Source organism: Nomascus leucogenys, chromosome 11, assembly GCF_006542625.1.
Source record: "Nomascus leucogenys isolate Asia chromosome 11, Asia_NLE_v1, whole genome shotgun sequence".
NCBI lineage: Eukaryota > Metazoa > Chordata > Mammalia > Primates > Hylobatidae > Nomascus > Nomascus leucogenys.
In genome coordinates this window covers 28540541-28684719 of record NC_044391.1, presented here as the reverse complement: position 1 = coordinate 28684719, position 144179 = coordinate 28540541, and the positions used below count along the sequence as shown (strand labels likewise).

Sequence of the window (144179 nt, the reverse complement as noted above, 5' to 3'; positions counted from 1 at the left end):
GGCTTTGAAAGTCTCTCTTAAAGGTTAACACGCTTTGTTGATAATGACCACAAGTACAAGTCTTACCCATATTATGCAGAAAAAAATGTGAATGAAAACTCATTTTCTGGTCATGTTAAATTTATCACTTGGAATTTTATACCATAAATGTAGAACATGTCTTCCAATCATGTCTTCTCTAGAACTCTTTGAGCTGTAATTGCTATGTTTCTAGAATATCATCTCATTCAATGTTGACTGCACCTTTTCTTTCCACATGCCACCACTAATAAGGAGGATAGGAGAAGAACCCATGGGCAAAGCTAGAGGATCAGTTTCATCCATGCAAGGAATGTCCTTTGCTCATTTAATCAATCCAAGAGAGTATGATGACCACATCAATCAAAGACAAGAGAGGACCTCCATCAGAAGGGCTTACTGGTATTGTGGGTCACTGGTCTCAAACGCCCTTTGAGAAAATAGTCACACCTATAGCTAGGGTACTGACTGACATGGGTGCAGAGCCTGTGGAGGGTGTGGGGTGTGTGTACCAATGGCAGGTGCTATCACCTGCCACCGTCAGGTTCTGTAGACTGGTGGAAGCAGAATTATAGTCAGTGCACTGATGGGCCAGAGCCTAGACATGGCCTCATACATGCAGCTCAGGCCTAACAGTCAACCATGGATTTTCATAACCCCAAGTGCCACAGTTGTCCTCCACTCACAGTCAAATCTCTGTGGGTATAACCAAGTTTACACAGGAGGTGAGGGCAGAAAGAAAAATACTGCAATCATTCTTATTATCTTCCCCAGGGCCATAATCTTGCATCTCTCTTATCGGGCACCATATAGCCAGTTTTCCCATATTTTAAAAGTTAAAACATTGAAAGGAAGCAAGGACTCTTTCTAAATAGTGGGACTTAACAGGAAATTTGCAGATCTACCATCTCCCATCTTTTGTAGATATGCAGCTATCTTTAGGAGGTAGTAGAGAGATCTTGTGGTACCTGCTTAAGAATCACAGACAATAATTAGAGGTGGGTTAATGCCATCTGCTTCCCAGATAAACAAATTGTCACTGAAAGTGAGTGTCAAGGAGTCTTTGTCTCCAGGTAAGAATCTTTCCGAAGGTTTTGTCATGAGTGTATGAGCAGGCAATGGAAGATATTCCTGTAATTTGACAGATCTCACAGAGTGTTGTTTAAATAGAGGAACCAGGATGAGTAAAAACAATGCTTTCCTGAAGAAGTGACAATTCTAAGGTCTTAGCAAAGCTAGAGTTTCTGGGAAAGAAAAAAAAATGCACTAACAGGGATAGAACTTCAGCAGAGATTTGATTGAAAAAAACCCAGTTCTAAATCACTATTGGCATCAGACCCTAAAAAATCTTTAAAATAAGATTTCATCCTAAATCTCTACACTGAATAGGTTACTTTTACACTGGTGAAAACAAAATATTTAAACTCACAAGAAACCATATATCCAGATAAGTGGCAAAACTAAACCCTAGGAAACGTTGCCAATTACTTATAGTCTATGATTCTGTTCCTAAATTAAGAATTAGTTTTTTGACTATATATTCATAACTACGTGTTTATTGCAGCACTATTCACAATAGCTAAGATATCAAATCAACCTGTGTCCATTAATAGATGAACAGATAAAGGAAATATGTTATAGATACACAATGGAATACTATTGAGCCCCAAATAAGAATAAAGTCCTGTCATTTGCAGCAACAAGAATGGAACTGGAGGTCATTATGTAAAATAAGCCAGGTGCAGAAAGATAAATATTGCATGTTCTCACTCATATGTGGAATCTAAGAAAGCTGATCTCATAGAAGTAGGGAGTACAGTAGTGGCTGCCAGAGGCTGGGGAAGATGGGGGCAGGGGGGGTGAGGAGAGGTTGGTCAACAGGTACAAAGCTATAGTTAGGAGGAATAAGTTCAGGTGTTCTGTTGCACAGTAGGATGACTATAGTTAACAATAATTTATTATTAATTACTATTATGGATTTGAAATATTCCCAACACAAAGAAATCACAAGCGTTTGAGGAAATAGACATCCTAATTACCCTGATTTGATCATTGTATACGGTTTCCATGTATCAAAATATCACATGTACCCCATAAATAGGTACAATTATTATGTATCAATTTTAAAAAGATACAAATATTCAGGACTACCATCATAAATATAGAGTTTCAATATACCAAAATGATTAATTCATTAAGAAGAAGTTAAATCCCCACAAAAAGAAGCATCTATAGGAATAGAGTCTTAGGCTGTCTACTCTGTGCTGAGATACACAAGATCCACCCTGGAATCACACAGCATTTAGGCAGAAAGAGAAAATAATGCATATGCTTATAATTTATAGTCTTGGTTTTAAACTGTTTTCCTCCTCATTCTTGGCACCTGCTCTCAAACCCTTAGGCTGTGGACCTTCTTCATTTCTTTACCTCACTTGGCATGAATGTTGGCTCTATTTAATTTTCTGTGTAAAATCATTATTTCTCCTTAAGAGGTAGTCGTCTCTGGCTGTGCCAGGTGAACATGCCTCCAAGGCTGGCCCAGAACTATTCTTCCTCATGAGGCTGCCTGTTGTGGGTGGCACTGCCACTGGGCTCACCTGTGAACTAGAATAGGTCTGGACAGTAGCCAACTAGCCTTTTGTTCCAAGAAACTCTCTGAAGAATCGCAGGTGAGAAAATAATTAATATTTAAAACAATGCTTTGGCAAACAAAAACAGTAACAAAAATATTCCTTGGGATGGGAAACAGCCAGAGATGGCATATGGTCCTGAGCAGAAATGAAAGTTAACTCAAAGTCACCTTGTTGCTAATGGAGAGATGACACCAGCAAACATCTACCCACACTCATGCCTCCTTCTAAGGAAACTGCTCTATTACAGCCTTGCTGCCTAAGTGGCCCTGATTGGAAAACACTGCCCTAACGCTCTTGGCCATATCTGAGTGGGTAAAGAGCGAGTGTCCAACCCTATGTGACCAAGTTCCCAGGCTGGCCTGACACCAAAAGATAAGCTGCATGTATTAATTTCCTAGGACTGATATAACAAATGGCCACAAACTGGGGGGCTTAGAATGACAGAAATATATTCTCTTACAGTTCTGGAAGCCAGAAGTCTGAAATCAAGGTATTAGCAGGACCATCCTCTCTCAAAACACTCTAGGGATGATTCTTTCCTTGCCTCTTTCATTGTCTGGTATTTGCCAACAGTCATTCTTGTTCCTTGTCTTTTAAATGCGTCACTCCAATCTCTGTTTCTGCTGTCATATGGCATTTTCCTTATGCATCTTTTTTTCTGTGTCAATATTTGACCTCTTCTTATAAGGACATCAGTTTTATTAGATTTAGGGCCCACTCTAATCTATCTAGTATGACCTGATCTTAATTATATCTGCAAATATTCTGTTTCCAAATAAGGTCACACATACACATACTGTGGGTTAGGACTTAAAAGCATCTTTTTGAAGGATGCAATTCAACCCCCAGCATTAGGTCAAAGGTTTTTCTTGGAAATAGGAACTAAGAAACACACAGAGAACTAATCAGTTGGGAAGTGGAGTTCAAAGTAAAACAAAGCAATGTACTGGAATCAGGTCCATGGCAACTGAAAGCCAGGTTCAGGCAGGAGTTATCTGAGCACAGAAAAGATGCAGGGGGCAGCCCTGGAAGCTGCAGGAGAGAGAGAGAGAGGAGACCAAAGCAGTGACAGAGAGGGAGATAGAGCCATAGACGTTGAGGTTGGTTCTCTGACTTTCTACCTCCAGTTTCTGTCTAGCTGTATATTAATCCTCCCCTTAAGATAACTGCTTTAGAAATTTGTTCCTCGTGACTACATGAGCTAAGATAAAAGAGTCCAAGGAGAATCTTCTTTTTAGAAGTAAGGAAATGAAGGCCCTGGGAATGCAGTGACTCCAATTCAGTGTTCCACCTCCCGGTGTGGCCATCCTCCATGAGTGTCAGTTCCTCCTGAGCACTGGATTCCAAGGAAAGCCTGACTGCCAGGCAATGAGAAGGGTTTATATTAGCACCTCCCTGAAAGAGTAATAATTACCCATAGACCACTAGGCACATGCCCAGGCCTGCCTAGAAGGCACAGAGTGGGACAATAGCTACCTTTCTTCTGTGATTCCAGGATTCCAGGCCGAATCCTAGGTAGACATGCAGGTTAGGGTATGATGATTGCTGTTTACCTACTTCATCAATCTCACATACGTGTAGAAGGGAAGCTGGCATGGGACCTGGGATAGGCCAAATGACTTAGTCAAGAACTGCCCTTTTCACTTTTTAGACTAGGATTCCCCAGAGTCTGTCTCTCCCCAGGCTGGCATAGAACAGATCATTTAATAATTTTCCACTACGAAATCCCATGATCAGAGTCCCAGAAAAAAGGGGGCATGGGGATTTATTCTGGGATTATTCTCTACCATCACCTCTTCCTCCCATTCTGCCATCTCTAAAAAAAAAGTTTTGTGTAAGCATAAAATAATTTGTCCTTCTAGGGATAATACAGTAGCTGCTTACTAAGAACTTTCTTATAAAGTGCTCAACTGTGAATGAATGACTGAAAAATTAATTTTATTTTAAGCTTGAATACCAAGAAAGAGGAGAAATCCAGTTTGGAAGTCAGAGAAGTGGTTTCCAGTTCTTTTGCTCAGCTAAACTATGGATCCCCAAGAAAAGTTTTGATCTGACATGTGAGAATGTGGAAGTAGGAATTGCAGCTACCACTCGGATGGACAGAGCAGCATGTGGAGGCTCGCATTGTGAACCTCTGCTCCAGAATGACTGCAGGAATAAATCGGGAAAGCCGAGAGAACCCACAGACCCTCTGAAGGAAGCGAATTGCTCCTGCAGGACCCGGGAGACACCCCAAATACTGTGAGTGCCCAAACTGTGAAAGTAGGAAAGGGGGATCATCTGCCCGGAACACACACCCTCACTGGGAAACCTGAAAGTCTAGGTCGCGGGAGAAGATTCTGACCTTACCTGGAGCTGAGTCAATTTAGAGAGCTGAGCAAAATACAGGGGTAGAGGAAGCAGCGGGAAAAGCCCTGTGGGCTCGCTGGGTGCCCTAGCAAGTCATTTCCACCTGGCCTCACAGGGGTCCTTGAGGCAGGCTGCCAGAGGCACTGGGAAAAAGGAACAGGAAGAAGGAAACCTCTAGCTGAACTTTGTAACAATTTGAAGCCATTGAGAAGTCTTCTGGCCAGAACTTGGGGGAGGGTATGAATCCGGTGTGCAGAATCCACAGGTAGGGGAAGCACAAAAGCCCTACTTGCTTTTGTAGCTGGGAGGCAGGTATCCTGGGGCAAGTTCTCAGCCCTGCTTGCCCATAGCCTGGAAACAGACTTGTTGCTATTGGGGGTGGGGGCAGGCACATGGTGGGAGTAAGACTAGCCCTTTGGGTTGAGTGGGAGCTAGGTGAGGCCTGTGACTGCCAGCTTTCCCCCACTTTCCTGACAACCTGCATGACACAGTAGAGGCAGCCACGCCTAGCCCTGCACCCACCTAATGGTCCTTCCCTACACACCCTGGTAGCTGAAGATAAATGGCATATACTCTAGGGAGTTCTAGGGCCCAACCCACCACCTGTTCCTCCCCATACTATCATGGCTGATGCTGTCTTGAAAGCACTACCTCCCAGCAGGAGGCCAACCAGAACAAAAATGGTGCATTAAGCAACCAAAGTTAAGGACCCTCACAGAGTCCATTTCACTCCCTTGCCACTTCCACCAGAGAAGGTGCTGGTATCCACGGCTGAGAGACTCACAGATGATTCACATCACAGGACTCTGTGCAGACAAACTTCAGTACCAGCCCGGAGCCTGGTGGACTTGCTGGGTGGCTAGGTCCAGAAGAGACATAACAATCAGTACAGCTCACCTCTCAGGAAGCCACATCCTTAAGAAAAGAAGGAGAGTACTACATCATGGGAACACCCCGTGGGACAAAAAATCTGAACAACAGCCTTGAGCCCCAGATCTTCCCTCTGACAGAGGCTACCCAAATGAGAAAGAACCAGAAAACCAACTCTGGTAATGTGGCAAAACAAGCATCTTTAATACCCCCAAAAAATCACACTAGCTCACTGGCAATGGATTCAAACCAAGAAGAAATTCCTGATTTACCTGAAAAAGGAGGTTAGTTATTGAACTAATCAGGGAAGCACCAGGGAAAGGCGAAGCCCAATTTAAGGAAGTCAAAAAAATGATACAAGAAATGAGGGGAGAAATTTTCAATTAAATAGATAGCATAAATAAAAAACAATCAAAACCTCAGGAAACAATGGATGGACTTATAGAAATGCAAAATGTTCTGGAAAGTCTTAGCACTAGAATCAAACAAGCAGAATAAAGAACTTCAGAGCTTGAAGACAAGGTCTTTAAATTAACCCAATCCAACAAAGAAAAAAAAATTAGAAAATATGAACAAAGCCTCCAAGAAGTCTGGGATTATGTTAAATGACCAAACCTAAGAATAATCAGCATTCCTGAGGAAGAAGAGAAATCTAAAATTTGGAAAACACATTTGGGGGAATAATCAAGAAAAACTTCCCAGGCCTTGCTACAGACATAGATATTCAAATATAAGAAGCTCAAAGAACACCTGGGAAATTCATCACAAAAAAGTAATCACCGAGGCACAATGTCATCAGGTTACCTAACATTGAGACGAAGGAAAGAATCTTAACAGCTATGAGGCAAAATCACCAGGTAACTTATAAAGGAAAATCTATCAGATTAACAGCAGATTTCTCAGCGGAAACCCTACAAAAAGGGATTGGGGCCCTATCTTCAGCCTCTTTAAACAAAACAATTATCAGCAAAGAATTTTGTATTCAGTGAAACTAAGCTTTGTAAATGAAGGAAAGATACAGTCAAACAAATGCTGAGAGAATTGGCCAGTACCAACCCAGCACTATAAGAATTGCCAAAAGGAGCTCTAAATCTTGAAATAAATCCTGGAAACACATCAAAACAGAACCTCTTTAAAGCACAAATTTCACAGGACCTATAAAACAAGAATACAATTTTAAAAAACCAAGTTATACAGGCAACAAATACCATGATGAATAGAATGGTACCTCACATCTGCATACTAACATTGAATGTAAATGCCCTAATGCTCCACTTAAAAGATACTGAATGGCAGAATGGATAAGAATTCACCAACCATCTGCTGCCTCCAAGAGACTCACCTAACACATAAGGACTCTCATAAACTTAAGGTAAAGGGACTGGACTTGGGCAAGATGGCCGAATAGGAACAGTTCTGGTCTGCAGCTCCCAGTGAGATCAATGCAGAAGGTGGGTGATTTGTGCATTTACAACTGAGGTACCTGGTTCATCTCATTGGGACTGGTTAGACAGTGGATGCAGCCCACAGAGGGTGAGCAGCAGGGTGGGGTGTTGCCTCACCCAGGAAGTACAAGGAGTTGAGGAACTCCTTCCCCTAGCCAAGGGAAGCTGTGAGGGACTGTGCCATGAGGAATAGTGCACTCTGGCCCAGATACTACACTTTTCCCACGGTCTTCACAACCCGCAGACCAGGAGATTCCCTTGGGTGCCTATGCCACCAGGGCCCTGGATTTCAAGCACAAAGCTGTGCGGCCATTTGGGCAGACACCAAGCTAGCCGAAGGAGGTTTTTTTCATACCCCAGTGGCATCTGGAATGCCAGTGAGACAGAAGCGTACGCTCCCGTCAAAAGGGGGCTGTAGCCAGGGAGCCAAGTGGTCTTGCTCAGTGGATCCCAACCCCACAATGCCCAGCAAGCTAAGATCCACTGGCCTGAAATTATCGCTGCCAGCACAGCAGTCTGAAGTCAACCTGGGATGCTTGAGCTTGGTGTGGGGAGGGGCATCCACCATTACTGAGGCTGGAGTAGGCGGTTTCCCCTCAGTAAACAAAGCTGCCAGGAAGTTCAAAGTGGGCAGAGCCCACTGCAGCTTGGCAAGGCTGCTGTAGCCAGACTGAGTCTCTAGATTCCTCCTCTCTTGGCAGGGCATCTCTGAAAGAAAGGCAGCAGCCCCAGTCAGGGGCTTATAGATAAAACTCCAATCTCACTGGGACAGAGCACCTGGGGGAAGGGGTGGCTGTGGACGCAGCTTCAGCAGACTCAAGTGTTCCTGGCTGTCAGCTCTGAAGAGAGCCGTGGATCTCCCAACACAGCGCTTGATCACTGCTAAGGAACAGACAGCCTCCTCCAGTGGGTCCCTAACCCCCGTGCCTTCTGACTGGGAGACACCTCCCTGCAGGGGTCGACAGACACATCATACAGGAGAGCTCTGGCTGGCATCTGGTGGGTGCCTCTCTGGGACGAAGCTTCCAGAGGAAGGAATAGGCAGCAATCTTTGCTATTCTACAGCCTCTGTTGGTGATACCCAGGCAAACAGCGTCAGGAGTGGACCTCCAGCAAACTCCAGCAGAACTGCAGCAGAGGGGCCTGTTAGAAGGAAAACTAACTAACAGGAAGGAATAGCATCAACATCAACAAAAAGGACATCCACACAGAAACCCCATCTGAAGGTCACCAGCATCAAAAACCAAAGGTAGATAAATCCATGAAGATGAGGAAAAACCAGCATAAAAATTCTGACAATTCCAAAAACCAGAAAGTCTCTTCTCCTCCAAAGGATCACAGCTCCTCACCAGCAAGGGAACAAAACTGGATGGAGAATGAGTTTGATGAATTGACAGAAGTAGGCTTCAGAAGGTGGGAAATAACAAACTCCTCTGAGCTAAAGGAGCATGTTCTAACCCAATGCAAGGAAGCTAAGAGCACTGAAAAAAGGTTACAGGAATTGCCAACTAGAATAACCAGTTTAGAGAGGAACATAAATGACCTGATGGAGCTGAAAAACAGCACGAGAACTTTGTGAAGCATAAACAAGTATCAATAGCTGAGGCGATCAAGTGGAAGAAAGGATATCAGAGATTGAAGATCAACTTAATGAAATAAAGTATGAAGACAAAATTAGAGAAAAAGAATGAAAAGGAACGAGCAAAGCCTCCAAGAAACATGGCACTGATCCTACAGAAATACAAACTACCGTCAGAGAATACTATAAACACCTCTATGCAAATAAACTAGAAACTCTAGAAGAAATGGATAAACTCCTGGACACATAAACCCTCTCAAGACTAAACCAAAAAGAAGTCGAATCTGTGAATAGATAAATAACAAGTTCTGAAATTGAGGCAGTAATTAATAGCCTACCAACCAAAAAAAGGCCCAGGACCAGACAGATTCACGGCTGAATTCTATCAGAGGTAGACAGAAGAGCTGGCACCATTCCTTCTGAAACTATTCCAAACAATAGAAAAAGAGGCACTCCTCCCTAACTCATTTTATGAGGCCAGCATCATCCTGATACCAAAACATGGTAGAGATGCAACAAAAAAATTTCAAGCCAATATCCCTGATGAACATCTATGGGAAAATCCTCAATAAAATACTGGCAAACTGAATCCAGCAGCACATCAAAAAGCTTATCCACCACGACCAGTTGGCTTCATCCCTGGGATGCAAAGTTGGTTCAACATACACAAATCAATAAAGGTAATTTATCATGTAAACAGAACCAATGACAAAAACCACATGATTATCTCAATAGATGCAGAAAAGGCCTTTGATAAAATTCAACACCCTTTCATGCTAAAAACTCTCAATAAACTAGGTATTGATGGAACATATCTCAAAATAATCAGAGCTATTTATAACAAACTTACAGCCAATATCATACTGAATGGGCAAAAGCTGGAAGCGTTCCCTTTGAAAACCAGCATAAGACAAAGATGCCTTCTTTCACCACCCCTATTCAACATGGTATTGGAAGTTCTGGCTAGGGCAATCAGGCAAGAGAAAGAAATAAAGAGTATTCAAATAGGAAGAGAGGAAGTCAAATTGTCTCTGCTTGCAGATGACATGGTTGTATATTTAGAAAACACCATTGTCTCAGCCCAAAATCTTCTTAAGTTGATAAACAACTTCAACAAAGTCTCAGGATACAAAATCAATGTCCAAAAATCACAAGCATTCCTATACGCCAATAATAGCCAAACAGAGAGCCAAATCATGAATGAACTCCCATTCACAATTGCTACAAAGTGAATAAAATACCTAGGAATACAATTTACAAGGCATGTGAAGGACCTCTTCAAGAAGATCTAAAAACCACTGCTCAAGGAAGGAAGAGAGGATACAAACAAGTGGAAAAACGTTCTATGCTTATGGATAGGAAGAATCAATATCATGAAAATAGCCACACTGCCCAAAGTAATTTATAGATTTAGTGCTATCCCCATCAAGCTACCATTGACTGTCTTCATAGAATTAGAAAAAAAACTACTTTAAATTTCATATGTAGAACCAAAACAGAGCCCATATAGCAAAAAGAACAAAGCTGGAGGCATCACACTACCTGAATTCAAACTCTATTACAAGGCTACAATAACCCAAACAGCATGGTACTGGTACCAAAACAGATATAATTAGAAAAAACTACTTTAAATTTCATATGGATCCAAAAAAGAGCCCCTATAGCAAAAAGAACATAGCTGGAGGCATCACACTACCTGACTTCAAACTGTACTATAAGACTACAGTAACCCAAACAGCATGGTACTGGTTCCAAAACAGATATATAGACCAATGGAACAGAACAGAGGCCTCAGAAATAATGCCACACATCTAAAACCATCTGATTTTTGACAAACCTGACAAAAACAAGCAATGAGGAAAGGATTCCCAAATTAATAAATGGTGTTGGGAAAACTGGCTAGCGGTATGGAGAAAACAAACTGGACCCCTTCCTTACACATTATACAAAAATTAACTCAAGATGGATTAAAGACTTAAATGTAAGACCTAAAACCATAAAAACCCTAGACGAAAACCTAGGCAATATTATTCAGGACATAGGCATGGGCAAAGTCTTCATGACTAAAACACCAAAAGCAATGGCAACAAAAGCCAAAATTGACAAATGGGATCTAATTAACTAAAGAGCTTCTGCACAGCAAAAGAAACTATCATCAGAGTGAACAGGCAACCTACAGAATGGGAGAAAATTTTTGCAATCTATCCATCTGACAAAGAGCTAATATTCAGAATCTACAATGAACTTAAACAAATTTACAAGAGAAAAACAACACCATCAAAAAGTGGGCAAAGGATATAAACAGACACTTCTCAAAAGAAGACATTTATGTGGCCAACAAACATATGAAAAAAAGCTCATCATCACTGGTCATTAGAGAAATGCAAATCAAAACCACAATGAGATACCAACTCATGCCAGTTAGAATGGCAATCATTAAAAAGTCAGAAAACTACAGATGCTGGAGAGGATGTGGAGAAATAGGAATGCTTTTACACTGTTGGTGGGAGTGTAAATTAGTTCAACCATGTGGAAGACAGTGTGACGATTCCTCAAGGATCTAGAACCAGACATATCATTTGACCCAGCAATCCCATTACTAGGTATATACCCAAAGGATTATAAATCATTCTACTATAAAGACACATGCACATGTGTCTATTGTCTCTATGTTTATTGCAGCACTGTTCACAGTAGCAAAGACTTGGAACCAACCCAAATGCCCATCAGTGATAGACTGGATAAAGAAAATGTGGCACATATACACCGTGGAATACTATGCAGCCATCAAAAAAGGATGAGTTCATGTCCTTTGCAGGGACATGGATGAAGCTGGAAACCATCATTCTTAGCAAACACAGGAACAGAAAACCAAACACCGCATGTTCTCACTCATAAGTGGGAGTTGAACAATGAGAACACATGGACACAGGGAGGGGAACACACATACTGGGGCCTGTCGGGGGGTGGGGGCCTAGGGGAGGGATAGCATTAGGAGAAAATACCTCACATAGATGATGGGTTAATGGGTACAGCAAACCACCATGGCACATGTATACCTATATAACAAACCCGCATGTTCTGCACAAGATTCCCAAAACTAAAAGTATATATGTATATATATAAAAGGGCATTCTGGGCTTGAAATACAAAAAAGTTAAATATCACCCAGTAGATGTGCACAAAGACTTTGTATTAATGTAGGAAAATATTTACGTTAAAACGTTACATCAAAAAAGCCAGATGCAAAATTACAAATATATTACCCTCTCTGTTTCATAGTCCTCTTTAAAGCAGCAAACCTAAGCAAACAAAAATAAAGCTGCTTCTTCAAATCTGGACAGAAATAGACCAAAACATGAAACAATGGTGGCGATATGAGTTTTTTCTACTTTTCTATATTTTCCTAATTTTCTATAATAAACAATTAACGACTCTATAAGGAAAAGAAATATGCATTGTGTTGATTTTAGGAGAAGCAATTACCTCAGAGTTGGGGCCTCAGAGAATGGTATCTTGAATTTTCGGGGAAATTGTAACTATAGCCTGTATGTTTAGAGCTTGGGAGAGTGAGATTAAGGTGAGATCTGATTTTTAGAAGACTACTGGGTGACAGTGTGCAGAATGACTTGGAGGCCAAGAAATAAGGGAAGAGATGGCTTTGTGGCATTTTTGATGGTGACCTATGTGTAGATTTCACCTTGGCCAAGAGGGCCAAGTTTCTCTTCATGTCACCATCACACCACAGGTGTCTCAGAGTACCAAGGAGGCTCTTGCTTTCATCATACCCCAGGAATATCAACAAAGATTATAGCTACGCCTTTCAAGAAAGTTAAATATTTTATGCCCATTCTCTCTAACTGCCAGTCTTCTGTTGCTGTACCCTTGCAGGGGCCCAAAGCAGTATCCAAATAGAAGGGAGGAGGTAGAACAATACTAAAAAAAGGATTCTAAAACTAAAGAATATTTTGCCACACATTTCTCAGCCTGAAGTAGTCCTGATCCAGGGAAGAGGAAAAGTTATAAATTGAATGAGACTTTTGAGTTTCACTAAAAACTTTAGTTTTTAAAACTGGACTGCACTTTAGTTTTTAAAATTTTTAAATCTTTAAAGCAAGTGCCTTTTAAAACTAGTTTTCAGTTGTGTCTTATTCACTTTAGTTCATTAAAAAGGTACTTGCTTTAATGATTCTATAAATAAAATGACTGCCCACTGATATGTGATATAGTTCATTAAAAAGTACTTGCTTTGGCCAGGCACGGTGGCTCACGCCTGTAATCCCAGCACTTTGGAAGGCTGAGGTGGGCAGATCACGAGGTCAGGAGATCGAGACCACCCTGGCTAACGTGGTGAAACCCCACCTCTATTGAAAAAAAATACAAAAAATTAGCCGGGCGTGGTGGCAGGCGCCTGTAGTCCCAACTACTTGGGAGGCTGAGGCAGAAGAATGGCTCCAACCAAGGAGGCGGAGCTTGCAGTGAGCCAAGATCACGCCACTGCACTCCAGCCTGGGCAACAGAGCGAGACTCCGTCTCAAAAAAAAAAAAAAGTACTTCCTTTAATGATTCTATAAATAAAGTGACCACCCACTAATGTGTGATTTTTGTAAAGCATGGCATTTTTGGTAAAGCATGGTGTTTTTTGTGAAGCAGTATTTCGTACAGGAATCTTATGGATCACACAGGAGTGGTAAGAATGCCAAATATAATAATGTATACAATCTAAACTAGACAGACTGAAAGAATTTACATAATATAAAAACATACATATTAAAAATTAGCCCTGTGGACAGATGCATGCAGTGGGAAGAGTAGGTCACAGAAGCTAGAGATCCTTTTATAATCAGTTGAGGGTCCATATGCAGTGAAACTGACTTTTTCTTTCCATTAGAGTAAATAACTTTTACTAACAGATACAGGTATTTCACACACATTCAAACACAGAAGGATGAACTTTGACCTGCTACCACTACAGTCTACAATGACATAACTGTGGTCTATCTGATACTCCCAGGAAATCATAAAGCGTAAACCCCACGCAACTTCCATGTAAGTAGGGAGAAGCATCAAGTCATTTATTCTAGATTGAACTTTGAAGATGTTTAACTTTCAACCTTATATTTGTAAAGAACATATGTCTCCTTAGGCTACATTTTCTTCACAATCGACATGCACTTAGAGTAGGGAAATTGTGATGACTTGTTTCACCTAACAGTGATAACTGAAATACTCCTAAAAATGTGAGAAATTTTTAATAACATCTTTTATTAAACTTAACATATAACATGAATCATGTACAGCTTTAAGCCAAAAGGTAGAAGGGAATACATTTAAATTGTCATGCTTTTAGTTTTTATATTCTATAGTTTCTACCACCGTCCCAAAGAATGTAGCTGATCACAACTGCTTCTTTACTTACCGAATCAGGAACTAGTTTGAATTCCTAGATTGGAGGAAATCCAAAATAAAAGAAATGCCACTTTTTTTTAAATCTCTCTGGGACCGTTTTAGAAGCTAGACAAAAACTATCAATTATTCAAGGTTCCTATTAAGCAGTGGTTTGATTTTGTTATTTCCCTTGTGTTATTTACCTGGTTTGCTTCTAAAAGGAAGCAAACCAGGTAAAAACTTGTTAACACTGCAAGAAAGTTGACCTTTGGTATACTTCCCATAAAAAATCAGAAATCTTGAACAGCAATTGAGAGTCAGGTTTTTTTTGTTTTTGTTTTGTTTTGTTTTGTTTTTTATTAAATATACCCCCAAGTATCCTGCTTTGCCCTAACTGTTACGGCAAATGAGTTTTGGGGGGGGCTATTCTTGAAAACTTATACCTAAAGATCCTCTTACAGAGATTTCTCTGGTTTTAAAACAAGTTGGCAGATTCTGTGAAACTAAACAGAAAAGGTCTCTCTGAATGATTTTAAGTTACTGCTTGAATTGCAAATTCATATTGGGGGAAAAAAACATTAAAGTAACTTGAAAGTCTCTTTTATTGGCAACTTCAAATGCAAAGTATTTTGTTTTTGAATTTCTAAAGTGTAGGTTAAGTAATACAGTTTTCCAAAGCTGAAAGTACTCATCTGGAGCTCAGTGTTTCTGCTTTTCTAAAACTCCTAGGTGGAAACGCTACTGTTTTGATGACCTGTGATTGAAAGAACGGATCCATCTCAGCTGGTAGCATCCCTTTTCTTCCATGTTAACATGGAATTTTAAAAATTCTAGAATAGATGTGTCTTGCCAGTCTTAAATAGAAATTTCATTCCAAATGTCTCCGGAGAGTCGTATCCCATTTACAGGAATCCATCTTTATTCTTCTCATTTTTATACACCTTGGAAACCAGTGTGGAAATGCTCACCATATTGTTTCTGCTCACCAACAGGAAGAGCATTCAGCTGTAAGCACCTTCTAATTATTTTGATTAGTTACTCATGTTGACATGGTCTGGTACGAGAAGCTTGGTTTTATCCAATAAAGGAGGCTGCTTCTCACCCCTTGTATCTTTCTGTTATCCTTGGGATTTTGGTGGGATGTTGCCCTCTGGTAAGTTGGACATCTACTCTTTGTTCCGAGATGTAGTGCTGCTGGAAGATCCCCTATGCATGCCGCAGGAGGGTGGTTGGCAGCAGTGGCTCTGACTCTGGTGACATTGACTGCTCTTGTGATTCCTCATCCCCGCAGCCAGGTCAGGTAGACTGGACTGTTTATTATGTGACAGTGACCAGAAAGGTTACATTCCTTGCCTGAGAGTTCTTCCAGGGCTGGTTTAGAATGGATCTGCAGGGCAGGTGTAAGAGGTGAGAAACAAAAATGCTGTACTTTGCCTTACCTACAAAGTCCATCATTGAGTAAACCAGCCGCTCTGGGATTAGGAGTATTTGGAGACTGACTGGTCATATGCTATGAAAGATGGGTCTCTTTTTATCTCATTTCAGGGGCAGGACAAGTTCCACAATGCCACACAGCATGTGTTTAGGAAGAGGCCTTATTGGAAAAAGGGACAAATTATTGGGCTAAATTATTTGGAAGGTAATTGGAAGAATTATCAAGGGAAGAGACAGCAGGTCTCCATTTTCCTATCATCCCACAGAGAAGTATGCTGGGGCAGGTTGCCCTGCTGGATGTGCAGTGTGGGTCTATATTCCAATGGTGGAAACTAACCCCTAACCCCCTGATATATTTTTTATAGGGCTCATGTGAGAAAGCAGCCTGTTGCAGGGAGAGACACGCTGCTGGAGGCTGCAGTTTACAGACTTTGTCTAGGAATGCTAGTCATACAGCATGTGGCAACCTTGAGCTTATGGGAGATTGCATGGGGTAGGAGGGATGGGTTGAGAAGGGGGCTGGTCACTTGAGCAGCTGGTGTGAGTGCAGCCTCTCATACTGTGAGAAGGAGCCTCCCATCCCAGCTGGCGCATTGTCCTGGCAACCAAGAATGAGAATTTTGAGGTCACTTCTGGCTCTTCTGATGATTGCCCCCACAATATGGGGGAGAGCAAAAAAGAGGAAACAGGTGAATTCCAGCTTTCAGGCCTAAATAATTGCATATTTAAAGGGTGAGCAGGTAGGAATTCCAAGAAGAGAAGATGGGAGAAGTTTGAGGAAAATACAAAGGTACTTATATTAAAAAGCAGCCACCATTTCCTTGGTTGCACAGACAAACGAGAATGTGTTGAATACTGAACTGATAAGCCTGCCAAATTCCAATAATTTCATCAGCTATTTTCTGATAAAGTGGGTTAGAAGATAAATGCCTATTAACTTAAGAAATATTAAAATAATTGTGCTCTTTTGCCCTCACCCCGCTCTCAGAATAGTAGAAAAGGAAGCCAGTAGTTTCAGTACTGTCATAAATTTATTTAACGGAGTTGCTGCCTGGGCATCCATTTTAGACCTAACACAAGTTACTGGAACCCAGTAGTATCCCGTCGCATTTGACCAGGTGAAAACTTCCTCTCCCTGTGTGGTTGTTTACAATATAGCCCACTTGTTCCTCATCCCACAGCTGCCGGCCATGATAAACCTAATGGCCCACACCAGAGTCGTGTTAATAAGTTACCCCCTTCATCTGTGTTTTCTTTAAACCAGACAATTCACAACCCCCTCAGGAAGGCTAATGGGCCTTAATGAAAGCCTCGTCCCACATGTGCTCTCTCCGCTCTCGCTCCCCACTTGGTGGTTGAGCTCCCTGTTGCCTCCAGACTTCTGTGAGCCTCCCATCAGGACCCCTAACCTCTCTGGGATATGTAAGTCATACATTTCTTCTGTTTTATGCAATTTGGTTTCACCTTCTCATTGTGTCTCACATGACCAACACACTTGAACCAGGGCTCTCCTAGCAAGTGGCTATCTTGGCTTATGGCCATTTTCCACAGAGACCTCAAGACCAAATTAGAAACTATAACAATAAAAATCACAACACAGTACTTATAATTTTAACGTTAAGCTAGTAAATAATTTAGTCCATAATGCCTTAGGACTGAACCTTCAGCAAGTCAGTGTAGTCTATGGGGCTGAGAACTTGCATTTAGAAATGATATATGGGCAAAGTTATTCATCACAGCATTTTGTTTTGAAATAACAGGATTGCAAATAACTAAAATCATTATTAAAAGGGTAGTCATTACATAAATTATGTTATACAATTCAATAGAATATAATGCAGCTGTAAAAAAGAAAAAAAGAAGTGAGTGCCAGGCGTGGTGGCTCACACCTGTAATCCCAGCACTTTGGGAGGTCAAGGCAGGCAGATCATGAGGTCAGGAGATCGAGACCATCCTGGCTAACACGATGAAACCCCATCTCTACTAAAAATACAAAAAATTAGCCAGGCGTGGTGGCGGGCGCCTGTAGTCCCAGCTACTCAGGAGGCTGAGGCAGGAGCATGGTGTGAACCCGGGAGGCTGAGCTTGCAGTGAGCTGAGATCGCACCACTGCACTGCAGCCTGGGTGACAGAGTGAGATACCGTCTCAAAGAGAAAAAAAAAAAAAAAAGTGAGGATGCTTTGTTATTCACTGATTCTTAATGACATCCAAAATTCATTCTTAGGTTAAAAAAAAAAGGTGCCAAACAATGTACAGTCTATGCTATCACTGGACTAAGAAAGAATGGTGGTGGTGGGGAGTATATGCAGGCATGGTCTTCTATACATATAGAATATATTTGGAAAGATATGCAAGAAACAATGTTCATTGCCTTCAGGAAGGATCACCAGGTGGTTGGGGGCAAAGGTGAGTGCTGTCTTGTCAAAATATCTTTTGTGTCTTTTGAACCATATGAATGTATTATTTGCTTTGAAAAAAATATGGTTTAACAACAGCATATAAAACCTTACATATTCTCTTTTTCAGACAAAGTTTCTCTGCATTTGTTCATTGTCTTTCACTAAAATTTCTGCTCTTTTTTTTTTTTTTTTTTTGGATTCTTTGTTGAAAGACAGTAGTGTGTATTTTTAAGTTTGGTGAAGAGTGTGAACCTTGGAGTCAGATAGAGCTGGGTGGAGAGCTGGTTCCACCAATGAATGGCTGTGGGAACTTTTGGAGCCTGTGTTACCTGAATCTCAGATTTCTTGCTTACAAAATGAAGTTGGGAATACCTTTCATAGGGCTTATTGTGAGAAGTATATCAGGTAAACCTATACAAAATCCTAGCGAAAACTCTAAATGTCCAAAAAGTGATGGCTATTACTACTATTAAGTGTAATTGAATGGTTAATTTTTGCTTTGCCATGCTGAAATATGAACATACTGAGAGGGTTTGGGGCTCAGTCAGACCTAGGGCAATTTGGTCATTTTCATTTGTCATAGTAAATATCAATGAAGTCTAAAGATGAGAACTTGTGAAAGCTATAGGTAGTTGTATTCTATTTTGCTGCATAATAAATTCTTCAGAACTTAGCAGTGCTGAGCAAATATTTACATTCTTTCAGTTTCTGAAAATTAGGAATCTGAGAATGGCTTAGTTAGGTGGTTCTAGCTCAAGGTCTGTCATGAAGCTGTAGTTAAGCTGTCAGTTGGGGCTGTTGTCTCTGAAGGTTTGACTGGGGCGGGAGGATCCACATCCAAAATGGCCTGCTTGACTTGGCTGTTGGCAGGAGACCTAAGGTCCTTCCCATTTGGGCCTATTAGGCGTACTTTGGTGTTCTCACAACATGGCAGCTGGTCTACCCCCAGGGAGTGGTCCCCCCTAAAAAAAAAGCAAGGGGCTCTTAGGCCGGGCATGGTGGCTCACACCTGTAATCCCAGCGCTTTGGGAGGCTGAGGTGGGTGGATCACGAGGTCAGGAGATCGAGACCATCCTGGCTAACACGGTGAAACCCCATCTCTACTAAAAATACTAAAAAAGCAAGGGGATCTTTTAGGACATGGGCCACAGTTATATAGCATCACTTCTGCCTTATTTAATTCCTTAGAAGCCGGTCACTAAGTCCAGCCTGTACTCAAGAGGTGAGGAATTAGGCTCCTTCTCTTGAGGGAGAAATAGCAAAGAATTTGTGGACATATGTTTTAAAATACCACGAAAGGGTATCCTTATAATTTATTCAAACTTGGACACTTTTAGAAGTGAAAAGTGGTGTTATTAAAAACCAAGACTGGACAGTAAGTGCAAACTGGGACCCTCCTGGGCAAAACAGGGTGTATAGTCACTGAGGTGTGCATCTTTCTACAACCTCTCATGAAAGTCTCAGATCAAGAGGTGTACAAATACCCATTACAAGCAGACTCCCAAACAGTCATACTTCTTGCTCTGTAAGCTCAGGGTAGTCCTGATACTCTGATCATCTAGGAACTCTAATAAACACTTTGCCTGAAAGGCTAATTCCTAGGAAAAATGAGAAAGTGTTCTGACTGAAAGATCAGCTAACTTTCTGATTGTGTCAGACGAGAAAACCCTTCATTAAGGGGAGGAATGCAAGATAGGGTTCTAAATTTTAGGAGTCTTTTCCCAAGGTGTTAAGCTGCCAGGCTCTTCATTTCTCATACTTCTTCTGTTCATCCAAGAGTGGAAGCATATCATTCATTTCACTATTGAAAATGGTCTTATATTATGTCTTCTGAAACTCTTTAAGTGCAGATGCAGATAGCAAGTTTTGAAGCTCTGGAAGAATTATCCAGAGTACAGCATATTTCATATGCAACCCACCTTTCACGTGTGAGTTTATGATTAGAGTATACTGAGTGTTAAGCATCTTCTTGGGTATAGATTAATGCTAATTTAAACAGACACCTACATATCACATTATCTATGCTGAAGTACTTTAAATTTCAGACAGCATAAGAAAACTCAATAACTGGGTTTCCAAGTAACCAACCTTCAGTTTTTAACAATTCCATTACAAAGAACTATCATTTCAAAAGGAAAATGAAAGTTACAGGCTAGAGAAATTCAGATCTGTAATAACAAATTTTTTTCCTACAGAAATTTCTATGTAAAGTATTTTCTTTAAAGTGGATAGCTATAAAATTCTGTCCCCTATCCTTATTGAGGTATAACTGACAAAAATTATATATATTTAAGATATACAATGTGATGTTTTAATAAACATATACATTATGAAATAATTCCCCCATCTAATTAACAACCTATTCCTTACTTCACATAGTTACCTTGTTTTTTTTGGGGGGGGGGGGATGGGGGTGTGTGCAAGATCTACTTAAGATCTACTCTCTTAGCAAATTTCAAGTACACAATACATTATTATTAACTGTAGCCACCATGTTGGACATTAGATCTCTAGAGCTTTTTGAGAGCTTATACCCTTTGACCATCATTTTGCCGTTGCTCACCTGCCTCCCTGGGGGCAACCACTGTTCTACTCTGTTTCTGTAAGTTCAACATTTTTAGATTCCACATTCTGTGAGTTTGACTTTTTCAGATTTTAGAATTTTAGATTCCCACACACTGACAACCTCAATTCTACTGTTTCTATGGGTTCAACTTTTTTAGATTCCATCTTAGATTTTTTATTTAAGTGAGATCATGCAGTATTTGGCTTTCTGTGTCTGGCTTATTTCACTTAGCTTAATGTCCTCTAGGTTTATCAATGTTCTTACAAATGACAGGATTTCCTTCTTTTTAAAGGCAGAATAATAATTCATTGTATATATACCACATTTTCCTTACCCATTTATCCATTGACAAATACTTAGGTTATTTCCATACCCTATTCCATTGGCTATTGTGAATAATGGTGCAATGAACATGGGAGTGTAGATATCTCTTTGAGATGCTGATTTTATTTCCTTTGGATATATTCTCAGAAGTGAAATTGTTGGATTATACAATTTTTATTTTAGGTTTTATTTTTAGGTTTCTTGAGGAACTGCATACTGTTTTCCATAATGGCTGTAATAATTTACACTCCCACCAATAGTGTACAGAATTCCCTTTTCTCTGCATCCTTGCCAACATTTGAAATTTTTTGACTTTTTGATAATAGCCACCCTAACATGTGTGAAGTGATGTCTCCTTGTGGTTGTGATGATTAGTGGATGCTGACCACTTTTTCATATAGCTGTTGACCATTTGTATGTTTTATTTGAAAAAATGTCTATTCAGATCCTCTGCCCATTTTTGATTTTTTTTTTTTGCTCTTGAGTTGTATGAGTTCCTTGTATATTTTGGATATTAGCCCCTTACCAGATATATAGTTTGCAAATATTTTCTCCCATTCCATGTGTTGCCTTTGCATTTTGTTGATTGATTCTTTCACTGTGCAGAAACTTTTTACTTTGATGTAGGCCCACTTGTTTATTTTTGCTTTCATTGTCTGTGTCTTCGGTGTCATATTCAAAAAATCACTGCCACGTACAACGTCAACGAGGATTTCTCCTAGGTTTTCTTCTAGTAGCTTTACAGTTTAGGTCTTATGTTTGAGACTTTAATGCATTTTGAATTGATTTTTCACATATGTAAGATAAGGGAACAATTTCATTCTTTTGCATGTAGATCTTCAGTTTTCTTGACACCAAATTTTCTGAAGAGATTATTCTTACCCCATTGTGTATTGTTGATGCTTTTGTCAAAGATTAGTGACTATATATATGTGAGATTATTTATGGGCTCCCTGTTCTGTTCTATTTTTCTATGTGTCTGGTTTTATGCCAGTACCATATTGTTTTGATTGCTATAGTTTTGTGATATAATTTGAAATTAGGTAATGTGATGCTTCTAGCTTTTTTTCCCCCCTTTGGTGTCTTTTGTAGTTACATACACATTTTAGGATTTTTTTGTTTCTATAGAAACATGTGATTGGAATTCTTATATGGATTGCATTGATCACTTTGGGTAATATGGACATTTTAACATTAATTCTTCCAGTCCATGAACATAGGATATCTTTCTATTTATTTGTGTCATCTTCAATTTCTTTTGTCAATGTTGTATAGTTTTCAGTGTTCACATCTTTCACCTCCTTGGTTAAATGTATTCCTAAGTGTTTAATGCTTTTTGATACTATTCTAAATGGGATTATTTTCTTGACTTTTTCCCCCTAGATCATTCATTTGTTAGTGTATAGAAACCACTTACTGGGTGCAGTGGCTCACAGCTATAGTCCCAGTGCTTTGGGAGGCCAAGATGGGAGGACCACTTGAGGCCAAGGATTCAAGCCTAGCTTGGGCAATAAAGTGAGAGAGAATGAGAATGTTACCTAATTTTGTATGTTGATTTTTATCCTGATACTTTACTGAACTTGTTTATTAGTTCAAACAGTTTTTTTGGTTGAGCCTTTAGGGCTTCTACATACGGGATTATATTATCTGTAAACAGACAATTTTACGTCTTCCTTTCTGATTTGGATGCCTTTATTTCTTTTCCTTGCCTAATTACTCTGAATAGGACTTTCATTACTATATTAAATAGAAATTTGGGACAATTGGGTATTGTTGTCTTATTCCTGATCTTAGAGGAAAAGCTTTCAGCATTTCCCCATTGAATACGATGTTCACTCTAAGCTTGTGATATATAGCATTTATTATTTTGAGGCACGTTCCTTCTATACCTAATTCATTGAGAGTTTTAATCATAAAATAATAATAAATTTTTTAAAATGCTTTTCCTGCATTTCTTGAGATGATCATTTGGTTTTCTTCATTCTGTTAATGTGATGTATCACATTTATAGATTTGCATGTATTACAACATCTTTGTATCCTCAGGATAAATCCAACTTGAACATGCTGTATGGTTCTTTTAATGTTCTGTTGAATTTGGCTTGCTAGTATTTCATTGAGGATTTTTGCATCTATATTCATTAGGGTTATTAGCCTGTAGTTTTCTTTTCTTGTAGTGTCATTGTCTGTCTTTGATATAAAGGTAATGCTGGCCTCATAAAATAAGTTTGAAAGTGTTCCCTCATCTTTAATATTTTTGAAGAATTTAAGGCAGATTGGTATTTTTTTTTTAATATTTAGTAGAATTGACCAGTGAAGCCATCCTGTCCTGAGCTTTTTTATTGGGAGATCTTTGATTGCTGATACAATCTTCTTACTGATTATTAGTCTGTTCAGATTTTCTATGTCTTCATGATTCAGGTAGGTTGTATGTTTCTAAGAACCTGTTCATTTTTTTTTTTAGGTTATCCAATTTGTTGGCACTTAATTGTTCATAGCAGTCTCTTATCCTTTTATTTCTGTGACATCAGTTGTAATGTGTCCTGTTTCATTTTTGATTTTGAGTCTTTTTTTTCTTAACTATTGCCAATTTTGTTTATCTTCTCAAAAAACAAATTTTTAGTTTTGATCTTTTCTATGGTTTATCTAGTCCCTATTTCATTTATTTTTGTTTTAATCTTTTCTTTCCTTCTGAAAACTTTGCATATAGTTTGTTCTTTTTTCTAGTTCTTTGGGGTGTACAGTTAGTTTATTTAAGATCTTTTTTCTTTTCATGCAGGCATTTATTGCTATTAATTTCCCTTTTATAACTGCTTTTGCTGCATTTCATAAATTTTGGTACATTGAGTTTCCATTTTCATTTGCCTCAGATATTTTAAATTTCCATTTTGACTTCTTTTTTGATCTAGTGATTATTCAGGAATGTGTTTAATTACCACATATTTTGGATCCTTCCAGTTTTTCTCCTGTTATAAATTTCCAATTTCATTCAACTGTGATTAAAAAGCCACTTTATATGATTTCAATCTTCTTAAATTTGGGATTTGTTTTGTGGCCTAACATTTGATCTGTCCTGGAGAATGTTCTGTGTATGCCTGAGAAGAACGTGTACCCTGCTGCTTTGGGATAGAATGTTCTGTACATGTCTGTTAAGTCTGGCTGGTGTAAAATGAACTTTAAGTCCAGTGCTCTAATGCTTTTATATTATTTTTTCTGCTAGGATGATCTGTCCATTGTTGAAGGTAGGGTATTGAAGTCCCCTACTATCATTGAATTGTTATGTATATTTCTCTTGGGATCTGTTAATATTTGTTTTATATATTTAGGTGCTCTGATATTATGTGCATACATATTTACAGTTGTTATGTCCTTTTGATGAACTGGCACGTTTATCATTATGCAATGACTATTTTTGTCTCGACTTGGTCTATTTTGTCTTTAGATGTAAGTGTAACCACTTTGCTCTCTTTTGGTTAATATCAGCATGGAATATCTTTTTCTATACCTCCACTTTCAGCCTATATATGGCCTTAAAGCTAAAGTGAGTCTGTTGAGAGCAGCATATAATTGTTTTTTTTCTTTAATTTATTTAGCCACTCTATGTCTTTTGATTGGAGAATTTATTTACAGTTAAAGTAATTATTTATAGGTAGAGACTTATTATTGCCATTAAGTTAAATGTTTCTGACTGTGCTGTAATTCCTTTGTTTCTCTCTGACTCTCTTTCTTTGTGATTTCATGATTTTTTATATTGGTATGCTTTGGTTACTTTCTCTTTATCTCTTGTGTATCTACTACAGGATTCTGCCTTGTGGTCACCATGGGTTTTACATGAAACGTCTTATAGTGTAACCGTCTATTTAAAGATAATAAAACTTAAATAGCACACAAGAGGTCTCAACTTTTACTTTACACTTCATATTTTATGTTTTTGATATCTCAACTTACATTGTTTTATATTATGTATTTGTTAACAAAATTTTGTAGCTACAATTATTTTTAAATCTTTTGTCTTTTAACTTATATGCTAGAGTTTAAAAGTGATTTGCACAAGATTGTTACAGTATTAAAGAATTCTGAATTTGACTATATGTTTACCTTATCAGTAAATTTTATATTTTTATGTTTTTATGTTACAAACTGGCATTCTTTCATGTCATTTGTTGAAAAACTCTCCTTAGCATTTCTTATAAGGCAGGTCTAGGAATGATGAACTTGCTGAGCTTTTTTTTTTTTTTTTTAAATCTGAGAAATTATCTCTCTTTTATTTCTGAACAGCTTTGCTAGTTATTCTCCATTAGCAAATTTTTTTCTTTAATAATTTTGAATGTATCTTCCCATTCTCTCCTGATCTGCAAGATAAATCTGCTGATAACCTTTGAGGTTCCACCATATGTGGAAAGTCACTTCTTTCTTGCTGTTTTCAAAATTCTGAGTTTTGACAATTTGATTATAATGTGTCATGGTGAAGTCTTCTTTGGGTAAAGAGTATTTGGGAACTTCTGAGCTTCACGGACTTTGGATGTTTATTTCTCTTCCAAGATTTGGGAAGTTTGCAATCATTAATTCTTTGAATAAGTATCTTTCTCTTTCTCTCTTTTCTCCTTCTAAAACTCCTATAAGGTGTATATTTGTTCACTTAATGGTGGCCCATGAGTCCTGCAGGGTTTGTTTACTCTTTTTCATTCTTTTTTTCTTGTTCTCCTCAGAGTGAATAATTTCAAAAGCCTTGTCTTTGAGTTCACCAATTCTGTCTCCTGATTGATCTCATCTGCTGTTGAAGTTCTCTATTGTATTTTTTTCATTTTATTAATTGTATTCTTCAGCTCCAGGATTTCTATTTGGCTTTTCTATGATTTCTATCTCTTTGTTGAACTTCCTATTTTATGTCTTATTTTTCTGATTTTGTTGAGGTATCTGTTATCTTGTATCTCACTGAGCTACCTTAAAATAATTATTTTTAATCAATTTTCAGACAATTCTAGATCTCCATTTTGAGGTGATTAGTAACTGGACAATTATTTTGTTCCTTTGGTGGTGTCGTGTTTCTTTGCTTTTTCATGTTTCTTGTGGCCTTGCATAGATGTCTGCCATTGGAGGGAGCAGTAAACGTTTCTAGATTTTATGGACTGGCTTCAGTGGAGAAAGCCTTTCACTTGCAGGTATGTGTTAGGGTGCTGGCTGGTGGGGTGCAGTGGCTGCAGTTATGGGTAGGGTGCAGTGGTGCAGTCTCCATGTAGCTCTGTCAACTGAGGTCACCATCAGTGAAGACTGTGGGAAACCTTGGTGGCCTAGGCTATGGGAGTCTGCAGTGGCAGCAAGGGTTATTGGGGAGCTTTGTCTGATACTCAAATTTTGGCATAATTTGGCCCAATGTTATCCTACAGAAAAATAATATGAGCAACATATGTAACTTAAAATTTTCTAGCATGCACATTAAGAAAAAGAAGGGCACAGATGAAGTTAATTCTAGTAATCTATTTTATTGAAAATATCTTGTAATGTATAATCAATATAAAAGCATCTGATATTTTACTTTTTAAAATTAAGTGTCCAAAATCTGGTATGTATTTTACATTTACAGAAAATTTCTCTTTAGCCATATTTCAAGTGCTGAATAGCCACGTGTAGCTAATGGCTACTGTATTAGCATAAACTAGGCCTACTCTATTGTGATCCCTTAAATTTCTGTCAACCACATCTCTCATTCTTCCCTGAAAACACTCTGCTATAGTCTGAATGTTTCTGTCCTCCCCAAATTTATATGGTAAAATCCTAATGTCCAAGGTGATGGTATTAGGAGGTAAGGCCTTTAGAAGGTGTTAGATAATGAAGGCTCCACCCTAGTGACAGGTATTAGTATGCTTATAAGAGATATACCAGAGAGCTAGCTAGCCCCTTTTACCATCTAAGGACACAGCAAGAAAGGTGTCAGTTAGGAGCCAGGAAATGGGCTCTTACCAGACACTGTATCTGCTGGTGCCTTGATCTTGGACCAGCATCTAGAACAGTGAGAAATAAATTGCTATTGTTTATAAGCCATGTGGTTTATATTTTGTTATAGAAACTTGAAAAAACTAAGACACTTCAAGATTATCTGACTCATATTTTCATAGGCAGTGTTCCCTTTTCTTGGAAACTCCTTCATCTCAGTCCTTTAAATCTTGCCTACCTTCTAGTATCATAACAAATGTAAGACAAAACTTTTCCACCCAGATGAAATGTGTTTATTCACTTACTTCTTCTGCCACAGATTATCATAATTTACCCATACATTTTATTCCTTTTTATTACCTTCTCAAGAGAAAGTAATGAGGCTTATTTTTGTTTTTCTTCTCAGGCCTAACATATTGCCTTGTATGTACTGATTACTCAATAAACGTTTGTTGTTTTAAGTGGATTGTGTTGAATTCACTGCAAAGGAAGGGAAACTATCTATTGAAAAGCAGTTGATAGTAAGTAAAACATCTGCCAAACCAATATGTTTTCTACCTACAGGAAAACCAGAGAGCTGTCTTAGTTACTCTATAGCCTAAACAACAGTTAATTTAATTATATGGAAATGTTCACATTGTGTGGTAATTAGAGTTCTCATCTTTAAGTTGAAGATTATATTTTATTTAGCTATTATTACTTTAAGACTATGCAAAACTCTCCCTCTCCATTTTGTTTATTGTCTACTAAGCTAGAATATTGTCATTTATTAGAAAACTGTCATTTAATCTATATAAGGCACTGAAGATTGTTGAAAGGGATGGAATGAAATGGGACCTGCTTTGAAAAAAAATTTATGAAGTGATCAAATCTCCCTGAGTCCCATTCTATGTAAAAAGAGAATTCCAGCTGTTCTAGAAGAAAAAATAGTGAAGTAGCACTAAAGCACTAGTGTAAGAGCTAAAGAGGAAAGAAACATGAAAAGCAGCTAAACCGTCAAAGACAGGTTTATTTTGGAGAATAAACCTGAGAGGGGCTTCTGGCTGATTTTTGGTTAGGAGCCTTCTGTCTTACAGAATAAGTATTTAAGGGTTCAGGGTGAGAGAACTTAACACAGGCTTGGATGTTTGTGTGGGGAGGACGTTTATTGTGGGGTTGGAATGTCTCTGGCTGGAGGGGAGGTTATCTTGGGGCTGACATCTCTCTGGCAGGAGGGGAGGTTATGTTGGGGCTGGCATGTCTCTGGTTGGGGAGGGGTTTATCTCATGGTTGGAATGTTTCTGGTAAGAGGTGTCATTTTTGACTTATGGTCATGCTGACCTTAGCCATTAGGCTGATGCCCTTTGGATTTAGGCAGTTTTTGATCAAGGTGAACTTTAAAATGGTGAAGCTTGTCCAAGATGGCAATGCTCCTGCTCTGTCAATCCAGACCCTATAGTTATAAAAAGGATGAGGGGTGGCGTGTTCTTTCTGGCTACTTCCTGTTGACAAGGGGATGGAGAGTTTTTTGGTCTCAGATTGACTGCAGGAGTAACACCATCTGTAGATGTTTTGGGGTAATTGTGAAATGGCCATGATCCTGTAGGTTAAAAATCTTTGAAAAAGGTTAATTAGGCAGGGTAAGTACATTAGGCCTAGGCATATCATTAGGAGAGGGCCCAGGGATGGGATGACCCATGCTATGATTTTGTTCTCAAACCAATAATCTATTTGGTTGTTTTGTTATTCCCTTAGCTTTTTAGCCCTTTCTTTTAAGTTTTTCAGCAGCGTCTCTTACTAGGCCTGCTTGATTGATACAGAAACAACATTCCTCACCCAGTGAGAGGCAGAGGCCTCTTTTTCAACAGTTATAAGATCTAGTCCCCACCTGTTTTGGAGGACTATGCCAGAGCCAAGTAGTCTAGTTAGTCTTGGACTCTTAGAAGGCTTCGGGCTATATCTTCTAAAGAGGCCTGCAGTTCTGTTGAAAGAGCCTTAAAGTATGTTAAGGAGATGGCTGATCTGCCTGTTCCCAATCCAAGTCCAGAGGTTATACCCAAGGCACCCATTAAGGGAATGATGTGGTTGGCCCTTCTTTTCCTAACATATTGAATGGATGAGATGGGCAAAGGTTGATTAGGGGGAACCAGTCCAGTAGGGGGAGATACATAAACCAAGGTACAGGTTCCAGTCCAGTTTGTGGGGAGACAAAGATATGTAAAGAGAATAAGTAAATTAAAGATGGAGTGTTTTTCTTTCCTGTGGTTCATTACTCCAGATGGACAAGGAGGAGGCCAGGGAGACACTTACTGTAGTAGAAATATAGCAAGAGTTATTTTTTACACATTTAATGCAATCGATGTTGCACCATTGATATTGAGCCATGGGAAAAGGTGGGCACCAGGGACAGCACAAGTTAGGGTGGAAGCATTGGTTAAGGAAGAGGCCGTAAAACAAGCCAGATGCAGAAACACTCCATTTGCTTCAGGTGATACTTGGTAGTCAACTCAGTTAGTTTGATGGTCAGAGGGGTGTTTAATAATGATAGTGCAGTTGCATTGGTTAGGTGTTAATGATCCTACAGGGAGATTTCCCTCAGAGGCTGAAAAGCAAAGTGAAGCTTGTTGTAAAAAGGGGTGTATTTAGTTATAGGGACTTCAATGAAAAGGCCTTGGGGCTTGAAGCATTGTAGGAGTTGTAATAGGTTTGAAATAATTTGTTAGCCTGATTGGCCCTGGAATTGGGATAATCACTGACCAGGGTGTTGGCCCTTTCAAAAAAGGAAGCTCTTTTTTGGAATTTATAAATTAGGGTTATGCTTCCTGTTAAAAGGTCATAAAGGGGTGCAGGAAGGACCGTGTAAGCTGAGGAAGATAGTGATAAGCACATCCAGGATTCCAGAGCAAAGGAGGAGTTAGCTTGCAACAAGAGAGATTGTGTAAGGTTTATAGAGCATTCTAGCTTGAGAGCAGTGAGGATTGGTTGCATTGGTAAGGTTGATGTACTTAGGGAATTTATATTGGAGAAAAAAAAAAAAGCAAAAAGGGAAAAAGGTTATTTGGATAGGAGTAAAGTCCTAGAAAGTTCCTTGAAGCCATAGGTCCCACAGAACAGCAAGGAGCTGCTCAGGATGTATAATCAGAGTTTCATTAAGGGTACTACTGAAGGTCTGTAACAAGATTGGTTAAGAAGTGATGAAAGTTTGGGAGAGAAAGAGACATAAGTGGCTTATGTGGATTTCTCTTCCTTTTCCTCCAGGATTCAAGTGAGGCAAAGGGAAGTGGGTCCTATGGAGACACAAGAGAAGGCAGAAGGGGTTTTAGATTTGGTTGTTTGGGTATGTGGGGAAGGGAAATCTGTTTTCTTGAGAAGTATAATGAATCCAGTTGGGGAGTCCCTGGAGTTTTGCTGCCATGGGTGTCATAAGGATGATTTGGTAAGGTCCCTTCCATTTAGGTGTGAGGGGGGAATTGGGGGTAGGACTGGGATCTTTTATCAGAACCCAATCTCCTGACTGTAGGAAGGGATTAGAGGAGTTGGCAATGGGTTGTGGCAGGTATTTGTCAGCATATTCCCAAATGAAATGGTGGATGGTATGTAGAAGACGGGAAACGAGAGGAGTTGGTAGAATTGGCGTTTGACCCTGAGGTAGAACAAAGGGGGCGAGTGGTCTTCCATACATGAGTTCAAAGAGGCTGAGCATTAAGGCTGAGCATTCGGGAGTGCCCGAATTTTTAAGAGGGCCAATGGTAAAAATGTAACCCAGTCTTTGTGTTTGGAATGAGTACTTGGTGAGGGTGTTTTTTAGAATGCCATTCATTTTTTCAAGCTTTCCTGAAGATTTGAGGTCGACAGGGGATGGGTAGCTTCCAGGTGATTTGTAGAGCTTGTACAAGTGTTTGAGTAATTAGAGAGATGAATTCAGGACCATTGTTGGATTGAAAAGAAAGAGGCACCCTGAACCTGGGCATGATTTCTGTTATTAATTTTGAGGTGACAGTAGAAGCCTGTTTTTGGTCATGGGAAAAACCTTGACCCATCCTGAAAAGGTATTGAGCAGAATTAGAAGAAATTGAACCTTTTTAACCAGGGGCATATTGGTAAAATCAATTTGCCAATCCTGTCCTGGAAGGTGTCCCCTGGCTTGATGGGTTAGGAAAGAAGGGGGTCTAGTGTTGGAGTGGGGTGAAGCTTTTTGGCAAATAAAACATTGATGGGAAATGGCTTTTAGCTATTCCTTTATATCTGGGGTTATGTGTATATGGGAACCTAAGAAATGTAGAGGGGAATGGCTATTCTGGAAGAGGTTGTGAATGTCCCGTAAAAGAGTTGTTTATTTTCAGGGTCAGGTAGGACTAATTTGTTTTGTATGAACCAGTATGGGGGTTTGAATTGTGCCCCCATTGTGACTAGCTATTGTATTTGGTGTTCTGGATAAAAGGAGGGGATGTGTTGTATGAGGAGAAACAGGTACTGGGGCATTGGATAATTGGTTGAGGTGTATTTTGCCCGATAGTCAGCCTCATGGTTTCCTACCAAAATGTGACTTTTATCTGACTGATGTCCTTTGCAATGGGTAACTGCAACCTTTTCTGAAAGTAAAGCTGCCTTTAGTAAATAATGGATTAGTTTTTCATTAATGATAGGAGTTCCCTCAGCCGTGAGATAGACTTGCTTGCTCCAAATTTGGGCACTGGAATGGGTGATGTTATAGGCACATTTAGAATTGGTGTATATATTAACTTGTGTGTTTTTTGCTAGGGTTAATGCTCTTATTAGGGCAACTAAATATGCTTGTTGAGAGGATGTGCCCAAAGGCAAGGGGACAGGCTTTATGACTTTTCTAGGTGGGAGAGAGTGAGTGTCATCATGGTATGCCTCAATGATGGCATACCCTGCTTGGATGGGAGGGTTTTTTTGATGCGCTGCCATCTGTAAACCAATCTGGGGCTCCCTTTATGTGAGTATAAGTAAGGTGGTGAAACATGGTGAGAGAATTTTCAATTAAATCAGAGCTTGAGTGTTGGTCGGGGCCCAAAATTGGTGTTGAAGGCAAAAGAGTGGTGGGATTGGTGGGGAGCATCTAATGAAGAGAGATAGAGGGTTGAAGGAGAGTTGAATGTAAGGCTTGCATGTGAGAGGATGAGATGGAGGTGAGCACCTTATGGCTGAGCATATTTTGCAGACTATGAGAAGAAAATACCTGAAGGCGTTCATAGAATGTGAGTTTTTGTGCCTCAGGGATAATCAGAGAGGTTGTGGCCAAAATCTGTAAGCAAAGGGGCCAACTTTTGTAAATGGGGTCTAGTTGTTTTGAAAAATACGCCACTATTTGGAGGGAATCTCCCATGGGTTGGGCTAATAGTCCAAGGGCCTGATTATGAAAACTGTGTAAATATAGAAGAAAGGGTCTCAGGGAGTTGGAAGACCTAAAGCAGGGGCCTGTAATAAGGCACATTTTAGGTGAGAGGAAGCATGATAAAGGTCTGGAGTGGGAGCAAGTGTTTGGTTAAGATTTCCTTTTGTGTGTTCATAATGAGGTTTAGTGATAATGGCAAAATTTGCTATCCATAATCGGAAATATCTCACTAATCTGAGGAAAGAAAGTAAGTCCCTTTTTGTTTTAGGAAAAGAAATTTGTTGAGCACCTTGCTTTCATGCTGGTGGAATTTCTCATGTATTTGGAGTTATGATTAATCTTAGGTATGAGACTTTTGAAGAGGTTAATTGGACCTTCCTTTTGGATACCTGGTACCCGCATTCAGCCAAAAAGTGTAAAAGCCTGGTGGTATGTTGAATACAATGTGGCAGTGTTTTGTATGGGGTTTCTTGTATGGCCTTCATGACAACAACAGAAATGGATGAACGTTCTGATGGGCCTTGATATTTGGTTAGTATTGATAGGCTCACCCCAGTATCAAGAAGAAAGGAAATAATCTTATCAGATACCGTCCCAGTTACCCTGGGTTCCATGGACTAACTTGACGTGGGGGCAAAGGATCCTGGGCACCCTTAGTCTTCCATTGTTAGTGCCAGCAGTGAAGAGATTTCCTCCTATGGTGGTCAGGGGGCCTCATTATGGACTACACCAAATGGGGAGGATGTCCCCATTGAGGGCAGTCCATTTTCCAGCATCCCCAAAGACCACAAGTTGAACATGGCTTGGTGAGGGGCCAGGGGTTAGGACAAGCCTTTGCCCAGTGTCCAAGGTTGCACATTGGAAACAGACTTCTGGAGAGGTGAGGAAGTTTCCCTTTGGGTTATTGGGAGGCTTTTGTATAACTGACTTTTGGACAGCAGAGGTGAACATCTGGTATTTTGGACAGAGATATTTGTCTTTTTGAATTCTTTGTTCCTCATCTCTGTTGTTAAAGACATGGAAGGCTGCATTTAGGAGGTCCTGCTGAGATGTCTGGGGACCCTCCTCTAATTTTTGTAATTTTTTCCAGATATCTGGGGCAGATTGGGAAATAAATTGGAGGTGGAGAAAAGTTTGCCCTTCTCTAGATTCTGGGTCTAGATTGGTATATTTTAGCATAGCTTCAGTGAGTCATGGTAAGAAAAGGGCAGGATTCTCCTTGGGCTCCTGTGTAATTGCTCCAAGTTTGTCATAATTTACTGCCTTTGGGCATTTTTGTCCATGCCCACGAGGAGATAGGCAATCATGTGGTCTCTTTGCATGATGCCATTGTCTCCCTGTTGGTAAGTCCAATCTGGGTCTCTATGGGAGACTGCATCATTGGCCACTGGATTTTGTATAAGGGCTTGGTTATGGAGTTCATTTCTGTGGACTTCAGCTGAATGCCAGATGTGCTGTTTTTCATCAGGAGCGATGGTAGAGGTTAAAATTATATAAATGTCATGCCAAGTTAAATTAAAGGATTGGGTTATGTGTAGGAATTCCCTGTGATAATGAGAGGGATTTTCAGAGAAAGATCCCAGATGCTGTTTGATCTGCAACAAATCAGACATGGAGAAAGGGACATGAATGCGAGCAATGCCTTCAACCCCAGCCACTTCCTGGAGAGGGAGAATGGCAGAGGTGGTTTGACTGGTTGGAGTAGTTTGTGAATGGTTAACAGGTGGAGAAGGAGGAGGAGCAGGATTTGGAGCTGAAGGCTTGGGGCCAGGAGGGGCCACTGGGGTGGAGGGTTCAGATGGGTGAGGAGTGGATGCAGGGGCATGAGAAATATGGAGGGGGTTCATCTGCAGGGTCAAAAGGGGTTTTGGAGGAAGGGGTTTCAGAGGAAGGAATTTCAGAGGAAGGAAAGACCCGGGGAGGGTTTTCATTAAAAAGGATTTCATGAGGAGTTGCAAGCTTGACATAGAGAGGGTCAGGATCTAAGGCAGAAAAAGGTCAGAACATAGAGAACCTCTTGCCTTTCACTGTTCCTGGTTATAAAGTTGTCAAGGTCCTTGAGAATTTGAAAGTCAAAGGTTCCATTTTTGGGCTGTCGGCTGTCGTTGTCTAATTTGTATTGGGACCAGGCAGTGTTGTGATAAAAGGCTAAATGCTTTGGCTTTATGCTTCCCCGTAAGGCAAGTTTGGGGAGTTTGTGAAGGAGACAGCCCAGTGTAGAGGATGTAGGAATGTGGGATTGCTTGGCATCCATGTGAACTGGTGAGAAGAGGCAGAGGATGTCTGTTTTGGTTCTAGGCATCCCCAGACAAAAGACAGAGACCCAGAATCATCTTTCTAAAGAGAATGGTCAAGCTGAGAAGAAACTAGGCATCCCCAAGATTTCTTCTAGCTTAGTCACACTGGTCCTCTGAGGACCGGGACAGCAGACCTGACTTTCCCAGGTACCACAAGAAAGCCAGGGGAGGGCAGCCCTTGCCAGTCAGCTGGATTAGTGTGTGGTGTTGGATGTTTCAGTTGGAATCAGCAAAAGGCCTCTTGGAGTAGAGCCGTGCATGTGTGTGAGAGAGGGAGGGAGGGAGGGAGAGAGAGAGGGAGAGAGAAGAGAGAGTGAAATACTTTTGTTGCAGGTGGTTGGAGGTGGATTCCTGAGACCTGAGGGTTTTGAGGGCTCACTGGAGAGTAGCCCCAGCCCAAGCCTCGCAGTCCCCTTCAGGTTGGTTGTCCTCCTCATGCAAATGGCTCGAAAAGTGAAGTGAGAGACAAGATGGGGTGGGCGACCAGAGACTGTCAGGATCCAACAGGATGAGCAGCTGCTGTCCATTGTTTCCTGGGTTACAAGGGATCCTCTACCTCCAACACCCATCCCAGGTTTTGGCACCAAATGTAAGAGTTAAAAAGGAAAGAAATACAGCCTAAGAGTATTTCAGGGTTCAGGGTGAGAGAACTTACCACAGGCTTGGAATGTTTCTGGTGGGGCAGAAATTTATTGCAGGGTTGGAATGTCTCTGGCTGGAGGAGAGGTTATCTTGGGGCTGACATCTCTCTGGCTGGAGGGGAGGTTATCTTGGGGCTGGCATGTCTCTGGTTGGGGAGGGGTTTATCTTATGGTTGGAATGTTTCTGGTAAGAGATGTCATTTGTGGCTTATGGTCATGCTGACCTTAGCCATTAGGCTGATGCCCTTGGATTTAGGAGGTTTTTGATGAAGGTGAACTTTAAAATGGCAGTGCTTGTCCAAGATGGCGATGTTCCTGCTCTGTGAACTAGAATTTCTCCTTCTGAGTTCTGTCTTTTGCCCTCTGCTTGTTTCTGTCTTCTGTGAGGCTGCAAAAAGCACACAATCTGCCTGCCGTGTAGGCATCCCAGAGCTGAGGATGACCTAAGTTCCTTCCCTAGTCAAATAATATAACAAATTACCTTATACCAAAGAACTATTTACTAATAGTCTCTAAATTATTACTTTTCATGGGTATTTTCACTGTACTTATTTTGACAACAGAAAAGAAACCCTTGTGGATCTCTGACCCACCCTGAGTCACATCCTTTAAACTCTCCTATTGTATTGCAGGGGAGAACAAGGTTTCTTTTCTTTTACCCTTCTAGGTTCTGTCGCTGGGGCCCTGTAAACTAAATTGACAAAAGATCATGCCTCAGCCTCCTGAGTAGCTGGGATTATAGGCGTGTGCCACCATGCCTGGCAAATTTTTGTATTTTTAGTAGAGACGAGGTTTTACCATGTTGCCCAGGCTGGTCTCGAACTCCTGGACTCAAGTGTTCTGTCCCCCTTGGCCTCCCAAAGTGCTTGGATTAAAGGTGTGAGCCACTGTGGCTGGCCCAATTTGCTTGTCTTATAAGCAAAATGGTTACATCAAGCCTGCATGATATTCCCAAAGGCAAAAGTATGGACACCAAGGGTTAAAACATGAAAGAATTTTATAAAGCCAAGGTATTACTATTGCAGTAAAGATCATCATAAAATATAGAACTATAATAAAACACTAGGAAAATTTTAGCTGGTTTTCCTTTTAGCACTAAGCATATTTTTAACCTTTTCCAAACGTATCAGTCATGTTCCTATTTTTGAAGAACTTAGAGGGGCAGATGTGTAATTACAGTGATATTCTGAGTAGTCCTTCATGCATAAATAACAGCTTCAACAACCAGAATCTTATAATTAAGGACAAGTCCTTAGCCACAACTCATGGAAAAGTGGGATTGGGACCAAGTAAAACACCAAAGGATCAGATCTTCACTGAAAAAGTGAAAAAGCACTTTGGGAGGCCAAGGCAGGCGGATCACGAGGTCAGGAGATCAAGACCACAGTGAAACCCCGTCTCTACTAAAAATACAAAAAATTAGCCGAGCATGGTGGCGGGCGCCTGTAGTCCCAACTACTCGGGAGGCTGAGGCAGGAGAATGGCGTGAACCCGGGAGGTGGACCTTGCAGTGAGCCGAGATCGTGCCACTGTACTCCAGCCTGGGCGACAGAGCAAGACTCGGTCTCAAAAAAAAAAAAAAAAAAAAAAAATGAAAAAGCAACACCCATATGTATCTTTATTTCTATTGGTACATTCATTTATGAATTTTCCATTCACGTATTGTCCTGAACACTCCCAACACAAAGTTGACATAGGCAGAGGAGAGAAGGTCACATGGGAGAGAGCCCTCTTACAAATTAAGACATATCTAGTCATTGGGAAGGGAGTCCCTCCTCCACTCCCTTCCCACCAACATCCCAAGCCTCACCATGGAGTGACCTATTATCTCTACTTTCTCTTTAAAAAACAACAACAAAAAGGGTCTCACTATGTTGCCCAGGCTGGTCTTGAACTCCTGGCCTCAAATAATTCTGCTTCAGCCTCCCAAAGTGCTGGGATTACAGGCTTGAGCTACCATGCCTGGCATCTGCCACTTTCTTTACTGTTAATAGGATCCATGAATACTATAGTGAGAAGCACAAGAAAGACACCAAACTGGTTAAAGATAAGAGGCACAATATTACCTAACTGAATAAAATTCAATGCTCTATCAATTCTGTGTGTCTTAAAAATGAAATAAAAAAAAATGAAATCATAGATTTCTAAATATTCAAAGGAACTTACAAATTCTATCAAACTTACAGATATGTTTATTGGACTATTTCCCCTTGTTAGACTGAGAGAAATAGGAATCATTTATCTGAATTCTTCACATCACATTGATTAATGAATGCTTTCATTTATCTAACCAGTAACTATCCAGTGAGGCTGTGAGCAAGTCACCATGTTAGGCTCAGGATGGGGCTTGGGGAGAGAATTGCTCAGAAACTTTACAATCCGATGGATGCTAGTGATTTCTTAGGATCTTGATTATGATATTATCAAAATCTATCTACATTTTTAAAGAATTCCATATCACCTAAGGGACCTCAGGAAACCAAAGGCATGCATACTATGGGTCCTCCATATTTTCTAGTTCTTTTATTCCTTTGAAAAAAGCTGTCTATAGAGAAAGATCTTATTTATTACTGGTTAATTTCAAAAAGGTTTTGAGGTAGCAGAAAAGGGTCTCCAGCTATAAGTTGAAAAAAGGAGAACAGCACAAGTGCAGTAAAAAAAAAAAAAAGAAATCCTACATAACCAGACAACGTACCAAGGCTACATCTGTCCCTGGAAAAAACTCAGTATTCCTATAGGAAATCACTCTGCCATTCAAAAGCTTTGCTAAATATAGTCAGGCAGCAGAGCCTAGGCATTAAATCAGTAGGGCTGGTTTGTTGATTATTAATGGATTAAATTCAGGAAGACATAGCGTCCTCTAGGAAGGCCCCATCTACCCCTTGCCTATGTATCACCCTACTTTTTATCTAGGCTTTATCTGTATTGGGGAAAATTGTTCCCAGTTACCACTTCCCTGGTACCTTAGTAGTGCTGAGAAAAGCTCCCTGCATGGAGGAGCAAGGCAACACCCTAATGTGATGCAGCATCAGTGGGGTGGGGTAGGTGGGGAGAACCACTTTGCGGGCTGTTTTTGGGACTCATCATGGACAAAACAGATCCTTTGCAGGTCAAAGAAAATAAATAAATGGTGTTGGGGATGGGAAAAGATAGACACATGAAGAAATATTAGAAGGATTCTCTGCTTTTATTTGAATGCATGTTTTCTTATTGCTTCTATATCCAGAATGAGTTTTTGTAGGCTAGCTTGCTCTTCAGTTCTCCAGTAATGAAAGTGAGATGGAATACTAGCCAGTTTAATCATTGATTTTAATGAATGTTCATTGTGCACCTGCTATGTGCCAGGCTCTTCCAGGAGCTGGGAAACAGCGGTGAACAAGACAAGAAGTTCCTCTTCTGGGGTGGGGTCGGAGGATAAACATTCCAATAGCCAGCATCCTGATCATCTCGATATGCCCTTGACCGATAAATTCAATATTTTATTCGTTGGTGTATTCTTGCCCTCCCATCCATATACTCCACTTATATAGGACATGACAATAGGCCACTTATTCTCAACTCCCTGGACACTTAGTCTCAGCCATGTTGTACTTGCTCTTCTTAGTCATCCTCATGGTCTTGCTTTCTGTCTCATTCACTCCTATGCATTGTCTGCAACAGAAGCACAATGAGCAGTTTTTAGGATTTAACCAAGATCTGAGGCCTGAGGTTCTACCCCTGGCCTTTTCATTTTCATAGACTTCCTGGTTCTACCATACCCCTTGCTTTGCCCAAGCCTTGCTATAAGCCCTCAGCTCTTACACGCGCCTCTCCCAGTGTTGACGTGTATATACACTGTCCTGCACCTGCTTTCACAACTGACCAATAGGTGACTTGCAGCACATGTACCCATGCTGAGAAATGTCAATATCTGTCTTCCTCTTTGCCTGCAAGCCTCAGTAGGAGTGATGCCCATCTACCATGCTCCAAAACATCTCAGCCCTATTGAAATTAGTATCATGTGAACAACTACCCTCTTTAAAAACCAGAATAAGTTATTAGAGACTTGGATCTAAATACCTTAGGAATGGTGAAGGTAGAAGACAAAGCCCCTAACCCCTATACTTGGGCATGTACTTGCTGGAACAAGCTTGAGATTGTACCTTGAGCTGGAACATTTGTGAAGCACTGCCCTGTCACACCTCTAATTTATTACCACCTGCAGATATTGTTTAGGCATCATCTATTACTCTAAGAATTACTACTACTTGCATATAAGGTCATTTTTACCCTAAGGTAAAAATGGGAAGATCGGACAGATTCATGAAGTAGACAAAAGTCGTGTAAAGCCACGTAACAAACAAATGCGAATTGAAACTAAATGCCCAGTATGACTAAATTCTAGAGAGACTTGAAATAGAGATGTAATACATAGATGACAGTAAAAGAAGGCTTGTTGGAAACAGAATCCTCTCAAGATTGTGGGTATGGTGCCTCCTGGCAGTCTGCACCAGCACAGCTGCCAGAAAACAGGAAATCTGGCCAGAGATGCTAGGAAAAAAAATCCAATGTCTGTGACAAGCTGTCAGACAGTCATTAGCATTACCCTGACCACAGAGGAGTTCAAATTTGAAGGTCTCGCCTGATCAAACACACTTTCTGAGTAATGAAATATTGAGCCAATCATTGGAATAAAAAGCCTCTAAGTCTCCTTGGAAATACTGCCATTTGGAACACGTTCATCTCCTGCTTGTGGGCATATCCCCTATGGGTCCGTTTGCTTTCTAAATTTCAACTATTAAAATGGAAAGAAATGATTTGCTATATCTAAGGTAGAACTAACATCTGATCCATGTTCGGTCTTCCAAACAGGGTAATAAAGGTGTTGGTAGTTCTGATGTAATAAATAGTACTTAAGTTGACCTAATACATTTCTGAATAAGAAACTATTGTAATTGTAAAACAGCTAGTTTAAATAGGATTGATCATTTTTTCCTTTTGATAAATTTACCTACTTGTGTATTATGCATGTTTTAAATGCATTTGCTTTTTATTCAAAGAACAGAAATACCACTTTTTTCTACTTGTCCAAATTTTAGAAAGCTTATTCTTATTGCATATTAATGTTAACAAATACATACTCAGATTTCCTAAAGAAAGTCACTGGAAACATGTCTGAGGTCTATACTTGTTGTACTATCAAAAATAAACACTAAGTTTACCTAAGGTAAGTTGCATCTATGAAACAGCATGATTCAAGGATGAGAACACCTGGGCTGCTGCCCCATTCTTAGATTCTCAGGAGTCAGTAATTAATTCTCCATAACTCATCTTGGGTGTATATCCTTAGGATTTGCTCGGATAACAAAGAGTTTTTTAAGAAACCTGAGTGAACAGCATTGTTGGAGGTGTTAGTTCCTTATTCAGCTAATAACTTGGCTTCTAAGGGGTTATACCCAAACCCCAAAAGCTGTCAGAAGAATTGAATTAGTGGCTATAAGACTATGATTGCTGGGGTGTGTATATCCTTGGACTCAAAGTCCTAGAGGATTATAACATAGCAATTCCTCCCCAAACAGATGTAGGTTCCTGAAAACACCCAGTGAAGTACTATTTGAGGATGAAGAACTTAAAACCATACACAAAGAAATAGAAAGCACTTGGCAGACTCAGGTTATAAGTAAACTTTAAATCTGTTATATTTTAAGGCTTACTAAAATACAATAACAAAGTCAGAACCCCAAATAGAAATTATGTTCATATTATTTTACATACATAAGTGATTTATAGTTAATTTCCATTTTTCATTCTTTTGCTGGAAATGTAACTGGAAATCCCTCCATCATTTCAGTAAGAGGTATCTTGTTTCATTTAAAAAATGCCATGGCTCAAGGCTTTCATCAGAAATCATGTGTCGCCCCCTTTCAGTTCCTCCTGTCCTTAGTCATGCTGTTTTCTTCCTCGTGGCTGCAAGATATCTACTGCATCTGTCAGCATCAGGACCACTCACAAGGCAGGAATTAGAAGAAAGCAGAGGGGAATAGCAACATCCTTTTCTTTCTGAGGCATTTTACCCTGCTGTGGAAGGAAAGCCTCTAGAACCCCATTCACCTGCATCTCATTGGTGTCACATCTGCCCCTCAGCCAAATGGGGGTCTAGGAAGTTAAATATTTTGAACTGATGAAATTTCTGCCCTAAACAAATAAGTATTTTATTTCAGAAGAAGAGGAAAATTGAATCCCATAGATAACTAGCCATATTTACTGCAAATCTTTTTCTGAATTTGTAACTCTGAGGTTGTTGACACCCATCAGCTACTTCACAGCATCCCAGCTCTTCAGTACTTCTCTTTACTCATATATCCTCACATGCTTTGGCTCTTGGGCCTTAGGTTACTTTCCATTATCTTCTTTTATCTTTTCAGTATTCCATTACACATATCTCTATTCCTTTCCTGCCAACTTTCTCTGCCTCCTTTTGTCTATGACTAATTTGTTGTTTTTTTCTTTTTTTCTAAGTACCCCTGATAGGAGCTGCTGTTAATCCAAAATTCTTTTGTTAGCCAAAAACATACCCAGAAATAAATTCATGTATATCCATTGGTCAGATATTTTTATATCTATTAAGTTTTATATCCATAAAATTTGTGTGAGTTTGCTAGGAGTTCCTCCCAAGGGGGTGGCACTCAGATAGGTCTTTGGTTATGGATGGAGGGCCATGAGCTCAGGTGACCCAGGTGACTGGGCCAAACAGGCAGAGTCCTTGTGGAAAACACAAAGGTCTAAGAGTAGGGTCTCTGAGACTGGCAGGAGCCGAGATGGTATGGAGATTGGAAAAGGGTTGTATGAGGGACTTGTCTTTGCAGCATTAGTAAACACGCTGCAGTAATTTGTTGATTTCCTGATAAAATTGTGAAAAAAATTATATGTATCCAATACTGAATCTACTTTAAGCACTTGTTGGAAGTAACAAGGGGTGGGTGGCTGAGATACCAAAGTGAACAGCCAGACTGACCTAGACACAACGAGAAATGGAAGCATCAAGTCAGCAGAGGAGAGCCTCCCAGACATCCTGCACAGCATGGGCAGTGTGGGAGAACTCCAGATGTCTTTTTTCCCAAGAAGCAAGCTCACACACCCCCGTGGACCCCTTGGGACCTGGGGATGAAACTGTGGGACAGACTTTCTTCTTGGGAGAAGCAGACATCTGGTAGTAAAAACTACCTTTGAATCTAGACAATCTAATTGCTCAACTCTAACCAATGCACAGTTTAACAAAATGCTATACATGTAAGGATTTTCCACACTACCTACTTCCTTTTATGAAAATGAATCTGGTGCCCATTGGAATGTGAGAAGATGTAATAACTGGACAACAACAAGGACAGTGAGGAGGGAGGAAGGCTGAGATGTCAGGTGCAGGCCCCAACATTTTCGAGCGAGACTAACTGCCAATGAAGAAGGAAAAGGAGTTGCCATTGACAAATGGATGTACAGGACTGCCAGCTGGAAGAACACTGGAGGGAAGGGATGACACTGAGCTAATGTATTGAATGTTGACATGCTGAGCCTTCAAGATCAAATAGCTCATGAGAAAATGCCTGCTTGAAATGATTCTATGTTCAACATGTGCTCTTACAGTTTAGACATAGTTACATTTGTTTTATATCAACAGCAGTGATTATACAGTGTCCTAGATTTTCCAGTTGCTTCTTAACATATATAGTCTATCAAAATCTACAAGACATGGTTTAAAATGAGAGGTAAATGAATGCTTGCATTAGGTTTTGGTTACATTTTGATCAGGGCAGTGGGCTTTGTGTTGAGTTGCTGCTATAGGAACGGAACTTAAGTACCAGATCTTTGGAAAGCTGTGCTGAGTTTGAATTTTGAACTGTGATCCTAATCGTATGGCAACTTGCATCGTTTTTTTCTCAAACTATGTCCATGTAAGCATCATGGACATAATGATGAGAGAGATACTTTTTAACTATAATTATAGAGTAAAAACACAACTAGAGTTTATTACAACCCTGAATTAATAATACATTAAAGTTACTGCCATATAAAAATAATATATACTCCTTTAGCTTTTGTTCCAAGATATTCAAGAAACAAGGATATTTCCCTTGGAAATAATTATATTCATGTCAACATCAATTTCTAGTCCTTATTTTGATGTGTAAAAGTAAGAAAAATCTAAAATCACATAATCTTCACTGCTCTCTTTGCCATTTGTAGAAAATGCTAGTCAAGTTCTCAGAAACTCCCAAGTCTTTCTTGTTAAAATACATTCACTGAGTTATAATTAACTAAATATAATAATTTATATAGAAGACAATCATGGATAGAATTGAAATTTTTAAAAAAGCTCCAGTATCCTTGGTTCTTGTTTTTGTTTTCTTCTACATGAAATGTCTAGTGGAAAATCCATAAAAATGAGTCACTCAATGGTTGCAAAGTATGTTGTCATATCAGTTGCAATGGTCATTTTTTTCATTTTGTTAAAACAGTTTCTCTAAGAAAAGGAAAGTTACTTCAATGTGCTTTATCACCCACCAAAATTTTCTTATAAAAGCGAAAAATTTCTCTCTGGTCACACCATGTTCTTATTAGATCAATATTTAGATGAATTAATTGTGTTCATTTTCATGTTTGAATACAGCTACTGCATATGCTAGGTAAAACATAAACTTTCTATTCTTTAAAATTGTCAACTATGGCATTATTTGGTTGTAAATAAGCAGACTTTTATGGCTTTCAAAAACAAATAGTTACAAATTTCACTTATAATACAATTGAGATATGCTCCTTTATTTTTATCTATAAATGTTGTGAACTTCTCTCTGATCTCTAGTAGTGGGGGGAAAAATCTCTAACTTTTAGCCCTATCTGGGTGAAATCTTAGTTCCAATCAGTAAGCAATCCCTTCAGATAATAATCAGCTCTTGGAAAAAAAGACAGAAAAAGAGCCTTTCACATTTTTGATCTTCTGTATCCCCACTGATTCTTCCCTAAGATGGCTTCTGTGGATCTGGGGGGACAGGTGTGGCTTTTTATGCATCTTCCGGGTGGTGGACCTAATCCACCTGGTTGGTACTCGCCCAGCTGGCACCTGTGGCTGAATTCTGTGGCTGCTGCAGAATGTAGAGTGTCCATGAAGTCCCCGCCTGCAGGCTGTGGATTGTCTTCATGCTCCCCTCTATTCTCCACACAAGCCTTAGCATTCTTCACATTCTTCCAGACCTCTTCTTCAATACTGAGGGTTGGGAATCATTAACGTAGTCCCTGAGAAGAAATTGTTGTTTCTTTGCTCTTCATGTGTTTAGAGCATGGGCTCATCTGGGATAGGGTGGGGGTGGGAGGACTTTGTGGCCCCTCCGTCATTGTCATCTCGTCTTTTCTTGACTCATTCAGCCCTGTCCTGGTTCCTCGGGGGCTATAGACGCTTCTAATCCTGGGCCTGGTGACCCACTCTGTAATGCTCTTTACAGGGCACCCCACTGCCACTATAACAACCCCCACTGGGCTGCTCCCCACCAGAGACTCAGCAGCTGCAGGATCCTATATAAATACTACAGAGCCACGTGGGCCCACCACAATCTTCTCCTGACCTACTGTACTGCCAGGTTCTCTCTGGGTGCTGCAGAACAGCCTATGAGGCTGTCCCCCACCAGTCTCAAGGGAACTAGGACAAGAGCAGCCCTACCCATGCCTAATTCTGCATTTTCTTCAGTCCTCTAAGCTGGGCGGGGCAGGGGTGGGGTAAGGGGGGTGGTGCTTGGAACACACATCATCTCTGTGCTTGGCTTTCCTAGTTCTTCTTTTCCATTCTGCTTCCTTCCTCCCACCATCGTTTGGGGAAAAAACGGGTAGGTTGTCTATTTTGTGATGTCATATCTTCTGCCATGTAGCAGCAGGTCTTGAAGCTTTGCTGTCATAGGGAGCAAAGGTTTCTTCTCTAGCCCACAGGAGAATTCCATAAGCTGGATCCTCCAGGCTGGGACTGTGGTACGCTAAAGAGGAGACAGAGTATTTGGGAAATCTTCTCTCAAGGAAATAACCTGACTTGAAAGTCTTTTTTTTTTTTTCCTGCATAGTCTTTTTTTTTTTAGTGCCAGAATCGGAAAAATATAATATTTTTGCATTCTTTCTTTCTTCAATTAGATGGGCACCCAAGACAACTAAGAGAAGGCTACCCTCTCTGAAGGATGAAAGAGAGAAGTGTTTCAGTAATTTTCATAACTTTATCTAGTTGCAAAATAAACATGTTGCTGTGGGAAGCCACCTCATTTCTATATGGAAATGGATGTGTCAGCTTACCAATTCCTTTAAAAAAAATCATGGAAGAGGCAAAGTTTTGGATCTTTTTCTTGGTGAAGTTTTTGTTACCATATAAAGAAGACAGAACATTATTTGTTTTTGCAGGCAAACTTCTTGCAGCAAGTGCATAATAGTGCATTATACAAATAGCTACTCATTTTTATTTATTTTTATTTTATTTTGTATTCTAGGCAGCAAAGCTTGATGTTTTACCAAGCATAGCAGGAGGTACCATCAGTAAGAGTTGATCCACACACATGAAGTGTTAGCTAATGGTTCAGAAAGAAATCTTGGATGAGATTGAACACATTGATTCCTTTCATAGTTAACTGAAGCAGTTCACAAGAGAAGAATTCATCTACACTCTCTTCCTTAGATACTGCAAAAATAACAACAGCCATTATTGCAAAATGACTGCATACTGCAACAGCATACTGCAAAATGACTGCAGTCATTAATATCACTTGGCTCATCAAGCTGAATACCTAAAGGGGAATAGGTTTTGCATTCTCTGTAACTTGCTTCTAGATATTCTGGTTTTTCACTTAAGTTTTAAAACAGATCTCATAATTAACATGCTGAAGCTTGTTTGATACATCTCCTTTCAATGCAATTAAAGAAAAAATTTCAGTGCCACCAAATTCACTCATCACAGTGGCAACTTTTCCTAGGCATATGAATTTTCCATTTGATCAGATGTTGGTATCCAGAGTTTCTCCAGAGTTTGTCCAGAGGACAAAGTCACATGTCCTCAATGCTTGGCTACAATCAAATCCCTCCCTTTTATGTTCATGATTACAAGTATATCTTCTCAAATTAAAAAATATTTAACCGGCCGGGTGCAGTGGCTCATGCCTGTAATCCCAGCACTTTGGGAGGCCAAGGCAGGTGGATCACGAGGCCAGGAGTTCGAGACCAGCCTGACCAACATGGTGAAACCCCATCTCTACTAAAAATAGAAAAATTAGCCAGGTGTGGTGGTGCGTGCCTGTAATCCCAGCTACTCAGGAGGCTGAGGCAGTAGAATCGCTTGCACCCGGGAGGCGGAGGTTGCAGTGAGCAAAGATTGTGCCACTGTACTCCAGCCTGGGTGACAGAGCAAGACTCCATCTCAAAAATAAATAAATAAAATAAAATAAAAATAAAAAATTTAATATCAGAGTTTCAATGTTTGAAGTAACAAGGTGCACAGTTCATTCACACTGCAGTCAGCGCGTTCCATCCCTACTTGCCAATGTAAGAGTGAAGCTGGAAATGCCACAGGAGTTATTGGAGAATAAGAGGCTGTCAGTCCCCACAGTGTAAGGAGCCTTCTGGGATCTTACAGTTGCCATTGGTTGAACACCCCCTCATATGTTCAAAGCCTTGTGCTGCAGGCTATGGACAGCCCTGCGTGAAGCATACAGCTGGGTTTCCCCATCAAGGAGCAAAGAAGCCCCCAGTTCTCTGAGACTCACCATCTATATAGTGTGAGGAATAAACAAAACTTGTGGTCGGGAAATAGAATAATGTTATATTTTCCCATAAATTCTTTCAAAAGTGAATTGTCAACTGCAACTCAGCAGGAAAAATGTCAGTATTAGTGTTGGGCAAGGGACTAATCCAGATTCAATAAAAAGTCTTCAGTTCATTATAAGACATTTCCTCTCAGTGAATAACTAGTCCTTTTCATGTTGGAACAGTTACAGAAATTGAATTTTTTTGGTTTATGAAAATTTTGCCTTAAGGTAAGCAACACCTATTTAGTGAATCTGGGGAAAATAGTCTTTTATTTATTTATATATTTAATGAAATGCCAATTCTTTTTGCAAAACAAACTGGGGTATGAAGATAAAAGGGTAAAAAAAAAACATGTTCTTTTTTGCATGTTCTTTGATGCATTGTCATAGCGAGTGCATATTAAATCTCTCTATATTAGTGACTGTGCAGCATATAATATACAATATCAGTTACACATCTCCATCTGAAGGAAATTAAATCCTAATTATACAAGAGGAACCCACAAAGTTCACTTTTTCCTTTTAAATGGCAGAATGTTGTTCATTGAGAGGAAATAGTTACTTCTGTGTTCCATTTAATTTTCATAGAACAGATGTGTCTGAGGCTGGTTTTAAAGAGTGTGTCAGGCATTGTTGGGAATAAACCTAGGGAAAAGTGCACAGGAATAAATTTGGAGAGAGCTGCTTAGCCCTGTGACCTTTACAAAAGTATGTCACTGTTCTGTGTTTTGTCTGAGAAAATGAGCTAGCAATAATATCCCAGGTGCCTCACAAGACACACATTCCTAAAGTGTAAGGGGCCTTCTGGGTCTCCTGGGATCTTGTAGTTGACATTGGTTGAATACTCCCTATGTTTGAAGCATTGTGCTGCAGGCTATGAGTAGGCCAATGAACAAAAGGGATGCAGCTACTCTCCTTAGGGAGCCCACACACAACTTTCTATGCATGGAATCACTTCCAAAATGAGAACTATCAGAGATGACTCAGGGTTATGGTAAAGGTAAAAGACACACTAAATGGAAAATCTAGAAGCTTCTTTAGACAAACAGATTGTGTCTCTATATATATCTAGATTATTAAAGTATGTTCTGATACAGAGTTAACATATTTCTGAAAAGTGTGAACTGATTGTGGTGAGCATTTTCAGAACCCCCCGAGCTCCCATCCCATCCTTTGTCCTTTGAAATTAATGTGAAAAATGATCACTATCTTGGTTTTCCTTTCTCTTTTCCCATTTGTCCCCATATACCTATTATTTCTGATTTATTTGTATAATAAATATGGGCTTTAAAGGTTGGGTTTTTTTTTTCTTAACCAAAAGCTTGTAGACATGTTTTCTTCAGGTTATTTTCTTAGTTATTATTTTCTGCTATGTGTAATACCAACATTGCCACAGGGAGTGTGTGAAAAGGGAAGAATGCAGATGTTTTTCTATTTGTTTTTAGTATCATAGAATGGAAAAAACATGGACCAGTTAGAAGCAGCTTCAACACTATCTGTGTAGGTGACCCTAGAATGTGGGTGACTTAGACTTCAGTGCACAAAGAATTGGATGGTTGTTAATGCAAATAACCCAGTCCTCAACACCAGAAATTCTTTCTTGCATTTAAAAGTAGTCCTGTACACAGTTAGAAATGCATTCAGCTGCAAGTAGTAAAACAGTAAATAATAATATCTCACATAATCTCTTAATAATGGTTCTAGGGTTGATGCACCTCAACAATGTCATCAGGGTCCCTGGTTCTTTCTTTTTGTCCTACCTTCTCAACATTTTAGCATTTCATCCAGTCATCTCAACTTATGGCCACAGATAACTGCTGCTCCCAGTGACACAGTGTCTCACATGCTCAAAGAATGGCACCAGACAGCTCTCCTGTGTGCTTTTATTTTTTTTCAGAAGCAAAAGCTTTCCCAAGAACTCCCCACTCCTGGTGGAGTCTCCTTATATGTTTTTGGCTGATTCTAGCTGCAGAGAGATGGGAAATGTATTAGGGTTCTCCAGAGAAACCAGTAGGATGGAGATATATATAAATAAAATAAGATTTAATATGATAAATTGGTCATGCAGTTATGAAGGCTAAGAAGTAAGTCCCACAATCTGCCATCTGCAAGCTGGAGACCCAAGAAAGCTGGTGGTGGTGTTACCAAAAAGGGGTCCCGATCCAGACCCCAAGAGAGTGAGTGTTCTTGGATCTCCCACAAGAATTGGGGCAAGTCCATAGAGTAAAGTGAAAGCAAGTAAGTTATTAAGAAAGTAAAGAAATAAAGAATGGCTACTCCATAAGCAGAGCAGCAGCATGGGCTGCTCAGCTGCTTATACTTATTGTGGCTTCTTGATTATATGCTAAACATGGGGTGGATTATTCATGAGTTTTCCGGGAAAGGGTGGGCAATTCCCATAACTGAGGGTTCCTCCCCTTTTTAGACCATATAGGGTGAATTCCTGACATTGCCATGGCATCTATAAACTGTCATGTCCCTGGTAGGAGTGTCTTTAGCATGCTAATGCATTATAATTAGTGTATAATGAGCAGTGAGGACAACCAGAGGTCACTCTTGTCGTCATCTTGGTTCTGGTGGGTTTTGCCCAGTTTCTTTACTGCGACCTGTTTTATCAGCAAGATCTTTATGACCTGTATCTTGTGCTGACCTCTTATCCTGTGACTTAGAACACCTAACCTCCTGGGAATGCAGCCCAGCAGGTCTCAGCCTTATTTTACCTAGTCCCTATGCAAGATGGAGTCACTCTGGTTCAAATGCCTCTGACAGTGTAATTCAGTCCAAGTCCAAAGGCCTGAGAACCAGAGGAGTTGATGGTGTAAATCTCAGTCTAAGGACTAGAGATGATGAGATGACCCAGGTCAAGAGGTGAGGCGGGAAAAAGAGGGCAAATTCCTCCTTCCTCCACATTTTGTTCTATTGAGACCCTCAGTAGATTAGATGATGCCTACCCATGTTGGGGAGGACAACCTACTGAGTCTGTTGATTCAAATGCTAATGTTATTTGGGAACACTCTCACAGACACGCTTGGAAATAATGTTTAATCTGGGAACCCCATGGCCAGTCAAGTTGCTCCATGAAATTAACCTTCACAGGATGGTATTGGGAAAGAGAAATGTGATAACATGACTAGAGCTGAAAATTGAGAACCATGGTTTATCCCCTCTGGCCAGGCATGTGGCCATCTGAGCACACCTGAGGTCCTGTTGTAAGTGAAGTAGTAGAGGATGGCTGTTAGGGACACAACATCAGTGGTTACCACCACCCTGAGGGCATCTGATGCTGGTGTCCATTAACCACACTTTAAACCACCGTTTGCCAAACATCTGGGTTAAATCAGAATCATCCAAGAGCTTTAATAAGTGCAAGAGGTCTGAGCCTCCCTGATTCAGTGGGTCAAGGTTGAAGCCTCAGCATCATGACTTTCTAAAAGCTCATTAGCTTAAAAACAAAAAGCAAAACAAACAAAACTCAGGTGATGCAGTGATTCTGGTGCACAGCTAGGATTGAGAACTTACTGGACCAATCATTTAATTTCTCCGAACAGCAGTTAGAAGCCCATGGAGATAACATTGGGATAATAATAGTCTTAGTCACAGAGGGTGGGTGTGAGGTATAAATGGTTTGGTATACATAAAGTTGAAGCTCAAGCCAGCACATAATAGTTTTGGATCTCAGTCCGCCTTCCCCTTATGCCAGATGCCAGATGGTTTTAGAGGCAGATTCCAGTTTCTTCCAAAGAAAGTGTTTTTCAAAAATAGTGACAAGTAGACTTGTTTGTCTTGGCTACTGTACTAGTTCCCTATTGCTGCAGCAACAAATTACCACAAACTTAGCAGCTTAAAATGACACCAGTTTATCATCTCACACTTTTGTAGGTTACAACTCCAGGCAGGATAGATTGGGTTCTATACTCAAGAGTCTCACAGGCCAAAATCAAAGTGTTGTCAGGGCTTTTCCCTGGAGGCTTGGGTAAGAATCCACTTCCAAGCTCATTGAGAATATTGGCAGAATTCCATCCTTGTGGTTTTAAGACTAAAGTCCCTGTTTTCTTGCTGGATGTCAGCTGGAGTCCTCTCTTTGCTCCTAGAGGCCATCCACATTCCTTGTCATATGGTCCCCTCGATCTTCAAAGCAGCAACTCTTTAACTTCCTTTTCTGCCCCTTTGGAAAAGCTAATTTTACAGGCTTATGCGATTACACTAGGCCCATGCAGGCAATCTCCTTAATTTAAGGTTAATTGTACCTTATAACATAATCATGGAAGTGATATCTCAATCTTCACAGGTTCTGAGGATTAGGATGGGACATCCCTCAGGGCATTTTCAGAAATTCTGCCTACTGTAGCTGTCTGTCCACTTTCCTGTTCAGCACCCCTTTCCCCCAGTGGCTCTCATCCAGCCTTCAATCTTATCAGCTGGTATTTAGCAATCTCCAGGTGAAGTGTTAGCATCTATCTTGTCTTTCACTGCAGCTCTATGTAGGTATAATTATTTCCTATATTGGGCAAAAACCAAGGCAGGAATGATGGCAATTTCACTTGCTGCATTTGTGGGTCCCATGGACATAGAGGAATAGCAGGCTGGCCTGATCTCGAGAGGTTCGGGGCCTCAGGTATTCAAGCCTAGGATTTCAGTTAGACACAAAATGACAAACAGCAAGAGGAGACAGGTGAGGGACACTGACAGGTAAGCACTTCTGGAGTTCAGAAGCTGTCATGAATAAAGATGATTTCAGAGCAGATGGGCCTGAGAAATCTTTCCACGGCCACTCTAATCATACTGCACTGGCAGCCACCCACTTCCCTCCTTCCTAAGCTCAATTCTACTTTTCACAGAAGCCCAAATTGGTGCCGGCAGATCTGAAATTACTGTTTTGGAGCAAGACATACCTTGTAGTTGTCCAGATAATTTTTTGGGAGTTCTCAGGCCAATATTATTTTAGTCTGCTTTTCAATCTTCACATTGGAGTATTTTTTAAATATTGAAAATCAGGCCAGGCACACTGGCTTATGCCTGTAAGCCCAGCATTTTGGAAGGCTGAGGCAGGAGGATTGTTTGAGCTCAGGAGTGTGAGACTAGTCTGGGCAACATAGGAGACCTCGTCTCTACAAAACAATTTTTAAAATGCCGGGCATGGTGGCACATGCTTTTGGTCCCAGCTGCTCAGGAGGCAGAGGTGGGAGAATCTCTTGAGCCCAGGAGTTTGAGACTGCAGTGAGCCATGACTGTGCCACTGCACAGCAGCCTGGGTGACACAGTAAGACCCTGTCTCAAAATAGAAACAAACAAACAAAAGAATGACCAAACAAAAAGCACAAAGAAATCTACTGGAAATGGGAGAGTCTGGGATAATCTTGAAAAACCAAAATGAAAAAAAATTACAGGTTTGAAGACAGAAACTGTAGATGAGCTTCATGGCCACTTTTTTTTTTTTACTTCATTCTATAGGGAACATTGTGGTATGTGGGCCAGTCCCCACTTCAAGTTTGAGGCACCCATTCTTCAGCTGCTGGGAGTGCTGGCAGCTGATGACCCTCAGCTGAGTTCTTCTCAGGGAATTAAGAGGAGCTGAAAAGAGCCGTCTTGTCCAAGGTCATGGCTCCTCCCTGGGCAGTCCTCATCCAATGACCGGTAAATATTAGGGTAGCAAGGACAGACTCAAGTAGAACAAGACTGAAGGGCTGTCCTGGCTGCACAGTTTCCCTGAGGAATTGGCTTAGGCCTTTGCTAGAACTGCTTCATGGTCCAACTTCTCCCTCCACCCAATTCTGCTCCCTCCATTTCCCCATAGGCGTCAATCTGAAAGGCACTATGGGGTATCCAATCTTTTGGCTTCCCTGGGCCACACTGGAAGAAGAACTGTCTTGGGCCACACACAAAATACACTAACGATAGCTGATGAGATTTAAAAAAAATTTTTTTTAAAGAAAGTTTACCAATTTGTGTTGGGCCACATTCAAAGCCGTCCTGGGCCACATGCAGCCCACAGGCTGTGGGATGGACATACTTGGGTCCTACAACCTTCCTGTATGCTCATCTGTGGCTAGCAATAGAGTTGAGCAAGTCTCATCAACCTTGAGGATAGACCGTGTGCTAGAGGCCTTCAACACGTGTGCCTGTGTGTATGTGTCCATGTGCACGTGTCTATTTTCATGTTAAATTGACAATAAATGGGCAAATGATCTAACAGTTTAAAATATGATTGGAAAGTAAATTTTTTAGATTTTAGAATCCCATCAGAAGCTTCAATTTTTCTTTTTAAAGTGTCAATTTCATCCCCGCAAAAAACAGTTCCAAAAGTGAACAATTGAAAGGTGAAAATTTCAGAGAGGACTTAAGTGTGTGAAATTCCTTCGTTCAATGATCACTAGAGGTATCTGCATTTGAGCACAGTCATGATGAGAGGTAGACTGTCAGCCATAGTTAGCTATCCAGGATATGGCATTTACAAAATAATGGCATTATGTCAAAGTTCAAATGAATACCATTTAAGAATGCCCCACCATCTTTGGAAAAATGGCTCAAGGAAATTATTTCCCACAAATCCATCTTAGTTCTCCTGAGGAGTGGTTGGTTGGGGTAGTGGGGAATGTGGCCTGAAGAAGTAGCTCTGATGAAGTGCTACTCCTCAGGTTGTAACTGGGCCCTTCTGTAGAGCAGCATGTGCCCTGACTCGCTGACCTCCAGTGGGGATATTTTAAAGTGTTAATTTGACTGAAACTGACATGCTGATGCTAAGCTAGTATTAGAAAACTTCCCAAGAGAAAAACAGATAGTATGTAAGAATAGGACAAGGTGGAATTAGTCTGGATATTAAGACATGTGAGATTCACATATGTAAGTATCCACTTGTTTCATGTCCCAAGATATCCAATTCTATATATATTTTCTAGGTCTTCTGATATCTTTGGTTTCACGGAAATTGGGATAGTTTGACAAGAGCACTCCTTAATTCAACCTTAAACCGTTTAGGGCAACAGGTGCTCTTGAATGTGGTGGGAAACTAATAAAGCCAGTTGTGTATGAGAGGTTGAACGGAAGGCTCTGGTTTCCTGTGATATTACATCTTGGGTAAAATGTACCTTGGGGACCAGGCCACCTTTGTAAAATCAACAGATTGGCCACAAGATTAAAAATTATCACTCAGGAGTCATGCACCCAGAGGTTACAAGATTACTAACCTCCCCAATTGCTCCTATAGATAACATTACTATTATAAAACCTAAGATTGGTGCTTGAGATATTTTTTAGACCCTGCATTCTGCCCAGACTGGTAAACCAACTCATCTGGTCTTGTGGCCCCTACCCAGGAACTAATTCATGCCTGCCAAACTGTCTTTAAAAAATCCTAGCCTCCAAATTTTTGGGGAGGCTGATTTAAATAATAGTAAAATTCTGGTCTCCTATTTAGCTGGCTCTATGCATATTAAAATCTTTCTCTATTGCACTTCCCTGTCTTTACAAATTGGTTGTATCTGGGCAGCAGGCAAGATGAACTGGTTACAATCTCATTTGATTCTTTAAGGATAATACTTTGCTAAACTCTGTTTGAGACTTCTTTACCTCACTATGATGTCGGTCAGCAGGTCAGTGGGGTTCTTAGATTTTCAGTTGTATATACACCACTGCCACTATGTGGGGCAGCATAGATTTTATGGCTTCCATAAGGTGTAACAGATTCATTCATCCTATTCAAAAGGCTACTGACATATTCCTGCCAAAGACAGAATTCAACCAAAAATAACTAGAAAATGTAACTGAATACCAAAAAAATAACAGACAATAGACATAGACCAATAGGGGATCTTGATAATGTGACTATCCAACATGGATTCTATAATGATTATGCTTAAAATGTTTAAGGAAATAAAAATTAAGATTGAGAACATTGGCAGAGACCTGGAAATATTAAAAATAACCAAATGGAAATTCTCGAATTGAAAAATTTGATAAATGAAATCAAGAACTCAATAGATGGGCTTAACAGAGAACAAATACTACCAATAAAACTTCTTTTTTTTTTGAGACAAGAGTCTCACTCTGTTGCCCAGGCTGGGGTGCAGTGGCACGATCTTGGCTGACTGTGATCTCCACCTCCCAGGCTCAACTGATTCTGATGCCTCAGCCACTCAAGTAGCTGGGATTATAGCTGTGTGCCAATATACCTGGCTAATTTTTGCATTTTTAGTAGAGACAAGGTTTTATCATATTGCCCAGGCTGGTCTCAAACCCCTGAGCTCAAGGGATCCACCCGCCTCGGCTTCCCAAAGTGCTGGGATTACAGGCGTGAGCCACTGCGCTTGGCTGCCACAAAACTTTTCATTACATAAGTTACTGAGTGACCTCCCCCAAACTACAAATTCCCACGTGAAGCTTAATCTCCAAAAGGCGAGCTCGTTTGCCCTGGACAGTTCATGGCTTTATCTTTGGTGAATGGGCATTTGTTGCCTTTGAGTTATGTTCTTTACTTCCAAGTCCTTATCCTTAATTGGTCATTTTGGATCGACCTGTCTGAAAAGTATTATCAGCTCTCCGTAATAGTTAAGTTGTAGCAGCCATCTCTATACACTGAGTTCCTGGGGGCAGGATTATATCTTTTCCTCTCTGCAATCCCAGGACCAGCAAAATACCTGGGGGCAAAAATAGTCATTCCTATGAATGTAAGAATAGGACTTGAAGAGTAGAAGGAAAGTGAGGGAAGGGTTAATGACAGACTTCAAAAAAACCAAACCCTAGGTCAGGGCCTGGACTAAGCAACACTTCAAAGTTGCTTCTCCTCTCAAAGCAGTTTCTTCTGTCTGTGCTTCCCCTAGTTCCTCACCACACCCTCAGTCTAGCTAGTCCTCCCTTCATAATGACAGGTCAGAGGATCCTTACTGAAAGATACGGTGTTTATTCTCTGTGAGAGTAATATGTAATAGTAAGGGGAGATTTCACTTAAGACCTGATTGGTGGTGATAGAGAAGGGGGCTGGTCTTTTTCCACTTCTCTAATGGTAATGTTTTCTCCCAACTCACTTCCATGTTTACAGCAAGCTTAAGTGTACAGCTAAATTTTACCCAATGGAAATTATGGGGATTGCAATATGCAATTTAAGTAAGTAACTCTTTAGTTACTTTGACCCAACTAAAATACTAAAGCAGAAAAAAAAAGGGGTGAACCAAGTTGCAGACCTCTTCCTGTAAGCAATGTAGTGAGGTAGAAAATGGGATCAATGTACTTGTTCCCTCAAGATGTATCTCCCTTCTCCATCCAAACTGTTGAACTAAATGAAGAGTGAGGTCCGTGAGGAATGAGTTTTTCCCTGTTTTGCTAATGGGGGAGGCTAATATTCCTAAAAGATAACTCTTGACTGTTCTGACAACATTTTAGAGCTAACAGCAACTGTCCATGGCTCTAGAAGCCTGATTGTTACTTGTCAAATTGCTTCCGGTGTTCTTTCCCATATGAAAGAGGGGGGTGACTGACTGGCTATTAGGGCAATAGGGGATTTGATGTCTGTTTTACCACACCCCAGCCTCCTGGGTGTGATTTTGATTTATATTAAAACTGACAAAATGAATCAAATGTTTGCTGACTTTGTGTATACAGAATAGCTTGGGTTGGATCTTGAGAGAAATTACCTGTTGGAGAGGTGAAAGAGAAAGTTACCATGAACACTCCTGATTTTATTTTATTATTTATTTATTTATTTATTTGAGACGGAGTCTCGCTCTGTCGCCCATGCTGGAGTGCAGTGGCGCGATCTCGGCTCACTGCAAGCTCCGCCACCCAGGTTTGTGCCATTCTTCTGCCTCAGCCTCCTGAGTAACTGGGACTACAGGCTCCTGCCACCGCGCCCGGCTAATTTTTTTTTTTTTTTTCTGGATTTTTAGTAGAGACGGGGTTTCACCGTGTTAGCCAGGATGGTCTTGTTCTCCTGACCTCGTGATCTGCCCACCTCGGCCTCCCAAAGTGCTGGGATTACAAGCATGAGCCACCACGCCCGGCCAAACACTCCTGATTTTAATACATCATGCCATAGGATGAGGTTAATTTTTAGCTCCGTTGAGAGGAACCAACTACCACCCTGCCGCATAGTAGACAGTCTGGAGAAAAACAGTGTCAGTTGAAACCTCTACTTTCTCTAATTTCATTAAAAAATAATCTCATTGATGCCAACAACTGTGCTTCTGGGTAAAGTCGCTGGTTCACATTTTCAGTTTCAATTTCCCTTGCTTCTCTTGCTTCAGTTTCAGAAGCAACAGGAAGTTTGGGTAAATCTGTATCATTTAGATGTGAAGAGGAAGAAAGAAAACCCTTCATAAACACATCCTGATGAGTATCAGAAAATTCTATGCAGAGACGTGGAGTAATCAAAGAGCAAATTCAGAAAATATTCTCTAAGTTTAGTATTTGTAGACTACTGAATTATAAATTTATACTGATTAATACAGAGCAAAGGTCACATTAATATATTACATCAAGAATTTATATTATCTTGAGGTGATTGACCCTATGAGGTCACTTATAAATTGATTTTATGAGCACATAACAGTTTATCTCTTTCCACCCTCTAAGTCTGTATATTATTAACATACAGGAAGACTAGACTTGATGTGTTTCGAAACTTCAGACGCAGGTTAAGTTCCACCACTCAGTTCCGCTTCACTTGTTCTCACTCTGAGTCACTCAACCTCTGAACACGTTTTTCATTTGGTCAATTTATTTGAGCATTTGTCCAAGTAGGCTGAGTGGGTCTAAGTATAAGACATGAAATAAAGAGCCTGACATGGAAGACTGTCAGACTTTCAGAGAGATAAAGCACTGTTGACTTAAGAATCTCAGAAATAGCTGGTCATGTCTAAGTTAGGGTCCCGAAGAAAATACAGGTGATTTCACTTAGTATTTCCCCCATTCCTTTCCCCTTTCCATTTCCAAAATTTGGTATTTTGAAAAGGATGAAGATCGATTTGGAAGTAGCTTACATTAAAAAGGAACATAATAAGAGGAAATTGTAAAGTAACATTCTGTTAGGTTTCAAGGCTGATTCGTGTAACAAGCTGACCACAGCCCTAAGATATGCTTGAAACCCTTAGTGCAGGGAGACAAAATAGGAACAGGGCTGAGCCTGATGCAGCCTCATTTGGGTTTGGTTGTTGCTGCCCCACTTGTAAAAACAATACAGACTGCGAAATAGACAGTTGTCCCTCAGTATCCTTGGGGTACTGGTTCCAGGACCCCCTCTGATACCAAAATCCATGGATGTTTAAATCTCTTATATAAAATGGTATAGTATTTGCATATAACCTATGCTTATCCTCTTGCATACTTTAAATCATCTCTGTAATACCTAATATGAATGCTATGGAAATAACAGTTATACTGTATTGTTTATATTTTTGTCGTATTATTTTTTATTGAATATTTTTGATCCACGATAGGCTGAATTCATGGATGTAGAACCCACAGATATGAAGGGCCTGATTGTACTAACTGATACCAGATCATTAGGCAATTTTCTTATTGGGGCTACAAATCCAAAATCCAGACCACATTTCTCTGAGTAAAGGTGTAATTTTCCACTGAAAAGACTAAATGTTTTCACTGTCAGTTTCCCAGGGAAGAGGTTGGTTCAGGAGGAATTTTGGGAGGAGGGTGTCCAGAGTGTTAGGTGAGGGGAAACCTTCCTCATTTCTTTTAGTGCAGATGTCAATTTGGCTCCAATTCTAAAGAAGTGCTGATAACTGAAGGTTTCTAGTGGGGTAGCTGAACTACCTTTGGTGACCTGGAAACAGATAGCAAAGAGGGCAGAGCACTAGCCTGGTAAGGGTGGAGAGGATTCCACTGGAGCTTGGCTGCTCTCATAAAGTACTATCTGGGCCCTTTCTTTCATTATTCTGGAACAGTCAGGAAAGTCTGGTCTCTAGTGTGGGCAACAGGAAAATAAGTCTTTTCCCCAGGGTCAAACAAGATGATAGAAGTCACACCAGCAGAAGATGGTAGTGCCCACTGAAGCAGCAAGTTAACTGGAGTCACTGTCCCTAGGAGGCAGCCCAGGAATGGGCAAGAGGGCAACCCATTTCTGGGTACACATGACACTGTACCCTGGGAACCGCTGAGGATCATGAGGGGAATATTTTAAGGGTAGCTATTTCTGCCAGTAATGCTGGAAAGGATTCATGGCATAATGCCAATGATATGTAGCAGAATCCACCACAGTGTCTGTACAAAATATTTAAGTAGGTAATTCATTCTGTCAGTTATTAAGTGTTATGAATCTGAAATCATTAAAACAATGTACTGCAGAGGAAATAGGCAGATAAGCAGACCAGAATACAGTTTATACACAAACCAATAATGAAATATCATGTGGTAATGGTGAGTTAAAATAAATGTTGAAAGAAAGGATCGTCAAATAAAGTGTATTAACAAATGGGTAGCCATTTTCCTACCTCACTCCATATAAGAAAATAAATTCTGGAGGGATCAAAAATATAACTACAAAAAAATGAGACTATGAAAGAAAGAGGAAAACATAAGCATATTATAAATAAACCTTGGTGTGAGCAAGACACACAATTCAATAGCCCTAAGGAAAGATTGATTAATTGGTTTGTGTGGGAAAAAAACAACTTAAGTACGAAATAATCATAACAGTTCTAATACATACAAACTAAGCCAATATTCAGAGTTTATAAAAATTTTTAAAAACCCTAGTAATTCAATATTAAAAACTGGCTAAGATGAAATGCAAATTACCAATGTATAAAAAAAACACTCAAACCTTAAGTACAAATCAACAATTATCAGATATTAATGCAGTGATAAAACTAGTAAGTTTAATAATGAAAAACTTTGGTAAAAGGGGCAGGAAAATATACTCACAAATGTTGAGTGGCAGTATAAGGTAGTACAGTTTAAGAACGCAATTTGGCAGTATCTATGAATATTTAAATGCATACATTCTTTATCTCAGCAATTCCTTGCTAGGAACTTATCCTATGGCTGTCATTTCACACAATCATTTCAAAGATGTTCAGTGCAGCAATAATTATAATAAAAGTATCCAACTCAATTATCAATAGAGGAATGGCTAAAAAATTATGGCACATCCATGCAGAGATCTAGGTAACTATTAAAAAGAATTATCTCTAAGTTATTAAACAGTAAGCAGAAAAGGGAAGGAGCAGAATGATGTGTTTAGTTTGGAAATGAGTACAGTTCTGTTATTTTCTGTTTATGGCTGGACAAAGGGACTGCTGGGTGGGGCTGTAGTAGATTATTGTTTTTCATTTTATATTCATTCTCTTTTACCAAATGCATATATTACCTTTGCATAAAAACTTAAAAAGATTTTTAACAGGAAAGACATTATCCTCAAACCATGCAGTAATGCCCAACTTGAATATATTTGTTCAAGATCTAAGGAAGGAAACTTCAGGGGTACTGGAGTTATTGAAAAATAAATCTAAAAACATGCCAATGAAAGAAAATGGCTCTGGGTCTCAGAAAAAATGGTACACTGACTGCACTTGGGAAAAAACTGGAACTCCAGAAGAATGAAGTTAACTGGGCTTTAGCAAATTTGTGAATATATCAACTCTTTCACATGAAGTTGTACCTGAGCCTTATTCTTTAAATCTAGTTCAAATGCCACAATTTCTTTGAAACTTCTCAGATCCCTAAACACTTAATATATAGTCCTCCTATAGTTCTTTGTAAATACCTCTATCATAGTCCTGAGGAGGCTATTTGTTCACTGGCATGTCAGCCCCCAACTCAAATGTGAGATCCTTCAGGCAAGCCTTAACCACAGGTTTCGTCCTCCTTTCTCTTCTATAGTTGACAAACCATGAGCCTGGTAAAAGTTTGTTGAATGGGTGATTTAATGACTGGAGGAAAAAAAAGAGCTGTTGCTTTTTTTGGATTTTAGGATAGAAAACTTGTAACTTGAAATGTAAATTAATTATTAACTCGACACAGTTTTCTCCTTACCAGTGTTAGGAACGATCCTACCTTTTTTTTGTCATCACAGACCACTTGTTGCTTCAGTAACCAAGAGCACTGAGATACACCAAGTGACAGTGCTTTGGAATGTCTAATGGTCACTGTAGAGAAAAGGAACCTGAGCTCTCCTCCCTAACGACAAATAAACACAATCTTCTCCCCACACTTGAGGTTTTGTTCTTTTTCCGGACTATATTCTCCAATATAAATGTGAGGCTTTTTACCCGATGGTGTATGATAGGTGGAGTTCAAATCAAGATTTTCTTAAGTAGAAAACCTGTTTAGGGGTCCCTCCATATCCATGAGAAAAGCATTTTGTTTAGAGGTCTCCTTAAAAATGAAACAGAAGAAAGTAGGGGGCATATGGAGAACTTTTCTTCATAGTGAAAGGATGCTCACCATTTATTTCCTTTTAATTGATATATAATGTACATATTTATGGGGGAGAGAGTAATATTTTGATACATACAATGTATAGTAATCGTATAGTAATCTTTTTAAACTTTTTTGTTGTAGAGATGGAGTCTTGTTGCCCAGGGTGGACCTGAACTCCTGAGCTTCAGCCTCCTGGGTAGCTAGCACAACAGGCATGCAGCACTACACGTGGCTTTGTTATTTAAAAAAAAAAAAAAAAAATCCTATTATGTCCCAGACACAATTGGAAACAAGACAGATATGATCTCTGATAACAGTGCCTGGCAACTATTAGGATCATGCCTAGGATCTATTTGCAAATGGTGGGAAAAGGCAGGGACCAAATATGTGAGTTCTATCTAGCAGTATAATGGGTCAAAGAAAAACAGAAAGAATGAATAAGATCTAGTATTTGATAGCACAATAGGGTGACTATAGTCAGTAATTTAATTGTATATTTAAAAATAACTAAAAGAGTATAAATTGGATTGTTTATAACACAAAGGATAAATATTTGAGGGGATGGATACTCCATTTTCCATGATGTGATTATTACTTATTGCATGGCTGTATCAAAGTGTCTCATGTACCCTATAAATATGTACACCTACTATGTACCCACAAAAAATTTTGTTAAAAAAAGTACATAGCTCAGGTTGTTCAGTGAAGATAAGAAATTGCATTTAGTACAAAGACCACTAACCTGGGAGTCAGGAAAATTGAGTTGCCACTTCTGGCATTATTTGTGTCATTTTTCTAAACTTTAACATCTCTAGATCTGTTTCTGAATCTTTCAAACGAGGTGTTAGAACATCTTTAAGCTCTAGAAATCAGTAGTCCTATATTTTTATGTGGGAAAGGGCTCAATGTCTTCTATTTCCATGAATAAGAGAGTAAGACTTAAGCCAGAACAGATCTAAGAAAGATATGAAAATAATCTGACACAAGGCTTTGAGAATAAATAGTAACTTCTGAGTACTCTTCACCCTTGGAGTAGGAGAGAAGGATGCTAAGATGGGTCCACATGAGGCTGCTGGTCCTTTGTATGGGTCAACTATTTACCACTCTTTAAGATGGATACTTCCTTCATCTACCCTCATTATGAACTAGTTCAGCAGTCTTTATACCCTTGATTGAAGAAAGTAATTTCTTATGGCAAGATAAAAGAATCCAAATCAGCTTTGAGATCTTTCCAGCTCATGTGTGTACCTGCTTACCTCTACTGCTGCTTAAGAATGTCTGTGGACATTCTTCACCACTAGTTGTAAAAACCCTAGGGAGCCAGGGCCAACAGCTTTTTTTCCCCACTTTAGTTCTCTAAACTATGACAACATAAACATGATTTTTTAAAAGTTCAAAAAGGAAAACAGTGAATTATTGAATTTCTTTCCAATCCTAGTACCCTTCCCCAAAGGTACTGCCAACAGTTTTTATATATTCATACATTTATAAGTTAAATCATATTTATCCTTATTTGACATCATATCTATGTTTGGTCTTAATTCTGTCATCTTTCTATTTTAAATTCCCGCTTTAGCTTTCTTATATGGCCTGTGTTATCTTTAATTTTGTGTTTTCATTTTAAAAGTTATCAGGCTTAGAGTTTTGGTGATTACCTTCATTAACTATTCAGAATATATTACATCCCTATTTCTTGATATATTATCAATTTTACAAAATTTCTATTCTGAAAAGTAAAACCAATTAGGGCATGTATATATTACCTCTTACCTTGTCTTTGATATTCTATTTTCTAACTTGTTAATCATCTTTTCTATATCAAGATTTATAACATTTCAATATGCTTCTATAGTCTTATTTAAATAATTCTATAACTACATAGTTAAATAATTAACCACCATCAGTCCTGTCTCAATGTTTGTCCATTCATCTCTTTAGATGGGCTTCATCATCTAGATTTTTCAAGAAGTGTCCACCCTGACTCTTTCAATTTACCCTTACATTTGAAATCACTTGGCTTCTTCCTCCCCCAAGAATCTGGTAGACTTTGTTTCACTCTGCTTTAGCACTCAATGTTGCTACAGAGAAGCCTAAGTCCAGTCTGTTCTTCCTCTCTCCATCTCCCCCTCCCAAAGAAATCACTTAATTTTGTTGCTGCTAAGATGACAACCCCCTCTCCCTGCTCCCAGGACAATTTGCAGATTTTGGCCAGATCAAGAGCAACTGTATTTTTTTAAAATTATGATGTTAAAATTAGCATTTGTTACACGATCTCACTTTCATAAAACCATTTCTATCTATTTAGCTTACTATCCAATTTATATTTATGCATTAATTGGACCTACTTTGGGGGATGGTGGGGTTTGGGGTCCTTTTAAAATTTTTGTCTTTGAAATGGCCATCTTTAATGAATGTTTAAGTTTTTTTTAAAATAATGGAGCTTATCACTTTTTTTATGGAAAGATGACTTATTTAGTAAAAGTTGGTAGTAAATACACAAGATATAATGATGAATACTTTTTTGTAAGTTTTGAAGAAAAACTAACACAAAAGAAAAATGTTAAATGTTTAAAAAGAGGAAACAATTTCTCAAACAAACACTCTTGATTCTGACAATTTGGATGGGTTAATGGGCTTATGTCATAGAAATGGCATTCCCCCACCCCGCCCAGGTATCAGGATACTTCATAAACTTTAACAAGAAGAATAAGCCAGAAGTTTTCTTAGCAATATGAATTAAGAGTATAAAAGCCATTGAATGATGTGGATGGAAGTTTTTACACGGTTATGGCTGCATATGGAAATGAAACGATTTAAATGGCCCCTTTCGAGAAGAGTCTCTTGCTTCACACTCCATTCTTTCTTCTATGTAACATCTGGTACTTTCAGTTCCTCTTTTTTGTAAAGTGCTGGAGGTTAACAAAATACAGTAGTTCCCCCTTAACCATGGGGGGATACATACCGAGATCCCCAGTAGATGCCTGAAACGGTGGATAGTAGAGTCCATCCACCAGGACTGTAATAAGAATTAAATGGGATAATGCAATGTAAAACAATTAGCACATTGCCTGAGAGTATAACTCTACTGCACACAACTACTTTTTTGGGTACTTTGCTTCTAATAGAAGGTGAGTTCCTTGACAGCCACAAATATAATTTGCCATTTTATCCCTATTATCTAGCTCAATACTTTTAGTAGGCACTCAAATGTTGGTTAAATGATTTGGAGCTAAATTTGTCTGGAGTTTAGGTAAGGAATAGCAATTATTTAAAAAGGGGATACATGCTAGAGTCAGGCTGTGGAAGGTCACATAATCTGAGGTTATATTCATTTTATTCAATAGGTCATAGTGACCATTTTTAAGATGTGAGAGAGGACTGCCTTAATACTGAACACTGAAATCTTTTATCTATAAAGGTTAAGTTTTTCTCCCCACTGGTTTCCAGGTATTTAAGCACCCATATTTTCACTGGGTAGGTTCTAGAAGGAAACATTTCCTTACGAAAGAGGAAACTGCAGGATAATGCGGGCATCAATTCTCTGAGTGCTATCTCTTCTTTCAGCAACTTCTAGGCTGGTGAGAGGGAACTGAGGTTCACAAAAGATACACAATTTTTAAAAAAAGCCTTAAACACATCCATTTTGATAGAAAATAGAGGTAGCCAGGCATGGTGGCTCATGCACATAATCCCAACACTCTGGGAGGCCAAACTGTTTAAAGACCAGCCTGGGCAACACAGTAAGACCCTGTCCCTACTTAAAAAAAAAAAGAAAAAAGAATGGGGGCAATAAAAAGTCTTAAGAAACTAAAGACTTGCTGCTGCCAATTAGAAGAAAAAGAAAGGGTAAAAGAAAAAAACATGGAAGGAGAGATGAGTAGGAGAAGGTTCCAAGAGCTATAAATTCAAAGGCCAAAAAAAGAGAGAAATTCAGTCAGGTTTGTAAAAATTACTTTAAAAATCAGGAATTCTCTCTGTGGCCAATTATTCTAAACACATATTTACCTTCATTTCATCAAATAAACTGCTTATTACATAAACCTAATCAACATGAAAATGCAGTAGTTTTAATACTTCAATTACATTAAAAATCCAGTTATTAAAATATAATAACCATCCTTTTTCTTTCTGTCTCTGACATATACACACCCACACTCACCTACCCACACCCCACCAAAAAGTATAAAAACAAGGAAGACAGTCATGTGTAGAACTAAAGGAAAAGTTGAATATTACTTCTCTTCTAAACCTATGTTCTGGATTTTATCACCACCTTTCCACAATCTAACAATTAGACAAGAAAATTAATGAGAATGAACTGTTAGAGTTATAGAAGGGGAGACAATGCAGTTTAGGTAGTTCTATGAAAAAAAAAATTGAAGCTTACGAAAGTCAAAACCTGATTAGTTGTAAAAATGAAGACACTGTTCCCAAATTAGTTCTATGACAGCACATCATTCAGCAGTTCTAGAAATGAAGAAGTACTGTTAATCTTTCACTGGGCATTCATTAGAAAAGCCAAAGAGCCTAAGTTCTAGGATTGAATCTCATTTTTTAAAAAATGAGTATTTTGTTATTTCAAAGTAAGCTGTTGTATTCAACTGCACTATATAGGGGCAATATATAAGAAAGTATATAATGCCTTGGACAAATTTTCAGTCCTGGAGAAAAGCAATATTGATAACAATACAAGAAACACCAGCACATTTGGTAGAAGAAATGCAACACGAAGAAATGCAACATGGAGACAGTTTTAAGTTCTAGGCAGCAATACAAAATGCGTTCATTAGTAATAAACTCATGGCAAAACAAAGTTCACTTCTGTTTTACTAATACAGATGTATCTGGAGAGTGCCAATGTTGCCGAACTTATTCAACTTTAGTTAAATGTTCATTCATTCTTAACCACTAAAAAAATTTCCCTTGAACAATAAATATTGTCAGCATTATTAGACTTTAAGACAAAAATTATGTTGAGCTCTGCAGAGTACTTCCCTTTAACAAGGAGATAAATTCAGCAAGAATCTTCTTGTATCCTTTCCAGTACTATGAAGTCATACCTTTGGAAAACTTAAAATAGGTTTAATGGTATATATTTAGGTAAATATATCTACTTTCCACTGACTTAACAATTATCAGTACAGCTAGTTGGAAAATAGTTAGCTGTCTGAATATGTTAAATTATACAACTCTACTACTAAAGTAGTATGAAGTGGTATTTATCTCCTCAGCTTTTCTAAAGCTGTCTAATCCAAATAACAGTGTGCACGCATGCTTGCGTGTGCACACACACATGCTAATAAAGAACATACTAGGTAGCAGATTACTGAAAAATCAAGACATACAGGCTAGACTCAAGGGCCTTATGGAATTTGTAACTGTTTGCCTAGGAAGAGATAAAACACTAGGTCTGTTTTTATTCATATCCTGAAACTCCCAGACAAATCTATCAATAGACCTGAGCTCTGGATGAAGTATGCCTAAAAACACAAAAGTTTTTTAGCCTATAGTTTACATTTCGGTAAGCCTTCACATATACCCACAGCATGATTAAGCAAGGGTGGAAACTTTTTTTTTAAAACACATAGTTGGAGCAAATAATTTCATAGATAAAAGTAACTTCTGAAGTATATAAAATGTCTGTTATTCAACATTCAAGTCTCTGCTCAAATGTTACTTCCTAGTCTTCCTTAATACCCCCATCCAGAAAATTGTTCTGATATTTTTATTTTCCTAATGCCAATCTCTGAAATACTTTGTTTATTCATCTACTAGCTTATTTTCTAACTCTAGAATTAAGACATCCTGTATGTCTTGCTCACCACTGTATTTCTAGCAGATGCCTGGCATAAGTATTTGTTGAATAAACTAATTTCTCAGTGTATGAGATAGATCAAACTATACCAAGGAGCACAGCAAACTATACCAAGGAGCACAGAAGCAATCTCTCTCTAAATATATGAGATTCTCTCCCCTCCTCCGCCCCCACCCATCTAGACACACTTACCTGGACTACAGTGTTTCTAATTTTTTTTACAGTACATTATTCTCAGTCAGAGGTGGAATTTTTTTTGCTTTAAAGTAAATAATATATATTGCAGTAAAACTTAACGTAAGCCTATTCAAACTAAATAGCTTTGATGGGAAAACAATTTTAAACTTTTGGAAAAATAACCCCAAACTACCCATAAAAGACAACATTTATCTCACAACTTTTATATTGGTTAAAAATAATCAGATGAAACAACTTTGAACATGGCAATTTATTTTATGCATTATTTAAATCCGCTGTTTAAAAATGTTCAAAAGGCACTTCAAGAAACATTTAAAAATACATTTTTCTGACTTAATGGTGATCACTTAAAATAAGCAAGTCACCAGACATTTTTAAACCATTCATAACACCATTACCTTAAATAATTTTTAAATTCCAAAACACCAACATTCACTATGTAGTACAACACACTGCTTAGCAGTAAGATTAGTTTCCCTCTAATAATGTACTTCATGTAGATTATTAATTTGCAGGGCCCTGCAAAGTTATTAATATAAACTGAAAACTAGCGAGGTAAGGGAGTTGAGATAGAGCAAAATTCAACTCTAAAACTTTAAAGTTGGTTTCTCTAAAGAGAATTTGTAAAATTCCTTATTCTAGCCTGCATTAAAGTTTTCATTTCAAATCTTATATATAAACACATTTTTTAAACTATCACAGGTTGTCTCCCAGATTGCTTCAGTATGTTTCTGTCAGGCCTACTATAAAGTAGAAAAATAAAGAAAATGAGTTTTGTTTTTTGTTGTTGTTTTTGGGAAAAGGGTGAGTGGAAGAATCCAAATAACATTACTTCCTTTAATAATTGTAGATGTAGAATTAATTTAAAATTATAGATTTTTAAGTAGGCAGAGCCAGCAGGCATTATTCTTAGACTTTTACTTTCAATTTCATAGGGAACCCTAGTTAGTAGGTTTAAAATGATCAATTAAGTAATAAAAATTCTAATCACTATTAACAGCCAAATTAACCCTGTGAAGGCAGCATTTAAGAGTAACTAGAAAATGGAAGTTAGTAATAAAGCAAATAAAGAAGGGCAATAAACACCAGGCAGAAACTGTCAAAGAATTATAGTCTAATGACCTGAAAATTTAAATGGCAAATAAAATGCTAGATATAATTTAATCAAGGGATTCTTTCAGGTACAACAGTGCGTCAACCTGGTAATAACTATAGTTTGACAGTCTCAAAGAAGTGAAAAATTAATACTCAAGAAAATTGTGAAAATAACCAGTTAGCAAATTTACTGCTCAAATCCAACTCCATATTCAAAAAATATTAAGAGCCGATCAGTGATTTATTTTCATACCTCATTACAGTAAGAAAAACTCATCTGAAATTTATATTTGAAAGCAAACTGGGACAAAAGTCTGTTTTATCTATGAACTTTCCACTAGAAAATACAAGCATACCATTATTAGAGAACATAAGACATCAAAAGCCTTATGTTTTGAAACCATACTAAAATCATTTACCAAATAACAGAGATCTTAATCTAAAAGATAGATAGTGAATACATCATCATCATGAAATCTGGTTTTATGTGCTCTATGAAGTACTTGGAGAATTGCTTTTTTGTTTTTCTTTTGCTTTATTAGGTCACACAAAACAATGAATTAGCAGAAAAATGTATGTTATAAAATAGCATTTACTACTTCAATTTAATTTTTTTTACTAACAATTATGGACCTTTTTGAATGACACTTATGTATGCTTTTAATAAATTATATACTTATTAGTACTTAATGAACCCTTCCTGCCTCAATATAAAATTACTAAACTTGGAGAATTACAGATTTTATTGTGGGCCCTGGTGTTAATCACTTCAGAGAAGCTAAAAATTTGGCCAAAATGAATGATCCAATGATCCTTTAAGTTATCTTTATTTTATATTTAATATAGTGTGATCCTAGACTACACTGATTTAAAACATGCTTTTTGAAAAATGTCTTGGTAATGGGGCAGTAATCTTCAGTGTGTTTCAAACACTATCTGCACCAAAATCATGTAGGTTGTTGGGTATTGGTTCTCAAACTAGGATAAGAAAGACACCTGCAGAGTTTGCTTGAACACAACTGCTAGCCCCTGCCCCTGCCCCTAGAGTATCTGATTTAGTAGTAGATCTGAGATGGGGCCCTGAGAAAGGCTGCATTTCCAACAAGTTCCCAGGTGATGTTAATGCTGTTTGTTGGGACCACACTTTTGACAATCACTGCCCTAGGGTATCTGGTAAGAATGCATACTCTTGGGCCCCATGCTTAAATTAGAATTTCTGAGATTGGGGTCTTCAGATCTGCATTTAACAACATCCTGGGCAAGTGTGAAAACCACAGTTTAAGAATCACTGTGACAATTTGGCTCGGTTAATTTGACTATTACTGGCCAATGTATCAGACATCGCGTATCATATACATAAAAACGGAAATAATGCTAAATGAATAACCCCAAGCCTGATACGGTTCAAATGAACACACAGGGTTTGAATATAAATCCTACCTCTGTTACTTACTAGCTTTTTGACAGTGACAAAGTTACTTTAATTCTCTGAGCCTCAGTTTCCTTATCTATAATATGGGAATAACACCCAAATTTTGAGGATTAACACTATTATACACAGATTATCTAAGCACAGTACCTAGCATACAGTTGGCACTTGATAAATACTAGCTATTATTTATTTCCTTCAGTATCTGGTCAAAGCAAATTTTTCATTCACTTAAATGCAGTATTTACACTCCAACGTAACAGAATAATAATACAATCTTCTATTTATTGCTCCCTATTCTGGGACAGACAATGTTCTAAGAACCTTACATTTATTTAATCCTCATAAAAATCCTGTGAGGTAGGTAGTATTATCATCCCTAATTTACAGATGAGGAAATTGAGACACAGAGAGATTAAGTAAAATTGCTCAAGGTTACAAAAACAGTAAGTGTTGGAGCAAGAATTTAAACCCAAGCAAGTCTGACTCTAGAGCCCAGGATTCATCATCACATTCATTTCCTATGAGCAAATCTTAAGGTTTTTGGATATTTATAGTAAACCATTTATACTTCTAGTCAAGTAACACATATGAAAATTCATGTCCACACCATGGTGAAGAGTTGTTCAAAGAATAAAATGAATGCCTTGAAATTCTGGCAGATGATACTACCATGATAATAGGTAAAAACTGGTGCATGTTTTCACTATGTGGACAGAGTAGTCCATGGTTAGCCAATGAAATGAACATCCTCTCAAATATACCATTCGAAGAGGTCATGATTTTGACATGTTTTGGCACAATAAACAGAAATTACTTAGCCGGGCGCTGTGACTCACACTGGTAATCCCAGCACTTTGGGAGGCCGAGGCGGGTGGATCACCTGAGGTCAGGAGTTCAAGACTAGCCTGGCCAACACGGCAAAACCCTGTCTCTACTAAAAATACGAAAACTGGCGGGACCTGGCGACATGTGCCTGTAATCCCAGCTACTCGGGAGGCTGAGGCAGGAGAATCACACCACTGCACTCCAGCCTGGGGGATAGAGTGGGACGGTCTCCAAAAAAAGAAATTACCTAGCTAAATAGCAGAGTCAGTGGCATGACAGCCATGTAAAATTGGCATAATGATAAACATAAGGGAAATGTAAATATTTTGTACCATAAAAATAATCTCATAGAAAGTCTGTAAAATATTCTATGACACACTCAGTTCTGCTAAAGATAATAAAAATAAAAAATTTCTTTCCTTTCAGAAACTCTTTAAACAGAGTCACTAAAAATAGAATGAAACATTTGTGAATGTTTTTGATGACAGTCTTGACTAGGTATTCTGGGTTGTTAGAATTATCCATTAGCAAAACAATTATCCCAAAATAGCATCAACCTTCAGACTGTTATTTATAAATTATCTACTCTTTCAATACATAACATTTTTGTTTAAGCACTCTGCATTTTCTATTGTTTTTAATTCTCATCAAAATCTTGCATTCTAATCTTAACACTGTAACTAATAGCCACCTCAGATCCTATAAATTAATTTTAAAACTCTGTTTTAAACAAGTTATGAAAGGCACAAACAAGTTCTCATCCCAACAGGATGAGAATGAAATAAACCATAACTATGTAGTTGGAAAGAGTTTAAAATAATCAATTTAAAATGTCACTTAGTAATTCCTGAGAGTGGCACTGTTATAAGAAAAGCATCCTGAAATAGCATTAAATTTATTATTACCCATAATTAACAATGGGTAAATTTGGGAACAAATATGTAAAGTACATGTTTACAGAATGCTATGAACGGTTTGAGTAAATTAATGTTAATAGTGGAGAATGGTATTCAAGAGTGGCTGAACATATTTAGAAAAGAGACAACAGAGATTGCGTAAAAGATTACTAATTAGAATCAAGTATATAATATAGTCAAGGCCCATGATAATTTTAAGTGTGGTTTTATTAATGCACTTCAGGATAAGTGCCAGTCTTACTTTAGCTTTTTCTGGAAGAAATACTACCAGTTATAAATAATCACAGCAACATTTTCATTAGACAAAAACTCCGTGTGTGTGTGTGTGGGGGGGGGGATCACTTATATCATACTGCAAATATAAACTCAATTCTTGAGCTGTATTAACAACACTGAGCAACAATATTTCTTTCTAAAATTTTCTTTAAGGCAGATCTGTTTATTACTAACATGGTGCAGTGTAGTTTTAGTAAATTTAACTATTTTAGTTTCTCAGTGACAATAATACAGATGGTCAGAAAACAGGCAACAAAATCTCTTTTCTAGTTCCTCTACCTGGCCACCATTTAAAAAACACAAGTTCTTCATATATATAGATATATTTATATATTACTGTATCAAAACACATTTTAACAGACTTCACAGCTCATTTAAAGCTTCAGTTTACAGTCATTCATGTGAAAGGTTTCTATAAGGAATGTTCACTTAGAATTCCTCACTGGGATTCCAGTGTTCTATGTCAGAAATGCAGAAGTCCTTTTTCAGTGCAATGCTAGACATTTTACCTTTGTTCATTCATGATTTTCTTTCAAGGGTTTCCTAACTTCACTTTTGTAACTTCATTTTTGTTTGCTTGACTAATTTCCTTTAGTATATCTTCAGGTAAGGTAGGTTGATATCTGTATAAATAACCATATGGACGAAGATGATAAACGAGGTATTCTAACTCATACATAGTTGTAGAATCAACATAGTGAAAAGAAACTGCAAGATCAGAACAGCAACCAGGACCCTAAAAAAGTAGTGGAAACAGACATGGTTAATAAACAGCACATTGCTAGCATACAGTATTTACATATTTATAAATTATAGGACAAGCTAATTTTAAAAGAATACAAACATTAAAGATGGCAAGGTAAAGCAGAGGAACCTAATGTACTAGACCTGTGGAAGAAATCAATAGTTTACTTAGACGTCCTAATGATTTAAAACCAATCGAAACTGGTGAAACCAAGTGAAATTGTGGAAAGTATTTTTAACTGAAACAATATTCTCTCACACTCTTCAGCGGATAAAATTATTGAGATTTCTTCAAATCAAAGGAGCAGTTATACAAGGACAAATCTCCTTCTCCAACATCTGCTTTCTCTTCCTAATTTTCTCACTGTAATTTTTGGTGTGGCTCAGACTCAGAAACATACCTCTAGGGCATTCAATGACTACAAAGCTTTGCCCATTAGGTGTCTACAACCCAATACACTTCATCTATATATGTATCAACCCAAACAGTACAGTATTTGAGACAAAGCTCTCAAGCTAGACTTGGGTTTGAACCCAAATTTTGTGGGCTAGTATATGACCTTGAGTAAGTTATTTAATCTCTATAAGCTTCAATTTCCACATCTGTAAAAGGTGGTTGTTTAAAGGAGACAATGTGTATAAAATGCTTGACAATACCCTTTGCTTAAAATAAATGCTCAATAAATGTTAGCTATTATTGACTGAAAAATCTCATCAGGTGGCCCTCAGGTAGGTCAGATTTAAACCTTGGTCCAGTTATGTAATTCATAAATTCCTAATAGGGTTGGTATGAGAACAAAGTTTAAAATAAAACAACAACAATACAATGAATAAGAAAGCAACAAAATTAGGAACACAGAAAAACATGAATTAAGCAGTCAACCTAGAGTCAGAATTGGTATCTGGAGAATGTTGGTGTCATCCAGGTGACTCCAACAAAACTTCAGGCTCCATCTGACATCTTTGTAAAGAATGAGGGAGATAGTCTGGCAAGTTCCAAGAGAAGATTCATATTGATTGAATATTTAATAAATCTAATAATTTATGTTTGGAAGTATGTAGCTTACAGTGTAGTAAAAATTATCAAACTGTCCACTGCATTTTATCTGCTGTTATCTCTAAACTTTCCTTTGAAACACACACCGGATATGTGGATTCTTAGACAACCTACTCTTGTACCTTTTGGAAATATCAGAATAAAAGCAAATAGGAAAAATAACCAGATAAGTCAACTTGTGATTATCTAAACTAGCTCTGTCCAACAGATACGTGAGCCATATACTAGCCACATTAAAAATGTAAAAAAAAATAAATAAATAAGTGAAATTAATTTCATTTTATTTAACTGAAAAATTTCATCATATTGTTTTAACATGCAATAGTTTTACAATGATTAATGAAGCCATTCTTGAAATCAGGTGTGTATTTTATTTACAGCATATCTCAATTTGGACTAGCCACATTTCAAGTGCTCAATAACCACATGTACTTAGTGGCTACTATACTGTCCAGTGCATATTAAACTTAAGGACTAGACCAGTAATAGTTTTAAACTGCTGACCTCTGGAAGCAATTTTTATATTCTCTAAAATAATTAATATTTTTGATAAGATTTACTGCATTAATTATGTTACTCTTATTTATTTATATTTTACTGGATGGCCAGGATTCTGTTAAGCATTTATGCAATAAAAGACAATAAAAGAAAAAAGCTATAATTATTAGAAAACAAGAGCTAGCAGACAATTACAGTTAGCCAAAAAACTCAAGAATCTCAAGTGAAGAATTATCAGAAATAGAGAATTTGGTTACAAAGCCAGATTTTAAAGATGCTTAAAAAGAAAACCAAACAAATAAGTTTTCATACATATATATCAGTAAAAAGTTAAGTCTTTAAAAGCCCAAGTAGAACAGTAACAAAAATATTGCATACCTATGGAAATAGTTTATAAAACTTGACCAAAGGACATAAAAGGCAACTTAAAACAAATCCTGGGCAAAGATGTTATTGTCCCTAAATTAATGAGTTTGTATGCAAAGATAAAGAAATGAGTTGCCAAAACACTTAGAAAAAAAGAAGAGTTAATTTGCCCTTAGAATAATAACTTAAAACTACTGTAAAGCTACAAGGTTCAAGACAATACGGTGCTGGGCCAAAATCAAATTAGAACAATGGCATAGAACTGAAATCCCACATTTAGATCCTACTGTAAGTAAGGTTATAGTGTATGATAAAGGGGATATTTTAAATCAGTAATGAGTTAAAAAATAGTAGTAGAATAATTAGTTAACAATTTAAAAAAATCAGGAGCTCTCTAACTCAATTATGTACTAATATGTTTCAGATAGAATAATGTAAATAAGACTGAAGAATAAAATAAATCATATTTGACCATTTCTGACCTACAGAAGTCAATTTTTCATGTAGAGAGAGAGAGAGATATATATATATATGTAAACAATTACACATATATTTTCAATCTACCATATTAAGACTCACTGCAACTTCTCTGGTGAAAAGTCATTACTGAGAAGGTGGAGTGGGTAGGGAAAACTGCTTAAGAGTCAGTGCTGAACAAGAAGTTTAGGAATGTAACTCTTTCATGAATTAGAATATCTTTTACCCTGACTTGCTAGATAAAAATTTTCTGTATTTTCAGTAATTAGTATATAGAAAAAAAAGTATGTATAAGATTTAAACTCATTTAGGAGGAAGAAAACTTATTAAATGATGGATGGATAATAATAGAATTTTAGTTTCGTGTTGGGTTTATGTAAGAATCTCCTGATGGAGAACAATGTCAGATTGATGGGTCAATTTTGGTACTCTGAATTCTAATTCTGTTTTATGGTCTTCAACATAATTTGATAAATTTTTATAGAAATAACAAATTTGCCATCCATTTAATAAACCACTACAGTGTAAATAAAGGATGCATTATATTTATTTTGTTCATATAAAGCATATTGTGAGGTATACTTTATTTGTAAATAGGAATTGTAGGCTATTTTACTGTTTGGAAGGAAGGCTATTTTACTGTTTACAAAATAATGACAATTATGATGTCCCTTTGCTACTATTGTATGTGTATCCAACATCAGATACTCTTAGTAAGATCTTATATGCATTTGGATGTATTTGCTACATGTTTATATTCTTGAATTTGGGTAAATTTTTTAGATGCGAAAAGGATACAGAATTAAGAAAGGAAAAGATCAAGTCATCTTGGAATGGTCAGAATATATTAAGAAAGTGTACATCAAAAAAGCATCCAAAGTAGTACTCTCACTAAAATAGTCTGTTTTTCTATCAAAAGTTTCCTTTTAAAGCTGATTACTTAAAGCTTGGGTCAGATGTTCTAGGCCAGGGTCTCTGAACCATGGTACTACTGACATTTTGGGTTAGAGTAATTCTTTGTTGTAGGAGACTGTCCTGTGCATTTTAGGATGTTTAGCATTTAGTAGCTTTATAATGTAGTGGGTTTCTACCCATCAGATGCCAGTAGCAGCCTCTTAGCTGTAACAACCAAAATGTCTCCAGACCTTGCCAAATGTCCTCTGGGGGCAAAATTGCCCTGGGTTGAGAATCACTGTTCCAGATGATGATTTGAAAGCACTGCCTTATGATGACAGTAGTAGCATGAACTGTATTATTTATATGTTAGGTCCAGAGAAAAGAAGGTATAGAGAACAACTAATGACTTGCCTAAAGGCATTATTAGTAACAGAATTGAGTCTAAAAGCTAGGTTTCATGATTCTTGGTCTCATTCAGTTATTCACTGAAGCAATGCTTATAATAGTGAACACAGCAGACATATAATTAACACTGATAAATCTCAATGTTGTGTGAAAAGGGCAAGTTGTAGAAAGATACTTATTTAAAAATCTGAAAAACAATACTATATATTATTAATGGATACATAAACATGTAGGAAAAATATAAAAATTCATGGTAATGAGTAATATTACATTCAGTGGTTATGACAGTGGTTAACTCCAGGGAAGGAGATTGGAGAGGGTACACACGCCTCAACTATAGCATTTTTTTTCTTTAAAAAACTCTGAAACAAATGTGGCAAAAGATTAAGATTTGGTAAAGATGGGGGATAAGTACAATTTATATTCTGAAATATTTGTACAACTGGAATACTTCATAAAATAATGCACTTTAGATAAAATTCTCAGGAATGTGAGCCAAGGCTTATTAAATGCTTACTGTGTGAAGGGTTGTACTATGTTGTAATGACAACAACTAAATAAGACAGGTACATTATGTCCATCTTACAAATGAGGAAACTGAAGCTCAGATGTCATCCAAGGCTCCTGTCCATCCAAGGTCGTTTGGCTATTAAGTGAGAGAGCAGGATTTGACTCTAGGTCTTTCTGAACCTGCATTAAGTCCTCCTGATAACTAGAAGGCTCTTTACCCAGATCTTCACACAGCTTGCTCTCTAACAGCACTCAGGTTTCTGCTCAAAAGTCACCTCTTTGAGAGGCCTTCTTAATCACCCAAACCAGAGGACTCTGTCCCACTCTGGGTCACTCTCCATCCCCTTACTTGGCTTATTTTTCTTCAGGGCACTTACTAAAATCCTATTTTATCTTTATAAGTCTGCCTGTTTCCTGTATATCTCCTCATCCAGAATGTAAGGTTCACGAGAACTGGAACTTGGCTGTGATTTACTTCTACATTCGCAGTGCCTGGCATATAACAGCACCCATAGATATTTGCTAAGTGACTACTGCTGATGTCCCTGTTCTCATCTATTTTGTTATACTGCCACTCTATTTAAAAAGACTAAGAGTCCTCGTTATTGTTACTAAAGAAACATACACATATTAACACGTTATTATCAACAAAATTCAGTCAGTCCAAGTATTAACATAGTAATAAAATTTCTAAACTTACCTCTACAGGAGGATAATAGTTGTAATTCCAGTACCAAAACGTTCTAGGTAGATAACCTTTAATTAAATGGTGTTCTGGAACAAAGGGATGAAAAGTTTCTTTTCCAATGGTATCTCTGGAATCTCCTGCTTCTACATTCATAATTTCCATGCATCTCCCCAGTGCTAAGTCTTCAATGGAGGAACTATGTGTACACTTGTCTGTTTTAAATGCTTCAACAAATCTTTTCAAGGCTTCTTTGCTTAGTACATATCCTGCTCCTCCACTCATGTAGCCCTGCTTTACATAAGGCTTAAATCTTCTCCCAAAGTAAATGGGTTCTTCAGGGTCGTATTTTGAAAGAAGCCACCTCAAATTGTCTAGTATGACATATGTGTCATCATCTGCTTTCAAAAACCAATCAGCATCTTCTAAATAATGGTCATGAACATACTGAAAAGCTTTAATTGTTTTCCAGTATAGTTGATCTCTGCCTTCTTTGGTTTTCAATCCCACAGCAGGGAAGTCTTTATTTTCTTCTGAACTCATAAACAACACTTTGTTACAACGCTGGGCCCATGTAGCTTTGACGTGTTTGGCCTTTTTCTCTAGGTTTTGAGGGCCGGTCATAACCCAGCAAAGAATTTTAACTTTCTGATAGAGGTTTTCAGCAATGTCTGTGTTCTCATCTATTAAACAAAACATTTTAAAAAGTTATTTACATAGATGTAAAATCCAAATATTAATAAATTATACTGAAGAAAGCATTTTCCTAATCTCAAAGGCCCTCCTATTTATCCCTCTATTAGTGATTTAGCCAAAGGAAAGCAAAACTCATCCTAATGTGAACTGACACTCTGATTTATTGGTTTCATGTCAGTGTTATCCAGGACATCACTGGAGCTAATAAGAGTTGACATTATAATCTAAATTTTTCTCAAACTGTAGTTTACTGATTAAAAGCAGCAGCATCACCTGGGAGCTTGTTAGAAATGCATAATCTTAGGCCCCAACCCAGACCTACTGAATCGGAATCAGCATTTTAATAAGTTCTCCTGGTGCTTCATAGGCATGCTAAATGCTGCCTTAAATAGTCTCCGCTTGGTGCTTCATAAAAGAAAGCAGCCAGTTTTTAATAGATTATTGACAGAAATTTCTCACTGCTGTGAATGAGTTTCTGAAGAGCAGGAAAGATATGTTGCTGAAGTGGCAGTTCATTTTTGAAGTTCATAAGAATCCACTATTAAGAATTTCTACAAGTACCCTGAGGTGGTAAAAGTTCAAAGCACAGGAGTTGAGATTACTTTCTGATAGTAACATACCTCATTCCAAAATGTAAATCCACCAATCAAAAATAGAAGAGAACAGTGGTAGACATGGGAATTCCAAGATTGTCTAGAGCAGTGCTCTTTAAACTACTGGTTTGCAAAGAAATAAGGAGCTTATACCAGAATAGAAAGCAACACATTACTTTGAAAAAGGCCTACTATCATAACCAACCAATCAAAATGTCCACTTAACTAAGCAGTGAGCTTAAAACTAAAACTGTCCACTTAACTAAGCAGTGAGCTTAAAACTGATTTACATCCTAGTGTAACCTCATTATCTTGTGCAGACAAACAGTTTACGAACTGTCAGGCCAGGATCGCATTTTGAGTAGCACTGGTATAAAGGAAGAGCTCAATGATGAGATTCTAGATGAGTACTTCTCAAGCTATCTGTGGTGAAAGGCCAACTTTTATTTCTAATAGAGGTCTACACTGTGTAAATAGGATAAAAATGAATTATAAGAAAAATAAAACTAAAATATAAAACAAGCCCTAAATTTTTATTTTTAGCTTCAGACAAAATTACTCCAATTACAATAAAAGTTTCTGCTTACTCCCAAATAAGCAGACATTCTTTAGTTATAGGACCAGAATGAGTCTATGAACTGACTTTCAGTAGCAATGTTCTGGGCAGTATCCTGACGAAGCATGTGCTTAAAATTAAGGTCAAACAGTAAGTTACAGAAGCTTAGTCCTATGAGAAATTAACAATGGAGGCATAATATACTAGTTAAGCAACTGAGAGGGAATAATGGGAAAAGCTGGGTGGAACATAAAAATATTCTCATGTCCCGGCTGGGCACAGTGGCTCATGCCTGTAATCCCAGCACTTTGGGAGGTTGAGGCAGGTAGATCACGAGATCAGGAGTTTGAGACCAGCCTGGCCAACATGGTGAAACCCTGTCTCTACTAAAAAAAAAAAAATACAAAAAAATAGCCAAGCATAGTGGTGGGCGCCTGTAATCACAGCTACTTGGGAGGCTGAGGCAGAAGAATCGCTTGAACCTGGGAGGCGGAGATTGCAGTGAGCCGAGATCCCACCACTGCACTCCAGCCCGGGCGACAGAGCAAGACATCTCAAAAAAAAAAAAAAAAGGAAAAAAAAATTATCATGTCCCTCTGAGTATCAATTCACAATCCAAAAGGACAATAGCAGACAAAATCACCCTACTTTCAGTCAGAAAGCATAGACATCTCATATCCTTGAGGGGCCCAATCTCTTGGCTATACAAATATACCAAACCTTGAATGGATAGAAACAGTGAATGCAGGAATCCCCAATCTGTTTCATTCAGGCAAGACAGGTTTGTCCACTGCTGAACTTGATAAATAATTTTTCATTCACTAATTACTTTGTACTGGGGACGGGCTGGCATAGGAGATGAAAAAAATGAGTAAGACACATTTCCTGCTGCAGAGGAATTCAGTCCATTCAGGGAGCCTGAGCCTGACATACAAACCAATAATTGCTAAATACTAAGAGATGTTATTATCGAGGTATGAACAAAGAATTCAATGTGCTGAAGGAAAAGAAAGTAGTGGCTAACAAATCCTACAGAGCAGTATATAGGGACCTGGGTAGAACAAAGAGAAAAGATTAAAAAATAAAGAGATAATACAGAAAATAGTTATAAATTCACCAAAAGGAATGGTGAAGTTTGGTTGAGTGCAGGTACACGGGTATAGCTGAAGGCCTGAATCAGAAATGCACTGTGGACTGAGAGGAAAAGAGATGAAAAATGGTAAAGAAGTAGCATTGTTAGAATGTACTGACAAATCAAATTGGCTAGCATGTGAAGGCAAGCACCTACCATGATTTCTTAATTTCTGGCACGGACAGATGGTAATGAGCTATATAAAAGAAAGAATAGAGGAGGAAGAGCAACTGCTAGGAGTAGGAAGGAAAAGGAGACTCAATTTACACATGCTGAGTCTGAAGGGAATAGACAAACTTTTAGCATACCCCACATTTTGTAGGCCACTGAGCTGGACAAGTATGTATCTAATACACGTGCCTGTAGTGAGGCCTAGTACGGCCTACTATTAGTAGGGAACTCTGGCTCCAATCGATCATCTAAAGACATGTAGCTATGCTACAGAGCAAATACACAGTGACCAAACTGTTCTGTAAGAACACAGAGCACTTTCTCAGAGCTGAATTACTGTTACATAAACAATCACAAAACATGACATACTTTGTAATAGTATGTATATGTTTGCTAGTTGATAAAATGGAACCAGGCTTTGAAATCTCACCCTTCAACCTCTGCTTGAGAGGTGGTGAAGAAGTAATTTACTACCGAGAAGAGAAGAGAAACAACTCCGAATAGTGGACCCTCTGCATCCCAGAATTCCAAATGTTTTCAAGCTACTTATATTATTTCCTGTCAAACCGCATTTTGCAGAGATCTTTGTATTGTGTTAATGTCTTCTCACAATGTCTGGAACTGGGCTAAAGACAGTAAGAAATAGATGGAAATTAAAATTATGAGGGTTGTTGACGTCACACAGACAAACAGCTAAAGGACAGAAACTTGGAGATAACCAACACTTAAGGGACACATAAATAACTCAACTGAGAAAATCTGGTTAGAGGTAGGAGGCTAGGAGAAAACGAAGTCTTTAGAACGCATCCTTGGTTTTTAACTTCCTTGTTCTTTGTGCTTCTTGAGGAAAAAAAGATTAGTTATATTAACTAATTATAAAAATAAAAATTGAAACTTATATATACCTCAAGTTTCTCTAGGAAAAGAAGACTTAAGCAAAAGCTATGACCAAAACAAACAACAAAAACCAAAGACACACATATAACAAAACTGGACCTAGAAAAACATTTTCAGAAACAAATCAAATCTGAATAGTTATGCCCTTCCCCAAATCATGGGTTCTGAACTATTTCTACTTAAAAACTAATTCAAAATTAATATCTTATTCCCTAAATAAATCTGAGTTTTAGCAATTCCCTTCTCTTGAGGCAAACCAAGAATTATTTTTAATATCTGGAATATATAGCCCATTTTAATTAACAGATATAGACAGGGATATGACAAAATTTAGACTAAAATACTGCTTATGTTTATTCCTTAATAAAGTAAACCATACCTTTATGTTGGCTAGAATCTGCATTGAAGTTCATTTGTCCTTCTAGATGATTCTGTCCATTATCATCTGAATGCCTCGCATGAGGATCATTATGAAGAACATTAGGCTGGGTATCACCCTGTTCTCCCAACAAAATACTAAATAGCTGAGAACATAAAAGAAATCCTATTGCTGATCCACAGAGGAAGGTTAAAAAATTCAGCCAGGATTTAGAGGCCATTTCCCGAAAGTGTATTTCTGTAAGAACAAAAATTAGCAGGATGTTATAAAATCAAAGCTAGATACATAACTGGAGTAAAAATTCTGGTAACATTTAGCTATAATGGAAAGTTAATTTCTAACAGTATTTAGCTATTTATTATCTATGAGTTTACCCCTCTATTTGCTGCTAAAATAGCACACTATGGAAAATCCATAAAAAGATTAATTAGTAGGACAGTCATAGTTGGGGTGGGGTATGGATAAGTACGTCAGTATTGCACACAGAATTTCCTATTCTTCCCACCAGGATCCTTTGTGGATCCAGGACTACCTGTCATGTTGTTTTTCTTTGCTGTTAACTCTGAGTACTGAAGTCTACTTCTTTTTCTTTGGTAGCAACCACCACCCATTCTCCAACCCAAAAGTTAGCAAACCCTTTCTGTAAAGAATTAGAAATAAAATATTTTGGGCTTTTTGGGTCTCATGTGGTCTCTGTTGCATCTTCTTCTTAAACAATCCTTTACAAATGTAAAAAACATTTGTAGCTTGTGGAGGACTAGGGTCAGCACAGTTTGGGGACCCAGGGACCAAAGGTGGCCTGCCACCTGTTTTTGTAAATAGAGTTTTATTTGAACACACCCATGCCCATTCATTTATATATTGGCTATGGCTACTTTTGCCCTAAAACAGCAGAGTGAATAGCTACAATAGAGGCAATATGTCTCTCAAAACCTTACCTAGCCCTTTATAGAAAAAGTTTGCTGGCTAGGCACAGTGGCTCATGCCTGTAATCCCAGCACTCTGGGAGGCTGAGGCGGGTGGATCACTTGAAGTCAGGAGTTTGAGACCAGCCTGGACAACATGGTAAAAAATTAGCTGGGCATGGTGGCATGTGCCTGTAGTCCCAGCTACTTGGGAAGCTGAGGTGGGAGAATCACTTGAACTCAGAAGGCGGAGGTCGCAGTGTGCCAAGACTGCACCACTGCACTCCAGCCTTGGCTAAAGAGTGAAACTCTGTCTCAGAAAAAAAAAAAGAAAAAGTTTGCTGACCTCTGCTCTATACTGCAAGATCTAGATCTTGGATGGAATCTATAATATTAACGAGATTAAGTAGGGTACCTGGGACACAGATGCCTGTTGAACTGCCCCACAACCAAACATAAAGGCCCTTTTTAAGCTTTTGTTAACAATTACTACATGGTGTAGTTATAAATTTCTATTAAATTCCTTTTAAGATTGGTCTTGACTCTAGTTTCCTATTCCTCAAGATAATTAAAAAAAGTAAGTTTACTAAGCATTTATTATTTACCAGAAGCTGTCCATACATTATTTCATTTTAAATAAAATTTAATTTCAATGTCCTTTTTCATTCTCACTAAGCCCATCTGCAGATTAGGAAAGAGAAATTTTAAAAAGGTAATTTTAAACAGGTAATTCATATACGCTGACACAATCAGAAGGAGCCACAGTTTGAATATAGGTCTGTGGGCTTAAAAATCCCATGCCCGGCTGGGCGTGGTGGCTCACGCCTGTAATCCTAGCACTTTGGGAGGCCAAGGCAGGCGGATCACCTGAGGTCAGGAGTTCAAAACCAGCCTGGCCAACATGGTGAAACCCCATCTCTACTAAAAATACAAAAATTAGCCGGGTGTAGTGATGCATGCCTATAATCCCAGCTACCTGGGAGACTGAGGCAGGAGAATCACTGGAACCTGGGAGGCAGGACTGCAGGACCGAGATCATGCCACTGTATTATAGCCTGGGTGACAGAGCGAGACTGAGAAATGTAATGGAAAGGGCATGGGCTTTTTTTTTTTTTTTTTTTGGGACAAACTCTTCACCTAATCACCACTAACAGCAGAGGGCAATGGGCAGTGAAAGTAGAGGTCTGGGAAATATAACCCTAAAAATCAAAATTGCTTTGAAATATTTTGTGAAAGCCAAAGGTACAAACCAACAATCACCACTACAACAATAAAAACAACTTCATGTATTTCTGGAATGGCTGACTAGGTTCTTTTAGAACAACCAAGTACAATCAGAAAAACTGAACAAAATGTAAAAAAATATAAATATACATTTGAAGACATTGGTAAGATATAAGGCAGTGAGAATTAGTAGGGCCAAAATCTGGAAGAAGGAAGGAAAGAGGCAGACCAGACATATGGCAGGCACAGCTCTATCCTCAAGACAATGACTGATTCTGAAAGAGAAAACAGTAAGGGCAATAAAGCTAAGCAAAAATTAATGTCCAAAGTCTGCTTAGAGAAGAGGTCCTGAAAAACACCTATGCTCTTATCAAGGACTCTGAAAGGCTACAATCTGAGAATAAGAACAAAACAAAAACAGACCAATCTTTACAAGGGCTGAAGTCTACGTTGGAGTCATCTCAGCCACTGACTGGATGATCTGCCCTAGCCTAACTGCAAAAATATTCTCCTGGAGAAATATAAAATCATGAAGAACCTCAAATTATCACTACTTTTTTTTTTTTTCGGTATACAACATGGACAAAATTTTGATACACAATGTCCAAAACAGCCAGGCATCAAGATGAAAATTACGGCTAAACACAAAAAAGTAGACAATAGAAACAGAGCCAAAAGACTCAAATAAGATTTTCATATCTTTAGCTTAGAAATAACTATTCTTAATAAAGTCAAGAAATTAAATGGCAAGATTAAGAAATTAGGCATAGAATAGTCACAGCTGAAGAAAAAAATTAATAACCTAAAGAGCTACGTCAGAAGGAAGTATGCAGAATGAAGTATGGAAAAACAAATGGATTGAAAAAGAGCAAAAAAACAGAATAAAGTGAAAGGGTCTAATTTAAGTGTTAACTGGAACCTTTAAGGGAAGAGACGTATAACTCAGGAGAAGTGATATTTAAAGAAATAATGACTGAATATTTTCCAAAACTGACAGAGTACCAACCCTCACATTAAAAAAAAAAAATCTACAAAACCCAATGAAGATTACAAAGAAAAAGAAAACATTACCTAAGTACATCAGTCAAACTACTGAAAACCAAGGACAGAGAAAAAAACTTAAAAGGTGTAATAAGATTGATAGCTGACTTTTTAGCAGAAACAACAGAATCAAGACTGCAGTGAACTATTTTTAAAGTGCTAAAAGAACAGAACTACCAACCTAGCATTCTGTATCCAGCAAAAATATCCTTCAAGAATGAGCCTTAAAAACATGTTCAGAAAAACAAAACCTAAGTGAATTTATCACTAACAGGTCTATTCTAATTCTTTAGGCAGAAGGAAAAGAATTTCAGATAAAAATTCAGAGATGTAGGAAGGAAGACAGAGTCATAAAAAGGGTATGTATGTAAGTAAATCCAAATAAATATTGGCTATAAAACATTTTTTGAAAGTCTCACAAGATATTAGTATTATTACCATTAAAACAAATTACAAAAGTGACATCAAAAAGTGTAAGGAGGATCCATAGAGTTTAAGAGCTCTAAATTCATTTCACTGTCCAGGAGTTGTTAAAAAAATAATAATAATAATTAATAATAGCCTTTAAAAGACCAAGGATGTATAATATAATCTCTAAACAAACAAACAGTAAAACAATATAATTAAATTCAAATACAAAAAAATGAAATGAGAAAATACCCCAAATCAAGGCAATGTTAAAAAAAAAAAAAGGGAATATAGAATAGATGAGACAAATAGACAATAAATACTAAGGTGGTTGATTTAAAACCAAACATACCAATGATTATATTAAAAGCAAATAGACTAAAAACTACAATTAAAAGATAAAGATTGACAGCCAGACTCGAGAAAAATAAACCCATCTACATGCAGCTTACATATTAAATATAAGAGACACATATTAAATATATTTATAAAGCTGAAAGCAAAATAATAGAAAGATTTACCATACAAACAGTAATAAAAGGAAAGCTTACTGACACCACAAAAAACACTAATAGTTACATGGCTTGTTCTCTGTGACATTCATTAAGCTCTACATTTATGATTTTATATACTTTTCTGTATTAACATTTATTTCAGTAAAAAGTGTATACAAAAACCCCTTCATGTGTCTTCTTTATCCCATTAAGTACATACTTAATATATTCATATTTGATATAAAAATATCCCAAAATCTACAAGTAAAATTGACATGCCATGACAACACACCATGCTTATGCTGCATTATGTATCTTATATTTCAGGCTCTCTCCTGAACTGTAATTCCAGTTTGGAAAGAACAACCCTAAGAAGAAGAGGAGAGGTGATGGAACAGCACAGTATAAGCAAAGTTGCCTTGAGATGTAAATTAACCATCGGAAACTATCAGATACTTGTTTACACCTTTTCCTCTATCTTAACTGTACCTTCAAGTTCAAAAAGGTAGGCCTTCATAGATGATGAGTACATAGCCCCACTCAACAATCCCTCTCTCCACCCCCAATCAAATTTCCCACCGGAAAAGCAGAAACAAGTTTACCATGTCTTTCTGCTGTTTTCTCTGATGAGGGGGTCTCAAATTCTCCCTCCCTACTGCCCTCTTTCCCTCATTCAGATTGGCCGTTAGTGAAATCTTTATATCCAAAAGATACAATAAAACATACCCCTCCTGTCTTAAGTGATTGTTTTCAAATTCTAAATATCTTGATTGTCTGAGGCCCAGTTCATTAGACCTTGCTCTAACCAGAAATCTTGGTTTGAAATTTCATTCAAACAGCCAGAGAACTGATTATTCAAATATCTGTTTGATATTATACAAGTCCTTCCTTTAGCAGTATACATGATCAAGACAATCTACAATAGACGTATGTGATGTGAAAGTACCATGAACTGAAAACATGAAGCTAAGAGAAGTAAATGAAAGGTGTTTTAACTCTTAATTTCTTATGGAGAAAGACAAGCAGAATACGATAGAAGCAGTGAACCTGGAGGAAGACTTTTAAGGTAACATTAGCAGATACTGAGGTGTCACTCTCTACATCCTCTGATTCTCTCACTAACACTTTGCCTTACAGCACACTGATCTTGATTTTCCATTGCTTTTTGTCCTAGCTATGATTTTGCCTTAATACCATATATAGCCACTTCACCATCTCAGAAAGGAACAAAGACAGTATTTTACTGCTGCAGTCTACCGCTCCTGGCACTGGAGAAGAAAGCAGTAGTCACAATGCCATTCAGTACCACTTAGGCAGAAAGCACTGTGACTGAGAAGAGGAAGGACTGCAGGACCAGAGAAAATCCCTATTTCTAACATCACAGTGGATATCCGAAGTTAAAGAAGTGCTAACCCAGCTCCATCAACTACGAATACTAACATGCTACTCAATCATTTTCCAAGGACATGTTGAGCTTCACAACAAGCCTACTTCTATAGCACAAAAAAAGTTACTGTTTGTGGAAAGCTAGTGAAGTACTTATGGACACAGTTTTTCTTAGCTGAAGAGGCACTTTTTAAGCAAGGCATCTTTCTTGGAGTGAGTGTAGGGAAAATTGACTTATTGGTGTTACATAATTGTTTTTAACTTTAAAATGTTTTGTAATGCTGTCTGATGCCTGTCATACTCTCTTACTCTTCTCCAGAGTATCAGCACACTCAGAATGTGTTGGTTCCTCTTGTATTGTGTTTACCACATTCCTTCCAATTTAAAGGACTCCTGCCTTATGACTAAATAACTGTCAACTCCCATTTTTTTTTTCCTGCTCCTGGAATAAAATAGCCATCTCATGGGGGTAGAATGCACCCCAAAGCTCACTCAGATTTTTGGCAAAAATCATGTCCACAAGAGTGTTGAGGTAGACTAGACCGGAAAAAGACACAGCTTAACCACATTGCACATTATGAGGCCTTAAATACATATTTCTTTGAATTGGGTGGGGGAAGTTCTTAATGCCAAGTGCTTCCAAACCTGATGTGTAATCAGAATCGCTTGAGGATATTTTAAAAGTACAGATTTCCAGGCTTGACAACTGAGGTTTCAGATACAAAAGAACTCCCGGGACAACTAAAATTTATATTTTAATTTCATTTTTAAAGGGACAGCTTTATGTTATTCATTGTTAAAAAAGCATTTAGAAGGAAGAAATCATCACAAGTCCTACTACCCAGAAACAATAATCATTAATATTTTGTGATTATCATTACAGGTTTATCTCCAGCAATAACAAAAATAGGAGAGGTAATTACAGTTAACATTTGAGCCCTGTACTAACAGCATCTGCAAACTATAAAGTACGGACTAATATTCCGATTTACAGATGAATTCAGACACAGAGAGTCACACTAGCAATCTGAATCAGAATTCAGACTCTTAACCACTTTGCTATTATGTCTTAGTCCATTTTCTGGTATTTATAACAGAACGACTGAAACTGGGTAATTTATAAAGAGAAAGAATTTATTTCTTACAGTTACGGAGGCTAGGAAGTCCAAGGCCAAAGAGGGCACATCTGGTAAGAGCCTTCTTGCTGTTGAGGACTCTTCTCTAAGAGTCTCGAGGTGGCACAGAGCATCACATGGCATGAGGGATACGCATGCTAACGTGTTAGCTTAGGTTTGTTTCTCTTCCCTTTCTTTATAAAGCCAACAGTTCCCTTCCCATGATAACCCATTAAGTTATTAACCCATTAATGGATAAAACCATTCATGAGGGCAGAGGTCTGTCTCATAAACCAATCACTTCCTTAAAGGCACTATTAATATTGCCAAACTTGGAATTAAATTTCAACATGCATTTTAGAGAGGACAAATATTCAAACCATAACACTACAGTTTTACAGAATGGGAACTGTATTAGTCATCTCATTTTTAAAGATTTAACATATTAGATTTATTTGAATTTATAGGAAATAAAGGAAAGAAAATGAATCTAAAAAATCTGAATGTCACCTAGACATTTGTAATATGACCCCCATCCTCTAAAGGATCCCTCTAAAAATTAAGATGAGTTTACAAAGAAACAGAAAGGAGTTGGAGGGCTCTTATTAAATAAGCTCAATTTTAGGCAGTATCTATTGATTTCTTGCTGTGAAATGTGGAAATCAGCATGGATACACACATGTACAAATATATATATACACATACATACACACACACTCCCTCTGCCACAACCAATTTTTGTTAACTGCTTTTATTTGGTAAAAATGTACATAGTTTACATTATATGAACTATGAACTGTAATTCCATGACTGCTTAATCCTGGATCTACATTAAACTAGATTCCATGCTCGCCAAGAGTCCTTTTTAATCACAACTCCTCTAAATTTGAGTTTTTCATTAATATCATGTTTTTGTTAGCTGGGTTTCAGCAAGTAGTTTTTTTAATGGTGCTAATCGGTGCCATATCTGAAATTCTTGCAGGCTTCAGAATATCTGCTATTGCACAAACTTTCTTCTCCCTAAGAACTTTGTAAATATTACTCCATGGTCTTCTTACATGGGTGCCAGAGAATTCTGAGGATAGAGCCTTTATCCTCTTCTCTTTTGCTTGGTTTTCAGCCACTCCACTAGTTCAAGAATATTCTTTCACTAAGATTTTAATGCCCTTTAACATGAGCGCATGTCTTCCTCCTTTCAGGCTTTCAGAAAGTCAGTGTAATTCACAATAAAGTCCCTGAAATTTCTAGTATTTTTTTTTTTTAATTTTAACATTTTATACCACATTTTGCCAAGGTGACAATCAGGTACTTCTAATTTTGCTCTGAATTATGATATGCATTTGCTGCATTTACATATTCAAAATATATTCCCTTTTCTAACGATATTAAAATAATTTCTGATACATCCTTATATTTTCCCAAAAGATTTTCCTTATGAAAGTGATATAAATCTTATAGTCACACACCTTACATTTACAATTATAGTACATGAGAGGTACCATGTTAGAAATTTTTATGTTTTTTTCTGATCCTCACAGCAACCTGAAAACTCGATAGCAGTATCCCCTTCATATTACAGATGAAGAAACTGAGTATGAGAAAGGTTAATTAAATTGACCCAAACCAGCCAGCCAACACAGTAAATTGGAATTTTCACCCCCATTTCATTTAAAGTTCACTAGTTTTTCCACACACCACTCTCTCGCCTATAGTTGTCTATTAACTTTCCATATCCTTTCCCTTTCTCTCTAAAATTATCTTTAAATGGAATACTTAAAAGGTTATGTCATCAGTAGGTCCAACAAGAAACTGCTTTTGCTCTATGTATAAATCTTGAGGTGAAAATAAGATATTGAAAAGTCCACGGGCTCTAAGAATGGACTGGGTGGATGTTAATCTTTGCTGAGAGATTGGAACTGGTTTCAGACTAAATGTTCATGCCTCTGCTCTTTAATCTTGCCATTAAAAAACTCAAATGTTTCTCTATATAAATTCTTAAACACAAAAGGCAAACACACTGCTAAAGACTTAACCCATACAGTGTTTTCAATAAACAAAAATAAATTTATTAAGTAGAATTTCACTTGCAATAAATCCTCTATAGTTTTCTTCTAATTTTAGGGAATATTTGTATTGTGTTTCTTCCAGTTCCTAGTTATAAGCAGACATAAGCTGCCAAGCTGAGATCTATGTTTTAAAGCTCAAAAATTATTTTCAAATATATAGCACTATGCTATATACTGGGAAAAGCAAAAAGCAAGTATCTTTCCCTGCTTTCCTGGAGTTTAGTTTTGCTAATGATTCCGGGAAATAAAAATAGCAAAGAAACAGTTCGGAAACAATAGAGCAGCACAGCGAAAGCAGTGCTAAGAGGAAAACTTATAGCACTAACTGTTTACATTTAAAAAGGAGAAATAAATTGATTATTTAAGCTTCCACCTCAAGACTCAACATAAAGAGCAAAATAAACCCAAAGAAAGAAGGAATAAAATAAGAGCAGAAATTAATAAAATTTAAAATAGGCATTATTTTAAGTGAACTAACACAGGAACAGAAAACCTTATTAGTTCTCACTTATAAGTGGTAACTAAACACAGAGGACATATGGACACAAAGAAGGGAATGACACCAGAAACTACCTAAGACTGGACGGAGGGAAGAGGGTGAGGACTGAAAAACTATCTATTGGGGACTATGTTTAAATATACCAAACCCCCATGACACACAATTTACCTCTGTAACAAATGTGTATATGTACCCCTGAACCTAAAATGTAAAAAAAAAAGAGCTGGTTCTTTGATAAGATTAATAAAATGGACAGCCTCTAAAGATTGAGACACAAACTACCAATAGCAGGAATAATAAAGGGGATATTTCTACTGACCCTGCAGATATCAAAGGATAATAAGGGAATACTACAAACAACTCTACACATATAAATTTGACAACTTAGATGAAATGGACCAATTCCTTGAAAAGCATAAACCATCACAATTCACTCAATATGAAATAGATTATTTGAACAGCCATATAATTATTTACAGAAACTGAACTCACAATTTTAAAACTCCCCCACCCCCACCCGACCCCCACAAAAAATCTCCAGGTCCAGATGGTTTTACTGGAGAATTCTAACAGATGTTCTAAAAATTATTTTTTAATGTTTTAACATCAATTTTGTACAATCTCCCCCAAAAAGTAGAAGAGAACACTTCCCAATTCATTTTATCAAGTTCATATTACCCTGATACCAAAATCCAACCAAGACAGTACAAAAAAAAAAAAAAAAACTACAGACTACCCTTCTCAGGAATACAGAAACAAAAATACTTAAAAGTATGAATTAGCATGTTAAGTACTAATACTTAATGAAGTATTAGTATTTAACAAAGTATTAGTAAATAGAATTCAGCATTATGTAAAAAGAATTATGACCAAGTAGAGTTTATTTTGAGTATGTAAGGATGGTTCAATATTTAAAAATCAACACGATTCATCCTATTAACCAAATAAAAAGGAAAATTCACACAAATGAAAAGATGCAGAAAAAATACTTGACAAAATCCAATACTCATGACAAATAACTCTCAGAAAAACAAAAACAGGAGGAATTTCCTTAACTTGATAAAGAACATGTATCAAAAACTAACAGCTAATGCTACACTTAATGGTAAAAGACTGAATGTTTTCACATTAAGATCATGAACAAGGAAAGGATGTCCACTCTCATCACTCTTACTCAATATAGTACTGGAAATTCTAGCCAGTATAATAAAGGAAAAAAATAAAAAGGAGAATGAAGAGGCATATAGATTATAATGGAAAAAATGAAACCATCCCTATCTGCAGATTTGTAGATAATGTGACCGTGAAGGAAATCTCAAGGATTTTGTGAAAAGAAAAATGCTAGAAAGAGTAAATTCAGCAAGGTCACAGGATAAAAGATACACATGCCAAAAGAAATTGTATTTCTATATGCTAATAATGAACACAAGGACACTAAAGTAATACAATGCCATTTACAATTGCTCAAAAAACATGAATTATGTGTAAAGCTAAAAAAACATGTATACGACTTGTATGATAAAAGCTAAATAATGCTGATGAAGAAAATCAAATAAGATCTGAATAAATGAGGATTCATACTGCGTTCATGGAATTAAAAATTCAACTTAGTAAGGAGGTCAATTCTCCCCAAATTGACATGCATGCTTAATGCAATTTCTACTGAAGTTCTAGCAAGATTTTTTTGTAGAGACGGACAAGATTATTCTAAAATTTGTAGGTTAGGGCAAAAGAACTAGAATAGCTGTAGTTTTGAAAAATGAGAAAAAGGGGAGGGATAAGTCACCTCAGTTCAAGACATCATATGGCTATAGAAATCAAGACCTTATAGTTCTGGTGAATGGACACATGGATCAATGGAGCAGAATAGAAAACTCAGAAACAGACCCACATACATATGCTCAACTGATTTTTGACATAGGTACAAACGCAAGTGATGGCGCAAAGACAGCCTTTTCAACAAATGATGGTGGACATTCCTAGGCAAAAAAATAAATAAACCTAGACCAAAGTCTCACACCTGAGATAAAATTAACTCAAAATGATCATAAACTTAAATGTTAAAACATGCAAGTATTAAACTTTTAAGAAAAACAAAACCTGTGGTATTTAGAGCTAGGAAAAGAGCTCTTAGACTTGGAACCAAAAGCACAATTTATAAATGGGAAAAATTGATATTAAACTTTATCAAAATTAAATCTCTTGCTCTGTGAAAGACCCTATTAACAGAATGGACAAACTACAGACTGGGAGAAAATATTTGCAAAGTACATGTCTTAGATCATTTTCAGCTGCCATAACAGAATACCACAAACATGGTAATTTATGGAGAACAGAAATTTATTTGGCTCACAGTTTTGGAGGCTGGGAAGTCCAAGAGCATGGCACTGGCACCTGGTGAGGGTCATCCCATGGTGGAAGGCATCACATGGCAAGGAAGTGTGCACACGACAGAGAGAAAAACGGGGCCAAACATCCTTCCTATCAAGAGCCTATTCCTGTGATAATGGCATTAATCCATTCATGAGGGCAGAGCCTTAATGACCTAATCACCTATTAAAGGTCCTACCTCTTAATGCTGTTACAAAGACAATTAAATTTCAACATGAGTTTTGGAGGGAATATTCAAACCATAGCAACACATATCTGAAAAAGAATTCACTTTTGAAGTATACAAAGAACTCTTGCCCGGGCACGGTGGCTCACGCCTGTAATCCCAGCACTTTGGGAGGCTGAGGGTGGATCACGAGGTCAGGAGTTCAAGACCAGCCTGACCAACATGGTGAAAATCCGTCTCTACTTAAAAATACAAAAAAAAAACAAAAACAGCCAGGCGTGGTGGTGTGTGCCTGTAATCCCAGCTACTCCGGAGGCTAAAGCAGGAGAATCGCTCCAACCTGGGAGGCAGAGGTTGCAGAGAGCAGAGATGGCGCCACTGCACTCCAGCCTGGGCGACAGAGTGAGACTCCGTCTCAAAAAAAAAAAAAAAAAAAAAAAGAACTCTCAAAACCAAAAAACCAAGAACAAACAAGAATAAAAATGCAATAAAACATGGGCAAAAGACATTTCACCAAAGATCTATAGACGACAAGAGCATGAAAACATATTCAACATCATTCATTATTAGGAAAATGCAAACTAAAACTACAATATTCTTCTACATACCTACAAAGATGGCTAAAATTTAAAAAATAGTGATACCACCAAATGTTGGTGGGGATGTAGAGAAACTGAATTACTATACATTGCTGGTTGGACCATAAAACAGTGTCAAGCTACTATGGATCAAAGGTAACTATGCAGAGAAAAATATGTTCTAAACCATTAAACCGAATTTTAACTGAGACACTATTCATCTTGACAAAATGGGGAATACACCAAACAAATCTGAATGATATGCCCCCCGTCTGGTAAAGCTTCCCACCCACACACACACCCAATCTCCTGGAGTCTTTTAAAAAAATCACAGAAAAGATCAAGATAAATCTCTACTTGCACTTGCCCCAGGTCCCAGATCTCCTATTTACCTGTCTCAGGCAGCTAAACGTCTACAAAGAGACTATCAACCAGCAGCAGCAAAAAACTTCAGCTAAAATTTAAAGGGAATGATCCAAATGATGTATAAAACAATTGTCTGTATGTGGAAAGAAGTAAAAGAGGTTTCCCCATCCACACATTTCTTAAGATTAGCTAGAACTGATTCTATTTAAAAAATAAATAGAAATGTAATGACTCTACATAAAAATCTTGCAGTGGAAAAAAAATGAAACACAGGATACAAAATAGAGGTGGAAGACACAGTTCTGAATACTTATTCCATGTAAAATAAGGAAGTCATAAACTATACAGAACTGTTTTGTACACATTTAGGAATTGAAGAGATTAAAGAAATTATAGAGAAGTTGACGGATATGAAAGACAGGCAATGGAGAGCCAACAGAGATAACTTATATTCCAAAAAAGAATAGAATAGGAAAAACGTCTAAGATATAATAAAAGGAAATGCACTGAAATGAAGGCCATATATCTGAATATTTAAAGGCCTCATATATGAACCAGAAAAATGCAATATATACACAGATCAGTATTTAAAAACATCCTGACCTTTATTCTTAAACTCTTTAAGTATCCAGGAAAAAAAGTAAGCAAGGCAAAGGAAAAGCATCAGGCAGAACTACAAAGGAAAAACAGGCAGCTTTCTCCTCTGTATCAATATATGGCAAAAGAAATGCTGTAAAAACTGAAGTTTTTGAATGGAAAGACATATGCTCACAGTCTCAGATAATTAGCAAAATGTCATTCAAGAATCAAAATAATAGGAAGACATTTTCAAATACCTACAGATTCAGTACCCATATATCCTTGATATACTACCTAAAGATGTAACTCAGCAAGGAATCTAAATTGAAGAAACGAAACGAAACACCAGCCCGGGCAACATGGTGAAACCCCGTTTCTACCAAAAATACAAAAAATTAGCCAGGTGTGGTGGTGCCCACCTGTGGTCCCAGCCACTCGCGAGGCTAAGGTGGGAGGATTGCTGGAGCCTGGGAGGTGGAGGTTGCTGTGAGATCAAGCACTCCAACCTGGGTGACAGTGACACCTGGTCTTAAAAAACAAACAAACAAAAACAAAAACAAAACCCATAAAACTCACAAATGGAGAAATCATACAATGAAAGGTTTGGCAAAAGACACGCAATCTCTTCCCATATAAAACTAAAGAATCTGTGTGTGGCCAGGCACAGTGGTCCACACCTGTAATCCTAGCACTTTGGGAGGCTGAGGTGGGGGAATCTCTTGAGGTCAGGAGTTCCAAACCAGACTGGCCAACATGGAGAAACCCCGTCTCTACTAAAAATATTTTTAAAAATGAGCTGGGCATGATGGCAGGTGCCTGTGATCCCAGCTACTGGGGAGGGAGAGGGAGGAGAACTGCTTGAACCTGGGAGGCAGAGGTTGCAGTGAGCCAAGATCGTGCCACTGCACTCCAGCCTGGGTGATAGAGCAAGACTCCATCTCCAAAAAAAAAGAAAAACCTGTGTGTGATAATTATGCAACAAAGCAGAAATGTTATTATCCCAGAAAGAAAAACTCCATAAAAAATGACATTAATTTATGTTATAGTTAGGCAAAAATGGCATTATGTTGCCAATTGAAATGAAGTGGGGGATAGGAGAGAATGCGCTTATAAGAAGTATGTGTTCTAATTTCATCCCGTAAGTAACTCAATTGTCATTTTTTAAAAAACAGCTTAACTACAAAAATCTTCCTTCACACATGCATAAAACAAAAAAAAAAAACTCACATACCTGTCATACAGATTGAATTATAATAAAAAATTTGGCATATTTACTTTATTCTTTCTTCAAATGATTATAGTATTTTAATGCAAATCTTAGACATAAAGTCATCTCATTTCTACATACTTCTGTATACCTCTCTGAAAATATCAACATTTTCTTAAAAGCTACAATGCCATTACTAAATGCCTAACAAATTAGTAATAATTTGGAATCATCTAACCCACAGTCTGTAATCAAATTTCCACAACTGTCTTCTGTAATCAAACTGTCTCAATTAGCACAAAAATGTCTTTTCACAGTTGGTTTGTTCAAATCAGAATTCAAGTAGTATTCATGTTCACAGATAAAATGAAAAAATAACACTTTGTATAATAGCTATTAAACATAAAAACCTCAATGAAACACAGATTTCTATTTAAAAGAAAGCTAATTATCAAACCTGACTCAAGATACACAACCTAACAGACAACCAGACAACCATAGAAAAAATAAAATGTTGTCAAAGAGCCAGACTTCAAAAAGGTCCAGACTTTCCTGGATGAAGTCTCTCAATCTTTCAAAAAACGATTTTTGGACTACATAAATCATTCCAGAAAATTAAGGAGCAGAAATTAACCAATTCTTCTTTAATATAGAAGTTTGATGACATTATCTGACAAACAGAACCCAAAGAACAGCATAGAAAACTTCAGTCTGATTTCACTCCAATTAAAGAGAATGCGGCGCAATTAGTAGTAGTTATCGTAAGTTGGGTCTTTTGGCAGTAAGCTCTAAGATGAGGCGCTTGTGTCAAAGTGATTTATTAGAAAGTATTCTATGGAAAAACTTGTAGGGAAACAGGACAGGAAAGGGAAGGAAGCTAACTAAGCAAGGGTAAGACACCAAGGAAGGTCCCATAGAGGGTAATTTTAGCTCACTCCCTCAGGGTAGCTCTGGTGTTAATGTAGGTCACACCTCAGAGTTTACTCATATCATTAATCATTGGTTAAGGGCTGTACTCAGGAAGTAAATTTTCCAGACACTTCCACGGCATGTACATTGGCAAAACAGGCTCTGGCATGGTGAGGGTGGCCTTGCAACAAGCCTTAGGAGCTAGATGTTGAGAATCAACACACACTAGGAGTCTGAGAGCAGGAAGGAAACACAGGCCTATGGAGACAGCACTGGCATCATCTGCTACAGTAATTTTAGGATATGGAAAGTTAAAAACCACTTTGTTTGGATTTGCATTATGGAATTCCTAAGAGGTTGAGCAATATATCACTCCAGTGGGATCATCCTACAGTTAAAAACCACTGGTGATTAGTCCCAACAACTTGTACAGATATTTCAATTAGCTTTTTATTAGCTAGTCTAAATTACCAACACCAGTTATGAATCACCAGACATTTTAAGGAATGGTTCTGATAAGAAAAAGACAAACATAGTCACATTTAAATGAACTTGGTAGAGATTATGCAATGAGATGAAAACTTAAAAACAAAATACCACCATTAATATCTTGAGAGGGAAAAGATGCCACGCCATTGCATTCATGAAGAACAAGATATCAGTTTTTAAAAATCAGAAGACAAAAGACTCCTAAAAATTTAAATATAAGAAAATTGAAAACCTCAAATAGAACAGCTATAAATCAGATAAAGAAATCTCCCTGAAAGTAAGCAAAGTTAAAAGACAAGAAAGACGAGGTGATGGAAAATAAGAAAAAAAATTGTGAAAACTAAAGATCACTTTTGAGGTCCAGATAAAACAGAAGAGGAAATCATGAACTCAGTATTTCAAAGACATTTTCATTTTCACGCTGAAAGGATTCAATGATACCCAGCACAGTAAATAAAAACAGACCCATAAAGACATATCATGAAATCGCAGAACATGTGGGTCAAAGAAGCCATCCTGCAAGCTTTCAGAGACAGGAACAAAAGGTCACATACAAGAGACCAGAAAATACGTGGTTCTGGACTTTTGTACAACACTGAAAGCTAAAAAGCAGTGGAGAAAATCCTTTGAAATTCTGAGGAAAAATAATTTTCAACTTAGAATTTTATACCCAAACTATGCGACAAGTGTGAGGGAAGAATAAAGATACTTTTGGGCCGGGCGCACCTGTAATCCCAGTACTTTGGGAGGCCGAGGCTGGCGGATCACAAGGTCAAGAGATTAAGACCATCCTGGCCAACATGGTGAAACCCCATCTCTACTAAAAATACAAAAATTAGCTGGGCGTGGTGGTGCATGCCTGTAGTCCCAGCTACTTGGGAGGCTGAGGCAGAAGAATCGCTTGAACCCAGGAGGCGGAGGTTGGTTGCAGTGAGCCGAGATCGCACCACTGCACTCCAGCCTGGTGACAGAGCGAGACTCCATCTCAAAAAAAAAAAAAAAAAAAAGAAGAAAGATACTTTAAAGACATGACAGATTTTGTTTAGATCAATGCTCAGCATATACCATATTTTAAAGCACCAGTAGGACACTGATGTAGAAATGTTGAGCAAGCTGTTGGAGATACAGGTCTGGGGACTGGGAGAAGTTTCAGAATTGGTCACCTGTATATTTGAATTACAAATTAAAAAGAACAGTCAAATCTAAAATATAATATAGCAAATAAAAATAGCTAACACTGAGTAATTATTCATTGAAAAGGATATTCTTCTAAGTGCTTTATATTAATTTACCATAACTTTCCACAACCCTATGCTGGCTAACAGAGTTGTGTAAATTCCTATTAATTTTAATTGCTTGCTATATGGCCTGCTACTATAAAAAACTCAAAAGACAAGATTCTCTTTAGCACACTCTCCTCTTTTTACTCAGCCACTCAACTCTTAATCTAAGAAAATCTTAATAAAAAATAAAAAGCATTCATGAGCAGTGCCTGTACATAATAAGCTTCCAAGTATGTGCTAAATGAAAAAGATTTAATATCCCAAATCAGAATCAATACAAGGTAAAATTACGTAAATTAAGATATACCCACTAAGTAGATTATACAAGTGCTAAATTGTTGAAGATTACATTTTATTATGAAAACATATTAGAACACAAGTGAACACAAATATTTTATATACAACAATTTCATATACAATTCCATACAAAATTTTATAGACAATGTTATTCCAATTATGTGCTTAAAAAAAGTGATACTAAAAAGAGACTAGAATAAACCAAAATATTTAAAATGCTTCTAAAATTTCAATTGTATAAGGGCCAACTAAGATTTTTTCTAAATTGAGTTTAATGAATATATATTTCTTGAGCAGCTCTCAAAAATTAATCTTAGGATCCCTTTAAACTCTTAGTGAGGATCTCCAAATAGTTTTTATTTATGTAGGTCTTATCTATTGATTAGATTTTTATTAGAAATTAAAACTGAAAAAAATTTTTTTTTTTTTTTTTTTTTGAGACGGAGTCCTGCTCTCTCGCCCAGGCTGGAGTGCAGTGGCACAATCTCGGCTCACTGCAAGCTCCGCCTCCTGGGTTCACACCATTCTCCTGTCTCAGCCTCCCCAGTAGCTGGGACTACAGGCGCCCACCAGCACGCCTGGCTAATTTTTTTGTATTTTTAGTAGAGACGGGGTTTCACCATGTTAGCCAGGATGGTCTCCATCTCCTGACCTCGTGATCCACCCATCTCAGCCTCCCAAAGTGCTGGGATTACAGGCGTGAGCCACCGCACCCGGCCAAAACTGAAAAATTTTTAAGGCTTTATTTTTTTCAGAGTAGTTTTAGATTCACAACAAAACTGAGAGGAAGGAGGAGAACAGAGATTTCCCAATACTCTCTGCCCCAACACATGCCTAGCTTCCTGTATCAACATTCCTCACCAGAGGGTACATTTGTTATAACTGATAAACCTACACTGACACATCATTATCACTCAAAGTCTACAGTTTACATTATGGTTCACTTTTGGTGTTGTACATTCTATGGGTTTGGACAAATGTACAATGATACATACCTGTCATTACAGTATCATAGAATATTTTCATTCCCCTAAAAGCCTGTGTGTAAACTATTCAAAATAGTAACGTTAAACCCTCTACCTGTTAACACAAATAATGTATTTTATGAAAAATAACATTTCCGGGCCAGGCGCGGTGGCTCACGCCTGTAATCCCAGCACTTTGGGAGGCCAATGCGGGCAGATCACGAAGGTCTGGAGATCGAGACCATCCTGGCTAACACGGTGAAACCCCGTCTCTGCTAAAAAAAAAAAAAAAAAAATACAAAAAATTAGCCAGGTATGGTGGCGGGCACCTGTAGTCCCAGCTACTCGGGAGGCTGAGGCAGGAGGATGGTGTGAACCCGGGAGGCGGAGCTTGCAGTGAGCTGAGATTGCGCCACTGCACTCCAGCCTGGGCGACAGAGCAAGACTCCATCTCAAAAAAAAAATAGAAACATGGTTTGAGATTTATACCAATTTGATTTTAAACCCAATTACAAGGTTTTCTGTAATCTTTGGAAGGTGCTACCAAATGAGGACCTTTCCAAGTGTTAAATATTGTACTACGAACCAAAGATATAGTCATTAGCACATCTTCTACTGTTTCAATGTAAACTCTCAGAAGGCAAAATAAGGCAAAATAGAGTATCTTACCTCTCAGAGTTGCTATGATTCTTTTTATGAGGCACTAGTGCAATACACAATAACTAGCTTGTAATGAGGGGGCAAAGCAGCTCCCCTTATTCATCCCCTACTCCCAAATCTAATATCTCTATGTTGCTCCATTTTAACCACTCTGATGACACTTTTCTTCTTCCATTAATTGATCATTTTTCGTTGGGCCAATAACTTTTACTACTCTCTGCGAACAACCCCATAGAGACTTCACCTAACAGTCTTGTTTTAAAAATACAATATTTTCCAATGCCACAAAATTAAATCCAACTGCTTAACTTGGTACACAGGGTCTAGCTCTAGTTCACCTTTCTGCCATTTTATTTCCGACATTCCCTGTCCCTAAGCCTACACTGAGCCTTTCTCCAAGTCTTCCATGGCCTTTTATACAGATGACTGACCATTTTAGTCTTTATGACTGGAGTGCCTGGCCTGATTTTGTCTAGTCCATAAACCTGTAACTAACTTTTAAAGGTTATCTTAGTTTCAGCACTTTCCACTGCTCCCCTTCCCTAACTCCCATGGCCAAACTATAATACTATCCCATCAAGTTTTTCCTTATTCCTTCATTTACACCTTTACTATATACTCATCAGTAAGGCTTCCCCCAAATGGCAGCTATGGGCTCATGTGTCTTTCTCCTGCCAGTACCTAACATACTGCTCAGCTTGCAAAAGCCATCTACTTTTTTGCAGTGGGGAGGGGAGAGCTACAATTGAAATGATTTTTCTAAATCGGTATCTATGCTGCCTGATTTACCAAACAAAACTGTTTCTGGGCCAGGCATAGTGGCTCATGCCTGTAATCCCAGAATTTTAGGAGGCCAAGGTGGGAGGATCACTTGAGCTCAGGACAAGGCTGCAATGAACTATGATTGTACCACTGCACTCCAGCCTAGGCAACAGAGTGAGACTCTGCTTCTTTAAATAAATACATAAAAACAACAAAAGAACTGCTTCTGTTGTATTTCAAATCATGCCTACACCTCTGAAGTTTTCAATAGTTTTCTCAAAGCTTTTAAAGAAGTTTCTATCTTATTAAACAAAACGGAATAAAAATGAAATAATTCATCAGTGAATAAAACATGTGCCCACATAATCATTAAGATTTTACCCACTGCCAGGTGCAGGTAGCATGTGCCTGTGGTCTCAGCTACTTAAGAGACTGAGGCAGGAGGATCACTTGTGAATGACCACTACACTGCAGCCTGGGTGATACAGCAAGACCATGTCTCTTAAAAAAAAAGGCGGGGGGGGGGGGGCAGGCAGGGGAATTCCTTCTCTCAGCTTTGGAGCCCCCCACCCCCCCAGCTCCCTGGCTCTGTATGGGGGAGCTTCTTCCTTCTACCTTCTGTCTTCTTTCTGGCTTATTAAACTCTCCGCTCCTTAAAACCCTTCCATGTGTGTCCATATCGTTTTATCTAAACCAGCATGAGTACCAAGAACCCTGGTGTTCCTTCACTCATCAGAACCGTTATCATTTTGGTGCATTGGCCGGTAAAGGAAGTTCATTCACCAGACTGATGAGTATGTGGCGGATTTCAACTTTAAATCTGTTCTATAATCTCAATGCTCTCTTCCATCTACCCTGTCGCCAAATTTTCTCTTTTTATCGGCAGTCTCTTACCCTCTGTGTGTGTGTCTAATGTGCAGGAATCCTTACAGTTTAGGAAAAAAAGATCTGTTAGAAAAGATAGAGAATCACAGCAGGCAGTAACTCAATAACTCTCTCTCTTTACGGCTTCTCTGGGAAGCACATGGTTATTTCTAAGCCACTTAGTAGAAATCAGGCTCTAGGACTCTTCTGAGAACGAAAGTTTCTGCTTTTAAGTTAGGAGTAAAATGTCTTCGACAGCCAGATTTTAGTCCCGATATTGTCCCATCAGTGGGAAAACGGCCATTCTATTCCTATGTTCTTTTAAGGCATCTATTCTGTCTCCGATTAAGATAGTAGTTAATTAGTAAGGGAAGTTTAAGTTCGGAAGTTAACCAGAACTGTTTTCTTTTAAGGGTAAGTGCTTTAGCATGGGCCGTAATAGCAGGCAATCTATAGCACATTGCCTCCGTTAAAGGAGCCTTGCCCAAAGGCGACACAGTCTCTCCAGACGGTTTTTTTTTGGGGGGGCGGCGATCCAGGCAAATCACACTGGTTCTAGTAAGTCAAAGAGAAATCACACAAGGCAGATAAGCTAAGGCTGCTTGGGTAGATGTGGTTAGCCCCATCACTTAGCTCATCTGCATCCACAGCTTGGAGGACCACGCCTACAACCATGGGGGAGCACATTTAAGAAAGTGCCAGAATCCAGATACTGGGGAGGTAAGACATTCAGAGGATACTCCCTGTCTTCTCCTCCACTCTGGGTCATACAGAAAGGAAGGAGACTAAGAAAATGCTTTTATTCTCGCTTCTTTTTCTAAATGGGTAATAAATTATCTTCAGCTTGCACCCCTTTGGAGTGCACTCTGAAACACTGGAACTTCCTTAACCTCAGAACTTTAAAGAAAGCAACTCATTTTCTTTTGCACGAGAGCATGGCATTTCTACGAAACCTCTGCAAGCGTTGTAAGATCAACTCAGATCTTTTAGCAACCATATTGGGCAGGCCCAGGGAAAACAGTTCCCCCAAATTAAAAAAAAGTAACTTTCAGGGAAATCATCTGAGGGTCCCCCTTATTTGGGGCACCTTCAAGTTCCCTGCTCATTGCAGGACCTTAGGCAAGTAAAAGGAGACTTAGACTGATTTTCTAATGACCCTAATAGGTATAAACTTTCCAAAATTTAACTCAGGTATTTAACCTCACACGGTAGGATGTTATGTTGCTGCTAAGTCAAGCCCTCACTGCAGCTAAAACAGGCAGCTCTGCAAGCAGAAGAGAATTTTGGAGATAAGCAATATGTCTCCTATAGTACGCCAAAAGGGAAAAGAAAAAATAGGGAAGCCAAAGAAATAGGGGAAACACCATTCCCAATAGGAAGAGAGGCAATACTTCCTGAAAACCCTAATTGGAATTCCTATGGTGTTTTTCCTTCTTTCGTGGTTTAAAATGGCTTCTGTCTCTTTTATAATGTTCTTCCAACCTGAAAAAGGTTAATTTTCCAAACCTTAAAATGCTTGGCTTAAAGTTAAGCTAGGGGGAAGGGAACCCAGAAGTCTGATATGCTGGCAAAAGCACAAAAATTTCTTACCAATCGGGCTTTTGGCTTTTCTCTCCCTGCACAAACCGGCAAAAGGGATAATAAGGATCATTGTTTATATTCTCTGTAAATTTATAATTAATGAAGAAGAATTTGTGAGGTTGGTCTTAAGTTATAAACAATCTGGTGTGCTTTGCATGTCTTTCTGTATGGTTCTGTCAAAGAAAAGGTACCTTAGGTTAGGATGCAGGCCCAGGACTCTGTAAGCCTGCTGTTCAAGCCAGCCCAGCAAAGCGGTCAGTGGCAAACTTAGCTACAGCCTCCATCTTGTTTCATGTGTTTCATGATCTGTAACCACGTGGCAATACTTTGTTTTAGTCTCCACCATTTTACAATGGTGGCTGTCTTCTTGTGCTAAGTCAGTTCCTGGGTGAGGACCACAAAATCAGATAATCCAGTTAGTCAATCTGGATGGTACTAGCTGATCCATCAAGGGCAGGGTTTACAAAATATCTTAAGCCTGATCTTGAGAGCTGTTTAGGGAGGGTCAAAATCTTGTAGCCTCCAGCTGCATGGCTCCTGGGCCAAGGTTTCTAATCTTGTAGCTAGTTTCCTGGTCTGGTCCCCAAGCAAGAGAGAAGTATATCATGGCAAGTGGCTATTATCATCTTTGTTTTTGACTGTAGAATGTAAACCCGGCTCCTCCCAAAGTTTGTTCCACCTACTCCCAGGAAGGGCAAGGACAGCTTGGGGGCTGGAAACCAAATGGAGTTTGGGTTGGATCTCTTTCACTGTCTCAGTCACAATTTTGAAAATACTTTGTACACCCTCAGTTGAGTCATAACCTGATTAAGGCTTGTTGGTTTCACCTGTGAGGTTACTTTGGAAAGTTCGAAAGCCAAAAATCTTAACTGCTTGGCATGGCTAAAGTAACAGGGGATTTAAAATGATTTCCTTAAAGAGTGCTCAGCTTAATTAAAAGTGGATATTCAAGTTATAGGTATATTTAAAAGGCTTTTATGTTTTTCTCTTCTTGGATCTTGTTTTTCTGGAAAAAGGCTCTCCTCTTCTCAGTCGATTGAATTATTTTTCTCCATTTTTTGTCTTACCACTCTTAATGCATGCATGAGAGGTCCTAAGATAACTTCTGGTAGCATGGAACTCCTTGGGAAAAACAGGAGATGCCACAGACCCCGTTTTGGGAAAAAAACCTTTTTTTCCCTCATGAAATCCCAGGAATTAAAAGGACATGAATCCCTCTCAAAATCAAAGGCTCTATTCTGTTTTGCATTGTGTTATCTACTGTGTTTTAAGTTTGGGGGTATCAAATTACTTCACATTATGAAAAACTTTGGTGTGTAATAACTAGGTAGAAAATACACTGTAAGGGATGGCTAACAGTAGTTATAAATTAGGAAAGCATGCTCTTGGCCACCTGAAAGATAAGGAAACATCCCCACCCTCCAATGGGACATGAGCCTCCCATCAGGGATGGACTGATTACAAAATAAGCCAATTGGCTTTGGGTTGCCATGCAATGAAACGCATGGTAGAAGAACTACAGTGTCTTCTCCCATAATATTTATATGTTCTTTTCATAAATTAAGCACTGAAATAAACGCATAGCAAAAAGGTCTTAAGGCACTAATCTGCCCTTTAGTAAAAAGGTTATAAAAGGTTTGTAAAGATTTTTACCTCATGGTGAAAGTGGTTAAAATTAGATGAAATAATCTATGAGGTTTCATTTAAACTAATTGGGTTTAACATTAATAAACTAGTGCAAGGGTAAAATCTGGCTTTAAACAAAATTTTCATGTCATAGTAAAGGCTAATGAAAAGTTTTTGCCTTTTAAGTCATTTTGGCAAAATATTTATGCCAATCTGGAAATTGTCCTTCCTGATGCCTGGCTTTCTGGATGGTTCAGAGGGCCCCTGAAACATTCAGAGAAAAGGTAGACAGAATCATTTGACATGTTTAGTCACATAAGATTGCCATAATGATGTCCAATCTTCTTTAAATTATATTTCGGTAAATAATACTAATATACGTTCCAAAATTGCATGGGATTTCCAAAATTCTAATGCCCAAGTATATGCTATCAATCACAATTAAGGGTAAAGTTACTGTAAGCCACTGAAATAAATTATTTATCAGTCATGTTTTTAACTGTAGCTATCCTGAAAATTTTGTCATTTGCAGACAATTGTTGTCTTGCTTTGTTCCTTCTCAAAAGATGGTTTATAATCAAGCTACATTAAGGACTTTAACTGCAGGTTTTTAATAGCTTTGAAGATTTTAACACTGAAATTGAGAAAGAAGGTATGGGACTCCTAAAGAACTGACATGCTCACAAATATCAAGCAAAACAAGAGTTAACTAAGTGGACTGCACTCAAAAAGTTTAAGCAACTTTTTAACTTTTGCTTGGAATATTGTTGATCCTTGTTTTGTTTTTCAGAGTCAAGGAAACTTATTTTAAACTATTCATGACCTTTGATAATTGAGTAAGGTATACTACTGTAAACAAAATTTGGAGCATGTTTTGTAAGGTCCTCTGAGCTGGCTGCACCATGGTCAAGCCATCGTGACCATTCCCCAGCCTTTGTGATAATGTACTTTGTAATATTCCCTGTCCTTGTGAATGTACTTTGTAACATTCCTCCCAGCCCTTGTGACAATACACCCTCCCCTCCCTTGTGAATGTACTCTGAAACATTCCTCCCTGCCCTTGTGAATGTACTTTGTAACATCCATCCCTTGCCCGCAAAAAATTGCTCCTGACTCCACCACCTATCCCAAACCTTTAAAAACCAATGCTAATCCTACCATCCTTCACTGACTCCTTTCTCGGACTCAGCCCACTTGCACCCAAGTGAATAAATAGCCTTGTTGTTCACACTAAGCCTGCTCAGGTGCTCTCTTATAGGGACGTAAGTAACAATGTTCATTTTTCCCCACCTGGTTCCTCTATAATTTGGAGACTACCTGTAAGTACTCTTAACTTATGGCAATATAGTTGTTTGCATTAATGCAATAAGAATCCATTTTTCTTTGTCAACAGGACACAATTGGAAAAACTGGTTATTATACCAAGGCTTTGAGTGAAAGGGTGTGTTTCCCTTTAAGGAATCAAGCTTGACACACAGAGCCAATAAAAGCCCCTGGGAGAACTGGCATCATACCTTGTCTACACAGTCCCGGCACAGGGCTCCTAACCTGTAGTCAGTAAAGAACGTCACTTTCTAACAGGTCTGGAAGCTCCAAGTTTCTTGGGACATCAAGAATAGAGGATCACCCAACTCACAGGTATTTGAGGATACAAACCCATGGCTGGACTAGGCTTTAAAGGTCTTACCGAAGATTCCTTGTGGAACAGAGTTTTATCAAAGCCAATCCAAAAGACCTATGTAGAAATAACCATTCTTGCTAACACTTCATACAAATAATCAGGCCAAGTATAAGACTAAAGTTCATTCACAATTAGTTTTACCAAAAATGAGAACTGGAGAGAAAAATTTTGCTCCAAAGCTTATCATACATTTGTCATTAAATCCTCGTCTCATTAATTGTTTTTAAGCTTTTTGCCTACATTTTAAACTAACGCTCCTTATTCCTGTGACTCAAGTGGTAATCTTCTGCAGCTTGGAAGAAAGACAAAGGGATGGGTAATGTAAAAATCTGAATCAGTATACTAGTTCTGGGCAATTATCCTGCAAATTCTGCCAGGTAATGAAACTAAGTAGGGTACCCATAACCCAAAGGTTTCTTTGTTTAGGAAAATAAAACCAAAGCTTCATAGACCGCCAAAGGGAAATTATCTTGGCAAGTAAAATTTTAGATGGAAATTATCTACTACACCACACTTGTGGGAATTGCTATACTCACTCTACTGTTTGCAATAGGGATACACACGGTAGCACCTTCTAACTGAAATACTGGACAGAGTTTCCATTGCTGTTGTATTTTGCTTAATTATTATCCTTAGAACAGGAATAATAGTTACTGACAAGGAAGCATGAAAGTTTTACTACCACTGAGTCTGCTAGGACTGTTTTTGGGTTTAGTAGTGATTAACACCTCTAGTAAAGTAGAGAAAAATCTACAGGTACTTAAAGATCGAATCAAAATTATTGACAGGCTCAGGGAAAACGCCAGCTTCAGCCCTGGGTGGCTACAATCCTTCTTTAATAAATACCAGTCTTCCTTATGGAATTGGTTAACTCCTTTATTAAGCCCTCTCTTGTTTATATGTCTTGTATTGATATTTGGGCCCTTTATACTCAATACTGTATCTCAAATTGTTTCTTCTCACCTAGAAACAATCAAACTCCAAATGGTGCTGCAAACTGAACCACACATGGACATGCCATTCTTCCGAGGATCCTTAGATCAACCCCAGGAGGAGCCCTAGTTGCTGTTCCCCATTTGATGCCCCTTTTCAGCAGGAAGTAGCCAGAAGGAGTTGTTGCCCAAAACCCTCTAACAGCAGTTAGTGTGGCATCTCCACAGGGGGGGATGCTGTAGGAGTTACTAAGAAATTATTTTAGGCAGAGAAGGAAAAGGGATCCTTGGAACGTTTTCATTTTTTAAAGCATCTCCGGAAAAGTTTCTTGCAAAGCCCTGGCTCTTAAAGCCAGGCCAGCAACCTTTTATATGCAAATGCAGGCCATTAGAAACTAGGCCCACCCAAACATGGTGATTCCCACAGCCTTCTTGCCCTTGCCCTACATGTTCCTGGAATCCCCACAAGCGTAGAACATCATGGCGCCATGTATTTGCATATTAAAAGCCACAGTGGGAGGGCCAGCTGTTTCATGAGCTACGTGAATGACGTGCCTAGTCAAACCAATCCCCTGAGCCCTATGCAAATCGAACACCACCTTCTCCAGCCTCTGCATATATACCTGGCTGGTGTCCACCGCACTTGGGGTTCCCTTCTCTTGGCTTTGGAGCCTCCCTCCCTCTGTCTCTGTACGGAGGACCTTCTTCCTTCTGCCTTCTCCCTTCTTTCTGGCCTATTAAACTCTCCAATCCTTAAAACAAAAACAAAACAAACAAAAAAAAGAATTTGCCCACCATGAAATTATGTATGGTCTCATCATTTGAAGCTTTAAACACATTTCTACAATACAAAGCCATAAACTGGACATACAACATGAGCTATACAGATGCTTCGCAATCAAGTTAAAATCAAGTTGGACAAGTCTCCAGTTGAAATTATATTCTTTAAAATAGTCCCACAATTCCAGGTTCAGAAAATAAAAAGTCAGAACAACTTTTTGTTACTGTTCCAAGAGTCACAAATATTTTTTGCAACCTGGATAGGTTCCGTCAAGCCTCTGAGCCCAAGCTAAGTCATCATATCCCCTGTGACCTGCACGTATATATGCAGATGGCCTGAAGTAACTGAAGAATCACAAAAGAAGTGAAAATGGCCTGTTTCTGCCTTAACTGATGACATTACCTTGTGAAATTCCTTCCCCTGGCTCATCCTGGCTCAAAAGCTGCCCCACTGAGCACCTTGTGTCCCCCGCCCCTGCCGGCCAGAGAACAACTCCCTTTGACTGTAATTTCCCACGACCTACCCAAATACTATAAAACGGCCCCACCCCTATCTCCCTTCGCTGACTCTCTTTTGGCACTCAGCCCGCCTGCACCCAGGTGAAATAAAAAGCTTTACTGCTCACACAAAGCCTGTTTGGTGGTCTCTTCACACGGACGTTGAGTGAAAGGTTCTACAATATCCAAGGTTGGGAGAAAATTATACTGCTTTATCACACTGAAAACTTTCTAGGAACATCTAATATTCTTTCTCCACGAATGTCCTATCTGCCTGTCCCAGGAGTAGGCTGATCCTTATCCATTACAAGGTTCAGAAGGCTGTAAGAGATACCTGGAAGCAGATTATTCTCCAAGAGCTTGTTCTTTCTGCATCATGCTCTTATTTCTATACTTATATGCACAAAGTATCCATTTAAGACAAGGGTGCAGGTTATCAACACTATTTAATACTGGAAGCACTAGCCAATCCAACTGCACAAGAAGATAAAGGTACAAATATTTCAGAAGAGGTGGGAAAATCATCATTAACTGCAGATACTATGGCCATCTTCGGAAAAAATACTAAAATGCTGTCCAAAAAAACCAGTAAATTCACTTAAGGCTGCCATTTACAAAGTACGTGAAGTCAATCACTTTTTATATATACAGATAATATGCAACTTATAATGGAAGGTCACATTTCAATAGCAAACAGAAAAGCTGTAAGTAACAAAGAATAACAAAACTATAAATGTATAGGCTCTACATAAAGAAGACTATAATTCCACAAAGGATCTAAAATAAAACTTGAGTAAATGGAAAGACAAGATATGTTGTGAGATATGAAGAATCCATGATTAAGTTAGAGGATTCCTGGAAGACAGTCTAGTAGAAAGCACCAAGAATGAGTCTGTATACCCAGTGAACACTTACACTGGTAGAATCTATCTCATACAACTAGTCTGAAGCTCTCAAAGTATATTGAAAACTTCAAACTTCAAGAAAAAGTCCTGGACAGTAAGGTAAATTGTGGCTGATTTCAGTCAATTTCAGTTACTTGCTCAGCAGGAGCTACCCACCCCACCCCACCCTCACTCCCACAGGCAGGCAACTGTGCATGTGTTTGTGGAGCAGCTTATATGGAGCTGTGGGAGTTAGGGTGGGCAATAAGGACCCCGTCCTCCAAATATCAGGAATGGGTGTTCTGACTGTTGACTGCTACTTCTGATCACGAAGATATAGGTGCAGGGGCTGGCAGCCATTGTGGTTGTACCTCCATCCACTGATGCAAGCCCCTCCTCCTCTAGCTGAGGTAACTTCCAGGGGACTTAAAGACTGGTGCTTTCCCCAACCCTCTTCATTTTCGTCCTTTTCCTTTCTTTAGGAGCCAGACATTAAGGACTGAGGCATTCAGAAGAAACTGCATATGTAAGGGAAAATAGAAATTCACCATAGTAGTCCCCCTTTATCCACAGGGAATGTGTTCCCAGAACCCCAGTGGATGCCTGAAACCGCAGATAGTACTGAACCTTACACGTACTATGTTTTTTCCTAAATATACACACCTATGAGAAAGTCCAATTTGTAAATTTGGCACAATAAGGTATTAACAAATAATAAAAAAAATTATGACAATATGCCAGCATCACTACTCTTGTGCCCTGGGGTCATTACGTAAAATAAAGGTTAACTTTATTGAACCTTTATTTTAACTTTATTGAACCTTAACTTTATTGAACTGAACACAAGCACTGCAATACCACGAGCGTCAACCTAATAATCAAGACAGCTGCTAAGTGATTATCGGGTGAGTAACATATACAATGTGCATATGATGGACAAAGGGATTAATTCATGTCCCAAGCAGGTTGGAACAAGATTTCATCATGCTACTCAGAACAGCACGTAATTTAAAACTTATGAACTGTTTATTTCTGAAGTTTTCCATTTAATATTTTTGGACCACTGTTGACCATAACTGAAACTTCAGAAAGTAGAACCAGGGATAAAGAGGGACTATTGTATTACATATCCAGCTTAAGGCAAAGGCACAGAAAAGACCTGAAAATACCTTAATTTTACAAAATCTCAGACTGATCTTTGGCAAAGAGACTGCAACAATTAAGAAAAGAAAGCAAACCCTGGGGAAGGGATACCACCTGATTTCCAGAATTACCACATTAAATTAAATTTAAGCATCCTGTTTTCAATAAAAAAGTCACAAGGTATACAAAGAAACAGAAAAATATGGCCCACTAAAAGAAAGAAAATAAACTAACAAATTGTCCCTGAGAAAGACCTGATGGTAGATCTGTTAAACAAACACTATAAAACAACTTTCTGAAAAATGCTCAAAGAACTAAAGGAAAATGTGGACCAAGTTAAGAAAATGATGTATGGGCCGGGCGCGGTGGCTCACGCTTGTAATCCCAGCACTTTGGGAGGCCGAGGCGGGTGGATCACGAGGTCAGGAGATCGAGACCACGGTGAAACCCTGTCTCTACTAAAAATATAAAAAAATCAGCCGGGCGTGGTGGCAGGCGCCTGTAGTCCCAGCTACTCGGAGAGGCTGAGGCAGGAGAATGGCGTGAACCCGGGAGGCGGAGCTTGCAGTGAGCCGAGATCGCGCCACTGCACTCCAGCCTGGGCGGCAGAGCGAGACTCCGCCTCAAAAAAAAAAAAGAAAATGATGTATGAACAAAATGGAAATATGAATAAAGACATTGAAAATCTGAGCCAGGCACAGTGTGCACAACTACAGTCCCAGCTACCCAGGAAGCTGAGATGGGAGGATTGCTTGAGCCCAGGAGTTTGAGTCTAGCCTGGGCAACAGATTGAGACCTCAAACAAATAAATAAATAAAAGCAATAGAGTAAGAGAAACACAGAGAATGAAAACCTAAAAGGATACACACAAAAAATTCTGAAGCTGAAAAGTACAATAAATGAAATTAAAAATCCACTAGAGAGACTGAAAGGCAGATCTGGACAGGAAGAAAAAAAGAATCAGTGAACTTGAAGAGAGAACAATCGAAATTATTGAGTCTTAGGAAAAGAAACAGACTGAAGAAATGTGAAGGTCCTAAGGGACTTGTGACACCATCAAGTAGGCCTACATACACACTGTCATAGTACCAAGTAATGAAGGGAGAAAAAATGTTTGAAGAAACAATGGTTGAAAATCCCAATTTTAATAAAAGGCATGAATATAAACATCTAAGAAGCTGAAAAAGACTCCAAGTAGAATGACTTCAAGGAGACTCACAGCAAAACATATTATAATGAAACCACTAAAAGGCAAAGAGAAAATCCTGAAAGTTGAAAGAAAGAACTAACTAATCACACATAAGCAGTCCTCAATAAAATTATCAGATTTCTCATCAGACACTTTGGAGGACAGAAGGCATAGGCCAATATAATTAAGATAATTGAAAACAAACAAAAAAAATGTCAACCATGAATCCTACAACCACAAAAACCATCCTTTATAATAAAAGCTGAGACATTCTTTTTTTTTTTTTGAGATGGAGTTTCGCTCTTGTTGCTCAGGCTGGAGTGCAATGGCGCGATCTTGGCTCATCGCAACCTCCGCCTCCTGGTTTCAAGTGATTCTCCTGCCTCAGCCTCCCGAGTAGCTGGGATTACAGGAGTGCGCCACTACACCCAGCTAATTTTTTTGTATTTTTAGCAGAGACGGGGTTTTTCCATGTTGGTCAGGCTGGTCTTGACTCCTGACTTCAGGTGATTCGCCTGCCTCAGCCTCTCAAGACATTCTTAAATAAAACATTCTCAAGTAAAAAGCTGAGTTTATTACCAAAAGACTTGCTCTGTAGAGCAAAATTCTCCAGGTTGAAACAAAAGAATACTAGATAACTTGTAGCTATATGAAAAAATAAAAATTGCAGTGACAGTAAATACATAGGCAATTATAAATTCTATTATCATTGTAACTTTGGTTTGGAACTCCACATTTTGTTTTTTACATAACTTGAGACTAACACATTAAAAAATTAGTTTATATTTTTTGACACACAATGTATAAAGATATAATTCTGCAACATCAACTAGTAGTGGGGATGGAATTGTAAAGAAGCATAATTTTTTTATGTTACCGAAATTAAGCTGGTATAAATATTGTGATTTTTAAATATTAAGTGTAATCATCATAGTAACCAAAGAAAATAGCTTATAGAATACACACCAAAAGAAATGAGACAGTAATGCAGGAAATGAAGGACAAAATAGCTATAAAGCACATAGAAAAAAATGGCAAAATGACAGAAGTTCCTCCTTATGATTTTAAATGTAAATGGTTAAACTCTAATCAAAAGGCAGAGATTGGCAGAATGGATAAACATCATCCAACTACATGCTGTCTACTAAAGACTCACTTTAGGCCCAAAGACACACACACAGTGCAAGTGAAGGCATGGAAAAAAGGTATTCCATTCATACAAGAACAAAGAGAACAGAAGTGCCATACTAATATCAGACAAAATTGACTTTAAATCAAAAGAGGTTACAAAAGACAAGAAGGACACTATATATTAATAAAAGATTCAATACAGCAAAAGATGCAACAATTATAGTTGACCCTTGAGCAACATAGGTCTGAACTGTATAGGTCCATCTATATGTGCATCTTCTTCTACCTCTGCCACCCAGAAGACATCAAGACCAATCCTTCCTTTTCCTCAACCCAGTGTGAAGATGACAAGAATGAAGGCGTTCACGATTATCTACTTCCACTTAATGAACTGTAAATAAATTTTCTCTCCTTTATAATTTTCTTAATACATTATTTTCTGTAGTTTATCATAAGAACACAGTAAATAATACATATATAAAATGTGTTAATCAACTGCTTACATTATCAGTAAGACTTCCAACAGTAGTCTATTAGTAAACTTTAGAAAAGTCAAAAGTTACATGCAGATTTCTGTGTGGGGGATAGCAACCCTAACCCCTGTGTTGTTCAGGGGTCAGCTATATAAACACTTACGTACCTAATAACAGACCACTGAGATATATGAACCAAAGGTGAAAAAAATGAAAGGAGAAATAGTTCTATAATAGTTGGGAGACTTCAGTACCCCACTCTCAATAATTAACAGAACCACACAGAATGGAGAACTTGAACAACACAATAAATCAACTTGGTCTAACTGACATAGACTGAACATTCTGCCTAACAGTAACCAAATACATATTGTTCTCAAGTACACAGGGTATATTTCCCAGGATAGACCATGTTAGGCCACAAATAAAGTCTTAATAGATTTTAAAAGACAGATAGCATACAAAGTATCTTCTCTGAGCACAATACAATGAAGTTAGAAATCAATAAAAGAAGGAAAATGGAAAATTCACAAATGTGTGGAAATCAAACAACCAATGGGGCAAAGAACCAGTCACAAGGGTAATTAGAAAATACTTAGAGACAAATGAAAAACACAACAGAAAATTTATGGGACACAGATAAAGCAGTGCTAAGGGAGACATTTATAGTTATTAACACTTACATGAAACAAAAAGAAAGTTCTCAATTCAAGAACCTATTTTTACAACTTCAAAAACTAGAAAAATAACAAACTAAACCCAACGCTAGCAGAAGAAATAAAACGATAACGAAAAGAACAGAGATAAACAAAATGGAAAACAGGAAAGCAACATGGAAAAATCAATGAAACTAAAAGTTGGTTCTTCAAAAAGGAACAAAACTGATAAATCTCTAGCTAGACTAAGAAAAAAAGAAAAGACTCAAATTACTGAAATCAGAAATGAAAGTAGGGCATTGCTAATAGTTTCACAGAAATACAAAGGATGATAAGAGGATACTATGAACAACTGAATGTCAACAACTACATAACCTAGATGAGGAAAAACTGTTAGAAACACAAAACTTACTGAAACAGAATAACAAACAGAAAATCTGAAAATCCTATATCAGTAAGGAGATTGAATGAGTAATCAAAAACCTCCCAACAAAGAAAAGCCCTGGACATGATGGCTTCACTGGTGAATTCTGCTCAACATCTGAAAAGGAACTAAAACCAAGCCTTCTCAAACTTTTCCAACAACAACAACAAAAAAAAACCAGAAGAGGAGGGAACACTTGCGGACTTATTCTGTGAGGCCAGCATTACCCTGATACCAAAGCCAGACAAAGACACACAAGAAAACCACAAACCAACAAAGGATAGTAGAAACCAAGAAGGGGAAGGGAGGCATAGCGAGAGATGTGTTAAAGGATGCAAAATTACAGCTAATGATAATAGTTGGAGAAATGTTATTGTATTCTATAGTACTGTAGGATGACTATAATTAACAATAATAATATAGTTTCAAACAGCTAGGAGGAGGATACTGATACAAAGAAGTGTTTGAGATCATGGATATGTTAATTACCCTGATACATTATATGTACTGTAACATCACTGTGTACTCCATAAATATGTACAATGACTGTGTCAATTAAAATTGTTTTTAGAAAAAGAAAAGAGAGCAACCTAAAAAGAGGAAAAAAAACTATAAACCAATATCCATTATTAACAGTGATATAAAAATTCTCAACAAAATACTAGCAAACTGAATTCAGCAGCATATTAAAAGATTATACATCATGACCAGGTGGGATTTATCCTGGAATGCAAGGATGGTTGTACATATGGAAATCAATCAAGGCAATACACCTCATTAACAGAATTAAGGAGAAAAAAACCCTACATGGTCATCTCAATTGATGCAGAAAAAGTATCTGACAAAATTCAATATCCTTTCATGATTTAATAAACACTCAACAAACTAGGAAATGAAGCAAACTACTTCAACATAATAAAAGCCATATATGAGAAACCCACAGTGAACATCATACACAATGGTAAAGGACTAAAAGCTTTTCCTCTAAGATCAAATGGTAAAGGACTCAAAGCTTTTCCTTTAAGATCTGCAACAAGTCAAGAATTCCTGATTTCATCACTTCTATTCAACATAGTACTGGAAGTTCTACCCAGAGCAATTAGGAAAGAAAAAGAAACAAAAGACAACCAAACTGGAAAGAAAAAGTAAAATTATCTTCTTACAGATGATATGATTTTATATGCGGGGAACCCTAAAGATTCAAAAAAAAAAAAAACAAAAAACCTTAGAACTAATAAATTAATTTAGCAAATAAACAGATACAAAGTCAACACAAAAATGAGTTACATTTTTACGCACTAACTAGAACATTTCTTGAAGTAATAATTCCATTTACAATAGCATAAAAAAGAAACCTTAGGAATTAACCAAGACAGTGAAAGATCTGTACAACAAAAACTACAAAACACTGCTTTAAGAAATTAAGGAATACATAAATAATTAGAAAGACATTACATGTTCATCAGTTAGAAAACTTAATATTGTTAAGATGTCAATACTATCCAAAGTGACCTACAGATTCAATGCAGTTCCTACTGAAATCCCAACAATGTTTTCTGCAGAAAGAGAAAAATCCATTCTAAAATTCATATGGAATATTAAGGGACCCTGAATAGCCAAAACAGTTTTGAAAAAGAGGTACAAATCTAGAAAACTCATACTTACTGATTTCAAGACTTACTACAAAGCTACATTAATAAAAATAGTGCAGTACTGGCATGAAAACAGACATACAGAACAATGAAATAAAGAATTCAGAGAAAAAAAGGCATCTCACTTTATGGTCAAAGGATTTTTGGGAAGGGAGCCAAGACCATTCAATGGGAAAAGGACAGGTTTTTAACAAATGTTGCTAGGAAAACTGGATATCCACATGCAAAAGAATGAAGTTGGACTTTTACGCAACACAACATATGAAAACTAACTCAAAATGGGAAAATAATGGCAGATAGGGCACATAACTAACTTGGAGCTCCCACTCAGACACACCGAGTAGTGTGTGGAGACTCACACCATGAACTTTTGCTCCAAGAACTACTACCACAGGAACATACCAGGAAAGCCGAGAGAATCCATAGACCTTTCAAAGGAAGCAGTTTACAGCTGCTGGTCCCCTGAGACAGCCAAAAAACTGTGAGTGCCCAATGTGTGAAAAGGAATGTCTGCCCCTGAATACACATCCTCACTGGGGATCCCGAAGGGCCAATTCACCAGAGAAGGATGTGACCTCACCTGGAGCTGAGATTAATTTAGAGAGCTGTGAGAAATATAGGGATAAAGGAAGAAGCAGAAGAGCCCTGTGGGCACTCTCTGTCACCAGGGAAGCCATTCCTGACTTTGTCTCACAGAGGCCCTTGGGGAGGGCTGCCAGTGGAATTGGGGAAAGACCACAAGGAGAAGGAAACTTCCAGGTGAACTGTGTAACAATTTCAAACAAACATGAAGTTTCCTGGACAGAATCGGGGGAGGAGGCAAACAGGCAGTGCAGAAAGCAGCAAAGAAACTATGGCAGGTAGGGAAGCGTGAAACCTGAAAGCCCTGCTTACTTTCTCCGGGTGGAGGGGAGGCTTATAGCCTGGGGCAGCTTCTCAATCCTGCTCAGCAGCTGCCTGGAAATTAACTCAGTGCTGCTGGAACGGGCACCTTGGGAGTGGGAATGGCCTTTCCTGCTTTGTGGGAGCTGGGTGAGGCCTGTTACTGCCAGCTTTCCCCCACTCCCCTGGTGAGCTGTATGATCAAAAGGCAGCATAAACTTCTGCAGACTTAAACATCTATGTCTGACAGCTTTCATGAGAGCAGTGGTTCTCCCAGCACGGAGTCTGAGATCTGAGAACGGACTGACTGCCTCCTTAAGTGGGGCCCTGACCCCCAAGTAGCCTAACTTGGGAGACACCTCCCAGTAGGGGCCGACTGACACCTCATACAGCTGGGTGCCCCTCTGAGACGAAGCTTCCAGAGGAAGGATCGGGTAGCAACATCTCCCGTTCTGCAATATTTGCTGTTGTGCAGCCTCCACTGGTGATACCCAGGCTAACAGGGTCTGGAGTGGACCTCCAGCAAACTACAACACACCTGCAGCTGAGCATCCTGACTGTTAGAAGGAAAACTAACAAATAGAAAGGACATCCACAACAAAACCCCATCTGTACGTCACCATCATCAAGGCCAAAGGTAGATAAAACCACAAAGATGGGGAGAAACCAGAGCAGAAAAGCTGAAAATTCTAAAAATCAGAGCGCCTCTTCTCCTCCAAAGGAACGCAGCTCCTCGCCAGCAACGGAACAAAGCTGGACGGAGAATGACTTTGATTAGTTGAGAGAAGAAGGCTTCAGACAATCGGTAGTAACAAATTCTCCGAGCTAAAGGAGGATGCTCGAACGCATCACAAAGAAACTAAAAACCTTGAAAAAAGATTAGATGAATGGCTGACTAGAATAAACAGCGTAGAGAAGTCCTTAAATGACCTGATGGAGCTGAAAACCATGGCACAAGAACTACGTGATGCATGCACAAGCTTCAGTAGCCGAACTGATCAAGTGGAAGAAAGGGTATCAGTGACTGAAGATCAAATGAATGAAATGAAGTGAGAAGAGAAATTTAGAGAAAGAAGAGTAAAAAGAAATGAACAAAGCCTCCAAGAAATATGGGACTATGTGAAAAGACTAAATCTACGTCTGACTGGTGTACCTGAAAGTGACAGGGACAACGGAACCAAGTTGGAAAACACTCTTCAGGATATAATCCAGGAGAACTTCCCCAGTCTAGCAAGGCAGGCCAACATTCAAATTCTGGTAATACAGAGAATGCCACAAAGATGCTCTTCGAGAAGAGCAACCCCAAGACACATAATTGTCAGATTCACTAAGGCTGAAACAAAGGAAAAGATGTTAAAGACAGCCAGAGAGAAAGGTCGGGTTACCCACAAAGGGAAGCCCATCAGACTAATAGCGGATCTCTCTGCAGAAACTCTACAAGCCAGAAGAGAGTGAAAGCCAATACTCAACATTCTTAAAGAAAAGAATTTTCAACCCAGAATTTCATATCCAGCCAAACTAAGCTTCGTAAGTGAAGAAGAAATAGAATCCTTTACAGACAAACAAATGCTGAGAGATTTTGTCACCACCAGGCCTGTCTTACAAGAGCTCCTGAAGGCAGCACTAAACATGGAAAGGAACAACCAGTATGAGCCACTGCAAAAACATGACAAATTGTAAAGACCATCGAAGATAGGAAGAAACTGCATCAACTAACGAGCAAAATAACCAGCTAACATCATAATGACATGATCAAATACACACATAACAATATTAACTTTAAATGTAAATGGGCTAAATGCTCCAATTAAAAGGCACAGACTGGCAAATTGGATAAAGAGTCAAGACACATCAGTGTGCTGTATTCAGGAGACCCATCTCACGTGCAGACACACACAAGCTCAAAATGAAGAGATGGAGGAAGAGCTAACAAGCAAATGGAAAACAAATAAAAAGCAGGGGTTGCAATCCTAGTCTCTGATAAAACAGATTTTAAATCAACAAAGATCAAAAGAGACAAAGAAGGCCATTACACAATGGTAAAGGGATCAATTCAACAAAAAGAGCTAACTATTCTAAGTATATATGCACCCAATACAAGAGCACCCAGATTCACAAAGCAAGTCCTTAAAGACCTACAAAGAGACTTAGACTCCCACACAATAATAATGGGAGACATTAACATTCCACTGTCAACATAAGACAGATCCACGAGACAGAAAGTTAACAAGGATATCCAGTAATTGAACTCAGCTCTGCACAAAGTGGACCTAATAGACATCTACAGAACTCTCCATCCCAAATCAACAGAATATACATTCTTCTCAGCACCACATCACACTTATTCCAAAACTGACCACACAGTTGGAAGTAAAGCACTCCTCAGCAAATGTAAAAGAACAGAAATTATAACAAACTGTCTCTCAGACCACAGTGCAATCAAACTAGAGCTCAGGATTAAGAAACTCACTCAAAACCGCTCAACTACATGGAAAATGAACAACCTGCCCCTGAATGACTATTGGGTACATAACAACACGAAGGCAGAAATAAAGATGTTCTTTGAAACCAATAAGAACAAAGACACAACATACCAGAATCTCTGGGACATATTTAAAGTAGTGTGTAGATGGAAATTTATAGCACTAAATGCCCACAAGAGAAAGCAGGAAAGATCTAAAATTGACAACCTAACATCACAATTAAAAGAACTAAAGAAGCAAGAGCAAACACATTCAGAAGCTAGCAGAAGGCAAGAAATAACTAAGGTCAGAGCAGAACTAAAGGAGATAGAGACACAAAAAACCCTTCAAAAAAATCAATGAATCCAGGAGCTGGTTTTTTGAAATGATCAACAAAATGGATAGACTGGTAGCAAGACTAATAGAGAAGAAAAGAGAGAAGAATCAAATAGACGCAATAAAAAATGATAAAGGGGATATCACCACGATCCCACAGAAATACAAACTACCATCAGAGAATACTATAAACACCTCTACGCAAATAAACTAGAAAATCTAGAAGAAATGGATAAATTCCTGGACACATACACCCTCCCAAGACTAAAGCAGGAAGAAGGTGAATCCCTGAATAGACCAATAACAGGCTCTGAAATTGAGGCAATAATTAATAGCCTATCAACCAAAAAAAGTCCAGGACAAGATGGATTCACAGCCAAATTCTACCAGAGGTACAAAGAGGAGCTGTTACCATTCCTTCTGAAACTATTTCAATCAATAGAAAACAAGGGAATCCTCCCTAACTCATTTTATGAGGCCAGCATCATCCTGATACCAAAGCCTGGCAGAGACACAATAAAAAAAAGAGAATTTTAGACCAATATCCCTGATGAACATCGATGTAAAAATTCTCAATAAAATACTGGCAAACTGGATCCAGCAGCACATCAAAAAGCTTATCCACCACAATCAAGTTGGCTTCATTCCTGGGATGCAAGGCTGGTTCAACATATGCAAATCAATAAACGTAATCCATCATATAAACAGAACCAAAGACAAAAACCACATGATTATCTCAACAGATGCAGAAAAGACCTTTGACAAAATTCAACAGCCCTTCACGCTAAAAACTCTCAATAAACTAGGTATTGATGGGACATATCTCAAAATAATAAGAGCTATTTATGACAAACCCACAGCCAATATCATACTGAATGGGCAAAAACTGGAAGCATTCCCTTTGAAAACTGGCACAAGACAGGGATGCCCTCTCTCACCCTCCTATTCAACATAGTGTTGGAAGTTCTGGCCAGGACAATCAGGCAAGAGAAAGAAACAAAGAATATTCAATTAGGAAAAGAGAAAGTCAAATTGTCCCTGTTTGCACATGACATGATTGTATATTTACAAAACCCCATCGTCTCAGCCCAATATCTCCTTAAGCTGATAAGCAACTTCAGCAAAGACTCAGGATACAAAATCAATGTGCAAAAATTACAAGCATTCCTATACACCAATAACAGACAAACAGAGAGCCAAATCATGAGTGAACTCCCATTCACAATTGCTTCAAAGAGAATAAAATACCTAGGAATCCAACTTACAAGGGATGTGAAGGACCTCTTCAAGGAGAACTACAAACCACTGCTCAACAAAATAAAAGAGGACACAAACAAATGGAAAAACATTCCATGCTCATGGATAGGAGGAATCAATATCGTGAAAATGGCCACACTGGCCAAGGTAATTTATAGATTCAATGCCATCCCCATCAAGCTACCAATGACTTTCTTCACAGAATTGCAAAAAACTACTTTAAAGTTCATATGGAACCAAAAAAGAGCCCACATTGCCAAGACAATCCTAAGCCCAAAGAACAAAGCTGGAGGCTTCACGCTACCTGACTTCAAACTGTACTACAAGGCTACAGTAACCAAAACAGCAGGGTACTGGTACCAAAACAGAGACATAGACCAATGGAACAGAATAGAGCCCTCAGTAATAAAACCACACATGTACAACCATCTGATCTTTGACAAACCTGACAAAAACAAGCCATGGGGAAAGGATTCCCTATTTAATAAATGGTGCTGGGAAAACTGGCTAGCCATATGTAGAAAGCTAAAACTGGATCCCTTCCTTACACCTTATACAAAAATTAATTCAAGATGGATTAAAGACTTAAATATTAGACCTAAAACCATAAAAACCCTAGAAGAAAACCTAGGCAATACCATTCAGGACATAGCCATGGGCAAGGACTTCATGACTAAAACACCAAAAAGCAATGGCACAAAAGCCAAAATAGACAAATGGGATCTAATTAAACTAAAAAGCTTCTGCACAGCAAAAGAAACTACCATCAGAGTGAACAGGCAACCTACACAATGGGAAAAAATTTTTACAAAATACCCATCTGACAAAGGGCTAATACCGAAATTTACATGAAAAAATCAAACAACCCCATCAACAAGTGGGAAAAGGATATGAACAGACACTTCTCAAAAGAAGACATTTATGCAGCCAACAGACACATGAAAAAATGCTCATCATCACTGGCCATCAGAGAAATGCAAATCAAAACCACAATAAGATACCATTTCACACCAGTTAGAATGGCGATCATTAAAAAGTCAAGAAACAACAGGTGCTGGAGAGGATGTGGAGAAACAGGAACACTTTTACACTGTTGGTGGGACTGTAAACTAGTTCAACAGTTGTGGAAGATAGTGTGGCGATTCCTCAAGGATCTAGAACTAGAAATACCATTTGACCTAGCCATCCCATTACTGGGCATATACCCAAAGGATTATAAATCATGCTGCTATAAAGACACATGCACATGTATGTTTACTGCGGCACTATTCACAATAGCAAAGACTTGGAACCAACCCAAATGTCCATCAATGATAAGCTGGATTAAGGAAATGTGGTACATATACACCATGGAATACTATGCACCCATAAAACAGGATGAATTCATTTCCTCTGTAGGGACATGGATGAAGCTGGAAACCATCATTCTGAGCAAACCATCGCAAGGATAAAAAACCAAACACCGTATGTTCTCACTCATAGGTGGGAATTGAACAATAAGAATACTTGGACACAGGGTGGGGAACATCACACACTGGGGCCTGTCGTGGGGTTGGGGGAGGGGGGAGGGATAGCATTAAGAGATAGATATACCTAATGTAAATGAGTTAACAGGTGCAACACACCAACATGACACATGTATACATATGTAACAAACGTGCACGTTGTGCACATGTACCCTAGAACTTTAAAGTATAATAATAAAAAATAAAATTAAATTACATTAAAAACAACAACAACAAAAGACATTCCATGCCAATGGACACAGAAAGCAAGCAGGAGTAGCTATTTTTGTATCAGATGAAACAGACTTGAAAGCAACAATAGTTAAAAAAGACAAAGACGGTGAAACCCCATCTCTATTAAAAATACAAAAAATTAGCTGGGCATGGTAGCAGGCGCCGTAGTCCCAGCTACTCGGGAGGCTGAGACAGGAGAACGGCGTGAACCCAGGAGGCGGAGCTTGCAGTGAGCCAAGATTGCGCCACTGCACTCCAGCCTGGGCGACAGAGCAAGACTCCATCTCAAAAAAAAAAAAAAAAAAAAAAAAGAGAGACATTATATCATGACAAAAGGCCTTGTCCAACAAGAAAATATAACAATCCTAAATATATATGCACCTAACATTGGAGCTCCCTAATTTATAAAACAATTACTGCTAGACTTTAAAAATGAGATAAACAGCAACACACTAATAGTGGGGGACTTTAATACTCCACTGACGGCACCAGACAAGTCATCAAGACAGAAAATCAATAGAGATACAATGCACTTAAACTATACCCCAGAACAAATTAACAGATATTTACGGAACATTTTACCAACAACTAAAGAATATACATTCTATTCATCAGCACATGGATCCTTCTCCAAGACAGACCACGATAGGACACAAAACAAGTCTCAACAAATTTAAGAAAATCAAAATTATAGCAAGTACTCTCACACTATAGTGAAATAAAATTGGAAAATCAACTCCAAAAGGAACCCTCAAAACCATGTAAATACATGGAAATTAAATAACCTAATCCTGAATGATCATTCAGTCAACAATGAAATCAAGGTGAAAATTTAAAAATCCTTTGAACTGAATGATAAAAGTGACACAACCTATCAAAACCTCTGGCATAAAGCAAAAGTGGTGCTAAAAGGAAAGTTCACAGCAATGAATGCCTATATCAGTGTCTGAAAAAGCATAAACAGACAATCTAAGGTTACACCTTAAGGAACTAGAGAAACAAGAACAAACCAAACCCAAACCCAGAAGAAGAAACAACAAAGATCAGAACAGAACTAAATGAAATTGAGACAAAGAAAGAAACAAACAACCCAAAAGATAAATGAAACAGAAAGCTGGTTCTTTGAAAAGATAAACAAAACTGATAGACTGTTAGTTAGATTAACCAAGCAAAGAAGACCCAAATAAGCTCAATTAGAAATGAAATGGAGATATCAGACTGATAACCACAGAAATACAAAAGATCATTCAAGGCTACCATGAACGCCTTTATGCGCACAAACTAGAAAATCTAGAGGAGATGGGTAAATTCCTGAAAACATAGAACCCTCCTAGGTTAAACCAGGAAGAAATAGAAACTCTGAACAGACCAACAGCAAGCAGCAAGACTGAAATGGTAATTAAAACTGCCAAAAAACAAAAAGTCCAGAATCAGATGGATTCACAGCTAAATTCTATCCGATATTCAAAGAAGAATTGATACCAATCCTACTGACACTATCCCACAATACAGAGAAAGAGGAAACCCTCCCTAATTCATTCTAGGAAGCCAGTATCACCCTAATATTAAAACCAGTCAATAATATAACAAAAAAAAAAGAAAACTACAGGCCAATATCCCTGATGAACATAGATGCAAAAATCCTCAACAAAATACTAGCTAACCGAATCCAACAGCATATCAAAAAGATAACACACCATTATCAAGTGGGGTTCATGCTAGGCGTGCAGGGATGGTTTAATATACACAAGTCAACAAATGTGATGTACCACATAAATAATTAAAAACAAAAATCACAAAATCATCTCAATAGACACAGAAAAGGCATTTGACAAAATCCAGTGTCCTTTTATAATTAAAACACTAAGCAAAATTGGCATAGAAAGGAGATGCCTTAAGGTAATAAAAGCCATCTATGACAAACCCGCAGCTAACATTATACTGAATGGGGAAAGGTTGAAAGCATTTCCCCTGAGAACTGGAACAAGACAGGGATGCCCAGTCTCACTACTTCTATTCAACATAGTACTAGAAGTCCTAGCCAGAGGGATCAGACAAGACCAGGAAATAAAGGGCATCAAATCAGTAAAGAGGAAGTTGAACTGTTGCTGTTTGCTGATGATATGATCGTATACCAAGGAAACCCTAAAGATTCATCCAAAAAGCTCCTAGAACTGGCAAATGAATTCAGTAAAGTTTCAGGATACAAAATCAATGTACACAAATCGGTGGCACTGCTATACACTAACAGCAACCAAGCTGAAAATCAAATCAAGAACTCAACCCCTTTTACTATGTCTGCAAAAAAAATACTTAGGAAAATACCTAAGGAAGTGAAAGACATCTACAAGAAAAACTACAAAACACTGCTGAAAGAAATCAAAAATGACACAAACAAATGGAAGCACATTCCATGCTCATGGATGGGTAGAATCAATATTGTGAAAATGATCATACTGCCAAAAGCAATCTACAGATTCAATGCAATTCCTATCAAAATATCACCATCATTCTTTGCAGAGCTAGGGAGAACAATCCTAAAATTCATATGAAACCAAAAAAGAACACATAGCCAAATCAAGACTGAGCAAAAACAAAAACCCCCCAAAACCCACAAATCTGGATGTATCACATTACCCAACTTCAAACTAAACTAAAAGGCTATAGTTACCAAAACAGCATGGTACTGGTATAAAAATAGGCACATAGACCAATGAAACAGAATACAGAACCCAGAAATAAGCCAAATACTTATGGCCAACTGATCTTTGACAAAGCAAACAAAAACATAAAGTGGGGAAAGGACACCCTATTCAACAAATGGTACTGGGGTAACTGGAAAGCCACATGTAGAAGAATGAAACTGGATCCTGGCCGGGCGCGGTGGCTCACGCTTGTAATCCCAGCACTTTGGGAGGCCGAGGCGGGCGGATCACGAGGTCAGGAGATCGAGACCACGGTGAAACCCCATCTCTACTAAAAATACAAAAAATTAGCCAGGCGTGGTGGCGGGCACCTGTAGTCCCAGCTACTCGGCGAGGCTGAGGCAGGAGAATGGCGTGAACCCGGGAGGCGGAGCTTGCAGTGAGCCAAGATTGCGCCACTGCACTCCAGCCTGGGTGACAGAGCGAGACTCCATCTCAAAAAAAAAAAAAAAAGAAAGAAACTGGATCCTCATCTCTCACCTTATACAACAATGAACTCAAGATTAGATCAAAGACTTAAATCTTTTAAGACCTGAAACCATAAAAGTCCTAGAAGATATCATCAGAAAAATCCTTTTAGACATTGGCTTAGGCAAAGACTTCCTGACCACGAACCCAAAAACAAATTCAACAAAAACAAAGACAAATCGATGGGACTTAATTAAACTAAAAAGCTTCTGCACAGCAAAGGAAATAATCAGTAAACAACCCACAGAGTGGAGAAAATCTTGGTAAACTATGCATCTGACAAAGGTCTAATATCCAGAATCTACAAAAAAACCAAACAAATCAGCAAGAAAAAAAACAAACAATCCCATCAAAAAGTGGGCTAAGGACATGAATAGACAATTCCCAAAAGAAGATATACAAACGTCCAACAAACATATGAAAACATGTTCAACATAACTAATTATCAGGGAAATGCAAATCAAAACCACAATGCAATACCACCTTACTCCTGCAAGAATGGCCATAATCAAAAAATCAAAAAATAATGGATGTTGGCGTCAATGTGGTAAAAAGGGAAAACTTTACACTGCTGCTGGGAATGTAAACTAGTATAACCACTATGGAAAACGGTGTGGAGATTCCTTAAGGAACCAAAAGTAGATCTAACATTTGACCCAGCAATCCCACTACTGGGTATCTACCCAGAAAAAAAGAAGTCATTATACCAAAAAGACACTTGAACACACATTTATAGCAACACAATTTGTAACTGCAAAAATATGGAATCAGCCCAAATGCCCATCAATCAACACGTGGATGAAGAAAATGTGGTATGTATAATATACACATACACACACACACCATGGAATACTCAGCCGTAAAAAATCATGAAATAATGGCATTCACAGCAACCTGGATGGAGCTGGAGACCATTATTCTAACTAAAGTAACTCAGGAATGGAAAACCAAACATTGTATGTTGTCACTCATAAATGGGAACTAAGCTATGAGGACGCAAAGGCATAGAATGATACAATGGACTTTGGGAACTTGAAGTAAAGCGTGGGAGGGGGTGAGGGATAAATGACTACACATTGGGTACCATGTACACTGCTTGGGTGAGGGGTGCACCCAAATCTCAAAAATCATTAACAAAAAACATATCCATGTAACCCAACACCACCTGTTCCCCAAAAGCCTATTGAAATAAAAAAAGAAGAAAAAATAACTCAAAATGGATCAAAGACCTAAATATAAGACCTAAAACTATCAAATTCTTAGAACATTGAACAAAAGAGCTTCATGACATTATATTTGGCAATGATTTCTTGGATGTGACAACAAAGGCAGAGTCATTGAAAGAAAATATTGGCAAATTAGATTTGAAGAAAAATTTTTAAATTTGTGCATCAGAAGACCCTATCAACAGTAAAAGGCAAGCCACAGAATGGGTGAAAATATAGGCAAATCATATTATCTGATAAGAGATTAGTATCCAAAATACATAGAAAATTCCTAAAGCTCAACCAAAAAAAAAAAATCAACCTGATTCAACAATGTGCAAAAGACTCAAATACACATTTCTCCTAAGATACACAAATGGCCGATAAACAGATGAAAAGATACTCAACATCTCTGATCATTAGCAAAACAAATCAAGACTACAATGAGATGCTACCTTATACCCATAAGAATGGTTACCATCAAAATTCAGAAAATAGTAAGCGTTGAAGAGAATGTGGAGAAACTGGAACCCTTGTATACTATTGGTTTGAAAGTAAAATGTTATTTCTGCTATGGAAAACAGTATGAAAATTCCTCAAAAAATTAAAAATAGAATTACCATATGATCCAGCAATTCCACTTCTGGATATATACCCCTTGAGAGCAGAGTTTCAAGAAAGTATTTGTACGCTCATGTTCTTTGTGGCAGTATTCACAAGAGCTAAAATGTGAAGCAAACCAAGTGTTCACTGAGGATGAATGAACAAGCAAAATGTGGTATTTACATACAATGGAATAGTATTCAGCCTCGAAAAGTAAGGAAATTCTGATATATGCTACAAAATGAATGAATCTTGAGGACATTTTGCTAAATGAAATAAACCAATCACAAAAGGACAAATAATGCACAATTCCACTTACATGAAGTACTTTAAAGTAGTGAAAAATCAGAGATAGAGTAGGATTTCGGTTTCCAGGGCCTGTGGAAAGGTGAGAATGGAGAGCTATTGTTTAAATGGATATAGAGCTTCAGTTTTACAAAATAAAGAGTTCTGGAGATAAACAGCAGTGATGGTTGCACAACAATATAAATGTAGTGAATACCACTGATCTGTAAACTTAAAAATGATTATGATGGTAAACTTTATATGTATTTTACCACAATTTTAAAAAGTTTGAAAAAAAAAGGTATCAATGATAATGATGTTGATTTCCTCCGAATTAACCTGTATGTAAAGTAATCCCAGCTAAAACACAGGAAGATTTTTAAAAATTATATAACTTGGCAAAAAGTATTCTAAAACTTTGGACCAGTAAACGTGTGGGTGTAACTGGGAAATTCTGGAAAGGGGCATTGTGGGAAGGGGTGTACTAATCTGATCCGATCAATTTTAAGTTATAAAAAAGATTTTAAAAAATTAATGTGGCAAAAATTATTCTAAATGTTATCTGGAAAAATAGGTGAGTATCACTGGAAAACTCTTGAAAGGGGAACTGGGGGAGGGGAAGAGACAAAGTTTACTACATATAAAAATATATTACCTTTAAAAAAGATAATGAAAACAATTTGGTATTTATGCTGAACAGACTCTGAGTCTGTTTAAAAAAATGCATTTGTTAATACTAAAGACAATGTGCTGAGAAATTGTTCTCTACATCAGACTGTCAGAAACTATGTTGTTTGAAATTTTATAAAGTGAGAATGGAACATCCCACTCTTGCACTGATGGTAGATCATTATGAAACAGAAGCAGCCTCACTTTGCAACTCAGAGCTTCAGATAAGGGGTTTCCAGACACAACATTCCACACGTATCTCGATTTTGTAGTCTCCCAGGGAATCAGAATCCTGAGTCAGCTTCTCAGCCCAGGCCTGATGTTTATTAACCCTTGACACACAGTCTTGCTGTGCTTTAAGCTTATCAAATATTATTGCATCTAAACTTTGTCCAAACTCCACCCTTCTCCAAAATCCTATAATAACCCTGGTTCCTTCTTTAGAAATGCTGACATTTCCTCTGCCGTGCAAGTCTCCCTCACTGCAGCAAGCTAATCAACCTTTGTCAGCCTACAGATGTGTCCCTGGTGGTCTTTACCAGATGAATCTTATAAAGGGACTTTATCAGGTTGAAATAAAGAGTCTATGAAAAACAAAAATTCATGTGGAAATTTAATACATAATAAACAGCATTTCAAATCAAGAAAAAGGTGGCTTATTGAAGAAATGGTATTGAATTAATTAATCTTTTGGAAAAAAAACAAAACCAGCTGGATCCTTACTTTCTGGTAACAATTTCAAATGTTTCTAAGATTTCAGTATTTTAGAAAATGGAATTAAACCAAAACTGGAAGAAAATATATTTTTGCATTTTTATATTACGAATTGAGATCTCTCCCACTCTCAGAAGCTGTGACTATTAAAAAACTATGAGTTTATTCATTGGATAAATTTCTGGCAATGAAGTCGCTGGTTAAAGGGCATATTTCTTTATGAGATATATTTTTTTCCTGTACAGCAAAAAGAACCAAAAAGTATCATAAATAATAAAAGATAGCCACATATAAAAACAGATAAAGAAAATATAAGATTCACAGTAAAAAAATGGTCAACGATGTTCAAATTTCACTCACAAAGGTAAATCAAATGAAGAGATATTACTTTTAACCTAACATTGGCAAAACTTTTAAAGTTTATTAACAGCTGTTATTGACACAGATATAAGAAAACTGGTAGTCCTGTATTCTTTCTCATAATACACACTTTTACTGTCTTTTGGAAGGGCATTTCACAACATCTTTTTAAATTTTTAACTAATTATGCCTTGATATATCACTTCATGATCAGAAACTTATTTTACAGATACAATCACAGAAGTCAGCCAAGATGCTCAAGACAGCCATAACCCTAAGATGTCTGTTGATGAGGAACTAGTTTAAAAAAAGAAAAAGATAGAGCCATAGCATAGAATAGTAGTAGCTGTTAAAAACAATGATCTACATGTGCTGATAAGGAAAATCTTTGTGCTTTTGACAAAGGTTACTTTTTATTGTTAATAAGGTATACCGGGTATTTTTTTAAACATCAGAAAATGTAAAGAAAACAAAAGGAACAAACCTAAACAAATGAAAGAAAATCATAGACAGAAAAGAGTAAATTTTCTTTACTACCTCTACCACTATCTCTCCCCAAAAGTAACTGCTTTTGTATCGTTGGGTAATGCCTATATCATCACGTATGGTTCAGCTTTTAATTTACATCAGAGATCATGCTTATCGGTTAGTCTGCACTTTACCCCTTCACTTATTTTATCCATAACACAATGTCATTCATTTTAACAACTGTATAAGATAAAAGGTTTATTTTTTAAAACAACGTACCGAAATCTTTTCTAGTATGATTTCACTTGGCTTTTTAAATGTTTCTGCATATATTTTAAAATCTGTTAGGATATATATACATATGATATTTAACAAGAGCTATCTCTGGGAACTAGCACTGGGTGGCAGGAGCAAGGAAGGACAAATTTTATTTTATAACCTTTTGATGTTTTAATTTTGCATCAGGTAAACACACTACTTTTCTGACAAAAATTAAATAAAGGGAGGCAATTTTTATCTACAAAGTGAAATAATATGATAAAAATTAAAGTCCACTAATTTCTCCACACTTGTTAAACAAAATGATCTCTTGATCCTTTCAGATTTCTCCAAGTTTCAGATTCACATACACAAATGCCTGCTAAATACTTCCACCTGGACCATAGGCATCTCTAATTCAACACATCCAAAGTGACTCATTACTTTCCTCTGCTCATTTTACCTTAATTACTGGCAATTACCTAAATTATTCACCAATGGGTTCCTATTTCACTCAGAGCCACAGGATTATCTAAACTACAAAGTACAGAGATATTCTTAATGTTTCCCTTATCTTCACCCCAAATCCAATTACCAAGTCTTGCCAACATTACTTCCTAAATATTATTCTAATCCATTGTCTCCTCTCCGTTTCTAGTATTTATCCTATTTCAGACTCTCCTCTCTCCCCCAGGCTATTACAATATCTAACCTCTCTGACTCAAGTGCTATTCTTCTTTAACTCATACCCCCTCTGTCACCAGAATGAGCTCTCTAAAATGAAAAGCTGACCATGTCACCCCATGAATCCTTTCACGGAACTCCACTGCCTACAAGACAAAAACTAAACATTTTTTATTAACACGATGTAGACATATAAAGGCTATGATCTAGAGCCTGTCCAGGTTTCCAGCCTCATCTTTTGCTATTCTGTGCCTTACAATTTATGTCTACTTCAGCAATCCTGAACTATCTACAGTTCCTGAAAGGTTCCCAATATGGTCAGCTCCTCTTCCTACTGTCTTCTCTGACTACAACACTTGCTTCCCACCAACCTCTGTAAATCCCATTAACCTCTGTAAATCCCAAGGTTTCTTAACCTTGGCGCTACTGACATCAAGAGTTGGATAACTCTGTTGTGGAAGCTGTCCTGTCCTCTGTAGTATGTTTAGCAGCATCCCTGGCCTTTACTCACTAGATGCCAGTAATATTCCCCCTAGTTGTGACAAACAAAAATGTCTCTAGACATTGCTAAATGTTTCCAGGTAACAACCTCTCCACTAATTTGTTAAAACTGTTTCTCATATTTACATAAAAGATCTCCCCTGTCTCTACTAAAAATACAAAAAAAAAAAAAAAGAAATTAGCCGGGCATGGTGGCAGGCACCTGTAGTCCCAGCTACTGGGGAAGCTGAGGCAGGAGAATGGCGTGAACCCAGGAGGCAGAGCTTGCAGTGAGCTGAGATCGCGCCACTGCACTCCAGCCTGGGTGACAGAGTGAGACTCCGTCTCAAAAAAAAAAAAAAAAAAAATCTCAGGAAGAATAGAGATAAGACTACTTTTAACACTAATTGCCTTTGAGGACAACTGGGTAACTGGGGTAACTGGAGTGGGATGAAAAAAACTTACTTTTCAAAACATTTACTGTGCGTTTTTAGTCTTGTACCTCTTCTGACTTCTCCACTGCTATCAACCTGGTCTGAGCAACCTCTCTGTCTTTTAACTACTGCAACAACATTCTAACCAACTTTTCCCTTCCTTTAGCCTTTCCTTCTTTGGCCATTGTGGCTACTAGTAAATAGTAGCCACAATGATCCTTTTAAAACTGAAATCAGATTGTATCACTCATTTGCTCAAAACGCTCCCGTCTTCCTAATCTCAGAGAGCCAAAACCTTACAACGATCTTCCCACAATCTGCATCCTACTCCATCCCTTTCTTTCGATCTCTTCTCCCCAGTTTTTGGTGTTTTTGTAGGTCAAAAATGAACAAACAGCAGCAATTTCATAGACTGAACCTAATACTAACTGCTTGCCATTCCTCAAACGTGCCAGGGTCTTTGCACTTACTGTTCTCTGCTAAGAACACACACCCAGATGCTCATATGGCTCACTCTCCAACTCCTTCAGGTCTTTACTTTTCAGGAGTCTTCACTGGCCACCCTATGCTTACCCACAGCACCTATTAATATCTAATATTATTTTACTTATCCATCTTGTTTACTGTCTCTTTTCCATCTTGATCAGTGGTTCTGAAAGCTGAGTCTCCATCAGAATCATTTGGAAGGCTAGTTAAATAAAGAGTTCTGCGATGGAGCCTGAAAATTTCAATTTCTAACAACTTCCCAGGTGATGATGCTGCTGCAGATCCAGGGACCACATTTTTAGAACCCGTGTTTCAGAATGTAAGCTCCATGAGGACAGAGATTTTTGTCTATCCACTGTTTTATCTCTAGGACCTGGCACATAGTAAGCACTTGCTGTGGTCTGAATGTTTGTCTCCTCCAAAACTCATGTTGAACCTTAATCGCCACTGTGGCAGTATTGAGAGCTGGAGTCTTTAAACGGTCCTAAGGGTTCGGCCCTCATGAATGGGTTAACATGGGAAAGGAACCGGTAGCTTTACAAGAAAAGAAAGAGTTCTGGGCTAGCATGCTCGGCCCCCTCACTATGTGGTGCCCTGTGCTACCTCAGGACTCTGCAGAGTCCCTACCAGCAAGGCCTTCACCAGATATGGCCCCCTGAACCAGGACTTTTCAGCCTTCCTAACTGTAAGGAATAAATTTCTTTTCTTTATAGATTACCCAGTTTCAGATATTCTGCTAGAGGCAACAGAAAACAGATTAAGACATCACTGATATAAGTAAATAAATGTAGGTGTCCCATCCTGTTTCCACTACAGCCTCTGATTCAGTCTATAATGCTAAACATTTACTGAACGCTGTAAAAGATAAACCATGTAACTTATAGGTTAAACTGTGTCCCCCCAAAAGACAGGTTGAAGTCCTAATTCCAGTACCTCTGCATGTGACCTTATTTCAAAATAGGGTCTTTGCAGATGTAATCAAGTTAAGACGAGGTGATTAGGGTGGATCTTAATCCAATACGACTACTATCCTTGTAAGAAGTGGAGCACACCATATGAAGACAGAGCCACACAGGGATTATGTCGTGATAACAGAGTCAGAGACTGGAGTGATACAGCTGCAAGCCAAAAAATGCCAAGGATTGGCTGTAACACAACAAGCTAAGAGGCATGAAACGGATTCTCCCCTCAAAACTTGAGAGAACATGGCCGTACCTACATCTTGATTTCAGACATCTTGCCTCCAGAACTGAGACAATAAATCTGTTGTTTTAAATCACCCAGTTTGTCGTACTGTTACCGCAGCCCTAGAAAATACAACAACCAAGAATGCAAATAACTATGCCAAGCTGTATTTAATTTCAAATTCTGCCTATTATCCAACATCTACCCGTTTAAATGTGCTTTAATATACAGGTTTCCCGTTCCAGAATCTCCCTAATATTGCTTCTCGTTGCCCCCAACACGCCCCTTCAATGTGCAAGGCAGCACATACTACAGGTGCTAGATAATTTATCTCGACTTTCCTTTCAGTTTCCCCCACCTTCTTATGTGCTTCCCTAAATCACAAACACCAGTTTCTTTATACATATTTTTTCTCTCCAAGGGACACTTCCTATTCTCACACATTACAGATTTTGGCATATATATTCCCCTCGGACATTTGAATTAGCTGCAAAATAATTTAAGTACACATTGGAGTTCCTCTCTAACCAGATTTTAAGATAAAGGGCTAAATTCTCATTTTATGGAACAAGTCTCCTTCCCGCCCCCCCTTTCTTCTTTTAAAAGAATGACTTAATCCCACTGAATTTGAAGTAAAAAGATTTTTGTCATACCTTTCTTTCAGCCTTGCTATAGTTTGTACATCAGCCTCTTTAATCAAATCTTAAGAAATCTTCTAAAAGAAAAGATGGTTGTACTGGGAAGCTTAAACTTTTAAGCCTATATGAATTTAATTTCAGCATCAAGCTTTCCATTTTCTACTTAAGGTTTATTTATAGCTGCACTGTCACAAAAATACCAATCAATGATTTTACCACACAAAGACTCTAAATTACCATGGCTTATAAAGTTAAACTGCATAACGCAATTTTAATTTTAGCACAAATCAATATACAAATAGTAGCATATGCCTAGTGACATACTTTTTCATATTTCTATTAGGTAAACAAGAACTCATTATATGTACCCTGAAATGAATTTGTGATACCATTTTAAGAAGAACTGGATATTGAATTTACTCAACGTAGTCTAGTCTTAAAAAGCATAATTATGAAAAACTTTAAATAGGAAACACAAAATATTTCTAAAATGCTTAATCCTAAGTAGGAAGATACAAAAAAATACACATTCCAGGCAAATTTAAGAGAGGCATTTAATAGTTCTCCACTAATACTGAAAAATTATTGTCTTTATGAAGAATTTTAAATGAGTCATACTTTCCTTACTAAGTCATTGTTTTACTTAACATAAGGTGAAGAGTTAACTGTTTGCTAACTTGAAACTTTATATTCACTTAAACTGTACATCTATATATAAAGACTGGTAGACAGTATAGTTTACTATATACAATACTTAGAACGTACAGTATCATGTGCATTAAGCTCAATTGCCATTTACCTAAGAGAGTGAAAAGCTGTCATCTAAATACCTTCTAAAAACTCGGATTCCCACTTCCCAAACTCACACCAGAATCAAGCAACTTGAAATTATGCGCACTTTTTCCTGGCAGAACTATGTTCTACGCCCAACTTTTAGTAAGTTAACATATTTCTCTCCTTACACATTGGCCTAATTATTCAGATTCATTATGGTTCTAAATTTATAACTTTTAAATTCATAATGAAATCAATCCATCGTTAGCACAATAGTTTTCTATCTTAAAAAGCGTTAAAAGGAAATACAGTAATATGTACAATGGATATAGAGAAATAGGTTAGAAATCTTGAGAATTTTTCCAGGATGTGTGGGGTTTTTGTTGCTGATATTGTTGTTTGCTTTAAATGCGGGGTGGTGGGGGTTGGGGAGACGGTAAGGGCTAGGAAAAAATAAATCCACAGCGCTAAATTATGGTCATCTTTTAAGAGTGTACAACTTACCCAAATTCAAAGCAAATGGACAACCTGTCAACACCTACTAATCCCATCACAATTTGTTGGGGGAAAATGGGGTGCAGAAACAAAAAAAAAATTTTTTTAATGCCTTTCTTCCTCCTCCACGCAGCGAATGCCCCAACACACACGTATCTGGTTCACTCTGCGGCAGGGACACTTAAAGAAATAAATCAGCTACAGACAAACCTGATGATCCAAGCTAGACCCAAGCAAGCTCCAGGCACTTCTGGAAAGAGCCCGCTCGCTGGGCGCTCAGGCGGGGCGGCAGCTGAGTGGCTCCCCGGCGAAGGTGCCCCACACCTGGGCGCCGAGTCCGGCGGGACCCACAGATCAGCGGCGGGGCGGGGAGGGCCCGGGAGGAGGGACTGGGAGGGCCCGGCGGGGCAGGACCGCTAAGTGGTCCGGCCCGGGCGCACTCAGCGCCCCGCCGCGCCGCCAGGCAGCAAGCGAGCAGAAGAGGGGCGCAAGCGGGCACAAGGGAAGGACCCACGACGAAGAGGAGGGTACATGTCCACAAAATTGAGGCCGGGTACGCACCCGGACGCTGTGGCAGATCGCTAAGGCTCCGGGAGCAGGAAGTCCTCGCGCCTTCCTCAGGAGCCCGGACGACCCCAGCCCGGCTCTGACCCCGAGACACCTGTTCCGCCGCGCCCGGGGTTTGGTTCCATCCTCCACGCTTCCCCACCAACCCGGAGAGGGGGGAGGGCGAGGGGAGACGAGACCTTGGACCCGCAGCCTGAGGGCGCCTCCGCCGGCCATACCTGACATCAGCTGCGGCTCCCTCTCGCCCCTTCTGGGGGGCGGAGAGGGGGACGACTTGGGACCGGCGACCTTTGCTTCTCTGGGCAGCCGCAGAAGTGGCTCGTGGCCGCTAGCCGAGGCCGCCCGCTGCCGCCCAGATTATTCCCCAGCAGCAGCGGCGGCCAAGGCGGGCCCAGCGCGCGCTCCCGCCCGCTCGCTCCGCCCCTCCCCGCAGCGCGTCCAGGCCGTGGCCCGCCTACGGCGCAGCCGCCACCCGGAGTCTCCTGGCGCTGACGTCTCCGCCGCCGCACCAGCCCCAGGGAAGGGCGGAGCGGGAGGGGCGGTGGGCGGGGATACGGCGACGTGAGGAAGCGGGGATTGGCCGTCGGGCGCACGCTCCGCCCTAATGCGAAGGGGTCTGGGAAGTCGGATCTTGCACGAGCAGTAGATTTTGTTGTATCCCTCTTGCGGCTTGTGTCTGCTACCCTTCACCTTTCTGATCCTGCTATAAGGTTATGCACTAGTTCCAAACCTTGAGCGAGACGAAAGTAGGGCAACAATAGGAAACGAGAAAGGGGATGCCTGAGGGACCTTTGTCTGAGGTACAGGCTCTAACCCTGCAGGACTCTTGTGGCCTGTAGCCTGCTCTTAACCCGTTCATTTGTTTTTCTGTTCTCTCCCCGTACTCACTTTACTCAGTATCTCTCTGGGCTTAATGAAAGGAAGTAATAAGATGAAGTATGCATATGGGTGCTGGGTCATCATGTGAGAACCAGGAAGAGATGAAAACCGAGATAATGATACCAGAAAGCTTTCTGTAGGCACATTTCGTCTTTGGTTCTGTCAGCACTTCGGTTCTGTGGGGCAATGGCCGGAAGAGCTTCTTAGGGGCTTGACAAAACCTATCTCCCCTTTCGCTGGGCTCTGAATAAGGAAGTTGTCTTTGGAATAGGGGGAGGAGACAGCCACCTGTTGAGGCAACCCCACAATAGTCATGAGGTGAGGGTGAGGTATAGGCTTTACTGGCGTTAACCATTATCTACAAGACCAAGTTCCAGAATAGGAAAGCTACCCTGCTTCCTTTAAATGCCCTATCCAAGCGGTTCTTCAGTACTCTACAGCATGGTTGTTAAAGAGTATGGGCTCTGAAATCAGACTGCCTGGGCTGGCGTCTTGGTCCCTCCACCTATTGGCAAGTTACTTAGAATACCTGAGACAAATAATAATATACGTTAGTTATTGTTGTTCTTTTTCCTTTAATTTGCTTAGGTTCAGCTGTAGTGTAGTTTCTCAGGACGTAGCATCGATATATCCAAAAGAATTGTGAAACATAAAGCACATGTAGTGATTCTAATACAGATGTCTCATTTTTCAGATGAGAAAACTAAGGCCCGAAAGATAAACTATAGGTCCATGCTAGAAGAGAAGTGCAGCTATCCTGATGTCCAGGATATTGCTCTTTCCCTGGCTCATGGGTCCAGACTTCTCTCCCTTACATGCTTACGTCCATTCTCTACTCCTCCCCAACTTGTATACAGTTGTTGCTCAGCCTCCTGCCCCTCCACCTTTCCACAATATCCTTCCACCTTTCCACAATATCCTTCCACCTTTCCGCAATATCCTTCCACCTTTCCGCAATATCCTTCCACTTTTCCGCAATATCCTGCCACTTTTCCGCAATATCCTTCCACCTTTCCGCAATGTCCTTCCACCTTTCCGCAATGTCCTTCCACCTTTCCGCAATATCCTTCCACCTTTCCGCAATATCTTGCCACCCATTGTGAAACATGGAAGGAAGACTCTTTCAGAGGTCAGTGTTCCAAATAGAAACCAGAACTCACAACTCCTTATGTCGTTTTAATTTTATTAAAAGTTATAATTAATAAAGAATAACACTTTTTTCCATTGAGCAAAGATTAGAACCCTTTCCTAAGATAAGGTCAGCCACAGCCTTATCCGGGAAAATTACTTGCTAGAAACAATACCGGACCAAATCAGCCCTGCCCCCACCCTGCCTTTCTTTGAAAATAGCTTTTTTTTTTTTCTTTTTTAAAAGAGATATGGTCTTTATATGTTGCCCAGGCTGGAGTGCAGTGGCTATTCACAGATGTGATCTTGGCACACAACAGCCTCGAACAACTGGGCTGAAGGCTGAAGCAATCTTCCTGCCTTAGCCTCCCCAGTAGTTGGGATTACAGGCACAGGCTGTGGCACCCAGCTAATAACTATTGTTTTATAAAAACAATACATGCTTATGCAAACAAATTTAAAAAATTTAAACAAAAATGCAAAGAAGTTAAAATCTGTCCAAGTACCGTAATATAGAGATAACCATTTCTTAAATTTTGTGTTACATTCTTCTAGGCATCTCTCTAAGAATAAAAGCACATATAGACATATAAATAAAATATTTCATAAATTGGATCTTATTATCTGCACAGTGAACAACAGTCATGAATAACATGATTTTTTAAAGTTGCATACTGTCTGTTAAATGGATATACCATCATTTATCCAACCAGTATTCTATTGATTGACACTTATGTTTCCAAGTTTTTACTACGATAAAAAAAGTCTCTGATGAACATTCTTATCCATAGGCTTTGGCACAATTGTGCAATTATCTCCTTGGACACATTTCTAGAAGTGACATTAATGTCAGCCAATTCTTCAACGGTTTCAATTAGAGAATAAAAGTTGTGGTTACTTTGAAAAATATACTTATATGTGGGACTCAAAACTGAACAGATTCTCCCATTTGAAACATATTTGAAACACAGATAAACCTCAGTATTGTTGTTTGTCTTGTGTCTAGTGTTTAATAATGCATGTCAAAGCTCTTTGGAGTAGGTCAGTAGACATTACTAGTTGTCTAAACCAATATCCTTTCTTCTTTACTAGTAGAACTCTGATTTCTTCAGGGTGAAGAAATATTTTTAACTGTGTCCAGTTAAAAATATTCATGCCCCTAGACGTTCGTAAGTCATGGCTGGCCATGTGACCATCAATTAAATAAAAGTGAATTTCTGCAGAGGAGGCTCAAGGAAAGCTTTATGGAAGAAATACTGCTTTAGCCATTTGATCTGCACCCATCCCTTTTTTTTTTTTTTTTTTGAACCTGAAACAGGGACATGATACCGGAGGTAGAGCAGCCATATTTCACCCATAATAACAAAAGCCACACAGACACTATTAATAGTGTAGGACACCAGAGGTGCCTAGGTCCATGGTTGCTTTGGAGGGCTGACTTACCAGCTCTGGACTATCCAATTCTGGGTTTGTTGTTAGGTGAGGATTTTGTTATTGTCTGTTGTAAGTATCGAATACAATCCTTAGTTGACATAATAAGATAGGCCAAGTCATCATTTATTTAGCACTATATATAGAATTTTTTAATAGAATGAGGTGAAAATGGTGACAGAAAAGGCAAACAAGCTAGCAACAACATTAAAACATTGTCTTCTTTAATAGACTTAGTTTCCCTTTAAATACCTACATTTTACAAATATATTAACACCACTTTATAATAATTAAGTTAAATTTCGTGAATTAAATTTTATTAACTCATATGGTAGTATTAAAATATGCTCACAAATTATTTGATACTTCTTCCTTCAAAGGGTCAAACTTCATTCCCCTCACCTTGAGTTTGGACTGTATTAAATGACTTGTTCTCATGAGTAGAATGTAGTGGAAATGATGTAATGTGACTTCTGAGGGGAAACTGTAAAACATGCCAGCCTTTTTAGTCTTTCTCTAGGATTACTTGTTGGGGCCAGGTAGCTGTTATGTCCGAGTTGTAAGGTCACTCAGGCAACTTATAAGGAGGCTCACATGGTGAGTAATTAAGGCTTCTAGCCAACAACTGGTGAGGTATTGAGGCCTTCTGACAATAGCCATGCGAGTGAGCTTGGAAGCAGATCCTCCAACCCGTCAGGCCTTCATATGATTGCATGCATCATGGTCAACATCTTGACTGTAACCTAGAAAGAGACCCTGAGACAGAACCATTCAGCTAAGGTGCTCCTGAATTCCTAGGCCACAGAAACAGTGAGATACTAAATGTTTAAATGATTGTTTTAAGCCATTAAGTTTTGGGATAGTTTGTCAGGCAACAATAGGTAACTCATACAGCTGGATATAATAGAGCCTAGCACAATGCCTGGCACACATGCAGGTGTTCAATTATTTGTTGTTTGAATGAATAAATAATTGAATGAAGTATATCTTTTTCACTTTAGTGGGTAGCATACAATGTTAGGATTATCTTTGCTCCCTGACACCTGTATTATATAAGGGTTTTTTGATCTCTTATAGAGAGATGAAGTGTGAATCTTACTGAGAGCTAAACTTTGCCAGTTGTGGAAGTAACATGGTGAATAGAACAATGGAATCCTTGAAACTTGAGTTCTGCCTCCAGTTGTTTTTCCTCAATCAATTTTTTTTAGTTTTTTTAAAAGTTAATGAGTTAACACAAAATTAAACCATGTCTTGAAACCAGACAGCCATCTTGTCTGCCATCTCCAAGCAAATTACAGATTGACTCATAATACAAATTTGCCCAGAGGGCTTGCAATACTATTTCACAAAGTTGGCTGTATTATTTCTCTTCACAAATGACCAGTCTGATGCATAGCATGTTTAGCTACAGATGCCTCTGATGACTGTCCCTGCAACATTTTCATGGCTCGCCAACAGGTCTGTCTGCATTTCTCAGGTCTACCAAGGGGGCGGTTCAATTCTGCTTTGATGTAATCTATCCAAAGATCAGAATCTACAGATCTAAATTCTCTCAAAGCCCTCTGTTGCAGGATTCTTGCATTCTTGCTCCTTTTCAAACTGAATCATTTCCTAAAAAAGTCAACTAAAAATGGATAGCTCTCCTGTAAACTTTTAAACACAGCTCTAGCCTTTTTGTAGCCACCACTTTGGTAAGCCCAATCCAGGTACTTATCTTTCAGTGCCCCCAGTTTTATCACTGATTAGCTGAGTGACCTGTAGTAAGTCACCTAACCCTTCTGAATCTCAATTTCCCTATCCACTAACTGGGGAAAATTATCCCAATGTACCCCTAAAGGCAGTCAATGAGATTATATGTAAATATGCTTTACATATAAAGCATTATCATTCTTTTAATTAAATTAGGCTGATGAGGTCTACCTGATGTTTAAGCAATTAAGCATTAAGTATTTTACATGAATACCATGGAAATCTTTCAGGAAGTGACAACTTATTTACTGATTTTACTGTATACTGTATAAAATAGTAGCATCATTCATAGCAAGCAGTTTGGATTTAAGAGTATGGCAGAATGGTAGCTTATATGTCAGATCTCATTTTATGAGCCTGTTGAAAATTTATTACTCTTTTAAAAGAATGCATAATTATCACTGGCTCCTGTTTCTTTTTCATGAATTAATTTGTAGCTGTGGCCGAGTATATCTGCTCCTCTTTATTGTGACAGAGGTACTTAAACAAACTTAATAACAAACATATATATAACCGGTTATTTGAGTTTATGAGTTCATCCTAGAGCAAAATTGCACCCAATAGCAAGAAAATAAATGGCAGAAAACATGTCTTTCTCTTTCAGAGGACAGAACTTAGGGCACACAGGGGAAGGCTTTATATACTGGAACATCAAAGGTAGAGATGAGGCAATTATTAGCAATGCACATTTTTGTGGCATGACTAACCTGAGAGGTAAATATGTTAGAATGAGTAAGACAGAGCCTTAGTGTGAGATTCAAGTCCTGATTGTGTAGTGGATGAATGGCCTTAAATACAAGGTCCCTAATTTAATTGTATGGTTTTTTCTTGCTTTCAGCTATTCAGCTGTGAGCCCAAATCAGTTGAAACTACTGGCCTAATTAGATATCAGACTGTTTGTTGTTGTGGATGATCCCTGAGTAAGAAAAAGAAGAACTCTAGGGGGAAGAAAGGGACAGAGCTTCATGCACCTCATTTCCTATGTTAAATTAGGTAGTAAGTGAAAAATGGACACCAGGAAACAAAGATGAGGAAAATCCTTCTGGCAACATTATGCTTTTAGACAGAGCTTCTCGTCTTCTATTGAAAATACCTGACAGTGCCACCCTGTATAACCTAAGAGAACATTTTCTAAACAGTTTTTATTCCTTGCAGCTACATCTTCACAAAATTTACCAAGATTTTGAGACAATTGGAATGGCTGGTGTTGTTTTCTGAATTGACTGACAGAGGAATAGGGTTAAGATGGAGAATAGAGCAGAGGAAGAAATAAAGAAAAAAAGTCTAGGAAATACATTTAACCTCGAGGGAAGAGAACTCAGTGTGACTCACAGCATATTAGCTTGAAAGCAGAGACTGTCACATGTGCGCTGAGGAACTTGTGTCATCTAGAAAAATATTCTCAGCTTATAAGGCTAGAATCCCTGGGGTTACTCTTTGTTCCTCTAGTTCCCTGGAATAAGAATCAAGAGTATTCCTTAATTGTTTTCTCAATTAATGAGAAACAGAAGCAGAAACATTTGTTGTAAA

The 144179-nt window shown here is 38.4% G+C and overlaps 1 protein-coding gene across 2 annotated transcripts; it reads right to left on the bottom strand.

Annotated features, from left to right (window-relative positions):
• Window positions 1-38597: 38597 nt before the first annotated feature.
• Window positions 38598-137860, bottom strand: C1GALT1 (core 1 synthase, glycoprotein-N-acetylgalactosamine 3-beta-galactosyltransferase 1). 2 transcript variants are annotated; one of them, XM_030822128.1, is made up of 5 exons: window positions 137681-137860; window positions 82005-82241; window positions 77596-78263; window positions 72451-72677; window positions 38598-38866 (listed from the first exon to the last, which is right to left on the bottom strand). In XM_030822128.1, the coding sequence occupies exons 1-4, from the start codon at window positions 137685-137687 to the stop codon at window positions 72474-72476; spliced, it is 1116 nt and encodes a 371-aa protein (XP_030677988.1). In that variant the 5' UTR covers window positions 137688-137860; the 3' UTR covers window positions 38598-38866; window positions 72451-72473. The 2 variants fall into 2 exon arrangements, with proteins under 2 accessions (XP_030677988.1, XP_003252592.1); XM_003252544.4 differs by lacking the exon at window positions 38598-38866 and having other exon boundaries at window positions 67629-72677.
• Between the last annotated feature and the right edge of the window lie 6319 nt (window positions 137861-144179).

Coding starts and splice junctions, on each gene's coding strand:
- C1GALT1 (XM_030822128.1), bottom strand. Junction 78,264..82,004: donor AGATTCTAGCCAACATAAAG/GTATGGTTTACT, acceptor TTTGTTTAATAG/ATGAGAACACAGACATTGCT. Junction 72,678..77,595: donor ACTATTATCCTCCTGTAGAG/GTAAGTTTAGAA, acceptor CTACTTTTTTAG/GGTCCTGGTTGCTGTTCTGA.